The sequence below is a fragment of the Pinus tabuliformis genome, chromosome 8 (assembly GCF_031772625.1).
Source record: "Pinus tabuliformis cultivar Carrire ecotype Pingquan chromosome 8, CPIR1, whole genome shotgun sequence".
NCBI lineage: Eukaryota > Viridiplantae > Streptophyta > Pinopsida > Pinales > Pinaceae > Pinus > Pinus tabuliformis.
In genome coordinates this window covers 6769878-6914056 of record NC_142294.1, presented here as the reverse complement: position 1 = coordinate 6914056, position 144179 = coordinate 6769878, and the positions used below count along the sequence as shown (strand labels likewise).

The 144179-nt window shown below is 38.2% G+C and overlaps 2 protein-coding genes across 2 annotated transcripts; both read left to right on the top strand.

Moving 5' to 3' along the window:
- Window positions 1–40505: 40505 nt before the first annotated feature.
- LOC149233898 (GTP-binding nuclear protein Ran1B-like) lies at window positions 40506–108084 on the top strand. The gene is made up of 8 exons (XM_089371662.1): window positions 40506–40661; window positions 40969–41035; window positions 41462–41518; window positions 41764–41881; window positions 106875–106964; window positions 107075–107254; window positions 107359–107436; window positions 107650–108084. Exons 1-8 carry the CDS (start codon window positions 40659–40661, stop codon window positions 107720–107722), a joined length of 666 nt encoding a protein of 221 aa, XP_089227788.1. The 5' UTR covers window positions 40506–40658; the 3' UTR covers window positions 107723–108084.
- Window positions 108085–141214: 33130 nt separating this feature from the next.
- LOC149233897 (uncharacterized) lies at window positions 141215–141655 on the top strand. The gene has a single exon (XM_089368093.1). It carries the CDS (start codon window positions 141215–141217, stop codon window positions 141653–141655), a length of 441 nt encoding a protein of 146 aa, XP_089224219.1.
- The last annotated feature ends 2524 nt before the right edge of the window (window positions 141656–144179 follow it).

The following is a 144179-nucleotide window of genomic DNA, read 5'->3' as shown; positions in this document are numbered from 1 at the left end:
TATTATGACATGATGATATGTTTATGATCTATAGAGAGTAGGATTGATCGAGAACATTGAGCCAACTCTTCCCCCCTATATGAGCTCCCAGGGTGAGGAATTGAGATGAAGGGCTCCTGGGGTTGAGGGATCTCTGGATAATAGGGTTGTAGATGTTTCTCCCCTATATATTACCCATAGGATGTCTGTGATCCTTGTCTCTTTAGACAAGTCGAGTATCTCCCCCTATCTTGGTCAATGCAGAGTATACCCCAGTTGGCATCATACCAACAATTCGGGCTTGTTGGGATTGTCCCTCCATGTCTAGCCAACGGGTTGAAGAGGCTTGGGGGTGTGTGATCCTTATCTTTGGTAAGTCGGGTATCTCACCCAAGCTTGGATTATGATGCAGGTGTTCTACCACATGACTCTTGAGGGTAATTATCGGGAAGATTAGTAAGGGATAAGATGGGTTGAGATGTGCTCCCTTATATCACCTATTGCTCGATATGGGTTTGAAGATGGTTTTCTCCCCCATGATATTTCGGGTTGAGATGTGCTCCCCAATGTGGTTCTAGATTAATATGTGCTCCATGACAATAACCTCTCTAATGTTTCATGGTGGTAGCATTGGGCTCCCCGCTAGCAATCATTTCAGTTTGAGATTGAGCTCCCTGATGTAGATTTGGGTTGAGATGTGCTCCCTGATATTGTTTTAGATTGATATGTGCTCTCCAATGTGATAACGGGTGGTAGCTTAGGCTCCCCTTAGATGTCAAATTCTTCTTCTTTTAGATTTGAAAATATTCAGCATATGAGCAGAGACAATCAAGAGATAAGCAAGAGAAGCAGGGATGAACTGAGATGAATAATGATGACATTTGATGATGAGATACTTGAGATTGGATATGATTTGATGACAAGATACTTGTGATGATTACATGATGCAGTTGGAATTTCTCCCTAGTTGACATGTAGTGTTAATTTGGCAACTCAGTGATAAATTCCAACCATGGGATGAGATTCCCCTTTTCGAGTGGACCAATTTTGACTATTGAAGTTCTTAATTTGGATAAGGGGAAGTGTATTTTTTAATTAAAACCCACATGTGCCTATTTGATCAAGTCGTCCCTAAATCAAATTGGAAACCATTGGAAGGATATAAATACAAGTGACCTTAACCTCATTTGGACATCATCTTGGATCATTCTTCTATTGTATTCTTTGGTTTGGCTCACACATGTCTGAGGCAAGGTCACAGAGATTAGTTGGCACAGGTCTGAAATTGCAGGGTCTGAAGATCACATCTCTATTTTAGGGTTTTCGGTCTCAAATGTTGGCATGTCATGGAAAAATTTTGACTGCAGTCACAAGCATGTCATGGAAAAATTTCAATCGAAGCCTTCTAGCTGCATGCATGACACACCTTCCCTGCGACTAGGACCTAAAGGTTGAATTTTTAGTTGACTAAAGGTTTTGCTCGTTGACCATAGAGTTTGGAAATTGACTATAGACAGTGACAATTGATTACATGTTCCTGAATCATGGTTTTTTATTATTGGCATTATTGGGTTCATCTCATGAATGTTGTTTAGTTCTTTTTGTTGGATAGGTTTATGGTTGAAGATGTGGATCATTGTACTCTCTATTTGTTGAATCATTTATGACAATCTAATAAGAAGAATAATTTGAAAGGGTTTTCCCCATAGTGGGTTTTGCCCTGGTCTCCGACCAATCCTAGTGTCTCTACATGTGAGTGCTTTTCTTCTATTGTTCCTTTATGTTCTATTGCATTGATGATGATATTATTATTTCTATATAGTTGCATATGTTGCTGAATAATGATGTAAATCTTAATAATATGACGTTATGGGGTGAATTTAATAGCAAATATTGATATGCAATCATCGAAGCAAAGAACACTATAACCTTATGAAAAATTAACAACCCTCGGGTATGTCTCTTATCCAACTTTTGTGAATTTGAATGTTTGACATGCTTGCATGAGTGCTCGTTATTATTTTTGTATTCTGCTTTGTTGGGGCTTTCAACCCTGGCTCTTGGGAATCGTTCCCACTAATAAGTCTTGAATAACTCACTTTGATCTAATTCTATAAGAAGAGAATTTTATTTGGTTTTCCCCTTGTGGGGTTTTTGATCTGGCTTAGAGCCTATATCTTTGTGTTCTTTCTCTCTTGTGATCTTCATGTTCTGAATTTTGGTAATTGCTTGATGAAGAGGAGAAATAAAATTTAATAATAAGGCAACAACATTCACAAGTCAGTATGTTGACGAAGCAATTAACCCTCGTCTACCAACATCTTTAATTTCTCAACAAATATCTATCCCTTGTAAATAATTGTAATTATTTTAAATGGATGAGAGAGGGACACAGATTCCATTTCTTGAGGAAGGAGGTTGCTTGAGGGAATTTTTGTTTTAAATATCAGTCTTGATTGGCTAAAAATATTTAAATGAGCTGACTATGCATTAAATTTAACTGAAGTAATAAGGACAGGTCCAGGTGTCCTTTAGCTCCACCATAAACAAGAAAAGGACAAAAATTAAAGACAGACATGGGTTTCATTGTCAAGCAGTTGACTATTGTGCAATAGCGGAGAGTGATGGGAAGTTAATTTGTGTGGGAAATGGAAGGAGAACATGCAGTCATTTAGGGATTCATTCATTCATCATCTATTTATTCCATACATGCGTTGTCTCTCATGCATGCCGAGAGGATAAGTAGAGAACAAGCGAGCTACTTGGAGTGTGCAGAAGCTGTAGAAGAGCACAAAGAAAGTAGCATCTCAAATTGTTGTTGATAAATGTTCGAGAGATTTAAAAACCAACTCATGAATCCTCTAAGAGAGGCTTGAAGGTAAAATGCTATAAATAGTGGAGGCTTTCCTGAGGGCTGAAGAAACCACCAAAAGCTTAGGATTGAAGAACCTACTCTATTGGGGAAAATCACTCATGCGCATGTGAGACTAATGAAACACCAAGAGTTGTCTTTGGTGCTGAAGTTTTGGTGTTTATCTCATTGATGAATCACTTGAAGAGGTGATTTATTCCACCTATAATGGTTTATCCATTGATGAACCTTCCATATTGTGAACTCTATTCTCTTGAAAGTGAGCTAGGTTCTCTACACTGTGAAATATTAGCATGGATATGAATATGCCTGAACAATGTGAATGATAAAGTGTGTAGCAGGTGGATGAAAGGAGTGTGACCTTGTAGCATCATGTTTCAGTTGTTTAGTTGGTTAAAAATACTTAGGAGCACTCCACCTCAAACTTTGAAATCTAGATCGGGGGTGACAATTACAAGTGATAATGGTTGTAGCTTGTCTATGGTTGGGTGGAGAGTCGAAGTCCCACTCACAATCGCCCAGCTTCAGTTTTAATTCAAGATAAGTTTCCTCACCTGTAATATGTGCCATGAAATGTACATTTATACTATTGATTTGATTTGTGATGTTTGCATGAAAAGTGTAGGTTTCCTATGATTAAAAGGATGAAGTCCTATTAAATGATTTCCTTGTGGCGTTAATGTTTTCATGCAAGATAGACATAAATAAACATCTATTTTAATGTTGTGTGTGTAACAAGGTTACAATAGTGTTGTTGGTGTGGGAAACAATGGGTGAAGGTTTAATAGTTTAGATCAATTCGAGCATCTATGTGAGATTTTCAAGCTTAAACAATATGCACATGTTGCTGCCCCGATTAACTATTATATTACTGGTAAAGTATGTGCTTTCTTATGTGTTGATAGATACTATATTTCTTGTATGCATGCTTGATGGAAAGGTAGAATTCATGTATATATTGTGTGAACATGATTATTAGAGATTCTCAGTTCAGATGGACAAATAATTTTCTAAATGTATTTGCGAGATTGGGTGAAATTTGTGACTAGCATGCAATGTGGATAACTTTGTGTATGCATTGTGTGTTTGACTGATAATAGCATCATTATGCAATTATGATGTAATTGAGGGAACCAGTTAAGTTTCTTGTGATATTAGTGACAGGGGGCACTGAGGTGTTGGTCATGTGTTTTTGTCTCTTTTGTTTAGTGAGCTAGTCATAGAGTGTGATGCCTATGCATCCGAGAAGAAATTTGTTAAATTTTTTAAGTGTCAAAGGCTAGCAAAATGGCCTTGAAGTCATAGTGGTGTTGCCAACTCAAGGGTCAAGAGGCCGGGAGAAGAGGCCGAGTCTTAGCAAGATTTGCTTCCGAATAATGGAGTGTCGCGAGGTATTCGGCGAGACTTGCCAGTCGGGGTGGAAGTGATAGTTTCCCAGTCGGAAATTGAGCCACCCTCCAAGTTAGGGTCAAAATGTCAAGGCTAGTCTCTGTGTATCCACTACAATGGGAGCCATGCACAAGATGGACGATGAATAATTGACATGTCAGATCAATAGTTGGCAGGCTTATTCCTTGTGATGTCAACAAGGGGAGGGGTACCTGCCAGGATCGTAGCCATTGGTTAGTCGATAATCGAGATTTCAGCAGGGCCTCCCCCTAGTGGCGAAGGTCCAACACACCATTGGATCAACCAAACTAGCATGGGTCGTCAGATGATAGTGGTTTGCGTGAATATATAAATATATATTTATATATGTTAAGCAATGTGTAATGGTGGAAGTAGAATAAGGTGAGGTATAATGGTATGCCACATGGCAGAGTAGTGGCATACAGGGCCCACATGGCTACCATGTGGCGTAAAAGAGAGATGACTCATTTAAACCAATGAAACTTCATAGGGTCATATTTCGGACCATAGAGTCCAATTGGACAAAATTTATATCGCTGACATCATCTCAACGAGACGAACACAACGATCTTATCCATTAGATTTTTTGAAAAAGTTGAAAAAAGATCGAAAAAAATTAGACCCCATTTCCACAACGCTACCTTGGATCTTGGGTCATTATAGTGACCACCTCCTTCTAACCTGTGTTGGGGGTTGGGATTAAAAGGGAGTGCATTACATCTGGTTAAGCCATAGTAGTGCTATAGCTATGTGACATAAGTGTTGTAGGTGTCTAAGTATTGGGCAAGAGGCTTAGAGGAAAAAGCCTCAACCCTAAGTGTTTGGTCAAAAGGATTAGACTTGTATTTTTGGCATTGAACCGAGATATAAATGGCCATTATCCATAGTATGGGAGCCCTATGAGCTTTCTTGTTGATTTTTAGATAAGAAACAAGTTTGGGAAATAATTCTTGTGTATTATGCATAAATTTGATTGTTGATATATTCCACTGTGCAATTTTGTCTAAAGTTAGGCACTGCTAGTGTGTTTATGTTTTCTAGTTGAAACATAGACCAGAGTTGGTGTGCATGGATTTATAACAATATAAAGTGGTTCCATAACACCCTTTTTTAAAGCTATAATGGTTATATTAATTATTTAAAATCGGTTGAGCCGAAACCAAAACAACCATCATTACAATATTCAGAATTCCTTTTAGTTGCAGCTCTCCTTTTCCTTACATAGGTGTAGATTTACTCTAGATTACGAGATCGGGTTCCATGTAGGTTCTTCATCATTCTTGCTTAAGGCTCCTTGTGGCAGGAGGCATGCCAGGTTTACTTTTGCGTCTGCTTCCTTATTTGAGCTACGTAGAATATGGAAAAGGAGATAGGAAGAGAAGTCTTGGAGCATGTATATCAGCCTTTGAAGTGTCTTGTTGAGCATCCGATTGCTGAAGTGGTCCTCTGAATTTAATACCTTTATCAAAATTTCTGAGTCCACGAAGACTTGTATTTCCTTAATGCCTTTTTCACATGCTATCTGACAGGCTTTTAGAAACCCAAGGATTTATGCATGGTTGTTGGTTCTCTGTCCAAGTCCCCAGCTGAAGCTATCTTCATGAATACCCTCCCGGGAGTAGATCACTCTGCCTGCTCCTATTGTCCCTGGATTGCCTTTGGAGGTGCCATAAAAAAAATATTGTTGTTTTACCCTGTTTCCTCTACCAAGCTTGAAAATCTGCGTCTGTTTCTCGTAATCTCCATACAAGAGATTTACTGGGGCAGTGGTGTTGTTTATCCTGTCTCGAAATATATAAGTTCCCATCCATTTTTTTTCTTTTGGGAGAAGCATGTTATTGTTTTTAAGGGGATGATTGGCCACAGTCTCAAGGAGTAATGCTTTTGCTTTTGCTACCACGTTCAAAGGGGAGTTTGGAATGCTATTGAAGATCTGGTCATTTCTGGCGAGCCATATTTTCCAGCAGACATATTTAGGTACTTCTTTCCAGATTCTATTCCATGTTGTCTTTCTTTGGGTCATGTGGGGATAACACATTCTCCAGGTGCTAAAAAGGTTAGCTACTTTGACTTGCGATGGGGCAGAGACATTGAGGCCTTGAAGGATGCAGTCCCAGACTTCTTGAGCAAAAGAGAAATCCACAAACACATGCTCCATGGTTTCCTGGGCTTTGCAGCAGAGAGAACACCGATGTGGCCCGTGAATACCTCTTTGAGTCAAATTGTCGCTAGTTAACACTTTCCCATGCATTAATACCCAGGTGAAGAAATTTATTTTGGGGAGATCGAGAGGGTCCCAAACTTGTTTCCACACAGATGCAGTATGGATCAAAGCTTGTTGTGATTGAAGAGAGGCAAATCCATGCCTTGTGTTGTAGATTCCAGTCTTTCCCCGTCCCCATTTGTCCGTCAAATGCATGTGAATTGGTTCCTGTCCCGTTAACGCTTCTTCCAGGAGGGTCTTTTGACTGCGCATTTGATCTGGAACTCGAGGGTTTTCCCAAGTTTGCCATTTTCCGGAGTCGTCCCATGTAGAGATATCTGCCAAGGTGAGGACTCCTTGTTGAATGAGTCCGTTCATGATTTCTTTGATTGCTTCATTTTTGCTCAAAGGCGACTGTCCCATTATGTTTTCTTGCCAGAGCATCGTGTTTTTTCCATTGCCAAGAATGCAATACAAGTGCTTTTGGAAAAACTCTATCCCACAGCGGCAGAGATGCCATATCGACATCCCTTTGATGTTGTTATCTATCTGTATGTTCCTTAGCGATTAGCCTTCTAGATATTTTTTCTTTATGACCTGACTGACAGGGTGTTCGCTGTTTGAGAAGAGGGTCCAAAGTATTTTACCTCCAAGAGCTAGATTGGCAAGGCCTGGGTCTCTTATTTGCAGGCCTCCTTCAAAGATGGGGTGTTTAACTGTATCCCAATTCACTAGATGGAATTTTCTTTGGTTTCCTCTTCCTCCTCTCCACAGAAAATCCCTGATAAGTTTGGAGATCTGATCCGTGATCTTCTTTGGAGATAGAAGAAAGGAAGCCTAATAAATAGGCAGGGAGGACAATACAGATTTTATAAGGATGAGTTTGCCAGCATTGGTGAGCCATTGACCTCCCCAAGCTGTAATCTTGGACTTAATTTTGCTTATTACCTCTTTCCACAGCAATAATTTGTTAGGGCCCAAAGTTATTGGTAACCCGAGATATTTGATTTTATCCCAAGAAGCAAATCCCAAAAAGCCTAAGGAGAGGGCTATTCTTTGAATTGATTGTTGATCCACATTCCTCTCGTATATTGCACTTTTCCTTTTATTTATAAGAGCTCCTGATATGCTGCAGAATTTTTGAAGAATTCCACTGTAAACTTTGGCTATCTTGATGGAGGCTTCACCCAAAAGAAGAGTATCATTTGCAAATAGTGCGTGATTGAGAGGCTCTAGCCCTTTCGTCAACCTGACTCCTAGAGCTATCCCTGCTTTCTTTTCAGCTGTCAGTTTTCTACTTAGCGAGTCTGCCATCAGAATGAACAAGAAAGGGGAGAGGGGGTAGCCTTGCCTTATTCCCCTCGAGGCTTGGAAATAGTTTGTTGGCCTACCATTAACTAAAGGAGCTATCCATGGCTTTTCAGTACAAGCTTTAATCAAATTGACAAAGTTAGAGTTGAAACCAAAGGAAACAAGGATTTTGTACAGGAAAGAAAGATTTATTCGGTCGAATGTGTTTGCCATGTCTAACTTTATGAGCATACCTTGCTCCTGGCGAAGATAACTGGAACGTATGACTTCTTGCACATGTATTACATTGTCCAATATATGTCTCCCTTTGACAAAGCCACCTTGGGTGGGAGAAATGAGTTTCCCAAGCAGTGGCTTGATTCTGTTTGCAAGCAGTTTTGTTAGGATTTTGTATGATGCATTGCAAAGCAAGATTGGCCTAAACCTATCAAAAGTGCCCAGATTCACTTATTTTGGTATTAATGCAAGGAAGGTAGAGTTAGTACTGCCTCCCACTTTGGATTTTTGATGAAAAGCTTTAATCATCCTTAGAAGATTAGTTTTTATTATTTCCCAGCATATTCTATAAAAATGAATTGAGAAGTCGTCAAGTCCTGGTGCCTTGTCTGCTTCCATGGACCATATTACTTTACAGATTTCTTCCTTGGAGAAAGCTTTCGTAAGACTAGTGTTGTCCTCCTTGCTTACCAAAGATGGAATGTGGGAGAGAAATTCAGAGGCGACTTCTTCACTCTCATTCCCTGCCTCTTTATACATATTCTGGAAATGATCTTCTGCTACCTTTTTTAGTTGTTCTTGACCTTTGAGCATAGTCCCATCTGAGCAAGTGATTTTAGAGATATGATTTCGAGATAGCCAGGCTCTATATTTCCTATGGAAGAAAGAGGTATTTCGATCTCCAGCTTTAGGCCATTGTGTACGAGACTTAAGCCTCCAAGTCTCTTCTTCATGGTGGAAAACGCGAAATGATTTGATTTTGGCAACTTGTTCTTTTTCTAAATCTAAAGCATAGATCTACTTACTTTCCAAATTCATTTGCAGATCTGATAAAAATTGAATTATCTCCTTTCTGTTGCTGGTAGGAGAATTTGAGGGTTCTTTAATCCATTTTTTTAGAGCTCTCTTGGTTATTTTTAGTTTCTTCTCCCACACGAAGCTGGGAGATCCTGTCACAGGTATGGACCATGCCTCCAGAACAGTTTCCATGAACCCTTCTTTCCCTGACCAAAGAGGGTTAAATCTACAGGGGATAGGGCCCAAATTTTCTTCCTCTTCCAATTGTAAGAGAATAGGTTTGTGATCTGAGGCTAGCTTTGGGAGAATTTTCGAGGAGATCAGTCTTTTTCCTAGCAACAAAGAGCTTTGCACTAGGAAGCGATCTAGGCGAGTAGAGATGTGTTATGCCCTAGCTCAATTGTTTGTCCAGGTGTAAAGACCTTTCTTCGGTTTGAAGTCAAGAAGATCCTAATGAAGTATTAGCTCCTCTACTAATGGAAGCATTTAGTCCCTGCCACTATTTCTACCTCTCTTTTCTTTTGGATCAATGACGAGTTTGAGATCTCCAGCCACTATTATATTATGAGAGGAGTAAATGTCTAAGAAATCAAACAAGTTCTGCTAGCATTCTTTCTTCTCTGTAAGGTGGACTGGAACATAAAGGTTGAAGAGAGATATGGAGAGCTTACTAGAGAGGTGTCGAAGTTCAGTGAATATCCAATGTTGAGTCTCAAAGGAGCTTTCTAGTTGATACTTGTCCTCTGACCACAATGTTGATAGGCCACCAGAGGTACCTCTCGCACTAATGGCCTTTCCTGCATTTTTTCCCCATTTTAACTTGTTGATCTCAAGAAGGGTTTCCCCTTCAATCTTAGTCTCATGGAGCATGAGGATCTCGGGAGTTTCTATTTTCAGAATATCTTTGACTACTTCAGCTTTCTACGGGTTCCCCAAGCCTCTACAATTCCAAGAGACTAGTTTCATTATTAAACGGAATTGGAGTGAGTTGATCCCCCCTTAGAGGGCCTCCTTCTGGTATTTCTCCTGATAGACATTTCAATGGTGGATTGGCTACCTTGCATTTTTTTCCTCTCCACCTCTTCTTCCTTGGCTTCCTTATGAGATTTCCTTCCAACTCTTTTAGAGGATCTCTCGAATGTCTCGTCTTCTGATGACCCAGAGGTTTCCGAGGGTTTTATCCTTGTCATTTCTGCATATATGGGTGAGGAGGAGGTTCCTGCTGGGGAGTCAAGTTGGGTTACTTCTATATTCTTCTTTTTTGCTTCAAGTGAGGGAACTTGTCATTCAATCTCCTCTATCTCTGTTTCTAGAATTTCGATTGAAGTGATGAGGGTCTCGAATGGGTTTATTGAGTCCATTTTCTTTGGCTGTTTTCCTCTTCCTTCCATTTGAACCATTCCTGTTAAGGGAGTTCCAGACTCCATCGGTACCTCTTTCCCTTTATTCTTGATACTCACCTTGGCTTGGACTGCTTTTTGCACCTGGATCCATTTTTTTCCTTTTGACTTCTCTAGATCTTCCTCCTCCTTTCTTTTTTTTGCAATATCTTGCGAAATGCCCATATTCATGGGAATTTCTGCATTTGAATGGTAGTTGCTCGTAGTCTAACTCTTGGATATAAGACCAATCTGCTATTGTTAACTTTATGGCTTCAGGTAACCCTATTTCCAAGTCAACTTCGATTCATATTATTACACATGAATACTGACCCCTTCTCTATGCTCTGTCTATGTATTTTCCCAGGGTGTTACCGATCATTTCTAGTGACTTCAGTGTCCAGTAGTGCAATGGAAGATGAGGGAGGAGCACGCACATTGGAACTGCTGACGGCACATCTTGTGTCTGATCGAAATCGGGTGACCATGAGTTTAGATACAGACCCTGAGGTCCCATGAAATATGGTCCATTCCAAAAGATGAGATTTTTGTCTTCTACTGAATAAAAAACAAAGACAAAAAAGCCCTTACCAACCAGGAAGCTTTTGATGCCTTCCTTTACTAGTGGTCGCCAGTTCCTCTGTACCCATGCCTCGACAGCCTTGGGGGAAGGCCATAACCCTATAAATTGACCAATGAGCCCTCTTTCAGCTAAGTTCAAAGCAGATCTGCAAGAATCTTCAACGGGCAGGGCAACTGTGGGGATGTTGTCAAGTTTCTTTACAAACTTGCACTGAGTTTCCCTTGCTGGGCGTTTACTACTGTCGCCGATCAGCTTCCTGAATGCAAGGATCTCTGGTGGAGGAGGCGAAGGAGGAGGGGCCTCAAGGCCCCCTCCCGGGGCCATGGCGATGGAGGGAGTACTGCACCAGGGGCTGCTGCTGTGCGCACGAATCATCTCAACTCAGAGCAATCCAAAAAAAAAAACAATAACAAGATATGTGATTTTGTGATTGCCCTATCTCATTGTCATATGTTGTTGTACTTAGTTCTAGCTCATTAAGTGTGAAGTTGTCATCTATATTCATATTATACAAGCATAATCTTGCTATATTATCTTATTTTCCATCAAATCTTTCTTCCCTCGCTGCTAGTAATTATTTCCAGATTGCTATAACTTACCCACATGGGATCACAATTAATTATCTCCATATTTTTTTAAGAGAAGGCTGAGCATTCTATGTTTAGGACCTTTTCTTATTTCCAATTACCAAAATCCAACTAGGCAACCTTTGCTAAAGTTACAATTTTGGATAGCTAAAATTGTTGTTTTTAATGCCTTATTGATTCACCATTCTTGAATATCCATGTTGTAACTAGTTTGGATAATATTAACAACTAATATTTGTATTTTCATCATTCCAAAATGATTCACGTTGGATTTAAGTCTGAAAAGTCTGATTTCCCTTACTTTTTTTTTAGTAGTTGGAAAACGACTAATCTATAATGCATTTAAACTATGACATTTTTTATTGTTCTCCCTTGACTTAAAGTAACAATAAATTTCATAAGAAATCATCGCAAAAATAAGTTATAGCCTAAATGTGCTATGAATTGACCATTTTTAGGGGCTCAAATCACATGAAGGGAAATCAATGTTTTGGCCTTAAATGCAAATTATTTTGAATTGATATAGTCATATATATCAAATATTACATTACACGATTTGCATGCAATAGGGGTATTTTAGGATGTTGAATCCATTTTCACATCAAGAACAACAATCTCATCAATTCAAAATGTAATATGGCAAAAATTGTTTGACTAGATTATGATGATGACAAACTAGAAAGGTCACATTGTAGAACTTTAGCCTTCCCTCAAGCCCATTAAAAGCAACTAACATTACAAGTTTATCACAAAATGAAAAAATAGAGCTAATATTTAAGAATCGCTCCTTTGTGTGGCAATGTCATAAATTTAATTAGAAAGGTGTATGATTAGGGGATATTGTGTGGCGCCATTATACATTCATTGATCATAACTAGTGATTATTGTATGTGATCTTTGATTCTCACTACCTGCATGCATTTCAAGGAACCAAATAGTGTCGAAAACATAGCACGTCAACAAATACACTACAATGATGCCATTCATTAACTCTATCTTAAATGTTTCCCTCATTGCCTAGATTTTTAAATGTTTTTGTTTTTCCCTTTTCTGAGCACTAACTTTCTCCATCGTTTTTCTATCACCTTGCTTGTGCGATGCCCTAATTTTAGATGACATACTTTAGACAAGATTTTGGAGGCATTGTAATCAAAACAAAAAATCTTCAAGAAGTTACCGAGAAGGTGTGATAAATGGGCTAGCATTTACTAATCTAACACTTGGTGCGCCCTAGTGCGCATTTCTTTTGGATTGTTCATAGCAAAGTATACTAGATCTCAATAGTCGGTTGATAGGAAAAATGTTTGAATTCTTACATCAATTTCTCTTGAAACGTGTCATACGCTTGTAGTTTTCTCAGGCCAACCTTTAATCCTCATCATTTTCAATGTATTCCTCTCTAACTGCCTTTAATCCTCATCAATTTCAATGTATTCCTCTCTAACTGTTGCTTGATCATATCCATCTCACTGGGAGGGGAGTGATTTGGTGTTTCCTAGCCCAAATATTTTTGTGGGGTTTGGTTGAGAAGTAATTTGACATTGCTATGCTTGGTTAGGTCCCAACCGAATTATAGATGAATACATTAATGTGGTCTTAGGAAGATCCATCCATAATGGAACCATGCATTTTGTGGACATCACTTTTAATTTTTGGTGTATTTTGACTATCTACAATGACATGCCATTGTGTCTTGGTGACAAGCACATCCAAGGTGCTTTATTGTATGTGATAGTGTGGATTCGTAGTGGCTTGAGTGGTAAACCAAGCTCATGATTTATCATTTGTCCTATGATAATTATTTCATATATAGATTGAAATTTCTCATTCATTGTGCCAATATTGGCTTGATATATTTTCCAGAGCGTGTTGTCTTTTTTGGTGGAATATTGTGATTTTGAGCTTTCCATATGCGATAGTTATTCACATACCTTGAGGCATTTGTGGATTATTTATCTCGTCCTAAATGTGTTCAAGGTACTCCATTTTCATGCATGGAGGCATTCTTTAATGAGTCATTTGACATTAATTGATGTAGGGGTTTTTAGCAATGTCGTTGAGGATGACATGCAAGAATACTACATTAAATCGGATGTTCTAGTGTTACAATGTGTAATAGTATTTTGAAGAGTTCTTCTTTTATCGAATGCGATGGATAATAGAATTATGTTTTGTATTTTGTTATATTACTTTATTGAACTTTTAGATATATTCCTATATATTATTAATAGAGTTAATAAATATAAGGACACAATCATTGGCTTGGAAAAACATCTCATAAACTATTATAAATATCCTTTTAGGTAGATCAAATTAGCTAAACCATGATAATAACATTTTTCCATTTAAGGATGTGCTAAGGCACCCTATTTCAGCGCTGTCATATGATTGCTTTATAACATCTCATAATTTACTATAAGTATGATCGCCATATTGGTTAGAATATGATTCCTAACTTTTTGAACTAAACTTGGATAATAATATTTTTATACCTAATATAACCATCATTCTAAGGCCCTAATTTAAGGTGATGAGGATAAGATTATGCTTTATCTTCTAACAAGCAAACCCCTTCCCCTTTTTAACAAAGAGACAAACTCTTTAAATGTGTTGCTTCAAAAAAATTTAAATAACACTTAAAAATGAAAACAAACTAGAGTAACAAAGGAAAGGAAAGGAAAGAAATATAATTTTATGATCTGAAAAGATATTTAGTCAAAGGCGTGATCTATATTGGCATTAGGCTTGAGGAATTTCAAAATTTTAATTATGAATGACCAAAATTTGATAATATGAGAATATTCTTCGTCTCATACATAATCCAATTAATAATATAAAAAAAATACAATTGATAATATAAAAAAGTATCTAAATAATTTTTCAGTTTCTTTGGTAGTCTGATCTTATCTTTAAATAATTAAAAAACATTAATTAAATGGGTCTCGAGTTATAATCTATTAAAAAATATTTACGAAAAGTTATTAAAAATTTATTGGAATTTAAAAAGTAAAATCGATGTATGTTTCCCACAGGGTTGATCGCACCTTAAGTGGCACTTGAAGTAATGAAACGACCCACGTTCGTGGTTTCATGCTTGTCAATTCAATTCAATTCACGGTCCTTCAGTAGTATTGTTCGATAGGCTCAGTGTTTGCTAGTTCGGAGCTTCAACAACGAAAATCATTTCCATTGTGCAACTTTTTTCAGAGAATTTTTTTTTCATAGTATTATATTGAGTCAATATAAAAAGTACATAAGATATAACAAAGATAAAAACTAGCCACCTTGCCAGCACATATACATTGTGCAACTTTGTGTCTGTTGATGTGAAATATTGAATTTTAATCTAAGTATTCCTTCTCTCTTGCTAGTTCAGAGCTTCAACAACGAAAATCATTTCCATTGTGCAACTTTTTTCAGAGAAATTTTTTTTCATAGTATTATATTGAGTCAATATAAAAATTACATAAAATATAACAAAGATAAAAACTAGCCACCTTGCCAGCACATATACATTGTCAACTTTGCGTCTGTTAATGTGAAATATTGAATTTTAATCTAAGTATTCCTTCTCTCTTCTATTTATCCTCCATCTGTGCAGTTGCAGTTTGAATCAGTCGCGTTATAGAGTTGAAGGTTGAACTGAATTCCAGGCAAATGCTCATTAGTCTCTCACGTACATTTTATTATTATTACTACTTCCACCCTTTCTTTTTAACTTTTCTCAAAAGCCTTACTTTATATTGTATATCCTTCATTTAATTCTATCAATTTGATTTTAAATATTCCACGTTTGCCATCCAGGAAGGAAGACGGGAATTCTATAGAATTCTGACCCTTCTATACCTTTCGCAAATGAATTCTAGTTTCTCTTGCCTTATCGATTTGGAATTTTTAAATAAAATACCAAGAACGACGTATTATTGTTTATAGTTAATTTTGACGTCATTTGTAATTTTACTACCTCCCATATATTATCTATTAGATTTTGAGGATGAGTAGTGTTTGGAACTCCTACGATAGTAGGGTTTACAATCTCCAATGAAATTATTAGGGCTTGGATGTAGGAAAAAATGGCCCAATGTGGGATGATTATAAAGTATTCGTTTTGAAACAATTGAATAAAACATAACATTTTGTTGATCAATATATATCATTTCTTTTTTCACTTAAAAAATATTTTAGGGTTTAATTAACTAAAAAATTATAATAGTCTATTTTTTTTACCATTTGAATGAATTCGTCCATGCTTGATCTCATAGTTTAAGTGCAATTACAATTATCGTTTCTTTTTGTCATATCCCTAATTAAAATTTTGACATGGAAATTTCCAATTTTATAATTGTGGCTATATATATATATGAGAAATAAGTTGTGGAGATATTTAATAAATTTTGGAGAAAAGACAATGGTCGAGACATAGGGAAAGGAAGAAAAATTAAAGTTAAGTTGTGGAATTACCGAGCATGGAAACCGAACCATGGGAAGGATCAAACCATGGTATGGAAACAAATCGAACCATGGTATGAGGAAGTGAAAGCAAAAATAAAAGGAAGGTTGGGGCCTCATTTTGATAATTCTAGTTTTGTCATTTCATTTTTAAATTGGAGGTTTGCTTAAGCTATTGAGCTAAGTCAACTAGTGTTGTTTAATACAAGGATTTCCAAGCGGAGAATCCCAACTCTCTTTCGGTGAACTTAGAGTGTCATCCTAGGAGAGAAAACTTGGAGCTGATTGGATATTTCTTTTCTTACATTTTGTGAGCTATTTCATCTCTACAACAGGTAGGTCGTTTTTGTTGGAGCAGTTGTTGCAATCTTGTGCCAGGAAATAACTGAAATTTCACTCTATTTGTTTAGCACTATATTTAAGTGATTTCTTAGTTATTTTTTAGGAGGATTTTTGGTCGGGTAGCTGTAGATTTTCTAGTGGGACGCAGAGCTGGGCAGTGGGTAATTTCACTAGATTTTTGGGTAATTCTGGGAGGTTGGAATTCATCCAAAATATTTTTGGGTTTTGTTGGTCTCGAGTTGGAGATCATTGTCCCAATTTTTCAGAATTTTTGGAGCAGATTTGGCTTCAAATATTAGTTTACCTCCAACAGCAGCAACAGTAAATTTTTCAGCAAATCGTGCAGCCAATGAGCCATTTCATCGTGGAGTCTTCTTCATTCTCACTTGGGTTTTGTGTGCTTGCTTAAGCAAGCCCAAGTGAAACATTCCACTATATTTATACTCAGCTTCTCATTGGATATATAATAAATGGCTATATTTCTGCTCAACAATGTCCTAAACTTGTTGTTTTGTTGGAGTTTTCAGATTGCATGTTTGTTTGTTTTTGTAGCTAATTCATGTTTTGATATTTCACTGTATTTCTCTAGTTAGAACATTACAGTGGTATCAAAGCATGTTCTTGGCCAGCTGTGGGCTCTAGCACATGTCATGACTAGACCATTTGGTGGAAACTGAAATATAAGCAACATTTGTCCATAGTCCAAGTGTTGTTATGCCTACCGTTTCCCTCTGTCATATCCTCAATTAAAATTTTGACATGGAAATTCCCAATTTTGCAATTCCCTTTATCATATATGTGTGTGTGTGTGTGTGTGTGTGTGTGTGCGTGAAATAAGTTGTGGAGATATTTAATAAATTTTGGAGAAAAGGCAATGGTTGAGACTCAGGGAAAAGAAGAAAAATTAAAGTTAAGTTATGGAGTTCCCAAGCATGGAAACCGAACCATGGGAAGGATCAAACCATGGTATGGGAAAAAAACATACCATGGCATGAGGAAGTGAAAGCAAAAATAAAAGAAAGGTTGGGGCCTCATTTTGATCATTCTAGTTTTGGCATTTCATTTCTAAATTGGAGGTTTGCTTAAGTTGTTGAGCTAAGGATTTCCAAGCGGATAATCTCAACTTTCTTTCGGTGAACTTAGAGTGTCATTCTAGGAGAGAAAATTTGGAGCTGATTGGATATTTATTTCCTTGCATTTTGTGAGCTATTTCATCTCTACAACAGGTAGGTTGTTTTTGCTGGAGCAGTTGCTGCAATCTTGTGCTGGGAAATAACTGAAATTTCACTCCATATTTTCAGCACTATCTTTCAGTGATTTCTTAGTTGGTTTTGTGGAGGATTTGTGGTGGAGCAGCTGTAGATTTTCTGGTGGGACACAGAGCTGGGATGTGGGTAATTTTACTAGATTTTTGGGTAGTTTCGGGAGGTTGGAATTAGCCCAAAATATTTTTGGGTTTTGTTGGTCCCGAGTTGGAGATCATTGTCCTAATTTTTCAAATTTTTTGGAGAATATTTAAGGCTTCATATATCAGTTTACCTCCAACAGCAACAATAATAAATTTTCTGGGCAAATCGTGCAGCCAGTGAGCCATTTCAGTGTGGAGTCTTCTTCATTCTCACCTGGATTTTGCGTGCTTTCTTAAGCAAGCCAAGGTGCACACATTCCAATGTATTTGTACTCTTCTTCTCATTGGATATTTAATAAATGGTTCAACTTCATTATTTCTACTCAACAGTGTCCTAAACTTGTTATTTTTGTGGAGTTTTCAGATTGCATGTTTGTTTGTTTGCTGTAGCTAATGCATGTTTTGATATTTCATTGTATTTCAGTTAGAACATTACACCCTCTGCTTATATTTTGTTACATTTGTCATTTCCCTCTGCTTATATTTCGTTTGGAATTCATGTATACCTGCACATGCATTAAATACGTGCCAAAAAAATTACAGTTATCTATGAAGCATTCATACAAATGATTGATACACAAAGATATTAGAGAAAAAGCTAACTTTCCATTTGAAAATTCTGCAGTATGTTATAGTAGGTAAGTTTTTCAAATATACCACACAGTTATTTACAACTCCAAAGGTTCACATTTATTTTCCTAGCTCGCAATCTAGCTTAAAGCATAGGGTTCATGTACAACAAAATGCCTATATGGCCACTAGACGCTCTTAAATTATTAGTGTTGAAGGTGGTGAGTTTGGTGTTTACCAACAAAATCGTGTATGAGATGCATTGGTGTTCATTTACAACTTGGAAGACCTGGGAGCATATGTCGGCCAACATGCTCCACGAAACTATGATAGCTTGGGTAAACGATCATACTGTATTTGTTATCAAAACCTTATCTCCTCCTACGTTGTTGTTAATAATAAAAAAATTCTAGCAGAGCCATATGAGATTTGGGAACTCCACTCCACCCAAAATGAAATCCAAGAGATCGTCTTCAGTATTAAGAAGTTGCAACCTTATTATATTAATAACACTACATACATCATGGCCATTTTCACTAAGAACAATTCCATTTCCCCACATGATTATTCCTTGTCCATTTTTAGAAAGAAAAAAGTTATGAACTATTCATTCTTGCAAAATGAATGAACTAAAACATTGAACTCATATTTCTATTTTTCAAAATGAAGAACATAACAAATTTAACTAAGATTGTTATTCAATAATCTATTGTTAGGGTCCAACCATAACCCCTTCATTTATGTAATAAGCGCAATGGGCCGAGTCATAATCATAGTTAGTTAGAGAGTCAATAAAGGTCGCATTAATAATTGTAAGTGGTTGACCCACATTAGAGAAAAGGAACCACATTTAGTTGTAAATGAGCCATAGTTAATAAATAAAGTCATTAACCCGTGTTATGCAAGGGACCACTAGTAGTTAGGGTTTTGGATGTCATTTAGCTATAAATAGTCTTAGTTAGTAAGGGAAAGATCATCGAGTCTTATTGTAATTGAGCTCTGCTCTGTTGGAGGTTTCCCCCTCGAAGAGGCAAGTGAACATTGAATTTGTTTTTGAATAATAAAATACTTTGCAATTTTTCTCATTTCATGTGATAATTTTGTGTTCTGGGCTATATTTCTTCATATTTTTGATATTATGGATTTCTTGTAGGTCAAGAGCATAACAAGTGGTATCAAAGCACTTTCCAGGGCCAATTGTACTTCCAATTTTCGCAGATTTTTTTTCTAGGCTAAAGACATGTTCCAACGTCTTTAAACCATGAGATCTGTCGATGAGTTCATAAACATGCGGATTTGGGGAGGCATGAATGCAGGAACTACAAGAGGTGGTCATGCTTGTTGGACTCCCTTGTAATCCCTGTGGGTAACCCTTTGAGTAGTCGCACATTAGACAATACCACGCACGGACTGCACTTCCATGTACCCTTGGGTATATCGAAAGACCCCTAGGCTCACCTGAAACCTAACCCTAGATAAGTTGTCTTGCTGCTATAGTACACTGAGAACAACACTCGGGGAGATTACTCGCACGTACAATAGGGTAATTGGGTAGTACAACTAAGGGTACGATCGATCCTCCTTAGTTAGTGCCCTGAAAGATTGGGCTGAGTATTATTGTTAGACCCATGCGTATATAACGATCTGTAGCAACTGACACTCCTTTGTGACCATAGTTCCCTCTGTTATCTGAAGATGGCCCTCTACCTTGTCTTCCAGATCAGATCCAGAAGTTGGGATTCTTCGACCTCCTTACAACTCATATTCAACAGTTGGGGTTTTCACGACATAGATCAGATTGTTTGTGCAGTGAGAGTTTTGGCCACCATAGTCCATATCAAATTGTCGCAACACATTCACAGGACCAAGACCTTAGAGTTTCTGTTACTACAGTCCAGGCCCAATTTTTGCAGGACATTAGGTAGTATCAAGCTTTCTAGATTTCGGCCACTACAATATTGATCAACAGGGAGTAAAACCCCTGAGACACTTGCAAGAGACTTAGCCCATAAGATTCAGGATGAATTAGTCATGAACTGGTCACAATGGTACCATCCACTTGTAAGGTCTCAATTTTTCGGCGGTCCCAAATTTATTTTTTTCGACACGACTTCAAGTGACCCACATCATTAGACTCCCGAGTTTTCCCTCTTTCCAAGCAGACTACTCTTAAGTAAGCTAAAAAATTTGACCGAGATTGGTGTATGTTGGGTACCATATCTCAAGTTATGGCTACGGAAAAGGTAGTCGAGAGGGTCAACAGCCTTGAAGATAGAATCGAGGCATTCGAGACCAAGATTACCCAACAGCTCTCAGCAATAACAACCCTTATAAGACCACCTCATATAGAGGAGCCTAGTGTTGATGCACACATAAAAGGAGAATCCATCCATCATATTCACTTCCACAGAAATCGCCACTCTTCCAACCACAGGACACCCAAGCTAGACATGTATAAATTTGATGGCTCTAACCCTGCAGTATGGGTAGCACAAATGGAACAATATTTCTCCCTTAATGATATCCACGAAGATGAAACTAAACTACATGTGGGAGCCCTTTACTTGGACCAAGAGAGATGACAGTGGTGGAAGTGGCATCAAAAATGTTATCCAGGGAGAGCAACTTGGAACATGTTCTCAAAAGCCATATGTGATCGCTTTGACAGGGAATCTAACTATTTAGGCGCTCTCACAAAGCTCGGACAAATAGGTACAATAAAGGACTACATTACAACCTTTGAGAAATTGGCCATCAAAATTGACGGTCTAGGAGATGACTTCTACTTGGAATGTTTCATCAGTGGCCTAAAAGAATCCATCCAAGCCCATGTCTGAATGCACCACCCAGTTACTTCGTTGGATGCATGCGGCAAAGCCTTAAGAAATTGCCTTAAATTTCTAGTCCAATCATCCATATTTCGCCACCAAAGCGCATGCCACCCAGGCCTAGGGCCCTACCCAAACACTTAAGGTTCAAAAGGTGTCACCAACAAAAATGAGTGAAAGATGAAAACAAGGATTGTGCTACTACTATGATGACAAGTACTCCCCTAGACATAAATGCAAGGAACCAAAATTCTTTCAAATTGATGCTACTGATAACAGCTCAGCAGATGAAGCTCAATCCCTTGAGGTGCCTGAGGACGAAGCAAGGGAAACCCAAATCGATGATGATCTCACAACTACGCCAAATGAGTAGGCTATATCACTACATGCCTTGGATAACATTTCTTTGCCTCAAACTCTCAAAATCTGAGGCTTTATTCAACATCGACCAGTAGTGGTATTGATTGATAATGGAAGCACTCATAACTTTATTAAGAGAGTCATAGAATATGTTCGTTGCTTTGTGCGTGCGATATCTAATTTCCAATTCCTTGTGCTAATGGGGGGACCATGAAATGTGAAGGCCGTTGTGAAAATATTAAGCTTCAGATGGGAGACTACCACCTAAAGAACCACATGTTTGCTATTGAAATGGGTGGTTGCGACATTGTCCTGGGTGCTGAATGGATTCACACACTGCGCCCTATCACAATGGATTTCCAGGAGTTATATATGAGCTTTAAGCAGAATGACCACATTCATACATTAAGGGAATCCAGGCAGGTTCTCCTACTATCATCATCTTGCATCGAATGGAGAAGCTTTTAAAAAAGGGCCATCATGGAGTGGTTGCCCAATTTAATGTCATTCAGGCCATTGAATCCACTACTCCTCATATTCATCCTGAGATGCAACATGTATTAGATCTCCACCAGCATGTCTTTGACAAACCTAAAGAGCTTCCACCCTCTATAGGTGAACATGATCATAACATCCCTTTGGTCTCGGGTGCCCAACCGCCTAATGCCCGCCCATATTGACACCCTTTTTCCCAAAACAATGAAATTCAATAAATCATCAAGGAACTCCTTAAATCCGGTGTTACCATTCCAACATCAACCCTTATTCATCTCAAGTGGTCATGGTTCTAAAGAAAGATGGAGAATGGCGCATGTATCTGGACTTTCGGGCCCTCAACAAGCTCAATATCAAGGACAGATTTCCTATTCCGATCGTTGATGATCTGCATGGTGCTCAATTATTTACTAAGACAAACCTCCGCTCGGGCTATCAACAAATACAAATGAAGGAAGTAGACATTCCCAAGACAGCCTTCCAAACTCATGAAGGCCATTATGAATTCTTGGTCATTCCATTTGGTCTCTGTAATGCTCCATCTACTTTTCAAAGTCTCATGAACCACCTACTGAAACTATATCTCCGCAAACTTTTCTTGGTCTTCTTTGATGACATTCTCATCTATAACATAATGTTAGGGTCCAACCCTAACCCCCTTATTTATGTAATAGGGTCGAATCATAGTTATAGTTAAGTAAAGAGTCAATAAAGCCCATATTAATAATTGTAAGTGGTTGACCCGCATTTAAAGAAGGGACCACAGTTAGTTGCAAATGGGCCATGGTATTAGATAGATGGTATTAATAAGAACCATGGCATTGACCCATGGTATTGCATGTATGAATCCTATATAAAGGATAGAGACTCCCCTCAAGGAGCATCGTGTCTTATTTTTGTAATTGAGCCCAGCGCTATTGGAGGTTGCCCCCTCGAAGAGGCAAGTGAACATTGCTTTCCTTTCTGAATAATAAAATATTTGTTGTTATTTCTTATTGTCCTGTGTTCTGGGTATTATTTCTTTGCATATTAGGTATTCTAGTATCTTCTTGCAGGTCAAGAGCATAACAAGTGGTATCATAGCACTTTCCAGGGCCGGTGGGATCGCCATTTTTAGCAACAAAAAAATAAAAATTGGCTAGAGACGTGTTCTGGCGTCTTTAAACCACGGGATATGTCGTTGAGCGCATAAACCTGCGGATTTGGGGAGGCATGCACGCAGGAAATACAAGAGGTGGTCACGCTTGTTGGACTCCCTTGTAACCCCTGTAGGTACCCCTTCGAGTAGTAGTGCATTAGACAGAACCACGCACGGACTGCCTTCCAAATACCCTCTGGGTATATTGGAAGCCCCCTAGGCTCTCTTGAAACCTCACCATAGATAATTCGTTGGCCATCTTGCTGCTAAAGTACACTGATAACAGCACTCGGGGAGATTACTCGCGCATACGATAGGGTAGTCGGGTTGTACGGCTAAGGGTACGGTTGACCCTCCTTGGTTAGTGCCTTGAAAGATTGGGCCGAGTACTACTGTCAAACCCTTATGTATATTGCGATCTGTAGCACCTGACACTCCTTAAGACAATAGTTCCCTTGTCTCTCTCTAGATCTCGCATCATCTTTGCTAGATCAGATCTAGCAGGTGGGGTTTTGTCGCAGCCGCAGCAATCAGTTCCGCCATTCAGATCTCTCAGATCTGCCATTCAGATCTATCAAATCCGCCAATCAGATCTATCAGATCCGCCATTTAGATCTAGCAGTAGGGGTTCGATCACTGCCACATTCCTACTCATACTCTGCAGTTGAGGGTTAGTCGACATATCAGACTATTTGTGTGGGCCCCTGTACCTGGGCGTGATTCTCGCAGGACATTGGGCAGAATTGACTTTTATGGGATTTGACTACTGCAGTATGTCTAAGCGAGGAGTAAAACTCCTTTCAGAGTATTAAAAAATAAATAAAAAATTGAGACCCTCTCGGTACGCTTATAAGAGACTTAGCCCATAAGAGTCAGGTCGACAAGCTGAGCAAGGTGGTACCATTCACTTGTTAATGTAAAAAATTTCGGGTGGTCCCAAATTTTAAGTGCACCGAATCGGTGCATGGTACAAACCAGAGCTCAAGCTATGGCCAATGAGAAGATCGACACCCTTGAACAAAAGTTGGACGACGTACTGACGTCGCTCAAGACCTATGCTTTCAATGAAAACATTGAGGGCGAGTCTAGCCATTCTCTTCACCTCTTTGCCACCCACCAACAGTCCCAGACACAACCACCCAAGCTGGACATGTATAAATTTGATGGCTCTCATCCGACCACATGGCTAGCACAAATGGAGCAATATTTCACACTGAATCACATCAGAGATGATAAGACTCAGCTTCGTGTGGGTAGCATGTACTTGGACAATGAAAGATAGCAAGTGGCAGTGGCATCAATGTTGCTATGGAAGACCCGTGACTTGGCAGACATTCTAAAAAGCTCTTACGGATCGCTTTGACCATGAATATAACTTTTTGGGTCATCTTCCTAAGCTCCGACAGACATGAATAGTGAACAAATATATTACAGCCTTTGAAGCCTTAGCCTTCCACATAGGAGGTCTACATGATCAGTTCTACTTGGAATGTTTTGTTAGTGGTCTCAAAGAAGCCATACAAGCCCACGTCCGACTGCAAAACCCAACCTCATGGCTGGATGCTTACAAGATAGCTTGTGAAGTAGAACGTGCGTTAGCGGCCCAGTCCAATCGCCCAAATTTCATAGCCAAGGGTCGCCCCACCCAAGCTCAAAGCACTACCCAAACACTCAAGGTTCAAAAGGTGTCACCAGCGGAAATGGCGGAAAGAAGAAAGCAAGGATTGTGTTACTACTGTGATGAGAAATACTCCCCTGGGCATAAATGCAAGGAGCCCAAATTCTTTCAAATTGATGCTACTGATCACAGTTCATCGGAGGAAGCCCCACCACTTGAGGAACCAGAGGAGGAAGATGAGGACAACCAGCCAGACAATGTACCTGAAGAACCAGTTATCTCGCTTCATGCTTTGGTAGGGATTTCTTCTCCCCAAACTCTCAAAATTAGAGGTTTTATTAAGCATCGCCCTATAGTAGTCTTGATTGATAGTGGCAGTACGCATAACTTTATCCATCAAAGAGTCGCTGAAGCAGTGCATTGTTTTGTCAAAGCAGTCTCTAATTTCCAGGTCCAAATCGCTAATGGGGGGACAATGAAATGTGAAGGCTACTGTGAAAATGTCAAACTTCAAATGGGGGATTATCAGCGAAAGACCCACATGTTTGCCATACACATGGGAGAGTGTGACATTGTCTTGGGTGCTGAATGGCTCCACACACTTGGCCCAATCACAATGGATTTCAGGAGTTATATATGAGCTTTAAGCAGAACAACCACACACATACCCTCTGAGGACTCCAGGCGGGTGCTCCCTCTATCATCAACTTGCATAGGATGGAAAAATTGTTAAAAAAGGGTTACCATGGAGTTATAGCCCAATTTAATGCCATCCAGGCCTTCGACCCCACTTCTCTTCATATCCATTCTGAGATGCAACAGATCTTAAACAACCATCTGCCGGTCTTTTACAAGCCTCAGGAGCTTCCACCCTCGAGAGGGGAACATGATCATAGCATTACTTTGGTCCGAAGGGCCCAACCACCAAATGTGCGCCCATATAGATATCTGTTCACCCAAAAGAATGAAATTGAAAAAATCATCAAGGAACTCCTAGGAGTAGGCATCATTCGTCCTAGCATTAGTCCTTATTCATCGTCTGTGGTCATGGTGCTCAAGAAAGATGGGGAATGGCTTATGTGTCCAAACTTCAGGGCCCTCAACAAGCTGACAGTCAAAGATAAATTTCCCATCTCGATTGTCAATGATTTGTTGGATGAACTAAATGGGGCTCAATTCTTTACTAAGCTCGACCTTCGCTCGGGCTATCACCAAATTCACATGAAAGAAGTAGGCATTGCAAACACTGCTTTCCATCCACTTTTCAGAGCCTCATGAACCACCTGCTCAAACCATATCTCATAAAATTTGTCCTTGTTTTCTCTGATGACATCCTCATCTACAGCCGCACCTGGGCCACACATCTTCAACATGTAGATCTGCTCTTGCAACTGCTCCGGAAGCATAAATTATTTGTCAAGATGTCCAAGTGCTCTTTTGGCATGGCAGAAGTTGAGTATTTGGGCCACATTGTGGGGCGTGAAGGTGTCAGGGTGGACCCCAAAAAGATTCAGGTAATGCAGGATTGGCCTCAACCAAAGACCTTGAAGAGCTGGAGAGGATTTTTGGGTCTCACGGGCTACTACTGCAAATTTGTCTGCAATTATGGTCACATTGCTAGACCCCTCACTCACATTCTCAAGAAAAATTCATTTATCTAGAATGATGAAGCACAACAGGCATTTATATCTCTCAAACATACCATGTGTTCCACTCCCGTATTAGCACTACCCGACTTCACCAAATCCTTTGTGATTGAATGTAATGCTTCAGGTACGGGTATTGGGGCGGTCTTAATGCAGGAAGGTCGACCCTTGGCCTTCACTAGCCAACAACTAAGTGGATAAAATCTAGGATAATCTGCCTATGACAAGGAGATGATGGCCATCTTACATGCAGTAGATACCTGGCGACAATACTTATTGGGGCGACGTTTCCAAATCCGCACAGACCATCAAAGCCTTAAATATTTTTTGGAGCAACGCCTATCCTTGCCACAACAAAATAAATGGCTCACCAAAATGTTGGGATATGATTATGAGATAATTTACAAGAAAGGGCGCAAAAATGTCGTAGCAGATGCTTTATCATGCCAATTTGAGTAGGAAAGCACCCTTCTCGCAATCTCCCTTCCTATTCCATAATGGATTGAATAGGCTCGCAAGGAATGGTTTTCACATCCTCTGCTCTCCCAACTCATTAATAAATTGAAAGTGGATCCAAATTCCACAGCGGGCTACTCTTGGCAGGATGAGATTCTTCGCTACAAGGACAGAGTCGTGATATCACCAACATCCACCCTCAAAAGTTGCATTTTGGCGGAGTTGCACTCATCTCCCACTGCAGGCCATTCAGGCTTTCAGAAGACTTATGCTCGCACTCGATGTTCATCCTTTTGGACACCATGAAAAAGGACATTCTTACTTTTGTAGCTGAGTGTGACATATGTCAGCGCCACAAAGGAGAAACAGTCAAATCCCCAGGCACATTACAGCCATTGCCCATCCCAGCCTCAATCTGGACAGAGGTTTCTATGGACTTCATTACAGGTCTTCTGAAATCAGGCAACAAGTCAGTCATCATGGTGGTTGCAGACAGACTTTCTAAGTATGCCCATTTTTGTGCCCTACCACACCCTTTTGCATCGACTTTGGTGGCTCAATCTTTCATGGACTAGATCTTCAAATTGCATGGAATGCCCACTTCAATTGTGTCTGATCGTGACTCGATTTTCACCGGTAACTTTCGGCAGGAACTCTTCAGGCTACAAGGTACCCAACTACAACTCAGTACTTCCTATCATCCCCAAACTGATGGTCAAACTGAAGCCATCAACAAATGTCTGGAGACCTACCTTAGGTGTTTCACTTCAGAAAAGCAACATCTATGGGTACAGTGGTTACCTCTAGCCGAATGGTGGTATAACACTAACTATCATGCCACCACCAAAATGACTCCATATGAAGCAGTTTATGGTCAACTCCCTCCTTCACCTACTTCTTATATCTAAGGATGCTCGAAGGTACAAGCAGTGGATCAACTCCTACAAAACCGCACAACCATGCTGGCCCACCTCAGAGAGAATCTCCATCAAGCTCAAAACCACATGAAGCAACAGGCAGATCAACATCGTTCAGAACACAAATTTCAAGAAGGGGATCAGGTATTTTTGAGGTTGCAACCATATAAGCAAACATCACTCAAAGACAAGGGTTGCCAGAAATTATCTCCAAAATTCTATAGATTGTTTTAAGTACTTCAACGCATCGGAGAAGTAGCCTACAAGCTAGCTTTGCCACCCACGGCAAAAATCCATCCAGTCTTCCATGTCTCATGCCTCAAGAAAGTGATTGGGAACCACTGCTGAATTCAAACCAGTCTACCGGAATTGGATGAAGAAGGTTTAATATCGCTCCAACCTGAACAGGTTCTTGACAAGCGAGAACGGCACCTGCGCGGCCGCATGATCAAAGAAGTCCTCATCAAGCGGAAAGACACCTCTCCAGAAGATGCGACCTGGGAACCAGCCACTGTCCTTCAGCAATTTCCACACCTTCAACCTTGAGGACAAGGCTATTTTTATGGGGGAGGGCATGTTAGGGTCCAACCCTAACCCCCTTATTTATGTAATAGGGTCGAGCCATAGTTATAGTTAATTAAAGAGTCAATAAAGCCCATATTAATAATTTTAAGTGGTTGACCCACATTTAAAGAAGGGACCACGGATAGTTGCAAATGGGCCATGGTATTAGATAGATGGTATTAATAAGAACCATGGTATTGCATGTATGAATCCTATATAAAGGATAGAGACTCCCCTCGAGGAGCATCGTGTCTTATTTTTGTAATTGAGCCCAGCTCTATGGGAGGTTGCCCCCTCGAAGAGGCAAGTGAACATTGCTTTCCTTTCTGAATAATAAAATATATGCTGTTATTTCTTATTGTTCTGTGTTCTTGGTATTATTTCTTCACATATTGGGTATTCTGGTATCTTCTCGCAGGTCAAGAGCATAACACATAACCTGGGACAAACATCTTCAACATGTAGACCAGATATTCCAACTACGCCGAGATCACAAATTATTTATCAAATTATCCAAGTTCTCTTTTAGCATGGAAGAAGTTGAGTATTTGGGACACATTGTGGGTCGTGAAGGAGTGAGGGTTGATCCGAAAAAGATTCAAGCAATGCAAGATTGGACTCAACCAAAAACTTTGAAGAGTTTGAGGGGATTCTTGGACCTCAATAGCTACTTGTAGGTTTTAACCTTGTACAAAAATTACTTGCATACGAATTCTAAAAACAGAAAATAAAAAATAGCGAGAGCATAACACATAAAACAAATATACATAGAGATTTTCCCTTGGATCCCAAAACTCGGACTACCAGATTGATTTTTCATTATGTTCGTTTCAATGTTACAATACATAGATACATACATACATACATATATATATATATATATATATATATATATATATATGCCGAAGCATCCAATACCATGGACCAAAAACCATCATGCCCAAAACCATGTGCGAAAATGATGCAGGGTTATTCCCGCACATACCCACAGTACGCATTAATATGCATAAACACATCCCAGGTATTTAACTCACAAAGGAGTCAAATCTTCAACCATACATGGTTAAGGCCCTTTTAGCCACAATTCCTTTTATATCGGAACCAATCACCCCGCTTAAACCTCTTATCGAGAGCTAAATTAATCCTTAGGCATTTATCCATTTGTTAAAGCCTTCCGTTATATCCTTCTTATCGGCCTCTATCACCTCGTAGAAACTTTCGTTAACCTTTATTAACCCTTAAACCACACATATATAACCTTTCCCTTTCAAAACCTTAGTTCATATATGTTATATCGCATGAAATGTTCTATTGGCGCTATTTTCCTTCTAAACCCTTTTATAAAGGAATTATGTGCATAACACACCTTTTTTCGCCTTTCATACAACTCCTGCATAGATTTCGAGACACCACCTTTATCGCTGATCGCAATCGGCTCCTTTGTGTGCACACCACACACACACACACACGCACACACACACATATATATATATTTCATCACTTCTCCGACTCTAATATGCGACTATCAGAATCCTTAACGCCACTTTTGCATTAAGAGACTCGACCATGCACTTTATATAATACAAAGGAATTACATTAAAACTCTGCTCTGACACCCATAAGCGGATCTCAAAAACATTACAACCGCAACTATAGTTATCGTCAGGTCCACCTCCTTTGAGCCTTTCCACTTTAACTTCCAATATTCGCCTTCTCTGATTGCTGATTTTCTCGATCAACAAAACACAATAATGACCCTCTGTCTACCGGAATTGGATGAAGAAGGTTCAATCTCGCTCCAACCTGAACAGGTTCTTGACAAGCGAGAGCGGCACCTGCACGGCTGCACGATCAAGGAAGTCCTCGTCAAGTGGAAAGACACCTCTCCAGAAGATGCGACCTGGGAACCAGCCACTGTCCTTCAACAATTTCCGCAGCTTCAACCTTGAGGACAAGGCTATTTTTATGGGGGAGGGCATGTTAGGGTCCAACCCTAACCCCCTTATTTATGTAATAGGGTCGAGTCATAGTTATAGTTAAGTAAAGAGTCAATAAAGCCCATATTAATAATTGTAAGTGGTTGACCCGCATTTAAAGAAGGGACCATGGTTAGTTGCAAATGGGCCATGGTATTAGATAGGTGGTATTAATAAGAACCATGGTATTGACCCATGGTATTGCATGTATGAATCCTATATAAAGGATAGAGACTCCCCTCGAGGAGCATCGTGTCTTATTTTTGTAATTGAGCCCATCTCTATGGGAGGTTGCCCCCTCGAAGAGGCAAGTGAACATTTCTTTCCTTTCTGAATAATAAAATATATGCTGTTATTTCTAATTGTTCTGTGTTTTGGGTATTATTTCTTCACATATTGGATATTCTGGTATCTTCTCGCAGGTCAAGAGCATAACACATAACCTGGGACAAACATCTTCAACATGTAGACCAGATATTCCAACTACGCCGAGATCACAAATTATTTATCAAATTATCCAAGTTCTCTTTTAGCATGGAAGAAGTTGAGTATTTGGGACACATTGTGGGTCGTAAAGGAGTGAGGGTTGATCCGAAAAAGATTCAGGCAATGCAAGATTGGACTCAACCAAAAACTTTGAAGAGTTTGAGGGGATTCTTGGACCTCAATAGCTACTTGTAGGTTTTAACCTTGTACAAAAATTACTTGCATACGAATTCTAAAAACAGGAAATAAACAATAGCGAGAGCATAACACATAAAACAAATATACACAGAGATTTTCCCTTGGATCCCAAAACTTGGACTACTAGATTGATTTTCCATTATGTTCGTTTCAATGTTACAATACATATATATATATATGCCGAAGCATCCAATACCATGGACCGAAAACCATCATGCCCAAAACCATGTGCGAAAATGATGCGGGGTTATCCCCGCACATACCCACAGTAAGCATTAATATGCATAAACACATTTTCCTAGGTATTTAACTCACAAAGGAGTCAAATCTTCAACCATACATGGTTAAGGCCCTTTTAGCCACAGTTCCTTTTATATCGGAACCAATCACCCCGCTTAAACCTCCTATCGGGAGTTAAATTAATCCTCAAGCCTTCATTTATCCATTTATTAAAGTCTTCCGTTATATCCTTCTTATCAGACTCTATCACCCCGTAGAAACCTTCGTTAACCTTTATTAACCCTTAAACCACACATATATAACCTTTCCCTTTCAAAACCTTGGTTCATATATGTTATATCGCATGAAATGTTCTATCGGCGCTATTTTCCTTCTAAACCCTTTTATAAAGGAATTATGTGCATAACACACCTTTTTCCGCCTTTCGTACAACTCCTGCACAGATTTCGAGACATATATATATATATATATATATATATATATATATATATATATATATATATATAGATATATATATCTCTTTCATCACCTCTCTGACTCTAATATGCGACTATCGGAATCCTTAACGCCACTTTTGCATTAAGAGACTCGGCCATGCACTTTATATAATACAAAGGAATTACATTAAAACTCTGCTCCGACACCCATAAGCGGATCTCAAAAACATTACAACCGCGACTATAGTTATCGTTGGGTTCGCCTCCTTTGAGCCTTTCCACTTTAACTTCCGATATTCGCCTTCTCTAATTGCTGATTTACCCGATCAACAAAACACAATGACGACCCTCTGTCGTCGATCTTCCTCCTTTAAATCTAATGGTTGCTATTTACTTCGGGTAGATGATGAGCACGGGATTTAACCGACCGATACGCAATTTTCTCCACTCCGCTTGCTGCTACGTGGCACACACTCTGTGGAATCGGGTGCGTCGTGCTCAATACCCCTTACAGTTTTGAGGCCGCCCGAAATCTGCTTTCACTATTACAAAACCACCTTCCTTCGTTAAAGTTTGCCAATGAGATCTTTCTCCGTCTCCTCTATGATTGGATCCTGGCTGTTGATCTATAAGATCTAACAGTTGATGTTCATTCTTTCTTCACTTCACTGATCTTCCTTTCACTTGCGTTTTTACGCTATTTCTTCAATTTTCCTTTGTGGTTCAGTTTTCTTCAAAGGTTCTCGTCCTCTGCTATTTCGCTGCGCACTCTTCCTCCTACCTTAACTTCGTATCCTCCTTTGATCACTGTCCTCTTGGATCCTTCGAATGGATTCAATGATCCATTATGATTCTATGTATCATTTTCTCCCTCCGCGTGTTTTGCAAAACTCTGCCTACAACCCCTGTTACAGAACCTACGAATTCACATAAAATTCAACATTCGAAACACACATTCCAACTTGAAATTGAGTTGATTGTATTAATAAATATCAACAATGATTACAAAATGAGACCTCTGTCTCTCACAGGCCTGTTCTTCAATATCGTGACCTCTTCCTCTGACTCTGCCCGTGGGCTTACATATATGCCAGTGAGTTTTGTTGAACTCATCCTGGTTTGACTCCTAAATCTATTGAACTGACTCCTAAATCCTCTGTCCACTTCTACTTCAATTAATTCCTAAAAGCTCTCCTTAGTTCCTCGAATCATGGAATGCTTAAAGAGTCCTAATTGACTTTAGACTCTTTTGTCATTATTACCCACTCATGTCCCTCTTATTCGAGAGTATTTACAAGATATCTCACACATCTAATTTATTCCTATTCTATGCACTCAAAAGCCTAATATTACATTTATTCATCACTTAGGAATCCAACTTCCTAAAAATGCATGACCCCCTATGTCTACTTAATTACAATGATTTTCTCTTGGGTTGAATGCTCCTGCATCGGAAAACCATGCACAAAACCATGGGTCCAAAAAAAAAATTCCACGTGGCGCTCCGAAAACCCCCTATAACCCCCTCGTTGCACATCGACACAACGAAGGGGGGCACTCCCCCCCCCCAAATTTAGCTAGGGGGCCTACATGGAAAGAATATAACACAACCCAACTCTACTATTGCAAATTTGTCTGCAATTATGATCGCATTGCTAGATCCCTCACTAATCTTCTCAAGAAAAATTCATTTCTCTGGATTGATGCAGCTTAGCAGGCCTTCTTGGCTCTCAAACAGGCCATGTGCTCCACTCCCGTATTGGCCCTACCAGACTTCACCAAATATTTTGTGATTGAATGTGATGCTTCTGGTACCAGTATTGGTGTTGTATTAATGCAGGAAGGTAAACCATTGGCTTTCACCAGCCAACAACTCAGTGGCAAACATTTGGGTCAATCTACTTATGAGAAAGAAATGATGGTAATCTTACATGCAATAGACACGTGGCGACCATACTTGTTGGGACGACATTTCCAAATCTGCACAGACCATCAAAGCCTAAAATATTTTCTGGAGTATCGTTTATCATCGCCACAACAAAATAAATGGCTTTCCAAAATGTTGGGATATGATCTTGATATAATTTACAAGAAAGGGCGTGATAATGTTGTGGCTGATGCTTTATTGCACCAATTTGAGGATGAGAGCACCATGCTATCAATCTCTCTACCCATATCAGATTGGATTGAAGAGGCCCGTAAGGAACAATTCTCCCACCCCTCTCTTTCCCAACTCATTAATAACTTAAGAGAAGATCCTAATTCCTCAGCAAACTACTCTTGGAAGGATGAGATTCTTCGCTACAAGGATCGAGTAGTTATATCACTGGCCTCCACCCTCAAAACCCGCATCTTGGATGAGCTACACTCATCTCCAATTGCAGGACATTCAGGCTTTCATAAGACTTATGCTCGCGCACGTCGTTCTTTCTTTTGGACTGGCATGAAAAATGACATTCTTACTTTTGTAGCTGAATGTGATGTGTGCCAATGTAACAAAGGGGAAACAATCAAGTTACCGGGAACCTTACAACCATTTCCACTCCCTGCCTCTGTTTGGATGAATGTTTCCATGGATTTCATCATTGGTCTCCCAAAGTCATGCAACAAATCAATCATCATGGTGGTTGTGGACAAACTTTCTAAATATGCTCATTTTTGCGCTCTACCACACCCATTTACCCCCACTTTGGTGGCTCAAGTTTTCTTGGACCAGATCTTCAAACTACATGGCATGCTGACTTCCATTGTGTCTAATCACGACCCCACTTTCACCAACAAATTTTGGCAGGAACTTTTCAAGATAAAAGGCACGCAACTCCAACTAAGTACCGCCTATAATCCCCAAACCAACGATCAAACAAAAGCAGTCAACAAATGTTTGGAGATATATCTTAGGTGCTTCACTTCAAGAAAAGCAACATCAATGGGTACAATGGCTACCTTTAGTTGAATGGTGGTATAATACTAATTATCATGAAGCCACCAAGATGACTCCATATGAGGCAGTGTATGGCCAACTCCCACTTTCACCTATTCCTTATATCCCTGGATTTTCTAAAGTACAAGCAGTTGATCATCTCCTACAGAACCGTGCCGCCATGATAACTCATCTCAAAGATAATCTACATCAAGCTCATAATCGAATGAAGCAATAAGCAAACCAACATCATTCCGAGCGCGCATTTCAAGAAGGGGATCAAGTATTCCTGCGACTCCAACCATATAAGAAAACATCTCTCAAAGAAAAGTGCTAGCAGAAGCTAGCACCAAAATGTTATGGGCCTTACCAGATACTTTAGTGCCTAGGAGCAGTCGCCTAAAAACTGGCCTTACCACCTACTTTAAAAATCCATTCGGTCTTCCATGTGTCATGCCTCGAGAAAGTGGTGGGGAACAATTACAGAGTTCAAACAATTCTACCCGCATTGGATGAGGAAGGCTTACTTTGGATTCGACCAGAACATGCCCTCGATACTTGTGAAAGACATCTTCGTGATCGCACGATCAAGGAAGTCCTCACAAAGTGGAAAGACACCTCTCCAGAAGATGCGACCTAGGAACCAACTGCTATGCTTCAACAATTTCCACAGCTTTAGCCTTAAGGACAAGGTTGCTTTTGATGGGGGAGGGCATGTTAGGGTATGACCCTAACCCCTTTATTTATGTAATAAGCCCAATGGGTCGAGTCATAATCATAGATAGTTAGAGATTCAGTAAAGCCCACATTAATAATTGTAAGTGGTTGAACCGCATTAGAGAAAAGGGACCACAGTTAGTTGTAAACGGGCCACAGTTAATAAATAAAGTGATTAGCCATGTTATGCAAGAGACCACTAATAGTTACGGTTTTGGATGTCATTTAGCTATAAATAGTCTTTGTTAGTAAGGGAACGATCATCAAATTTTATTGTAATTGAATATGTTTCTGAATAATAAAATACTTTGTAGTTTTTCTCATTTCATGTGATAATTTTGTGTTCTAGACTATATTTCTTCGTATTTCTGGTATTCTAGATTTCTCACGGGTCAAGAGCATAACATCTATAAACAAACAAGATTTTGCTTTTTTTCAGTGGATTAAGCTAATAAACATGAGTCTTGCCACATACTGTTTGCAACACATACCCTCTTAATTGCATGCCTTACAACTTTGCGGTACACAGTCCTTGGAAAGAAAAGGTGAAGCAAGACTTAATCCAGGTTCGCATGTAGAAATAGAAAGTTTCATTTGGAAATTTAAGATTTCTATTGAATAGAACTAGTCGTTCCCTGCTGAGAGGAACCTCGACCATAGTTTCAAAGCCTTCTAAAGCCAAGCTTTTGAGCAAACCAGAGAAGAAATCGACAAAAGGAAAATACAAAAAAACTAAGTCCATTCGTTGCAATATCTACCATTTCTCTTAAAGCTTTAGCGATATTTAACAACCTTTGCCAAACTTTATGGATAAAGCCCATGGTTTTCTACCATTCTTCGTTCCTGGAAGCAGAAAATGGTATGAAACACACATGATTCGACAACAGTAAATTTGGATGAGTTAGTAACATTTTTTCATACCTACGACTATGATCTAGACAACACACATTGCAAACAAATGCCTTGGAATAGAATTCAATAGATTTTCCCACATCCTTCATGTACACAACTGTGTAAGCAAACTAGGCATTCATAAATGTAGCAACACCAACCATGGATCCAACTCAAATATTGAAATCTCCTATTCATGCTAATGCTACTACGGTTTTGGAAATAAAACAAACTATATCAAATCCTGGATTGGGATTGTTTAAACTCTGGTCTACCACTTGGTGGTACTTACACTTAACCTGATGTATGCCTTCTCATCTGCCATGTCCCAGTCAACTCATACACATATCTATTCAAATATATTGGAGTACGTGACGATATAGTTTGTAGTTACGTTTATAACTTTTATCTTCATCTTTTTTAATTTATAGCTAGTTTTAAATTTGCTTTATTTGTCAAATAATTCGACTACGACAATCTTTCAAAATCTTGACATTTTGATGCATGTTGCTAACCTTGGTGGCATAGGCTTGTAGAATCTGAGGATGCTACACTGTATAAGCCAAAATGTTATCCCATACGTTACTATATAGATGATTCTTTGGTCGATTGTTCACTCGATTTAAAACTTTTTTCTGTTGAGATGCATATTGTTTCTTTTCCGTAGAGGGTCTCATACTATTACAAGGAATCATTTTTATATTATTTTAATCAACGTGGTCAAGTTTTATGCACCAAGGAATACTTTATTTATATCGAAATTGTCAAAATGAACGTATGAAGGTCTACTCGTGTTTTTTAGACATAAAACGTAAAGAAACATTGTTAAACCTATATGCCTCCCACATTGAAATGTTTATTCAATGGTTTTAATTGTAAAGATAGATTTAAATAATCATTTTATTGTGCATTTGTATGTTAGTTTTAAAAAGAGAGTAAAACAATTTTGATATGATTTTTCTCTTGACATTGGTTTACATGCAATGTTAATACAATATTTTACAAAATCAATATTATATAGGTTAATGTTCATTAAGTGGACTATCTCAAGTTTTTATGGTGATGAATAGCTAAAAATTACTTAAAAAAATAAATAACATTTTTAATTTAGTGAAAAAGTAATTTAGCGTTGGCAAATGTAAGTTATAATGTTTTATGTATTTTTTCCTTGAGTTTAATTTATAATTTCAGTGGCAATCACTAAACTGCCTTGCAACACTTGTTTTAAATAATTTGTTTAATACATTTACATATAATCAAAATTTAATCTCTTTTTTTTGGCATTCTTTCTCATGCTTCATAAACTAAAGTACAAATTTTCCAATTTAATAATCTTATCAACATCTCTTTACACATTTTAAAATAACTACTACTATTTAATAATAATAATAATAATAATACCAGCTTAGATCCATCTGATCTATCAAGCGCCGAGAGGGATCAAATCTCTTGAGGTGCAAACCTATTTTTTGAGTGCAAAACTTGAGGAAAGGTTTGCACTTCGAGAGATTTGATCCCTCTTGGCGCTATATAGATCTGGTGTTAAGATAGATCTAGGCTGGTTTCAGTCATGTGCGGTCATACAAAATTTGTTGAACATCTAATTATTTTGATCATTTTAAATATGCTAAATATGTCTAAGATTAATTTGGTCAATTTAGTTTAAAATTTGCTTAGTTACCTCAGTTTGTTGAGATGAAAGAGATTGTTAGTAACTTGAATGATGAAAAAGGATGAAATATAATTTTTGAGTGCAAAGTGTCAATGTAACAATTTTGATAGATAGAAAATGCGAATACTAAGAATATAGTCAATTACAAACAATCTTCATTGCAATCAATATGCAACTATTTTCTTCTACTATTCCTATTGTCACACCTATTAGTTTTTCCATTTTCCAATTCATATGAAAAGAGTAGTTGGAATCATAGACCATTCAAAGATTTAACTTTAGCTATTGTAGTAAACAACATACATTGTCTCTGTTGCTCTCCAATATTAATAGTAGTTTTCTCGAAATTCAATCATTGCGACTTATGGAGTGTTAAACCCCAAATAAGTTTCAATGGTAGTTATATTCTATTATTGCATTTGAATGCAAAGTAATTAACAATGTTGAATGATGGAAAATGGGAATAATAAGAATGTACCCAATTATAAATAGTTTATAGTTCGAAGAAGCAAACATTTGGGGTAAGCAAACATTTTATTTAGGATGAAAATTCAAGTATTGTATTTATGGTTGAATACCTTTTATGTGCTTACATTGAGAGAGAGTGTGTATGTTTTGGGGGTGAGAAGGAGAGACAAGGGGAGATAGAGATATAGATGGGGGGGGAGAGGGAAGAAGAGAGAGGCAAAGACAGGGAGGGAGGAAGAGATATAGATATGGAGAGAGAAATGTTAGAGAGAGAGAGAGAAGGGGAAGAGAGAGAGAGAGAAGGGGAAGAGAGAGAGAGAGAGAGATAGATAGATATGGAGAGAGAGTGTCGTTTAGAGGCTGAGATAAAGAGATGAATAAGGAGAGACAACGGGAGATAGAGATATAGATGGAGGAGGTAGAGATGTGCTTACACTGAAATCAATGCACACTATTAATCTAATTACTTTGAAATTAATGTACATCATACATCTTGTTGCATCAAATCAGAAATCAACAACTATACTAAAATCAATGCTTCTAGTGCAAACAATCAAATATGATTATAAATCAACATCTATACTGAAATCAATGCATCTAGTGCAAGCAATCAAATAGGATTAGAAATCGATATCTACACTGAAACCAATGCATCTAATGCAAGCAATTAGATATGAGTAGAAATCAACATCTACGCTGAAATCAATGCATCTAATGTAAGGTATTAAATATGATTAGAAATTGACATCTAAACTAGAATTAATGCATCTAGTGCAAGTGATCAAATAGGATTAGAAATCAACATCTACACTAAAACCAATGCATCTTGTGCAAGCAATCAAATAGGAGTAGAAATCAACATCGACACTAAAATCAATGCATCTAGTGTAAGGTATTAAATAGAATTATAAATCGACATCTACACTGAAATCAACGCATATAGTGCATGTGATCAAATAAGATTAGAAATCAACAACCACATTGAAAATCTAAAATATTCATGACTTTCTAGATCTAACTTCTATGTTTGTATTTGTCTATGTGAGACTCTTTCTTCTTCCCTCTCTCTCCACCTTCCATTATGTGTCTATCTCCCCCCCTCTCCTTCTCTTTCTTCCCCTCCCTCTCTCCCCCGTCTCACTCTATCTGCCTCTCCCTAACTTTCTCTATCTTTCTCTTCTTTCCTCTCTCCCCTTGCTATTTATATTTATACCTCCCTCCATCTCTCCTTATTTGTCTCTCTATCTCAACCCCCTAAACATATGTCATCCTCTCTCTCCCCCCCCCATATCTATCTATCTATATATCTCTCCCTCCCTCTTCCTCTCCCTCTCTCTCCACCTTCTCTCTCTCTCTCCCCCCCCCCCCACTGACTCTCCATCTCCCCCTTGTCACTCCCTCTCCACCTTTCTCTCTCTATGTCTTTCTTCCCCTTCCAACTCCATCTCCCCCCCTCTCTCTCCTCTCTCTCAAGTCCTCTCTCTTTTTCCTTCCTCTCTCCCCTTCTCTCCCACCTCCCTCTGTCTCTCCCCCATCATACACACACTCTCTCTCCACCCTCCAACTCTGTCACTATCTCCCTCCCTCTCTCCTTCTCTCTCTCCTCCTCTCTCCCCCCTCAATATCTATGTCTCCCTGTCTCTCTCTTCCTCTTCTTTCACTATCTTTGTCATCTCCTTTTCTCTCTCTTCCCTCATCTCCTCTCTCCCTCATTCCATCTTCATCTCTCCCTTGTCACTCCCTCTCTCCCCCCTAATTTTTTTTGTTATTCGATGAATAAGCTAATTGATCTCTTTTTAAATTGTATATATATCGTTTTCAAAATTGAGTTTGTTAATATTAGTCGACACATTTATTTATTTATTTATTTTATTTTTAAAATAACGTTACACATATCTTTAGCATATACAATATATATTAACCGACACATATATTTTTTTAATATTTTTTAATGTAACATTACATAACATCTTTCTCATATACTGGACTGTAGAACGCCTCTCAACACAACTATAAAATTAAATATATGCTAATCATTCTAAAATATAAATATAATTATTTTATCTTATCTTATCTATCACCATCTAACAAATTTCATATACCAAAAACCTCTTAAACATTAACCCTCAATGTAACAACACTCCCATCAATCTACCACTAGGCAGAATCCCTACCCAACGATACCATAACCTCATCTAGCGCTAGGTTTATGAACTTCAATAGAAAAACACATGTACATAGGTAACCATGCGTTTGTTTAGTGCTAGTTAAGCTCGCAGAAACCCTTTAATTTTAGAGGACACGTGTCTATTCCGATGAGCGGCGTCGTTTGGAAGCGAGGGTAGATCGGACGGCGGAGGGTCTCGCGTTGATTGAAAGCCACTTACACCAGTTGTAAAAGAGTCTCGTTGGACCTCGTTCTCATATGAGAAAATTTGCAGCAGAGACATAATATTATCATCTGTGTGTCCGAGCGAGCACGCGTTTTTACTACATTTTCATTGAACAATCAAGAGATTCAATCATGGTACCTCAATCTCCATTCCTTTCTATTTTTGCTTGCAGCATTGTGTTTCATATAAGTACAATCAGGTTTGGCTAGGCTGATGTTTTCGGCTTTGTGACAATAGGGTATAGATTTTTGACTCTGTGAAATAAGGGATTAGGGTTTTAATAGTAAATGTTCAACTCGATTTTCACCAGAGATATACAAACCAGTTACGATGTCTTGTATGGTTTTATTGTAAACCTTTTGGGAATCTTACTTTATTGTTCCAGGATTCATTTGTCTCCCTTTTTATCATTCTTGGAATAACCGAGGATTTAATTCTCAGGCTTTTGCTGGTCCACAAGTCGATTGTCCAAATTTCAAGCTTGTTATCGTTGGCGATGGAGGCACCGGTAAGGGTTTTATGATTCTTCGTTTTGTACATAATAGTTTCCACTATTTAAATGTTATTCTTTTTAAATGTTTATATAATTTTAGTTATGTTTTTGGTATAAGTCTCGCAAGCAAGTTATTGTAATGATGATAAAACAAATGATAGTGAGCATTTTAGGGTCTTTTGATGAAAAATTCCATATCCATGTGGAAGATTTCTGAGAAATGAAATACCTTACCCGTTGGTGTCTTGAATCTATTCTCTCAAGATCAAAATCGAATTGAATTGAAAATTTAATTAGATATTTCATAGAGGATGTTGGCTTATTGAGATATGTCTTTGTAGTTGAATAGCTCATTTATGCAATTTGCTAGTTCATTCGACCGAACACCTTGTTCATTTTCATCGAGTACTTAGGGAAATAATATTGTTTATTTCCCTGCAGGGAAGACAACTTTTGTCAAACGGCATCTTACTGGAGAATTTGAAAAAAGATACGAGCGTAAGTATTTCTTTAATCATTTCTTATCATTATCTGTTCGGGATGTATTGCTATAGTATTTGAACCTAGATACTAGTCGCTGTATAAAATGGGTTTTGGCTAAATAGTTGTTGCTATTTTATTTCTTTAGGTTATTTGCGAAGTTAATAAAATTTATGTATGCCTTATGCTGTAATTGTTTGTGGTCAAGTATGTCAATTATGCTATTTTTATATTTTGACACACTCGTTTCAATTTTTGAACAGCGACAATAGGCGTGGAAGTTCATCCTCTTGATTTCTTCACAAATTGTGGGAAGATTCGTTTTAATTGCTGGGATACTGCAGGCCAAGAGAAGTTTGGTGGCCTTAGAGATGGTTATTAGTAAGTTATAGCTTTATTTATCAATTTATAATTATTAATATGTTTTTTCCTTTTACTAGATTAAAACCTAGGAATGTGTTCTTGATTCTTATTGGGAATCTTAGGGCAACGAAAAACCAAAGGTAGAGGCTAGAGAAGCACAACCTATAGTTCCACCCATTAAGTTTGCTCCCCCGGTTGACTATCTAGCGGTTAGGATATAGAAAAGTAGATCTAATATTTGCAACTAGTCGCGTGCCAGGTTCCAGATTATATTATATTGCTTAGCTAGAACCATTGGAAAGCTGTTCTATGGGATAATCTCGGTAGTGAGAGAGTTACTTTCTTGGAATATTGCAATGCATTAGGATAGTGGCTTTTTTTTTTTTTAAATAACTTTGGTGTCCATCAGTCTTGGCATGGTTTCCCACTCTGTCTAATGTCTTGTCAGAAAACAGTCCCGTCAAACAACTATTTTAAACAAGGCCAAGTTTAGGAATTTCACTTTTGACTGTCATAATAAAGGGATCTGAATCGTAGTTATCTATAACGTACATTTTTATATATAATATTAGCTGCAATGTTCTGGGAAAATGCATTAACTTGCCTTGAGGAAACAATAATTCGATAGCTTCGTGCTGCATCCAATAGGTTTATTTCTCTTGCAACAGAATAGTGTTGCATTATAGATCTGATTATAGATGTTGTACTCTGCTTTGTGCCATATGTCTAGTAATTATATCAAAAAATTTAGAAAGTAGAACTGTCGGAACACTAAATTTAATGCCAATTGTTTGGTGTTTGCTCCCTTCTTTAAGGTGTATTTTTATCTGTAAACACTTAAAAGGGATTTCTGTCATGACTACATGTTAAAAACACGTGTATTTTTTAATTCATAATCTTGAATCAATTAGTTAGGCCTTCTGCTAGCCTGATACCTAACCCATTCTTGCTGCATATATTGTCTCTTATATTTTTTTTCTCCTTCATAAAATAACATTATTTGAAAATGTACTACTATCGGGACAGTAGTACCCAAAAATCTACACATGGTTTTTTCGATGCCAATGCATAAGATCAGTAGTTAAACCAAAGTTGAGAAACCAACTACCCTATTTGTCTCCTTTCTAGCTTGATAGTCCTTATATTGCTACTTACATATTCTTAAGTTACTTAGGCAACAATGTCATCACGGTGACTTGGCATATTTAATAATTTGTCCTTATGATTTTTTTAGGTTTATTTTTTATATTTCCCATTTGTATTGGGAGCTTTGCTTGATTAGTGCTTTTCCCTCTTTGCTTCGGCATTTCACCTCTACTTCCTTTTTTCTCTCTCCTTGCTGGTCAATATACACATACAACTCCATTGTTGTGCTATATATAGTAATGCAAACATCTCAAATCTCCTTGGAAAGGAGATTAAGCTAATCTTTCCATTATATCCTTTAATTCTAAACTCATTCTTGACACTAAAATGAAGAAATATTTCAACAATGGGTGATACTTGTATCCTTGAACCATTTGAGGATTTTGTCTTTTTTGAATGCTTTCGCTTGCCTTGCCAACTCTTTTAAGTCTTAAATTCCCAAAATTCAAGAAGAATTCCTATGCTTATTTCTTTCCATGTCCTTTCACTTATTCTAACAAGTTTATGCCCCATCCTACTTTTTTGTTTTGTTTTTTATTTAACATTATTTTGGATAATTGTAAAGTTTTGTAGATGTTCTATGCTAAGAGCAATTTCACTTTTCTCACAGCAATCATACAAGTAGATAAGCAAAATGCAGATAGAACATATAAGCAGATCTTAGAGAAGACAAATCAGAAACAGGAAAAATGTATGTGATTGTTTCGGCGGTCAACAGGATGCTTCAACCAGCAAAGTCTCCTTTGGTCAGCCAGCCCAGCATGTGTCACAACAACCCTCCAACCAGTAGATGAGTCAACTAAAGTCAGTTTTACAAAAGTCAACGCTGTCCTGAAAAGTCAACGCAGGGGCAGCAAGCTAAAAGTCAACGCAGCAGAAAAATGGTCAACCCTTTGACCTCGATTTTTGTGCCAGGTAGTATGGCCTTCAAAAATCGAACCTCCCACAAGTTTTTAGCTTGTTTGCACCAAGCGTTGACCAAAGTCAACGCTGGTCAAACTTCTGCGAAACCCTAGCAGCAGAAACATCCTCTTCGTCCTTCCCACGTGTGGCTGAAATTCGTCCTCCAGGTAGCTCGTACTTTTAAGGATGAGAGAGGAAGATGTGAGTTGTGTTGTGTTCAAATTCTCTCCAACTTTTCCTGTATATATATATCCATCAATGAGGGTGTGTGACACATCTGTTGGGCATGTGAGCCTACATTACAAAACTGGCTGACCTTTGCACATATAATTTATTAAGAATAATAAATTCAAAATATAAGTTCTGCTCATCAGATTAAGACTATTTTTATATGGATTTTACACCTCTCAGAAAGAGGAATCCAACAAAAATATTAGCCTCTTAATCTGAGCATCAAAACATGGAGTTTGGACCTAGTTGTCCAAATTTAACAATAATGCATTTCGTGGTGAAACTCGTTGGGCATTTTCCTTTATTCTGTGAAGGGTACCCAAGGTGAATCAGATTCTTCAAGGCTCAAGGCTAGGTCAACATCTCGACAACACATGACTTAGAAAGATAAACATGTTGGGATTTGAACTTAGGTGGGGGAGGAAACAACTTTTCCTCTTAGCTGTTTGAGCTACACCAAATTGACTATCCCATCCCTCTTTTCATTGCTTTAGCACATTTCCCCATCCCTTTGAGCCCTCACTGTAATCATGTAATGTATGCTTTGTGGAGTTGATGATATCAAATTCAATGTGCTGACTTTCTAGCTATGAGTATGAGTTCATGATACATGGATGAGATCATGTTAGCCCATTTAAGCATATCAACCTATTGATCCATATATGGAAATAAATCATGCAATGAGAGAGTTTGAATCATTAGTGTGTAGGTGAGTAGTTCGTACTCATGAATCAAAAAATAACTCAAAAGAGTTCGAGGAAGTGAGTATGACCCCTGTAGGAAGGGAGTATCTTTGTATTAAGGCAATTGATTTATTTTTCAAGCTTGTGAGGTGGGATTGAGCTACTTGTAGGTCCATCCATAAGATCCCTACTCTTACCTTAGCCAAAGTCTTTGAATTTCATTGTAATTTCTCGAGGCCTTGCATTTTTAGATTGTTGGGTAATTTATTTATTCATTTATGCCCTCTTTCTCTTTGTGCTTTGATCTTGATATCTATCAAAGGTTCGTGTTTTTGTAGCCAAAGCTTTTAGATAGAGTGCAGTTGCTAAGAAATTGTGATATTAATTCCACTTTTAACTGGCAAAATTAGTTGGCTTGAACTACCACCAAGCTAGGTTGCATATTTAGGTCAAATGATCTTAGGACAATCCATAATGTGATCAAATAACTCTAGGTGGAAAATAAAAAAATGGAGTGAAAAATATACTTTATTAATAAGGTGTATGGTAAATAAAAAGGGATATAAGTATATTCTTTTCTTATATTGTTATAAATTACGTGAATTGAAAACCTTGGGTACCTTTATCAACTTCTAAAAAGGTTAAGTTTTACTTTTAGTTTTTTAATCATCAATATTAAATGGGACTTGGGAATTTTTTATATATATGTTAATTCTCATTTGGCAAGATTATTGTTCTTAAGGGCTATTTTTTGAAGGTGGATGACATATTTTTCTCTTTGGATCCTCATATTTTGTGCATTAAATTAAATTCATTTGAAAAGCAGACCAAAGAACTATAGATGGAAAATTAAAAAATAGAGTAAAGAGTATTCTTTATTAAGAAGGTGGGTGGTAAATAGAAAGGAAATATAAGTATATATTTTTCTCTATATATCTATAAATTGCATGATGTGAGAACCTTGGGCACAGTGGCACACTTACCAACTTCTAACAAGTTTAAGTTTTGGTATTTTAATCATCAATGATAAAAGGGATTTGAGAATTTTTTTTTTAATTTTTTTTATTTTATAGAAGTTAATTCTTACTTAGGATGATTATTGTTCTTAAGGACCACTTTTGAAGGAGGACAATATATATTTGAAGGATGACTTTTGAAGGAGGACCCTCATATCTTGCACATTTGATTAAATTCATTTGAAAAACAGAAGGAATACTTTTCTTTTTCTCATAATTAAACACAGGGTCTGTTAACCACTCAAATTGCATTTTGAAGACTTGTCAAACGTTCCATGATCAAAGCACAATTCAGAGCATTCCAACAACATCAGATCATGTCAAAATTTCAGAATTCATTTTCTTCCTCTCATCATTTTGTTGTTCAGATTTCGCAGCCCTACGGGGACTTTGTAAAATGATTCTAGTACGATGAAAAAAAGAGTCATGTAAAACGCCTAGGTAGCTTAGGACTAGACTAACAAGTGAGTTCACTCTAGGGAGTTTTTTTTTTCCTTAGCTCATTATTTGTGTTTTTCGACACTTATAATTAGTTAAGTTTTTCTCTTTCTCCCAGTTATTACCCCAAAGCTAGAATGGGGTTTGATGGTATAGTCTTAAGTGATGAGTCCTAGTGTCTAGAGTCAATATATATTACCATACTAGATCACCTTTAAAGTTCCATGGAATTTGGTTGAGTCGAAGTGTCAAATTTTAATTGTTAAAAATTCCCCGCTAGATGGGATTTTTATGTAAATTTTGATGTGAGATGTAATAAGTGTTGTCTAGAGAAATTGGAGGGGGTATGAGTACTCAAAATTAGACCTCTACAACTCAAATTTTTGTTTAGACACATTCTAAGGGTGGAAAATTAATTATTTAGCCCACAAAACCCAATTTTTATAATTTTTGGCAAAAACTAGCAAATAATTAGTTGGAAAATCCAAGTGGAAAATAATAAAAAATGAAGTGGAATTTTGCAAGAAATGAGGTCAAGTAAAAAAAGTGACAAAATCTCCACTGATTGAGGAAGAATGACCCAAGAAAAATTCGTTGGTCCTCTAGCACAACAAATAGTTTATGAAGATCGAATTTTTTAAAGGAGAGGGTCCAAGTTGTTTGGTTTGAATGAGATTTTTTTGAGGAAAAATATGGAGAATATTTTTCAAGTGGTCCAAACCACTTCGACATCAATTTTTAACTCAACCTAGTCTCCATTTGGGCCTAAAGTCTTCTTCTCCTCAAGATTTGTGCAAGCTCATCAAGGGTTGCGATTTTTCTAGAGAAGATCTAGTCATTTTCACTTGGGATCAAGAAGTCCTTGCTTGGGATTAGTTGGAGATCAAATTTTCTGTTTAAGGGAGCCTTTGCTCCTCATTGTAACACATTGAAAAATTAAGCTATTTGGCTAAGCGAAGCTCTGCAATATTTTTGTATTGGAGTTTTTTTGATCTAATAAAGAAAGAATTTGGGGGGACACACTTTGTAGTGTTATTCTTTTCCTTCTATGGTAATTTTTTTTCGGATTTATTCGCGCTTAATGCGCTAACACAATTTGATCTATAATTTAATAGCTTCATATGCCATCTTGTCAATTAATTTATGCAACATATCTTGTATAATTTATGGATTGGAGGACCACTCGAGATTTAGGAGCACTAATGGGTTTTTGGTTGAACCCCTAGTCTTCTTCTTCATTGTGTAGTCCAATCCCTTGTGGATCTAACAAAATCTTTTGAAGTGTGTAGAGATCTATAATTTTCTAAAGCGAATCTTGAGCATTTGGGAATTTTTTTGGTTGAACCAACCAACTCTCAAGCATATAGAAATGGAAGAACCCACATTGATTTTCTCTCAAGGGAGTTTCCTTGCCATAGCTTGCAAATATCATCTAATCTTCAAATCTATTTATTTATGCGCTTTATTTGTCAGATCTAGCTTTTAGAGCTCAATCAAAGGGTTAATCCCTTCTTGCTTGTCCAAGAGCGGAGGCGTCCTCATACTCTTGCGGCTAGCTTGTATTTTTATGTATATATTTCTCATTATTCTCTAATCTAGCTTCTCTTGTTTCAGGTCTAAGCACCCTCTTCTTGGCTTGCGCAATTCCTCGTGGAGATTAAATGACTAGGGTTTTTGAGGTTGATTTTGAAGGGATTATCACTTGGAGGCTTGAAAACCCACAAATCTACATTTTTTGAGGCCCATTTCCCCTTGGTCATGACCATATAAAGGATTTCTCTTCCTCTTTTGCGCATAATTTACTCTTGAAGCTTGGACGTCTAAATCTTTGAGCAAGATTTCTTGGAGGATTATCGAATTGTTTTATTTAAGGAAATCTTCATTGTAAATTTTGCCATAACCATTGTAAATATTTTCCTTTCTATCTGCAATCTTAAGGAAGGGTCCTTGCTCTTGAAGCTATATTTTTTGTAAATGCTCCCCGAGTTTCACTTGTAATAATAATAGACAAATTTTTTCTTGAGGGGGCTTGGGGTTTTTCCCCTTGGTATTCCATCTCCTCATTTGGGAGGAGGATCTCTTGGATGGTTGATGACTAACTTGTTCATTTTGCATTGTTAGCTTAGTTCATTTTCTTGCTCATTGCATCATCTAATTGCTAGATCTAATTTGAACTAATTCACTTTTATTTCATTGACTAACTTCATTAACTAGATCTAATTGACATTGTTCATTGAAGTAGTTTTATTAGCCTCTTGATCTAATTCGCTTTTGGTTCATTGAGTGATTCATATTTGCTTCATTGGTCATTAACACATTCTAAATTCACATTATTATTTGCTTATTTGATCCTTAAAGTGGAATGGTATTTCTCTATTGATATTCTTAATATATTTCACACTAGAAGTATTTTATTTTTAATTGTCAAATCTACATCTCATTTGAAGTAATTGTATTAATTTAGCATCTAAATTGCATTCTTTGCATTTCTCTAAAATTTACCTCCAAGGTACAAATGCATGACCTCATAGTTCTCTTGCGTGGCCAGGTCCTTTATAGGAACGAAGTTGTGCAAGTTGTCTTGAAGTCCTAGGTGGGTATTGTTAATGAAGCCATTGCTTCTTCACTTAGTCTTCTTGCAACTATGTCTAGTTCATACCAAGTTGAAGGAATTGAGGGGATGTCACACCTTAGATTAAGCATTAATAAAATTTACAAAGGTCACACTTTTTCACACACATATAGCTTTGTTTCATTTGACATATAATTGGTTATTGTACAATTTGGGTTGTGAGCATCTCATTTACTTGCAAACATTTCATTTACTATTATTGTACTTGTCTATTTTATTTTCATGCTCATGATAATTGTCCTTTAATGATTATATCATATTTGAGCATCTCTCTTTAAGTACAAGCTTTATTTTCTTGCAAGCTTTATTTCCATCTTGTTGCTCATATCTCAAAGTTGTATATAGTCTATTGTGGCTTTGATTCACTAACACTTATGTCACAATTTTCCATTTTTGCAACTTGTTGTAACTTGAAGATTATATCTCATTGAAAGTATTGTGATTTCTTCTTGAGTGTATATTTCTTGCAAGTGTATTATTGGCACAGGTCTAATCATAACTTTCCTTCAAGGATCTATTTCGTTGAATCTAATTGATCTATCTACATATTTGATGTTGTATATGCTCATAATTATTTGAACTTGCTAATAAATTTCACTTCAATTTATATTTCAAGTTTGCCTAATTAATTTACTAATATCATAATCTTCTAGAACTTGTTAGCTTTAACAAGCCTTTCTTAGAAATCTTCTTTAGGGGCCACCCCCTTGGTTTAATTAGGAGAGAACCTAAACGAATAGAGTTGGGATCAAGTGACAACCCCTTCTCTGAGCATTGCCACAAAGAACACACCTTGTGGGGTTGAGGATTTTTCCCTCTTCTCTTGGGTGTGCAAATCTGTGGACAAAAGGGTCCATTCACTTAGTGTCTTATTCTTATAAGCTCAAGCTATGATATGTAGCAATTTTGAGTGAAAGATGAGTCTTGTGTTCAATGGTTATGGTAGTAAAAGCTTGGAAAATTGTTGATAACCATGATCTCGATGAATTATTAGTCCTTATTTAAAAGAAAGGAATTTCTCCTAATGAAATTCTTGAGAATCTTTTCTAAATGTCGTGAAGATAGAATTGAGTCACGAAATGTAAACACAGGGCTTCAAGCACATATTTCCTTTTTGAAAAATCTAATTGAAACTTAAAGAATGATTGTGAACCTTTAATTCAACAAACGAATGAGATTGATAAGTTGATTGCAAATTTTATAAAACTAATAAATAAACCTAGGAAGGAGAATACTAGACAATTTCATCAGTATTGACAACTAAATATAATCATGATCTATCATTGGTTGAAAAGGATAAGTCCTTTAAGATACTTTGCAACCTTAATTGGAATTTTGTATAAGAAATGAAGGAAACTTATATTGTGTCAATTGTCCATGGAAGATTTAGGAGAGGAAGTGATATATGACACCTTTTGAAAGGATGTTCAACCCTTTTCAAATGTATCCCATCATGCATTGATGATTTCATGAACTGACTTCTCACAATTTTGAGAAACACATTAAAGGTATTGGTTCTGAGTTGCTTTGTAAATTGGTCACATTAGTGGTTGACTTGGGAAGCATGGATATGGCATTGCCAATCCAATTGAACTTGAGATGGGACCATTAAGAGTAGGCTTTGGAATATTGAAATTGCATCATCACCTGCATCTTTATTAATTATTCAGTTGATTTCCATGAACTAAACCCTTGCATTTGCTATTCCTACTTGGATTTGTAAGGACCAAATCTTGTACCTTCTAATAAGTCAAAGACCAAATCCCTTGCCATTCATATCGAAGCTATATTTTGACATATTAATCATAATGATCAAAGACCATTTTACTCTTTACCTATCACCAACGTTGTTATAGCTATAGTTTTGTGTTCAAATTGATAGTTAAGAGGCACGTAAGGCAAAATTTTGATGCAGTATTTGTTATGAAAATTTGTTATTGATGATAGATATAGATCATGTTGACATCTAAACTATATGTTGAGGACATTTTATTAACATGTTCTGTTTGTTGTGGCAACAATATCTACTAAACGATTTTGATGGCACCCTTGTGTTGCTTGCTTGAAGCATTCTTATTGTTCCTTGATATTCTTACATGTAGGAATTTTCCTTCAATCACATTAAACTTCATCATTCTTTTTCTATCATCTTTTATGACTATCCCTTGTTGAATTTCCATGATCTTGGGTCTAGGATAGAATCTTAAAATCTATGATGCTACCAAACCAAGAATCTCAACAATACTACTTTGCACAATTGAATATAAACAACAGTAAATCACACATGCACAGAATATAGACAACTTTTTACAATTTTCAACCCAACTTCGTTGTATTTTCAACCCAACTTCGTGTTTACAACCCAACAGTCTAGGGCTCCCGTACCAGGGATAATGGCCCTCATACATCCCACTAGTGCAAGATACAAAACTGGGGCTTGGTGTCAATCCATCGACAACCAATCTACCATCAACAAGATACTCTAATCGTTTAGCTAATGTAGAGCTCCTCACAGTTGCCTTGGTCGTACCCTGTACCTGCCCGATCCTTCGGCTCCCGATTTGTAGCTCCTGCCTCTATCAATGCTCCAAGTCCATATGGCCACAAACCTTGGTTGTCAATCTGCTCTCTAGTTGTGCCTTAGTCCATCAAGGCCACAACACATTGAGACCCCTATCGAGTTGTTCACAACTCCACTTGTGAACAACTCTCAATCTGCCCACTGCTGCTCCTCAGTTACTTCAGCCCACTATGGTTTTCTTGCGTTGCACCGATGAATACCAACATAGGGCACGGAGGGTTGCCACCTATCACTGTAAGATGTTAATCTCCCACAATGAAGACAGGCTAGGAGGATTGCCCATCATCTGTTGTAGAAGTCCTTCTCCACACACTAGTTTGGGGTTGCTCAACTGCTCCTCTGGTTTGTCAACCCTTAAGCTCAACAACTGTCACTCTAGCAACTACCTTTGTCCATCAAGTTGTTGCTCACCGGGCTCCAACTTGGACACTATCACGCTGTCCTCCAACAGACCATAAGTGCCCTATCCACTTTCACACTTGGTCCACTCTCATGCTGCCCTCCAACAGACCACGAGTGACCAAGTCCATGCTGTAGCATCTGCACCTAGTTAGGGCATCCTCACACCTAGGAAACCCTTACACACGACTGCCCACAAACTTCTCATCAACTGCCATTTGCTTCTGCAATAGAGGAGCTATTGCACAAATCTAGGCTCCATCATGTCCTCACCTAGGACATCTATCTCATGAGATGATGTGTCACTGCTGCTAAGTCTGCAATCTGGATAGGGCTAATATCAGTCCACATTAGCCCTAGATCCTTGCCTCTAGTTGTGGTTTTCTTCTCACTGTAAGATGCTCCCTTTGCTGCCACCTGGGGACAAGTCTGAGGTGGTTTTGGCTCCTCCAACAACCACTACAACTTCTACCCTCTCTGCAATCATACTAGGGATCTGCTGCAAACAATACTGAGACAAATCCACACCAAAACTTGCACACATACTAGCCCAGAATTGTCATATGCTAGGACCTCATCAAACTGTCCTCTTCTAGGACTGATCCATCTAGCAAACAATCCAATCTTCACCCAACAATATCATCATGATTGATTGTACATGCTGCTGCAATTATACTTCTGGTTAGGGCTTCCTTCTCAGTCACAAATACTGCTGTCACAACCCACCAAATTACTCCATCATACCTTCAAGAACTGTGACCCTCTACCCCGCTCACTCATTGTGATGGTTGTTCCAGGCTTGCAACCTTCACACAACAGACCTACAGGTATGCGGCCTTGTCTACAGGGAGGAATAGGGTTGCGGCCCTCCACACAGTGGTCAAAACAGTCCTTAACTCATGCACAGTCACCCAAAGACAGTCCCTAAGGCCAACGACCTTCTTTGCTCCAACTCGACCTGTGGAAAAGGAAAGAACAACCCTGAAACAATACCTTATTCCACCCTCAGTCTCTCTTCCTGAGATGCGGCTATCTCAGAGTGAAGAATGCTATGAATTGTGCTCTTATGGATGTCAAATGAATGCTCCCTCACCTTGTATTTATACCAAATCCAAGGGCTCCATGAATTTGTTGAAGAGACATGTCTCTTGGACCAAGCCTACATGACTTGACTGTCCATAATTAATTGTCAACTTCAAAAATTCATATCTCAAGTTCTAGAGCTCTGATTTGGGTGATTTTCGAAGCATTGGAATTGACATGCCAAGCTCTATCACCTCAAATTTTCTCATGCTCAAATTCATCATTGTTTTGCCCCAAATCGCGATGGGTGCAAAATCCCAAGCTTGGGTTTCAAGCCCACAAGCCTACTTGTGGCGCTTTGCCCTCCAATCCTCGAACACTAGGGCTTGGAGTACCTCCCAAGCTACTAAAAAATCAACACCTTGACCATTTGTGCTTATGTTTGTCTAAACTCATGTTTGCTTGGATGTTGAGGAGGTTTGTGTGAAGGGGTTTGGGAAGTTCTAACTTGAATATTTACTCCTTGCTAAGAGCTTGCAGGCACTAGTTAACATATTATGCAAATTAATCCTAAATAAATATATTCATTTGGGGTGCTATTTATATAAGACACTTAGTTAAAATATTTAACATGTGCCAATTTCAACTCGACATGGGATGAAGGTGGTTATCATTAAGGGGGGCTATCATAATGCCCCTTTGTATTAGGATCATTCGTTGTTGTTTCAGTAGTTAATCTAGACATCATGTTGCAAGTGTTGAGAAATCTAGGGGCAATAGACTAGATGATTTCTCTTACTTTGATAATTGCTTGTGATGTATTTTTACTTGACTTAATTTGCTTCTTCTTTCACTCGATTATAATTAGTGTTTTTATCATCAAACAACTACCAAGTCATAAAGGTCAACGAGACAAGGGGACACAAGATATAGGTGATCATCCAGGGTCAAAATCTCTTCGCTTGAGAGGAAAACCCACAAGAATTCTTCTCTTCTTATAGAACTTCAAATGACGAATTCCAAGACCTATAACCCTTGACCAAAACCCCTCCAAGACCAACTCAAACTTCTCCTTTGAAGAGCTTTCTTATAGCGAGGTAAACCCTAGTCAACCTGGCTTCACAACTGCTGCAACTCTCTATTTCGACCTCAACTTCGGACCTGCGACTGCGAGAGAAGGTGGTGTTTTTCCTTTTTGCTCTCCTTTGCTTGAGATAGTTTCTTCTCCTAGGGAATTTGGCTTGCAAATGAAGACTTCTTTAAAGACAAATCTCAGCTTCCTTGTGTGGCTGCAATTCGGTACTTGCTGCAGAAAAGTGATGCCCTAACTTTGCACGTGTGAGGAAAGAGAGCCCAAAAACAGTCCTTCAAATACTTCGATCTTCCTCTCTTCTTGTCTTTCCCTTCTTCGCTTGGTAGGAGACTTCTTCTTGTCTTATGATTGAACTTCTTGATGATGATCTGATCTCCACTTGAATGAGGTCGAGTACACCTATTTATAGTCTTCCTCGAGTGCCCTAATAGGCTGACTTGTCCCTCTTGGCAGGCCGACTTGTGATCCTTTGAAGGCTGACTTGTTGTAGCATCATGACTTGGTCTTGGAGGGTCTTTGACTCAAATAATATTTACTTTTACAATATGTAACATGCCCAAAGGGTCTTCCATACATGACAATGACTCAATTGACTTGTAGACTTAATGACAAGCGTTAGAAGCACTCAATGGGTGCTTGATCTATAAATCAAATAACCTTGAGCAAGAAACCCATTCTTCAAGAAATAACAATAATAATTATATTTCTCTTTTCATTAAATATATAAAATCACGATTACGCATGTTATAAAGATCGAACCTAGTTACATATTTCAACACTCCTTAATTAGGTACAAGGTACTTGGACATTCTCAAACTGAAGAATTCTCATAAGAAGAGTTGGATTGGTAAGCCATCCCATAAGCTACTTCCTTAGCTTATGCCAGAGCATCTCATCATACCAGCCAACATTGTCTCATAGCAAGGCCTTGACTAACAACTCTATCTCTCCACAAGATCAGAGCACAATGCTGGCGACAACAATGACTGATAGACACCATCATCATTGTCTCTCAAGGCAGATACCCCACCTGGGTATTCACAGTGTATGTCCTTTTAGGACAATTCATATCTTGGAATAACACATCCTTAAGGTATTTCCTCTTCAACTACTCTTACATCTTGGATGCCCTACCACATCCTCAAAGAGTATCAGAATCAATATCAGATTCTTATCCAATCCTCCATTCTTTCTTCACAATACGAAGATAAGAATGATGTTCTATCTCTCCCTCTTAACTAGGGAAGATATACTCATTCCTATAGAAGGAATATACCTAAGCTCACTCTTGTCCAAGGACTTGTCCAAGTTCCCTCTTAACTAGGGATTTGATTCCAAGCTCCCTCTTAACTAGGAACTTGTTTCCAGCAACTCTCCGCTCTTTAGTGGTGATCATGTTACCTTCAACTGCTTGTGGAGCTCCTCCCTTCAATGTGATGGATTTTTCATCATCATTATGGAGCCTTCATCTTCTACGCTATGTTGCAGGAAACACCGGTCCTAAGGGCATTTCTGGGCTGAAACGAAATGGAAATGCATTTGGTACGGCCTGGAAATGCGTTTTAGGCCGTATTGCCACGTTTCATGCGGGGGAAACGTGGCCCAATACGGCTTGAAACGCATTTCCAGGGCGACAACCACGTTTTAGCATTAGAATGACCTTTTTTTAATTTCTTTTAGATTTTTCGTTTTTATTTTTATTTTTTTATTTTCGCTCCCTACCAATTCAGGAGTGATAGAAGGAGCTATTGAAGATTGGAAACAATTTTTTTTGAGTGGGGTAGCCTAATGTTCAAGCCTATGGCCCTAGTGTTGATATGCAGTTCATGGTAATGTTAAATTCTTAAAGTAAAAGTGACATTCTCCTTTAAATGACTCATGATGTTTGAGAGTGGTTTTGCCCTCATTGGATTTCATATGGAGAAAATAGAATTTTAGATCTCACTCCAAATCTAGCAGACTTCTGTTTTTTAGGATTTCAGGATTGGGGGATTCCAATGTTTTCATTGGATTTTGTCATGTACTAGGGTATGGAACTTGTATTTAATCAAGACAACCAAGCCTTCTATGCAAGGGAGACTCCAAATAATCAAGAGCACCTAGGATACTAGGGTATGGAACCTGTATTTAATCAAGAGCACTAAGGTCATTCGACTATTCATGAGGAGACTCCCAATCAAGCAAAAGACAAGAAATTAGAAATTTCTTGTGGCTGATTTTGGATATTGCTATTTTTCATTATGCGATCATTCATGATTAAGTGATAAATTTAGAGACTTCTAGTTTATGCATTAACATTGGACAATTTAATCATAATGTAATAAATTAGAATGTATCATGTATGCTTCATGATTGCACATATTTCTTAAATGTCCTAATTTCTATATATATATATACTGCTTTTGCTCGTTTCCAAAATTGGGGGGGGGGGGGGGGGTCATGTTTCGCACTCATACTTGTTTCAAAAACTCGTACTCATTTCCCCGTATTGTGCAACTTAGCTTCTAGGTTTTCTTCGTAGGGCATCTGTTGATGAACGTAACTAGGTTCGGTCTTCATAATTGTACTTGAGTCATAATGAAATATATTTATCAAAAGAAAGCAAAACGAATTTTTTATTAATTAAATTGACTTGTTAAAGCATGGGTTTCATGCTTGGGTCAATTGTCATAGGTCAAGACTCCATTGTAGGCTTTAGGAATTTTTTTATCAAGTCAAAGTCTAATTTATTTTGTCAAAAGAACTCCTCCATCAAGTCACCTTGCAAGGTCGGCCTTCAAACTCATCCTCCAAAAGTCGGCTTCACAAACAAGTTCATGTCGACTTATTTTACTATGGGAAACCACTATATATAGGCGTGTAAAATTTGTTGAAATCACAGAGATACAACTTCGCAGAAATTTCAGAGAAGAAGTTCGGAGCGTCTGAGAGAGAGTTCGGTGATCACAGAGAAAGGCAAGCTGTCAGACATTTTCTGGGCTACCACCACAAAGATCGAAGACTGTACTACCCATAGGTTGAAGCATGGAAGGGATGAAGTATGAATAAGCTGTTATAAGATCAGAGTTTGGGCTGCCACCTCAATATGTCTTTGTTATAAAGGACTGAGTTATAAAGTTGCCACCACAGCACTGAAGGATTGAGCTACATCTACGTTGCCACCTCAAAAATGAAGAATCAAGTTATATCTATATTGCCACCATAGGATCAAAGGACTGAAGTATACCTCTGTTAATAAAGATTATTGAAGGATCAAATTTATGATGTCACTACAGAACTGAAGTGTAATAGAAGTCAAGTTATGATGCCACTATAGAATTGAAGTATGACACAAATAAAATAGAAGCATAATAAGAAATGCTACAAGACCGAGTTATAAATCAAAGGAAGTTGCCTCAGGATTGAAGCAAGGTAAGGATGCCACAGGACTCTAGTATGAGAAGGTTGCCACAGAATTGAAGTATTAGAACACTGTGTTACTCACAAAACTTAGAACTGAAGAATAAACAAGGATGACTTGATGGAGGGAGTCTTTAGTCTAGGTTGTAAGGGTCTTGGTCATCTCTATTTTGTTTTGAATCTACTGAAGGAAGAATTAATTCATAGGGTTTTCCCTACGTAGGGGTTTTGCCCTGGCTGTGTGCCTACATTTCGTGTCCTCTTCTGTTTATTGATTGGCATTAGTCTTGATGATAAGAATAAGATAAATAGAAAGAATAAAACTAATAATGAAACATCACAAGATAATGTCATAATAAGAGAAATCAATTAACTTGCCACCCTATTGGATTTCTCAACATGGTATCAGAGCTATGGTGGAAGAAGGTTGAAGATGACCTTGTTGGCAAAAAGGAAAAACAATCATGGAAAAGTAAGGTTAGTCCTTGATATATACAAAAAAAAGAGCGAAGACATGAAACTAATGTTTGAAGGATCAAATGGTTAAGCAGCCCATGAAAAATCGAGTTGTCTAAAGACTAAAGCAAAGGCATTATCATATAGATATATATTTCAAAGGAAATCTGAATGAAAGAGATTGATCCTGAAAGGACAAGTCATCCTAGACACATTCAAAATATGGACAGTATCTGTTTTTTGAAGTCTCCTCAAACAAAGGGCATTCAACAAACCAGCTCAAAGAAATCAAGTAAGTGTTGTCACTGTTCCTTACTTAACAAATGCATATGCAACAAGTCTAATGGACTATCAAATCAAAGGTATGTAAACATGAGGTACGTATATTCATTTCATTTAAATAAGTTTCTAGGATTTCAATATATCTAATATTATAAAATCCTAGATGGTCCCTATAAAACTCCTTTTTTATAATTAGTCTAGGGTAAAGACTATAATCCCTAGATGACATACAAGAACCTTAATCCTTATCTTCTAGGGTTTATAGGTAACCTAGGATGTCAAGTAAAATTCTAGTGTTGAAAAGATAACTTGGTTTTTGATATATATAAGGGTCATGTTCTTGGTATCACATGTTTTTCTTGAAAGCATTTGTTACAGGTATAAATGATCATGGCTTAATCCAAAGAGAGCACTTCAAGGAATCCCTACAAGGTTTGTTAAGGAACATCTCCAGGTATGTCTTAGACTATACAATTTATTGTTGAAGAAAGTGTAACTAGGTTCAGAATTTACAAATGTAATTTTGATCTTTGTACTTGTCAAGAAAAATAAATATTATTTTATGTCAATTATAAGAATGAGTTTCTTGCTCATTTCTTGGCAAAGTCAAAGAGTCAATGTCATGCTCTTCTTGAGCCTATATGTAATGTAAATGAGTCAACCTAGTGTCTAGATCAAAGCCCTCCAGGACAAGCACCATCCCCTTGAAGAAGGCAACAAGCAAAATGAATCAGTAATAACAATCATGTCGGCTTGCAATTGAATTAACTAGCACAATCATGTTGGCTCAATAAAAGACACAACCGTTCACACTGTCATGTTGGCTCAAATGCATAGGCTGACCACTACATATATATGCGGCTAGGGTTTACGCCAAAGGACAAGAACAAAACTCGCATTCCTCTGAAGTTTTAGATCGCGGTTACAGCAAGGGTTTTGTATGCCACAGGAAGGTAATGTCGAAGTTTGTCGATAATACAGGTTGGGTATATTTCGGGTGAATACCACTACCTTGGCATCCTAGTTGCAGTCACTGTCTCCACATACTTACACTCTCAGAATACTATCTCGGTACTGTTATAGTCTCGGCATAATTGAGATGAAGAAGACTTCGATGGTCCTACAGTAGCACTCTCTATCTCGCAGTGACATGTTTTGAGTATAATCCCACAATGTCATACATTAACTTGATATGTAATCTGGACGTAGTCATGAATTCAATCTCTGTCATGGATATGTTGAAGACATAGTTACAAAGTCTTGGTGCAACTCTCTTGAATACACACATATGGACCTTGTTGTTATGATGGTGATCATGATGAAGGTGCAGAGATGATCTCAGTAAAGGCAAAATGGTGATCTCAATGAGCAGTGAAGATGCAACAATAATGATCTTGGTAAAGCAGTAATGATGATGATGATATCAACAATAAGAAGAGGATTGGTGTCTTGGTCTTGGAGTGGCTTGATAGGTCAAGGGTCACGGACTTGGTGTTCATTAATGAGAATCTCTATAAGAAGAATTATGTGTGGGTTTTCCTCTCCAAGAGGGAGAAGTTTTGGCCTTGACAGAATGCCACTTCTTGTGTTCTTGTCTCTTTGTTTTGGTAGCAGTTTGATGAAGTAAACACACACACCCATAATAAGATGAAGATGAAGATAAGATAAATAGTAAAAGCATTTCACAAATTGTTATCAAGTATAGAAGAATCTACCTAATGCTAATTGCCCTAGATTTTTTCAGCATGGGATCAGAGCTATGGTTGCAGTCTAAGGAAGGGCATAAAAGAGACACTTAAGGATCAACTTCAAGAAGAACATCCGAACAAGTTGAAGGAGTTGAAAGACCAATCTTCAACAAGCAATATACAACATCAAGACAATTCAAGATCAATCTCAATGAAAGTAAAGTCTCAATGAGCACATCGAAGTATGATATCTCAACATTCATGTGATTACAATACACTCACTGTCTCGACCTCCTCATAATCGCAGTCCTCAACATGCTCATGATGAAGAGATACTAACAAGTCTTGGTATCTTTGTCCCAGTAATCTCTCAGCGTAAGAATGATGTCTTCAAAGACCCTATAGCACCACTCAGTTTCGATGGAAAGAATCATGGTAATCCCACAGTAGGGAACAATCTCATACACATCTCAATAAAATAACAGTGATGAATTCGGTGACAAGTTTGGGCTCACAACACAATGCACAATTCGAATGAACAACACTGAAGACATCATTGTCTCGGTGCAGTGTTACAGCGATATACTTGTCACAACTCCGAATCTTGTAGCATGATGCTCAGATCAGAGCATGAACTTGCTGATGCTAAAGTATAATAAGGTCCACTTGTGTGATGGCAGTATTTCGAGCATGACAACAATGTGTTCAGTATAGAAGGAGTCAAAAGTCATGATACCAGAAGGTCTCCAAAGAAGTTTTGGAAAAAGGATACTAGTGGTTCATGATGGGAAGCTCAAGCAAAAGAAGCATCAAGGTGAAGATCACCTCTTCACATGCCAAGTAAGTATCTTTAAGTTTTTTGGTTTAATAAATTTGTTGTGCAAGGAAATGGAAATACTCCTCATGAAAAAGGTCCTTGCATAAAATAAGGAGGATTGTAATAATCCTCATAGAAAAGAGAAATCATTGATGTCTATGGAAAGGTCTATGAAGGTTAAGCATTGTTTGAATCCATCAAGAGATTCATAGGATTCATATGATATCACTCAAAAGTCCACTCATACATAAATAGTAGAAGAGGAAACATAAAGAGAGATGTTAGACTTTAAGCTTCTGTGGTCATATTTTGGAAAAGTATGATCCGGATTATCGACAGTACTATGATCATTATGTCCACGTTTCGAACCCCAAAGGGGATCCATCATCAAGACCGAAAAATGATAGATTGAGAGAAGAATCTACCAACCAGAACACATAAATAAATACCTAATATATGATAAATTCAAGTAGAAGCCGACTAATTTAAAACTAAACTACATATACTATTCAATTTTTATTATTTTTAGTTTTTAATTAATTTAATTTAATTTTAATTTATCATTTTAATTAAATTCCTTATTTTAATTAACCTAATATGAATTAGTAAATAATAAAACTAATTAATTCTAATGAAATGACAAATGAATAAATAGATTTAAATAGATTAATTGTAATAAGTTTATTTTTATAATGTACTAAGATTATTTTGTATAATTAGTTTTTAATTTTTTATATAACTAGTTTATTAATTTTAGTTAGTATCTAATTTTAATTTTAATTTTTCTTTTAATTTAGTAACCTAATTAAATATAATTAGTTTATTTCAATTTAAATTCAAATTGTGGGAAAGTGTACCTCCCATTCATTCAAGGGGTTACAGATAAAATCGCTAAAATTTTAAGAAAGAAGGACATAGACACTCAATTTACAACATGTGGAACGATTAGGCAGAAAATGAGGTCAGTTAAGGATAACATAGATCATCAACAACTTAAGGGTGTGTATAAGATTGATTGTTCGTGCGACAAGAGTTATATTGGGGAAACAAGACGATCTTTAAAAACAAGACTTAAAGAGCACGACGCTGATATTAAGAATGGGAGATCTCGTACATCGGCCCTTGCGGAACACTCATCCAAAACCAAGCATCATGTGTGTTTGGAGGACGCCAGAATTATTGCAAGAGAGGATCATTATCAAAAGAGGAAAATCAGAGAGGCTATCGAAATTATGAAGTTTCCTCATAATCTCAACAGGGACAATGGAAATGAGATTAGTGGAAATTGGCTTCCCCTGATTAGACATATCAATCCCTCCAGATCTTTCGAGGTGTAGTATCATTGGTATCTTCCTCCCCCTTCCTTAATTAATAGCATCTGTCTTAGCGATAAGAATTTTTTTTTAGGAATTAATAATTATTTATTTGACATAATAACCATTTATCTGTAAATAGATAAATAAATGATTATTATTAATAATAAATAATTATTAAGATTATCTTAAGATAATACAGATGATTATTAACTAATAAATAAATTAAGTAACTAATAAAACAAAGCAATTTTATTTTATTTTATTTTAGTGACAATAGATTTTAGCATTAGCATTATTAAAAATTTATAAATTAATTAATCTATAAATAATTTATTTCTTTGCTAGTTAGGTACTTAGGGTTTAATTATCTATCAATAAAATTATTTATAAATTTTTTATGAAATTGTGATGACATGAAGCAGATCAAGGGATTGCAGATCTCTTCAATCAAGGAAGCTGCTAGAAGAAACATAGATGACCTAAAGGAAAAATGAGGTATGTATGCATGTATTTAATTTTATAATGTCATGACGTATGGTTGCAGGTAATATAGATCATCACTTCTATCTTAAGAAGCATGATCAAGAGAAAAGGATCTCCTCCTCTAAAAAGATGCAGAAAGGCATAAGTCACACTAGATGAAATCAACATAATATGTCCTCATATGAAGTATGAGGTGGTTGACAACAATTAAGAAACTTGGATCCTGGGAATGGAATGTGTGAGGAAAGAAGAGATCCATTAACAAAAACCTCTCTCAAATTTTGCACAACTATCATGGTTTTGAGAGATTCGAATTGATCTTTGAAGCCCAATTTTCAGGGATTCGCCAGAGTTAATCTTTTCTATTTTTAGAAAAATGCCTCATCAACTTTGACTTGGATGCCACCTCATCAAATTCGACTTGGGGATCTTAAGCTTCAGCCATGACTCCAACAACAACATGATCTTCAGATACAAAATATTATTTCTCTTGTTTTATGATGGAAAAATGTAATGTATTTAGTTTTTTAATTAGAAAATTGCTCATAAATCTTTGCTGGAAACTTGCTTATAGTATGTGAGTATTCTATAAATGTTAAAATTGGCAACTATGGCCAAACTCCATGTAGGTCACCTTATTTATGGTAGCTGATATTTTTCCTAGATTCCTCTTGTCGAGAGGTGTAGGATTGATCTAAAGATCATCCGATTCCGACAAGTAATTATGGAGATATGAATTTATTTCTAATTACTTGACAAATTGTCAAGGTCGGCCAACAATTAGGTGTGTGGCACACATGCCCAATGTTGCATATAAATAGAGGAGAGGTTGAGTCATTATCATCTCATCTCATCTCCACATCTCTTCTCTCTCCTAGTCTCTTGGGTATGCGTAGGAGGAAGAAGACCCTCTCACGGGGGAAGAAGAAAGATGACGCAGTTAGGGCAGCCGCTGTGACGTGGGTGTAGGAGGACGTAGGAAGGTACAACAACATTGTTTTGGGTGCTAGAGGACTGCGTTGACCAGCGTATAGGCTCCCTTGACTATGGATTGTGTGGGGAGTCTCTCTCGTGCTAGTCGTAGTTCAGATCAGCCTTGTTGACCTCTGTTTGACCACTATTTTGGGACAACATTGACTGGTTAGGGCTGACTGCAGGAGCTGATATATTGACTGTTGTTTTGACCATGTTTTGAGGACTCTTTTGGGCTGCTACTTATTGCTTGAAGACAGAGTTCTTCAAGTTGACTAGAAGTCAATCCGGGGCTATTTTGACCAAGTTTGACTTTGCTGATTTAGGGTTTGCTGCTGCTGTTATAAAATTACAGAATTATGAATTGTACTATTTCTCTCTGTTGAACTATTGAAGATTAAAGAAGATTTGATCAAAGGGTTTCCCCGCATTAGGGTTTGTCCCTGGCTAGCCGCCGCATCTTGTGTCTCTTGTCCTGGCTTGTTTTTTGTCGATCGTTTAATGTTTTATTTGCACTTTACTTTATGTTTATGTGATTGCTAAACAATGGCTAATAAAATGATTTGAAGTAAACTGCTCTAAGCATAGAACATACCATATTTTAACATGGTATTAGAGATGAGGTGAAGACAAAGCCCAAGCAAGAGCAAGAGCATGAGAAATCACCGAACACTGTTGAAGCAATCTTAAAGAAGTCATGGGGTCCTCAGCACACTTCCCCGCTGAAGACAAACTCTATGAGAAGTCTGATTATCACAGATGGAAGATGTCCCTCGATCTAACATTGGAAGAGCAAGAAGTGTTGGACCATGTGAGAGGCAATATTGTTGCGCCTCCATCAAATGCATTCACTATTGCTAGAATCAAGTGGACCAAGGGAAAAGTCAAAGAAAGGAAGATCATCCGAGACTCTATCGACAAGCGCCTGGTGGCTTATGTTTCCGAGCTGACCACCTCCAAGGAAATCTATGATAGACTGGTGAGTTTATTTAAAGTTAATGATGCAAATCAAGTTTTGTTCCTTAGAAATAAGCTGAAGGAAATTAAGAAGGACAAAGATGAGAATATGCAGGCATATTTCTTAAGGATCATCGAGATCAAGAATGATCTCCTATCTATTGGGGACGTAGTTCCTGATAGGGAAATGACTATCACAACTCTCGGAGGGCTCCCACTTGAATGGTATATATCAGGACTATTGTTTTCAACAATAATGTAATTCCTAGATTTGAGGAATTGATGGCAAGATGCATTCAAGAAGAAACAAGGATGGAAGAGAAAGAAATGCTTGCACTTAGAGGCAATCCCTCTGCCTTTTCTTCTCATGCTAAAAGAAGAAACTATTACGGGGCTAAATCCAAAGGAAAGGCTGGACCGAAGGGTGGAAGAAAAGGACGATGTTACAATTGCAACAAAATGGGCCTCTATGCGAGGGAGTGCCCTGATAAAAAGGACTCACATCATGACGATGATCAAAATCACTTTCAAGGCAATCAAAAGAATGGCAGGTTTAATGACCGAGGAAAAAGGAATGCCGAAAATCAAGGAAGAGGTCAACCCTCCAAGAAGGCAAGAAATTCCAGGTATGAATCTGATGTTGTTAACAATAAGCAAGATGATTATTATCTACCAACGAGCCTCTCTACTACTGCTCCCCCAGACTCGCTGGGAAATTGGATTATTGATAGTGGTGCGTCAAGGCACTTCATTGGTTACAAAGAAGCTCTCTCTAATATAATAGAGAAGGAGACCAACCTGCAAATTGTTCTTGGGGACAACTCAAAATATCTTGTGAAAGGCGTAGCAAATGTCACTCTTCAATTGAATCAGGGAAATACAATTCATTTACAAGAAGTCCTATATGTACCTGATCTCAAAAAGAACTTGGTGTCCATTTCGGAAATGGAAGACAAAGGCTACAAGGTGGCCTTCATCGATGGCAAGGTATGTGTATGGAAAAAGAACTTTAAAGATGCTTTCACTCTTGGGTTTCGAGTTGATTCATTATATCAGGTCGGAGGAAGTCCACTGGGTGTCATGTCTTGTGACACATCTCTTCAGTCGGAAATATGGCATCAGAGCTTTGCTCACCTTCATTATAAAGCTCTACCCGATGTGAGAAAAATGGTGACCGAGATGCCTGAGTTCAGATTAGAGCAAGAAGGTGTATGTCTGGGATGTGCCGAAGGAAAGCTCAAAAGGGGACCATTCCTCTCAACTCAAAGCAAGACCTCTGATATATTGTATTTGGTTCACTCAAACATATCTGGTATGATGCATGTGAACTCCTTGGGAGGATATTTATATTACCTCACTTTTATAGATGATTATTCTCGCAAGACTTGGATATACTTCTTGAAAAAGAAAGATGAAGTGTTCCCTTGGTTTCGTCACTTCAAAGCCTTGATCGTGAATCAAACCGAAAAGAAGATCAAGATCTTAAGGACTGATAATGGGGCTGAGTATGAATCCAATGAGTTTCATGACTTTTGCAAAGAGGCTGGAATTAAGAGGGAGACTACAACACCATATACTCCTGAGCATAATGGTGTGGCGGAAAGGAAGAATCATACGATTGTGGAAGCTGTCTGTGCTATGCTCCATGATCAAAGACTTTCGAAGTTTCTATGGGCTGAAGCTGCGAATACCGCCGTATATGTGCAAAACAGATGCCCTCATCAAGCATTGGGTTCCAAGACTCCCGAAGAGATGTTCACTGGTAAGAAACTTAATGTATCTCATTTTTGAACTTTTGGAAGTCCTATATATTTTCATGTGCCGAAAGAGAAAAGGAATAAATTGGGTGCATCTGGAAAGAAAGGAATCTTTGTGGGCTATAGCGAAAATACTAAGGGCTATAGAATCTATGTGGTTGGTCAAAGGGAAGTTGAGATTAGCCATGATGTGACATCTTTGTGGGCTATACTGAAAATACTAAGGGCTATAGAATCTATGTGGTTGGTCAAAGGGAAGTCGAGATTAGCCATGATGTGACAACCTTTGACGAAGATATGGCTCTTAGCAAAGTTGACAATCTTCCTGCTCAAAGGGGATCTAAAGAAGCTGACACTAGGGAATTGAAGGAAAAGGAAGATGAGTCGATGCCCGATGTGGAAGAACCTATGGATCCTATTGACCCCCTTCCGCAAGAGCCTTCCTCTTTTAGGAAGAAGCCTTCATGGCTTAGGGGGACACTTGATGATGCTGAAGGACACATTGCACCTAGAGGGACTTTTCGGGAAAGTAAGAGGCCGACCAGGTATCAGGGATACTTGACCATCATGAGCACGATCATCCAAAATGAGCCTTCATCATTTGCAGAAGCCGTCAAGCATCAAGTATGGAGGGATGCTATGATGGAGGAATATGAGCCCATCATGAAAAACAGTGTTCTGGGATGTGGTCCCCAGACCCCAGGACAATGTAGTTGTCACTTTGAAATGGCTTTATAGGATAAAGCATGGAGCTAATGGAATTGCTGAAAAGTATAAGGCTCGTTTTGTCGCTCGTGGCTTCTCTCAGAAGGAAGGCATAGACTATGACGAGATATTGCACCTGTTGCCCGATACACCACCATTCGCTCGATCATAGCCCTTGCTGCTTCGCAAGGATGGAACCTACATCAGATGGATGTCAAGATCGCGTTCTTGCATGGTTCAATCAAAGAGGAAGTCTATGTGGAACAACCCGAAGGATTTGAGAATCATGATAGGGAATCTCATGTGTGCAGGTTGAAGAAAGCCCTTTACGGGTTGAAGCAAGCACCCCGAGCGTGGTATGAGAGGATAAGCAGCAAGGATGGAACCTACATCAAATGGATGTCAAGACCGTGTTCTTGCATGGTTCAATCAAAGAGGAAGTCTATGTGGAACAACCCAAAGGATTTGAGAATCATGATCGCGAATCTCATGTGTGCAAGCTGAAGAAAGCCCTCTATGGGTTGAAGCTGTTGGACACCTAATCCTAAAGGGTTAGTGTGGAAGCCAAAAAGACTAAGCAGTCCAAGAGACCTTGGGATCTGAAACCCAAGAGTCACAACATTGTATTATAAATGTACATCTCCTGTTAATAAAAAAATGTACTCACTGATTTATCTTTCACATTGTTTGCTGTCCATGTGTGTTTAACATGGTATCAGAGCCGCTTGTTTTTCTGTGGCCTGTTATGTGCATGTCAGTCCTGCACCTCTGCCTGACTCCGGCTATTTTAAGACTCTCTGTCTGACCCTTGAAATTATACCTGCGCTCTCCCTTGTGCGTTACTTACGCCCTCTGTCCTTCAAATTATGCCTGCGCTCTTGTCCTGACAATTTAAATTTCTTTGGCTTTCGTGACTGTTTATAAACGTTTTTTGAAAAGCGCTGAGTTTGTCAGAAGCACTGAAAACGGGTCAAATACAGCCTGCCTGGATTGCATGAGAGTGTCGAGTAGGGTGATTTCTGACATTCAACGGCGTTTGTCGTGATCATGACATTAAACGTTTTTTGTCAGGCCATTTACTGCCGGAGATAAAGACACCCGTTAGAAGCCGAAGTTTCTTCACGAGACCTACCCATACGTTTTGACGTTACATTGTTTTTAATCAGGATCGCATAGAAAAAAAAAATGTTTTAATAGTAAGGTAGAAGAACTTCATGAAAGTCTGAGCACACAAGCTCAAATTTTGAGCCTTGGCGATCGTGTCCCTTAGCCAAGCAGAGGTTGAGTTCGTTTTTAATGTGCTGGTCACTGTGTGGAGAATATCTGAAGTTGTGGACTGTTTATTTTGAGTCCAAGCCATTCCTGTACCAACTGGTCAAGTCTAATTACATTCACTATTCTACTGAGGGATGAGTTTTTGGTATTCTGGGACTGATATTCCAGTGAGGTCTGTTGTTATCCATTAAATAGCACAAAGTGTCGAACCTCTATTGCTAAAGTAAACACTGAGTTGAAGTTTTCTGGGCAGTGTGTATACCAGGTTTCACTATCTCTGAGTTTAGTCATCTTTTTTCAAGTAATATTCTGTTGAGATCCGTTTTGTTGGGTAGAACAAGTTCAGGGGATCTGGGACGCGAGTTTCATCCTTGTGGAGGAGTTTGTGTCTCTGCAGGTGCCTGTGCGAGTATCTATTGCTCGCTGATTAAAACTGTGAGCCCTCTTTTTGTTTGCTGGTGTGTTGAATAGGACGCTAAAACCGATACCAGTGCAATTTGAATGAATGGTAACAGAGCAGGCGCAAGACGCCTGATGCTATTGACAGCATAATGTTGCACATTGGTCGTGAAATTGCAGAAGCCGAGCAGTACATTGCACCGTAAAAAAAAAGGTTTGCTTGAAAATGTTCGAAAGGAACTGAGTTTGAATCGGAGGAGCCACTAATATATCCAGAATTCCGGATTTGAAGGCACTCCTTTTTTCCTACCTGCAGCAGCTCGTTGAAAGGAGACTGAACTCGTTAAGGAGAATAATCTGAGCGTTTTCTGGGCTTGAGACATTGTATTAATTTTCTCTATGTTGAGGGAGCAATATAGCAAGGGCCATATCTTCTTCTGAAGGCTGAGTTTTCTACTGGGGACGAACGCGGAAATACTGGACTATTTCACTCCAGAAACTGATCTCAACCAACTGCGTCGACACAGCATATTTGCCCACTCACATATAAGAAATAGCTGTGTGCTACTACTCTCGATGCAATGGACAGTCAGGATTTAAATAAGGCACCCCAACCGTGTGTTAAAGCTAGTCTGTCACTTGGCTCAGAGCAATGTACCTGATGAAGTCCAAGAGAGCTCATCTGAAGAAGAAGATTCAAAGCCCAGTCAACTTCCTAAAAGATCAAAGAAGCTCAAATAGAATTGTCATAATAGTCTTAATAGTATCAGAGTTTTCCTTGTCTCTTGTTTATGGATAGCTGTCAAAGTTACAGATACAGGCTGACTTTATTTTGTTGCAATTTCGGTTTCTTTCCTTTCCAGAACAGAAAGACTATAAACTTGGTTCCTTAGTCTTTTTTGGTTTCTTCATAAACATCCACGCTAAATTACATATTGTGCTGTATAATTCCGCCCATTTGCACTTCTTCCCAGGAAAGTTTATGGTGTTTGAAGGTTTAAATACCTCTGTGTGGTTCATCGATCCAGTGTAAATATCAGAGCTAGAAGCAGCCTCCCAAGGGCGAACTGTCCTGTTACATCTTTAAGATGGGCTATTCTCCATCTTCATGAGGGTTGCAACACAAACTTCAATGATGTATTGATCTGTTTGGAGTTATTAGTTCATCAGTCTCTAATAATCTCTTGAGCAAATCTTCACTGAAATATTAGCTGTTCATCTGCTTCCAATCTCTGTTATTATTTGAGTTGTCAAGAGGTATATGTAATCCATTCCTGTAGTTGAAGTTCGAATTTCAAAGAAGGAAGAAGTCATTTAGCTGTGCATCCATACAAAGCGTATCTTGGTATACCTGAGCATTTTAAGGGTGAAACATATCTATTGTATCTGTGTTGGAAGGACTTTGAGCCTCTCATTCTTGCTGGGTGTTCATTTCTTTGTTGAGACAATGGCTAGATTTGATGATGTATTAGAGTTACTGAATACACTAATACACTCCACTATTGGTGGGAAGGTAAATGTTAGCAAAGACACTCTTTGTGACATTCAGACCTGCCTGCATGATGCACAAGAAAAGATTGATTTTTTGCAACTAGAATCTCAGTTCCAGCAAGATGAGCTTCAACAGATTTGTCATTCCAAATTGTTTTCTGCTCAAAACAATATGTTGTTCAAGGTTAAACCAGCAAGTGGTGAAATTAGTAAGATTAAGGTTGAATCAGATCCAGAATCAAATAAAGCAGCAGTTGTACATGCAGATGCAGAAACTAAGTCTGCACTTCCCAAGCCCATCATCAGACCTTGGGAACAGCTTGTCCACAACAAGCACAAAACTGGTCTTGGATATGACAAGGACTTGTCCTTTCATATTCCAGACTATGCCAAGCCCATTCAGTTTCAAAGTGCTGGATTTATTCATGACAGTTCGCCTGCTCCTCATGACAGTTCACCTCCAACTGTTCCAGACTCTGCCCCCTCTTCCACAGCAACAACAACAACAACAACAACAACAGATCGTGAAATGCCAACACTGTGACCGAGTTGGCCATCTGAAAGATCACTGTTTTGATCTTCATCCATGTAAGCACTGTCATAAAACCAGCCATTCTTCACACAGATGCTTCAGAAATAAACGTCTTGCAAGAACAAAAATTCATCTTGCATGGATCGCTTCTTGGCAATGGGCATCAACAGCCAAGAAGATATTCCAAACGCATGTTAGAACTTGTTCTAGAGTATTGAACAGTCTTGCAGTTGAGTTTTCTCCATCTTCTCACCTTGTACCTGACAGGGGGGGGAAATGATGGTCATCTACAAGCTTCAAAGTCACATCAAGCGAGCCTGAGCCACAACCTGCCACACCAGTTTCAGAGTTGTAGCCAGAGACAAAGATGCCCGTGAACAGATTGAGAACACTTCCTCTAGCAGAAGACACCAACTTCTTGCCAGTTTTGGAAGAGTTCCAGGAATTGCATTAAGCATTCCAGAGTTGTTGGTTATCCTTAAACCATCACAGGTTGAGACTTCCCTTTTCAGGTTGAAGTTTTACCTTTTATGCGAGGTGAGGCCTCCCTTTCATGGTTGAAGGTTTCCCTCTTCAAAACAATAGGAGCACTTCCTCTAGCAGAAGACTCCAGCTTCTTGCCAGTTTTGGAAGAGTTCCGGGAACTGCACTAAGCGTTCCAGTGTTGGTGGTCATCCTTAAACCACTGCCCTTTTTACCAACATTTCATAGAGCATATTCAGCCTAGTGCTGCCATGTATTTTTTGCACATTTTGTATTACAGCTCTTTTCTTGGACTCATACATAACCCTTCGGATTAGGGGGGGAATGTTGGACACCTAATCCTAAAGGGTTAGTGTGGAAGCCGAAAAGACTAAGCAGTCCAAGAGACCTTGGGATCTGAAACCCAAGAGTCACAACATTGTATTATAAATGTACATCTCCTGTTAATAAAAAAATGTACTCACTGATTTATCTTTCACATTGTTTGCTGTCCATGTGTGTTTAACAGAAGCAAGCACCCCGAGCGTGGTATGAGAGGATGGATAGCTACTTGATGAAGCTGGGATTCACTAGGAGTGAAGCCGACCGTAACCTTTACTTTAAGGTTGAAGATGACAAACCTCTCATACTAGTGTTGTACATTGACGACCTCTTTCTGATAGGTGCAGACCCTCTCATTCACAAATGTAAGAGGGAGTTGGCTTCTGGTTTGGGATGAAGGACCTAGGACTGTTGCACTATTTCCTAGGACTAGAAGTCTGGCAGAAGCCAGGGGATATTTTCCTATCTCAAGGAAAATATGTGGTGAAGATATTGGAGAGATTTGGTATGGTGGACAGCAAGCCCGTGACTACCCCGATGGAGTTGGACTTCAAGAAGTTAAGCGGTAGTGCTGCCGGACTTGTTTTACAAAATGCTACCGAGTATCGTCAACTCATCGGAGCATTGATGTTCTTGGTGAACTCCCGTCTGGATATATGTTTTGCAGTCAACACGTTGAGTCAACATATGGTTGAGCCTCACCACACACATTGGATTGGTGCCGAGAATTTGTTGAGATATCTTCATGGCACAATCACTCATGGGTTGAGATACACTGCCGGAGATGTGAGACTACATGGATATACCGATGCTGATTGGGCAGGCAGTGTCATGGACCGAAAGAGCACTTTCGGGTGCTGTTTTTCATTGGGATTTGCATCAATATCCTGGATGAGCAAGAAGCAGAAGTCTGTGGCTTTGAGCACCTTCAAGGCATAATACATTGCTGCTAGTATGGCCTCTTGTGAGGCAGTTTGGTTGCGGAAGCTCTTCAGTGAGATGTTTGGATTGACCACCGTGATCCTGTGTGACAACCAGAGCGAGATTCGTTTATCAGAGAATCCTATATTTCATGATCGCTCCAAGCATATCAATATCAGGTACCACTATATTCGGGATATGGTACAGCGGGGAGCAATAAAGCTCCAACATATCGATACAGATGAGCAGGTTGCCGACATTTTGACGAAGCCCCTGGGAAAGGTCAAATTCTTGACTTTCCGAGAACGACTTGGTGTCGTTGAGAGACCCTCTTATGAGGGTCGTGTATGATGCATACATTGAGCTCTGGGAGCTCTAGGGGGGCGCGGGGTACTTTTTGCAGCAACATTGTCATGCGGAAAGAGTCGATAGTGCGGACACAACCGACCTCCCTAGAAGCAAAAGCTTTCTAGTGACAAACAAGACAAATAAACACTACCTTTCTCTAAACATGCATTGAGAAAACAAGTAATCAGGTGATTTTAACATACCTTTAGTCCAACGCTTTGTAGTAGTCCAGCCTCGCCGATCCGAATGAGCTCCTCCTTCTCTTCGAAACCTGCATTCACTAACAAGCCAAAAGATTAAATAGCACCTGATAAACTCATAAAACAATACATATCTATCATACAGACCAAGGAGTATATGAAACAAATCATGAATAACAATCTGTTGAGAAAAATGAGTTCATTTGTATTAAGAGGAAACAAAAGGAACCATTACAACCTGAGCCTTGGTGTTGTGCAAGTCCCTCCTAGGGTCCAGCAAGAGTTTTCCTTTACTTTGATCAGCTCACCCACTCTCAAATAAGGCTAGGAAAGGATGGGAATCTCTCCTCTCAAGCTTTACAAGGGAGTCTTAATTCCAGCAGCATCTACCCTTAGGAATGTTCAACTTTCAACCTCCCCTCCCTTTGGCCCAATGCCTGTATTTATAGTGCTCTAGAGGAAGTTATTCAGGTCCACCATCAATGGGATAAGCCCCTCTTTGGATGGGATAACTCCCCTCTTGATGGGATAAGTTCCTCTATCATAGGGATACATGAACCATCTGGAGGCGCTCCATACACGTCAAACAAGCTTCTAGAATGCTCTAGAAATGACCACAAGTAACATTTTGGGAGTGAAACTTGCGCCTTTTGACCTTTACAGGAGTACGCACCCATTGCTTTATAGACAGAGCGTACAAGTACGCAGGTATTGTGAACTTGGAGTGCGTACACGCAGGTAAGGCTAAGAGAAACTGCGTACCCAAAGATATATAGATTTTTAATGACTTTCTCTCTTTCTTGGAGTTTGACATGGAGAGCAGAGGTATGAGGCTTGCCAAGGAGGATAATATGACAGTTGATGGAGCCATACTAACTGCAAATAGTCATGGTGACAAATTTTAGTGTAACAGATTGCCCCCTAAAGTGCGAAACCTGTAGTAGATAAGGGTTTCATATAATCTAGGAAGGGTGAAGTACTTTATCATTTCAAGGATTGTCTTTTGGAGAGCCCAGTCGGAACCTGCAAGTATTCAACACAAAATACATATGTAAGATCATATCATCGTTGAGGTAGGCATTCCCATACTCAGATTGAAAACTTTAACTAATTGACTATCTACTGCTCTGATACAGGAATGATTCTGCAGTACATCATAATCATAGACTTTTGTAGACACAGTATGGACGTAGCCATCTGTTTATAGTTAGTCTACTGTATAATGAATACAAAACTCCTCGCAGCCTGGATGGTGGAAACTAGATCCAGGGTCTTGATTTCTACTTCCCGAACAGGTACGATTCTATCCATGCGAATAAATGAGTTGATGTCGAACATGGTAGAAACCACTTGATTACCAGTCAATGATGTAAACTGTTAACAAGTGTGAGAGAGACCACCAGTGATGTCAATGGTTCTCAAAGTACCCAGTACAATCCATGAGATGTGAATGAATGAGTTGATGTCGAACATTTCACGGAATCCTTCGATCGAAAGTCAATGATATAAACTGTCGTCAAAGGCGAGAAACCTGCCATTGATGCATGCAGATTTCAAGGTACTGACGATTCCTAGGTCATCTTTCTAGATAATGTGCTGATGTCGATAGAAAGCGACCCGTTGCAGGAAAGCCCACAACACGAAATCATAGATCAAGTTGAAGAAATGTAGCTGTAAGGACTGACTCAGGGACGGTCAAAATGGATGACGGGTATTTTGCAGATGAATGTTTATTGTAGAGACCTCTTGAACACATAACGACATGACAGACGGCTTGGTGACATTTGACCCAAAGTTAATACCCGGCTGAAGACTTTCAATGTGGTTTGATCAACTGTGAGGCAAAGGATTTCCCAACCCAGGTGAATGAAAAGTGTCATGTTCAAGAGTGGTAATAAGGCTTCTTCTGAGACAAAGGATAACAAATGGGCTCATTTTTCTCTCTTTTCCCCCACCATTTCTGGCAAGTACCTCTTTATTTTTTACAAGCTTGAGGAGGATAACATATGCTTGATTATAAGCTCATCCTTCGGATGAGTCCAACTTAGTTTTGATTCAAACCCTAAGAAGGAGTGGTCCGTTCCTGTTTGTAATCGAACAGGTCCTTTACTGTGAAATTTTAACGAGTCCAGTATAGGAGAAACTCGGCGTTTTTCATTTTTAGAGAGTCTGAAAAAACTTAAGAAGACTCCAGGTTGAACTTTTTCGTAAAGTTGTGTCTCCCAAGCCCGAAAAAGTATAAAATAATACTTGAGAGAACTGCTTAGTCTTGCGACCAAGGAGTACTTTCATGATTAGTGTCTCTGACCTGAAAAGTAAAAAGCGATCAAGGACACGTCGTTTTATTTCCAGTATCGAGTTTGAAACGACAAAAACCCGGCAATCTTTTCCTGTTTTTACGGTCAGAAAAGAGCTATAAGGGGACCGTCTTTTAATTCCATTTTAACGAGTGTAAAAGAAACGCTCGGCAATCTTTTCATGTTTTAGGAGTCAGAAAAGGGCTTAAAAGATGACTGATTTTTTTTGGTTCGTGAAAAATGATAATTTTCCCTGAAAATTCTTTTGTCCTGCACAAAAACGACACATTACTCATACCTGTTTAAGATAAGCAAAAATGCATTGAGAAATATCCTTCCATGGTGAAAAATAAACAAACTTAGCATTCATTTATCCAAAAAACTTATAAAAAGGCCTTTTACCATGTCATTTTTACGATTTTACTGTTGAGGGAGAGAAAAGGGCTTTTGGCAAGAAACTTCCCGTGGACTTTGCGAAGAATCCGACCGTCGGAATCGAGTGCTGTCTCTTTCAGGTATTTCACAACATCCTCCTCTTTGTTTTCATCCGTTTAGAATTTCATTTTAAGCCCTAGTTTGATTTTTTGGGGGCTTTGGGGTTTTAGGATCCGCTTTTCGGGGTACGCAGGTCGCCTATGCGTACCCTGACATTTTCGTTAATGGGAAAATGGCAGGAGTACGCAGCCTACCTTCAGAACAGCTGCGTACCCACGCTCTGTTTTCTGAACGCGGGGTGCGTACTCCGCGCAAAGTAAATTTAAAACCCCAAATCTCAAAACTAAACCATTAATTTTTGATTTAATGAATTCTAATGAATGTTTTCTGGTGTGTAGATTGCCCACCATGCTTGATTGGCGCGAAAGAGAACACGAAGATGTCGATTTGGCTGCAATAGATCATCAACCTTCCATTGATGCTTTGAAGGCATGCGGTTTCTACAAATACTGGGCCATACCTGGCATGAGGGCTCAGGTGCGATTCTTAGAATGGCTGGTTGAAAGGTGGAACGTTCAGGATCAATGCTTTTACATCGGAGGGCATCAGCTCGAGATAGAGCCCTCAGACATATATTTTCTCACTGGTTTGCCTAATAGGGGCGAGCAACTGACTCTGTTCGGGACTAGGCCGGGTGGCCAATCCCTTGCTAGCCTCCGGCTAGAGTGGTGCAATAATCAAAACCAGGAGAAAGGGATAGAAATCAAATACATATCCCTGCCTGAACTTATGGTAATTGCCTTTATAGTTACCAGACTCTGCGGCGCAGCCGCTTTGCATATTGCCACCGGGTCCCAAATGCGGATGGCGATAGATTGCTACTGAGACACCATTTTTAACTGGTGTGACGCTGTGTTGGCCAATATGAAGGGCCAACTGACTAAGGCAAAGAACGGGCAATTAAAGTCCTTTGGGTATGGGCTTTTAGTTGTGAGCTTTGCCCTAGAGAGGGTTCCGATGCTGATCCCACAGCATCTCACTGTTGCAGCTGGGCCTCCTCGGGAGCCAAAGTTGATGCGATGGGTTGCGGTGATGGCCCGACATCCTGATGAGGGAGCGGGAGTTGTCCGATTTCCTGCGGGTTACTTTCACTGGTTGGAGGACCAGGTCTTTGCGATCCAGGATTTTCCTTATGCCGGAGTAGATTTTCGCGGTGATCCGGACATGGTTCTTCCACAGGGAGAACAATGGGACGACAGAGGTACTTCATTTTTCACAAGTTTTTAAATTATTTACTTTTTTTGTTTTTTTTTATATCGTCTCAAAACTGACAGTGACAATTTTCAAAATGCAGATGTAGGTCCACAACGTTCGGCCAATCTCCGGCCATTCGAGAGAAGAGTACCAGTTGCACCAGCACCAGCCCCACAGGATGCGGCCGCAGAGACCTTAGCCGAGTTGGAACAGGACCTAGAGCGTCTTACGGCGGACATACCAGAGACGACTATAGACGATATTCCTATCCGACTTCAGCGCTATGTGGTCGCAGTCCCAGGACCTTTCAGGAGGTTCCTGTGTAGGGTAGCACGGGCAGTGGTCTCGTATAGAGAGCACCACCAGTGATTGGCTAGTCACTTTTTGTAGACACATGTGACATTTTGGTTTTTTGTACTTATCATTTTTGCCGATCATAAGGTGTTTTTCAACCTATGATCGAAGACGATGTATATTTTTTGACACACTCCTATCTATATATATATCATTATTACCGGCTTATCTTGTTAAACATGTATGATGAAATGTTTTTAAATTTACATGTATGATTATCGCAAATATCTGTCTAACATTCGAGAAGCAATTGCATCTGCTAATGTATTTAATGACCTTGGAATATGCTGATATTCAATGTAATCAAATTCACGTTCCAAGAGGCGCACTCTAAAAAATAACCTTAATAACACTGGATTTCTAATGCCATATACTCTATTAAGCTGTAATACAACGAGTTCAGAAACTAACCTCACTATCAAACTCTGAATCCCAAATGAAATAGATTCAGATAATAACTCAATCACTGCACTGTATTCTGCAATGTTGTTTGTTGTTTGACCGAGGCTCACCCCATGCATAGAAACTAACTCGTCAGAGGGCGAATAGATAACCCAAGCTGCGGAAGAGATATTCCGAGTACTACGACAAGCACCATCAGCGAATCCAATGTACGTTTGGAGAGGCGTCGACATCTGCAATATCAAGAGTAAAACCAAGATAAGCCAGAATAACGACTAAAAACATACTCTCTAAGCTAAGCACACTGTCAATACTAACAAACACACCAGCTAGAAAGAAAAACTAACCTAACTAAATCTCCATACATTTAAGCATAATGCCTCTTTAGGTAAAGTCCATTTCTGGGCTTACCCAAAGAGTCCCCATCAAAATCTACCAGCTCATAGGCCCCTTTTGCTAGCTTTCGCTTGACAATGTAGGGCCCATGCCACATAGGAACGAATTTTCCAGCACCTAATTTGTCGTTAGCTTGATCATATAATAGCACTAGGTCTCTTTCCGAAAAATTACGAGGGGTCACGTTGCGATCATACTGAGCTTTCATCCTTTTTGCGTGAGTCTCGATTGCCAATGCAGCGTCATGTCGAGTCTCATCTAATTTAGCTAAGTATAATAGACGCTTCTCCTCTTCGGAAGTAGCTGGAAGTAATTCGACAGCCATTTGAAGTGATGGGATTTCGCATTCAATGGGCAACACTGCTTCCAAACCATAAACTAGTTGGAAAGGAGTGAACCCTGTTGATGTTTTCACTGAGGTTCGGTACGCCCAAAGCGCTGAAAATAACATGTTGTGCCAATTCGACCGATGAATACCAATGATTCGTCGGATCATGATAACTAGAACTTTGTTGATGGACTCAACCAAACCGTTTGCTTGGGGATAATAAGGAGTAGAACTATCATGACGTAAACCAAGCTGGCCTGTAAGTTTTGTCATCATAATGTTTCGAAAATGGCGCCCATGGTCAGTGATTATCGCGTGTGGGACACCAAGTCTAGCAATAATGTGATTGAATACGAAAATCGCAGCTGTCTTGCCGTCTGCCTCGAATGTAGGCATCGCCTCGGCCCACTTAGTAAAATAATCAACCGCAAGGATGATATACGCATGCCCCCCGGCCGAGTGAGGGTTACATGTAATAAAATCGATACCCCATTTGGCAAAAGGACCAACGACAATTATAGGGTGGAGAGGAGCAGGTGGTGCGCGCATCTTGCGATCGAACACTTGACAGTTGTGGCATTTTCGGACCGCAATGATACAATCTTTAAACATGGACGGCCAGAAGTAGCCAGCACGCAACACCTTCTGGGCTGTGGCATACCTAGACATATGACCGCCACACGCTCCAGAATGACAATCATTCATAACCCTTTCTGCCTCTTCATGAGTTAAGCAACGACGAAAAACCAAATCTGCCCCACGACGATAAAGAGTATCTCCAATAATTTTGTACTGTTGGGACTGGAATCGAATTTTCCGATGTTCCGACTTTGAAGCTTCGGGCCGAAAGGATTGGGTTTGGAGATAGACAATTATATCCCCATACCACGGATCTAAAGTGTTGATGAGAAACAGAGATTCGTCCGCAATGGGTTCCTCTGCCACAGTTTCTGTGTCAGCACGCGGGAAATCACACATCAATTCTGCAAAAACTAAAGATTTCTTAGACTTAGACTTTTCAAATTCTAAGTCGAACTCCTGCAGGATAACGATCCATTTAGAGTACTTGCCCCCTAGCAACTGTTTAGTCAAAATGTAAATCATAGGGTTGCAATCCGAAATGACTGTAGTTTTACGGAGAAGAATGTAGTGACGAAAACGTTGGACAGCTTGAACAGCTGCTAGGGCCAATTTCTCCACATGCGAATATTTTAGCTCAGTGGGATTTAACGTCCTACTAAGATAATAGATCACATGTTCCGTTTCGAATTCATCTTCCTGTACTAAGACCATTCCAATGGTGGAATGAGCGACGGCGAGGTACAAAAAGTAATCCTGGTTGTAGTTGGGAGGATGCAGCAACGGTGCATGGGTCAACGCGTGCTTGAGCGCATCAAAAGATTTCTGAGCTATCTCATCCCAAGAGAATTGAGCATTTTGTTTCAACAATCGGGTAAAACCCTTGGTAATCTCGGCGTAGTTAGGAATGAATCGGCGTAAAATGTTTGCTTTCCCCTGCAAACTTTGGAGTTGGCGCAAACTCGAAGGAGGAGGCAATTTGATGATAGCTTCGACCTTCGAGGGATCGACGCGAATGCCAACTTTTGAAACTACAAATCCCAGCAATCGTCCCACTTCTATGCAGAAGACACATTTGTGTGGATTCAACCGTATACGATAATGCCTACACCTCATAAAAAATGCTCGTAAATGGACAAGGTGATCAGCTCGATGTAAGGAGTGAGAGGGCAAATCATCGAGATATGGTTGCACAATGTGCTTGATGTCATGAAATGCATAAGACAACGCCCTTTGAAAAGTGGCTCCGGCATTCTTAAGCCCAAAAGGTAATTTGCAATAAGCAAATGTCCCCCATGGACAAATGAAAGCCGTTTTTGGTTGATTGGCAGGTAGAATATTGATTTGGTTGTAACCAGAAAAACCGTCCATAAAGGAAAATATTTCACTGCCGGCACAATCATCAATTATTTGATCGATATAGGGCGTGGGATAGTTGTCTTTGGGACAAGCACGATTGATATCCCTATAGTCGATACATATTCTTATTGTTCCCTGTTTCTTGTTAACTGGAACAATATTTGATACCCAATCCGTTAACGGGATCGGATAAATGAAACCTGCTTTCAACAGCTTCTCAACTTCTGCTTTAATTGCAGCCGCTTTCCGAGGGTGTATCTGACGCAGACGTTGCCGAACGGGTTTAGCGTCCGGGTAAGTCTTGATCTCATGAACAACAATTGAGGGATCAATTCCTGGCATTTCCTCATAGGACCAGGCAAACACGTCGCGGAATTCTTGAAATAGGGCCTTGTATGTTTGAATTTCGTCATTTGAACACGAGGCACCTATATGAATGTGTTCAACAATTCTGGGCTTGACTGAAATGTCCATGGGAATAGTGCGAGAAATGTTTCCCAAATTCAGCTCTGAATCAGGATGTTTCATTGGACTCTGAGCGTCTTTGACATATTCAGCTGTAAAGATTGATGAGAAACCGTTTTCAAAACGATCATCCTCAGGTAAAAACGAAGATCTATGATGGAGATCTTCCCATGGTAAATCGTCTACGCACAGGACTTCACAAAGTTGTTCGCCAGATGACACAACTTCGGGAAACATTATTAATTCCGAGGTTGACGTGAAAAGAGATTCCTCACGGACCACATTCATTTGGTCGATTTGGGTTGAACTTGGGTCGGAAAAACACTGCATGGCTTCATAAGCAATTTCATATGGACTCAAAGGCATTGCATCATCGAATGAGTCTATCTCAGATTCAGATGGGACAATCCAAGGATCATCGTAAATAATAGTATCTGACGTAATCATATGAATGAATGCGAATGAAGGGTCTGCGTTGATTGGAGGAAAATGAAAAGTTCCCAGTAAACCAAAATCTTTAACTAATCCTACGCCAACATCCTTATAAGGGATAGTCGTTTTACCGACATGCTGGATACTCTCTGAAGAGGCTGGGTCGGATGAAAAATAAGCCAGCTGGTCTATGGTTACGATCTTGCCATTATGTGGAAACTTTATAACTCGGAAGACCGATGAAACGACCGCTGTCATAACGTAAGACCAACTTCGACCCAAGAGAAGGTTGTAGTCTAGAGGGGCATCAACCACCTCCACATCCAGACTAACGGTTTTTCCTTCAACCCTTATAGGCAAATCTTGTAAAATGCCAAACGGATGGAACCCACGACCATCAAAGGCCTTAAGAATTGTCGGGGATTGGTTCAGCGAAGGAGAACCAAGCGATCTCCAACACTGAATCGACATAATACACGTGGAAGCTCCTTCATCAATTACAGTCCGATGAATAGGCCTGTTTTTGACTATCACTGGAATCTGGAAAGCCATCTAATGAGGGAGACGCGGTGTACTATTTTCTAGATCAAAGATTATCAGGTTCGGGTCCTGAACATCAACAGCTCCTATAGCCGACAAAAGTCATTTTCGCTGTGCTGGGCATGATTGCAGCACTTCTAAAGCCGACATTGCTGAGGGTGAAACAACTAAATCCTCAACAATGTTGTAATTCTGGGCCGCTCTCGCATGTGGATTGAAAGCAGACCTTCGAAGTACATCCTTGGCGGACGGTTTTATTACTAAGTCAGGGTTAGGTTTCTCGATTTGTAGTGGATCGGAACCGGGAGCTGAGGTTGACGGATTTGAATGAGAAGATTCTGTTTCTTTTGATCCATCAACAGGACTTTTACTACCATAATCTTGTGATTGAGTCGCAATCCTTACATGAGACATCATCAATATGGGTTCTTCAGTGGCACTCGAGGAAGAACCTATCATCTTACTCTCCTGCTTTGGAAATGGATCTTTCAAAACAGCAGGAGTTGAGGAACCTTTAACGATTTTCACAACCTCGGCCCGATGGGGGCAATCTCTTGTAAAATGATCATCTTCACAAATAAGACAAGGATATCGAGGTTTGCGCTTTTCGTCATTGGTTTCCGACTTTTCTGTTTTCTCCTTTGGAGTCTTATCTGCTTTACCCTTCTTCCCCTTCTTTTTCCCACCGTTTTTTGATTTAGCCGTAGATGACTCTATAGCATGAATGTCAGCGGAAATTTCAGGAGAAGATTCTCCTGTCGGGGAATCTGGTAAGGTTATAATGGGCGAAGAATTCTTTGAAGATTTCTTCTTGCTTTTAGTATTTACCATACCAATCATGCCATCAGCAGCATGAGATCCCGAAGGAGCAGCAGCGATTTGATTTGACTTTGGAAGATCTGGGATCTTTTCATGTAACGTACCTGACTGAGTGTAAACTAAGTCAAGGTACTGCGCTTGAGCAATTACTTGCTCCTCAGTAACTACTCCGGCCTTAGCTACGTCTTCAGTAATCTTCGGTAATAATGATTTAACAAACCATTCAGCTAAGATTTGGTCCGGGATAAAAACTTTCACTAATCGCCGTCGACGTCTCCATTCATGTATATGATCGGAAATATAAGTGGACGTCGACTGTTTTAATGAAGTTAGTAGCTCCGTGCCATTATCATATCTGACCGGCAACTGAAAATGAGTTAGGAACGAGGTAGCTAACTGAATAAAATTGTAAAAAGAGGCCCGTGGTAACTCAATGTACCACTTGGCCGCGAGACCAATGAGCGTACGCTGGAAAAGACGTAAGCGGATCGAATCATCCGAGATGGACTTTGAAGCGCACCAGAGGTGGTAAGTCATCACATGGTTGGATGGATCCTCTCCAGACTTACCTTCGAACTTGGGTATATCACTGGGCAACTTATTTGGCATTGGCGGCCAGAACGGAAGATAATTTATTGGATCGTTCGTTAGGCGCGACAAGTCTGGTAAATCCAAAGTTGCGATAAACGGTAACTGCCGATTAGGATCCCTAAAACTCTGGGTCACAAGACCAGTTCCAGGAGGAGGATATCCAGGATAACTTGGAATCGGAATCGCATTCGGGATATTATATCCTCCTGGAAAACCAGGATTAACCGGACCGTACTGGGGTTGCTGAGGTTGTTGATAAGTGTACCCAGGATACGGTTGATACTGGTAAACCAGCTGTTGGACAGCAGGCCCGTATTGGTACTGTCCCTGGTACGGTTGATAAGTGAATTGTGGTTGACTAGTGACAATCGTACTTAAACCAGGTTGTCCTACAGGCATCTGAACCGTAGTTTGAATCGTAGATCCAGACAATAGTAAAGATGTCTGAGTAGTTGCAGAGACAGTAGAAACCGGAGCTGTCGATACTCCAGAAGCAAGTGTGGTGGAAGGAGTAGATGTTGCGGTAGTTGCAGCAGCCGTTTGAGATGGAGTACTAGGTGCAATTGGCGACTGAGTAACTACCGAAGTTACAGAAGTTTGAACATTAGACTGGACTGGTTGCTGGGATGGACCAGCAACTAAGGGTTGTCCAGCTTGAGATGACAACTGTACACTTGGCTGCAATACCTGTTGAACTTGCGATGGATCCCACACTATGTTCATTTCGGGGTATTGACCCATGACAGGTTGAGGATATTGAGATCCATAACCGGATTGAGGGTAGGATTGATAACTGAAAGGCACAGTTCCCGTACCTTGAACATATGATTGACCTTGAGATGGTTGATAACCTTGACTCAAGTATTGACCTTGAGGTTGATAACCTTGAGGTAAATACTGATACTGGGGTTGACCTTGACCTTGAGGTTGATACCCTTGAGGTAAATACTAATACTGAGGTTGACCCTGGGGTACATATTGAGGCTGGGGTTGACCTTGAGGAATGTATTGTACTATGGGTACATACTGTCCTTGAGGTTGCCCCCCAGACGCAATTTGTGTACCTTGAGGTTGCCCCCCAGGCGTTAATTGAGGCTGCCCCCCAGGCGGTAATTGGCCACCTTGAGGTTGAGAACCGGGAACTGAACCTGACATCATGTAAATGTCCCCTACACCCAACGGTTTATTATCATTGTTTCCAGCTAATAACCCATGTTCAATGGGTTGAGGAGATGCTCCCGCAAAAGTACCAGAAAGTGACTGATACCTAGAGGGAACAGAAGGACCGCCGTACAAGAGAGATTCAGGAGATTGAGTGAACAGGGACGACTGACCAGACATATTTACAGGAGTATAAATACCTCCAGGTGGAAAAGGAGTACGAGGTGGAGAAAAACTTATCCCTGAGTTGTCTAAATAATTGGTTAACGAAAGGTACCAAGTAGTACTTCTAGGAGGACTGTAAAAGATAGATTCACGCTCCCTTAGATCAATAGTAGGTTGATCTTCAAGGATGGATACGTCAAATTCTTCCTCTGGAGCAAGTTCTTCAATAGCTATCAAACCAGCAGGAAGATTTTCGGTGACGACTCTTTCTACCCTAGGTGAATCAGGTGCACTAGAAGTTGGAGTAACAGGTTCAGATATTTCAGGTTCTTCGCCTATATCACTAGTAGATGAAAAACTACCAGCAAGCTCGGAAACTGCAACTGCTTCGAGATTATAACCTGTTTCTAGACCTTGGTAATCTGGATGGACTACCAACGACGATTTTCCTTCTTCAGGTGAACCTACTTTACTGCCACTAGGAGTTACAAGGACCTTCAAACCTTCGTAATGACTCGGGACCTCTTCAGGAGGTTCGCCCCGCAATCTACGGGACTTCCTCAACAAATCGGCCACGGTAACAATCTCAGGAGACTTGCCCCGAAGTCTACGGGACTGTCTCGGTAATTCAGCCACAGTTAAAAACTTTTAACTATTGCACACGCAAACAAAGTAAAATCTCAAAGCAAACCACCTAAATTCTCTAAAGAACCAAACAAATTTGAATCACACGCCTAAAGAATCTAGGGCGTCAAACCATACACAAACAGTAGCCTTCCGGACCAAAAACACTAGTTTGAGATGAAACCCAACATCGCCGAATTCAGTACAGAAGTGGTGGGCGGAACAGTTACCCCGACAACCTGCTTAATGAATAGACCGGCACAAGTTCCTCCACTTTAACCGTCTCGAGTGAAGTGAACCCCCCGAAAAATCCAAGTGAGTCTAGCTGACGTCTGCTCCAGGTACAGTGGGATCTTCCCTCCACCGTCACCTCGGTAGAATCCTAAAGATAATGGTCATTAAGGTTACCAACAGCAACAAATGCACCTGGGGGAACAGTCTACGCTCCGACAGCACGTAAGGGCAGAGTATCAAGCTCAATCCCCTTGCCGACCCTTGACAATAATCCAAGGTTTACCGACAAGTGACCCTTGGCTCCTCGACAATGGTTAATCCGAGGTTTACCGTTTGTAATACGTGCGTGTCTGGCGTCGTTCCCAACGAGGGAGGATTGATCCCCTCACTGGTTCGGACACGAGCTCGTGCTTCTCCTTTAAGAGGAGCTTTCTCAGAGTACAAATGAAACAGTTGGATTTATCCTACCACAAGATGAGCTACTTGTTTGGTTTTGCTGTCTTGGAGAGTTAATTACTCTCCTACTCCAAGACACTAGCCTGATCTATATTGGTGTTTCAGAGCCCTAGTAAATAAAAAGTTACTAAGTCGATTTTACTTTAAGCGTTAATTTTATGGCTTTTCTTTAAGACAAAAGGTAGTGGAGATGAAACTGATGGTGTGTAGACTCGACCGAAATCCACTAAAAAGATGCACTTAGGATGATTTACACTAATTTTTCCTTTTTCAATGAATTCCCTAGCTAAGAGAGTTGGAGAATGCAAAATTGATATAAAGACAACTTTCTTGGCAATGAAAATCAAAGAAACAAACTCTTTATCTTTTCAAAACATACAACACATGACCACTAATCACTTCACGAAAATTCCTTTTTCTTTCAAAGACTCAAATGCTACCAAAACAAACTTTCCTTCAAAAGATATTTTTGTATTTTTTCCTAATTAATAAAGCATGTAAAACTTACTTTAACAAAAAATCAAAGTTAAAAAAGCTATGGCAATCAAATCAACTCAAAAGCAAATCTACGAGAAAAGTACCTAAAAGTAAATCTAACGAGTCAAAAGCTTACTAAAGATGATTCCTGGATGTTTTACTCAGTCAAAATGTAACTAAGGACTAGTTAATGCAGAACCAAAAACCAGTCAAAAACAAAAAACAAAATCTTTTGTTCTTTTTCTCAAGAATAAAATTCAAAGTTCAATCAACAAACTTTTTCGAGATTCGCAAAGAGAAGACGCAAAGGTAGGTCTTTCACAAGGGTGAATTCTATGACAGGCCCGACTCCTAAGAGGATTGAACAAAACCAGGGAGATCCAAAGTTCGACAACCTCTAACGCCAAAGTCACTACAGGACCAGTTAAAAATCAAACCCTAAGGCAAAATCCCTATGAGTTTCACTAAAACTCTCGACACTGACGAAACAAGCTTAGGTGAAGATTTATGGCAGAAAACCAGTGGACTTGGGCAGAAAAAACAAATTAAAAACAAAATCTAAAAGGCAAAAAGAAGAAAATTGAAATTTTCTTAATTTTGACAGGGTACGCAGGCGACCTGTTTGCATAGGTGCGGGTACGCTCTGTGCACAAAGCGACAGTGCGTACAAGTACGCACTGTGCTCAACTCAGAGGCTGCGTACTTCTAGCAAAACAAAGAAAAACTAAAATCTAATTTAACCCTAAGCTAGCCCACCCAAATACACAGTCAGACAGCCAAAAACCAGAAAACAAACGACTTTTCTCAGATCAAAGTTTGATACAAAGGAAAAAACATTCACATCAATGGATTCCCCAGTGGAGTCGCCATTTTGTCATGCGGAAAGAGTCGATAGTGCGGACACAACCGACCTCCCTAGAAGCAAAAGCTTTCTAGTGACAAACAAGACAAATAAACACTACCTTTCTCTAAACATGCATTGAGAAAACAAGTAATTAGGTGATTTTAACATACCTTTAGTCCAACACTTTGTAGTAGACCAGCCTCGCCGATCCGGATGAGCTCCTCCTTCTCTTCGAAACCTGCATTCACTAACAAGCCAAAAGATTAAATAGCACCTGATAAACTCATAAAACAATACATATCTATCATACAGACCAAGGAGTATATGAAACAAATCATGAATAACAATCTGTTGAGAAAAATGAGTTCATTTGTATTAAGAGGAAACAAAAGGAACCATTACAACTTGAGCCTTGGTGTTGTGCAAGTCCCTCCTAGGGTCCAGCGAGAGTTTTCCTTTACTTTGATCAGCTCACCCACTCTCAAATAAGGCTAGGAAAGGATGGGAATCTCTCCTCTCAAGCTTTACAAGGGAGTCCTAATTCCAGCAGCATCTACCCTTAGGAATGTTCAGCTTTCAACCTCTCCTCCCTTTGGCCCAATGCCTGTATTTATAGTGCTATAGAAGAAGTTATTCAGGTCCACCATCAATGGGATAAGCCCCTCTTTGGATGGGATAGCTCCCCTCTTGATGGGATAAGTTCCTCTATCATAGGGATACATGAACCATCTGGAGGCGCTCCATACACGTCAAACAAGCTTCTAGAATGCTCTAGAAATGACCACAAGTAACTTTTTGGGAATGAAACTTGCGCCTTTTGACCTTTACAGGAGTACGCACCCATTGCTTTATAGACAGAGCGTACAAGTACGCAGGTATTGTGAACTTGGAGTGCGTACACGCAGGTAAGGCTAAGAGAAACTGCGTACCCAGAGATATATAGATTTTTAATGACTTTCTCTCTTTCTTGGAGTTTGACATGGAGAGCAGAGGTATGAGGCTTGCCAAGGAGGATAGTATGACAGTTGATGGAGCCATACTAACACCAAATAGTCATGGTGACAAATTTTAGTGTAACAAACATGCAACCACAGAGCGACTCACCATCCATTGGTGGTGCGGTATGTACAGGGTGAAAGGTTCAACTTTCCCCTGTGACACCCCATGGCGACTATGGGACAGGATGATTAGTTCTCCTGTGGGCCAAGATGATTAGTTCTCCCATGGCGACTATGGGACAAGATGAATTAGTTCTCTTGTGGGCCCTGATGATTAGTTCTCCCGTGGTGACTGTTGAACAAGATGATTCGTCTCCTGTGGACAAGATGATTATTTCTCCGGTCGAGGCATCGTACCCATGCAGTGTGGGACTCATGGGAAGTACCTCTCATTTGATCAATGAATAGGGAAATGGGGTTAGGGACCAATAGTAGTACTATCGATAGACGCATTGTTGTATCTACCGTACTCCCTATGCTAGGATGACCTCCATTGATCTGGGATCAATGAGGTGGTATGACACACTCTGACACCGACTTCAGGTTAGTGGAGGATGGTATGATACATCCTCGATCATTTTTTCTTCTTCATAGTTCAACAGAGTAGAGCAGAGCCGAGCAGTGCAAGGTAGTGCATTTGATGGCAGAGATAGTATCGACGGTCAGATGGATTAGCAGATGGAGTTCTCCCTAGTTGAGAGGGAGTGTTAAAATTGGCAACTAGGGCCAAACTCCATGTGGGTCACCTTATTTATGGCAACTGATATTTTTCCTAGATTCCTCTTGTCGAGAGGTGTAGGATTGATCTAAAGATCATAAGATTCTGACAAGTAATTATGGAGATATGAATTTATTTCTAATTACTTGGCAAATTGTTAAGGTCGGTCAGTGGTTAAGTGTGTGGCACACATGCCCAGCGTTGCATATAAATAGAGGAGAGGTTGAGTCATTATCATCTCATCTCATCTCCACATCTCTTCTCTCTCCTAGTCTCTTGGGTATGTGTAGGAGGAAGAAGACTCTCTCACGTGGGAAGAAGAAAGAGGACGCAGTTAGGGCAACAGCTGTGACGTGGGTGCAGGAGGACGCAGGAAGGTACAACAACATTGTTTTGGGTGCTAGAGGACTATGTTGACCAGCACATAGGCTCCCTTGACTGTGGATTTGTGTGGGTAGTCTCTCTCTTGCTAGCTGCATTTTAGATCAGCGTTGTTGACCTCTGTTTGACCACTGTTTTGGGACAACGTTGACTAGTTAGGGCTGACTGCAGGAGCTGATATATTGACTGCTGTTTTGACCATGTTTTGAGGATTGTTTTTGGCTGCTACTTATTGCTGTTGAAAACCAAGTTCTTCAAGTTGACTAGAAGTCAATGTGGGGTTGTTTTGACCAAGTTTGACTTTGCTGATTTAGGGTTTGCTGCTGCTATTATAAAATTACAGAATTATGAATTGTACTATTTCTCTCTGTTGAACTATTGAAGATTAAAGAAGATTTGATCAGAGGGTTTCCCCACATTGGGGTTTGTCCCTGGCTAGCCGCCACATCTTGTGTCTCTTGTCTTGGCTTGTTTTCTGTCGATCGTTTAATGTTCTATTATGCACTTTACTTTATGTTTATGTGATTGCTAAATAGTGGCTAATAAAAAGATTTGAAGTAAACTGCTCTAAGCATAAAAAATACCATATTTTAACAATAAAGACAAAGGCTTTGTAATTGAATAGGGTTCGAAAATTTCTTACAGAACCTGGTAGAGTGTGTAGACTTTTGGCATTAATGTAAATTGCTGTGATCAGTGTCACTTGTCTAGATTTACAGAGATTCCTGTGTGATAGGTTTCTTGTATGTTTTTCTAGTGCTTGTTATTTCTTTTATTTCACACTCTGATTTATAAGTCTTCTACATTTGGAATTGAGTGATTAAATCTGAATTTTGTTTATCAACTCAGATTTAGAATTGCCAAATTGCTTATATGTTTTCGACTTGAATATCATTCACATAATTCACCTAGTTGCTTTGTTTGCGATATTTATTTCTATATGCTTCTATCATAGCTGAATGAGGAGTTGTCTAAGAAATCTGTTGCTACCTTGCCTCTGTAGTTTGTTCATATATCCTGTAACAAGTAGTTTGTTGTCAAAAAGACTCCATGCCCAATGGTTTTACCTTTCCTTTCCAAACCAATTTTGTATGATCCAAATCAGATCTAGTCATTGTGCTAAGTACATAACCAATCCTTTTGACTAAGTTATAGAAAGGATCCCCCTTCGAATTGAAAGGGCTAGCTTTCAATTCAAAAGATTGGTTAGAGGTTACCTTAGAATTTTTGCCCCACAGCCAGGGTTTTTTCTAAGTGATAACACAAGGACCAAAACTCTAGAAGGGCATCAAAGTAGATCTAGAAGATCATCTCATCCTAAAAGCATTTTTGAAGTCAAAATCCACAAGGAAGTGTCAAAACCATAGATCGAAGAAGTCTACACTAGAAAAAGTCTTTGGATCCTTGGTCAAGTCATCATCAAAGAAAAAGGACCACAAAGGCCCTACCTCTACTCAAGTTGAAAAGATTTACAAATCAAAGTAACTTGAAGTCTACTCATCCAAGAGAAGCAAGATCAAGAACACTGTCATTATCATCAACAAGGACGTTGTCATCATCATCAAAAGTTCTAAGGTGATCTCCCTCTCTTTGGAGCCAAGGATCACTCTTGAAGGAAACTATCTTCATCAAGGAGAAATTTTGTATTATGTATATCATCATAAAATTTAGGGAGGCAACAAGTGGAAGAAGCATCTTCACAAGTAAATTGATTTATGTCTAGATCTGAATCTTTCAAAATGTCTTTTTGCAAGGAAAGCAACAAATTGGTTGGGGCTTCAAATTTTCTTGCATGGAAGAAATGACAGATCTGAATCTCATAGAAAATGAGGTCCTGGAACATGTTAAAGGCTCAATCACCAAACCTTCAAAAGGAGATGCTCAAGCACTTGCAAGATATATGAAAGGGGAAGTAAGGGCTTAAAGGTTTCTCATAGAATCCATCAAGGATCCCCTCATTCCCTATGTATCTAAACTTGTAACTTCAAAAGATATACATGACAAACTAGTAGAGTTGTTTTCCGTAAGCATTGCAGGTGAAGTAATCTTGTTAAGACAAGAACTCTACAAGCTAGAGATATCAAAAGAAGAAGGAATAGCCCCATACTTTATGAGGATATCTGAAATAAGGGACCAACTTCAAGATCTGGGAGAATTAATGTTTGACAAGGAGATGACTATCGTAGTACTAAATGCACTGCCAGAGGAATGGGGTAACTTTACATCAAGCATTTATGGGAAAAAGGAAGCTACTCCATTCAAGGATTTATGGTCACTATGCAAGATTGAGGAAAACAGGTTGAAGGCAAAAACTAATGTAGGATCAAATGAGCAAAATCAAGCATATGCTACAATGACCAAAAGAAAAGAAAAATTTGGAAAATTTGGTACTTGGGAAAAGAAGAAGAATATAACTAAAGTTCAATGCTATGAATGTCAAGAATATGGACAATACAAGAGAGATTGTCCTAAGCTCAATAAGGACAATAACAAAGAAGAGAAGAAACCCATATCATCGAAGTGGTGGAGGAAGTTGAAAAGAAGAAATTCAAGAAAGATGAAGTAAAAGATCTCTACTATGATTGAGATAGTCTTCCTCACCTAGTTCTTTTCAAGTTTATGTTTTCAAAGTTTTCACGAATCACTAAGGAGCATGATAAGATACCCTTCCGCTTTGGAAATTGTGTGAACAGAGAGTGGGCAGAAGGGAAGGAGGTCCTCATACGGAGTCGCACACTTGCATCATGGCATCATAGAAGCATTGAAAGCAAGAGCTCGTGACATCATCATAGAGAAGCATGAAAGATAACTGAATTAAGAAGTCTATGACATTCATCTATAGAAGGATATAGCTCTTGGTAACCTCATTAGAAGCATAAGTGGTACTTATGAAGAAAATGTCATCAAGTACAAAGGTCATCATACATCAAAAGGAAACATTTGTTGGATGAGGATACTCAAGATCGTATGTTAGAGTCTTCATTGAAAGATACACTGATTAAAAGGAAACAAGTGTTTCATCAAGAATTCCAACTTGTAGGAATTCACGGGATGATGGTATGATGTCAAAAGAAGTAAAGCAGGACAAGGGATTGAAGTTCCTTCAATCAAGGAAGCTGCTGAAGGAAGTCTAGATGCCCTAAAGGAAAATGAGGTGTGTATGCTTGTATTTGATAAAATAGAGTCATGCCATATGGTTGCAGGTTGTTGAAAAAATTGTAACTAGGTTCCGTCTTCATAATGACATGATCTTTGTAAATGATGTAATAAAAGAGAATAAATTTATTTTTGTATGCCTAACTGCATGGGTTTCATGAGCAAGAAGTGTCATTAGGTCACATACTTCTTCTTGATGTCTTTAGGATTTATTAATATGTCAAAGAGTCATGTCATGTATAAAGAAGCTCTTCATGAGCCTATGTGTAATGTACTCAAGTCTACAAAAGTGTGTAGAAGCCCTCCAAAGACAAGCACAATCCTCTTATAGAAGGCAACAAGCAAAACGTTGAAGAAAACATCATGTCAGCCTCAATATATATATTTAAATGTCATGTCGGCTCAGAATGAGGAGACACAATGTTTCACTTGACAAGTCGACTTATTTGCAAGGAGCAACCACTATAAATATGTGGCTAGGGTATCCGCAAATCTCAAGCACAGAACTCGGATTCTCGTTTGAGATCTTGGATGGGTATGAGGTGCAGGAAGGAGGTCTCAGATGGGTATGAGGTGCAAGAAGGAGATCACGGGTAGGCATGAGGTGCAGGCAGAGGAATTTTGGACATACCTCTACACTTCGGATGCCACAGTCTCGGACAAGATACAATCTCAGGCAAGTGAAGAAGCATAGACACTTCGGATTCTCTCGGATGGGTACAAGGATCTAATCCGCATTACAGGAGGCAGTCTCGGCCTAACTATGATGACAATCTCGGTGCAAGAATGCCCATGTCTCGGTATAGATAAAATGACAAAGATCACTGCGCTAATCACTGTCTCAACATGGAGAAGATACACTCATTGTCTCAGCACAACAATGATCTCATAACAACACACAGTCTCGGCATTCATATAGATGCAGTCATGATCTCAGCATATGTGGAGATCTCACAGTGACACTCTGTCCTGGCTTATATTCTGAACGATGGTAATCATGATCTTGGTCATGATCGTAATAGGTTCAAGATCAGAATTTTGATGAAAGATCTTGGTACAGTTCTCAGATATATATATATATATATATATATAGATATATAGATATATACATATCTCGTTGTTATAGTGAAGATGCATAAATATGCGAAGGAGCAGGAATGATTCTGATGAAGGTATAGCAATTGTATAGAAGTAAGGGTCACAATGATGGCCTCAGTAATGCAAGTAGTAATGACATCAGTGATGATGACTTCAGTGTAACAACAACAATGATGATGATGATCTCAACAATGACACAAAGAGGATTGATGGCTTGGCCTTGGAGTGGCAGAATAGGTCAAGGGTCATGGTCTTGGTATTTTTCAATTGGAATCTCTATAAGAAGAACTTTGTGTGGGTTTTCCTCTCTAAGAGGGAGGGGTTTTGGCCCTGGCAGAAAGCTAGATACTATGTTCTTGTCTCTTTTGTTTTTGATAGTAGTTTGATGAAGCAAACTCATACTAATAATAATATGAAGATCAAGCTAAGATAAAATTGCAAAAGAACTTCACGAATTGTTATCATGCTAAAGAAGAATCTCATTAATTTTGACATGCCTTAGATTCTTCAACACAGGTAACATGGATGAATGCTCTACCTGGAGAGCACGATTAAAAGAAAGGACCCCCTCCTTTGGAAGAATGCTGGAAGGCATGGTTCACACATTGACTAGATAGATGAAATCAACATAATATGCCCTCGTATGAAATATGAGGTGGTTGACAAAAATTGGAGGAACTCTGATTGGAAGTTCCTGGAAGGAAATGTGTGAAGAAAGAAAGGAAGAGATCATAAAATATGCAACTATGGATAAGGCAATCAACATCCAAGGACCAAGAGATTTGACTGTTATATCTCCATGGAAGATATAAAGACCCTAATGAAGTCTGAAAAAGAAAAAGACCCTTGACAAGATATATCTTTTGGAGATCTGTCAATATGTATGCAGGATGCTGATGCAAACAAGATGTCATGATGAAAGACCATCGCAAAGGTAATTTTAATGTTCATCTTTTAATTTTTGAACAATATTTGGATGGGTTTATGCAGGGCTGCTAAGGGAAGAACTGTGGATGTCTTCTACCACTGATGCTCATGTGGTAGGGTGAAAGGTCCTTAAGGAAACATGACATGAAGATGGTAGCAAGGCATGAAGCAAGACTAGATATGGACTAATGAATCACTTTCCAATGAAAAGAATGATGACATGATTGACATGACTCATGGATGAAAGTGATGGACGATCCCTATGAGGAAGTCCCACAAGATGTAGATTCTATGACAAAGAAGAAATTCATGACATCAAAGAAAGGAGTTCTACACGCTGTTGTTTATCCCATGATCTCTACCAAGAGAGTTGCTGGAAGCAAGTCCATGGTCAAGAGGGAGCTTGGTCAAGTCCTTGATTGAGAAGGAGCTTGGATACATTCCTTTTATAGGAATGGGTACATTCCTTTAGTGGAATGGGTATGTCCTCTCTAAGTTGAGAGGGAGAGATAGACACATTATTCTTGTCTTCACTTGGGAAGATAGAATGGAGGATTGGGTAAGCATCTAACATCTGATACTCTTTGAGGATGTGGTAGGGCATCCAAGATAAGAGTAGTTGTAGAGGACCGATAATTTTTTAGGACTGGGAATCGAAGAATAAATAGCCTTGGTGGAACATACTTTGAGAGAACTCGTTCTGAGAGAGACAATGATGAGGGTGTCTATAAATCATTGGTCTCACCAACATTGTGCTCTAATCTTGTGGAGAGGTAGAGTTGTTAGTCAAGGCCTTGCTATGTGACAATGCTGGAGGATATGATGCTAAACAGATGGGTTAACAATCTGATTCTTCCTAGAGAATTCTTCAAAATGAGAATGTCCAAATACCTTGTGTAGATTATGAATACCTCCCTAGTTGAGAGGGAGTGTTGAAATATGTAACTAGGTTCAGTCTTCATAATGATGTGTGTAATCATGATTTTATGTAATTGATGTAAAGAAGAAAAATAAAATTATTTTGTTATGCTTGAGTCATGGGCTTCATGCTCAAGGAATTTTATTTTTATAGATGAAGCTCCCATTGACAGCTATTAGGATTTGTCATCAAGTCATAAAGTTTGTTGAGTCAATGTCAAGTATTGAAGACCCAATTGGGCATGTTATACTATTAAGTTATGGTATGTTCTATGCTTATAACAGTGTACTTATCTTTCTTATTATTATCCACAGATTAACAATCACATATACATAAAGTAAAGTGCAGATAGAACATTAAACGATCGACAGAAAACAAGCCAAGACAAGAGACAAGATGTGGTGGCTAGCCAGGGACAAACCTCAATGTGGGGAAACCTTTTGATCAAATCTTCCTTTATCTTCAATAATCCAACAGAGAGAAATAATACATAAATCAGATTTACATTAGCAGCAACAAACCCTAGATCAGTCCCAAACTAGGGCAAACAATATCTCGCAAACCGACCATCGGATCGGCTTGATTCCACCACCAAAAAATGCGGCCTTCAGAGGAGATCCAGATGGACCTACAACGCAGTTCTGAGGAGGGAGTCTTTTGGTCAACGCTGGTCAAACTTTGGTTCTGCAGTTGCTACCCCAAAACTGCGTCCTTCCTTCCACATGTGTGAGAGAGAGTCTCTTTTCTGCACAGTAGAGAAGAGCCTCTTTTCTGCGCAGGAGAGAGAGAGAGAGATGTGATGAAATGAGTGAGTCCAAATGAGGAAAAGACCTGTATTTATACACAACTGTTGATGTTTGAATAGATGTGACTGTTGGGCTTCTGAGCCTACATGAGTTGTAGGTCGGCTTGATAATTATTCCATAATCAAAATAAATTCATATCTCCATAAATACTTATCGGAATCGGATGATCTTTAGATCAATCCTACACCTCTCGATGAGAGGAATCTAATAAAAATATTATCAGCCATGAATAAGATGACCCACATGGAGTTTGGCCCTAGTTGCCAATTTTAACACTCCCTCTCAACTAGGGAGAACTCCATCTGCAATCTGTTTGTCGGTCGCTACTATTCATCCATCAAATGCACTGCCCTGTACAACTTGACCCCTACTCTGCTCTGCTCTATCCTGCTTGCTCTGCTCTGTTCTGCCTTATCTGCTCTGTTCTGTTCTGCTCTGCTTTGTCCGAATTATGAAGAGGAAGAAATGATCGAGGATGTATCATACTGACTCAAAGTCAGTCTCAGAGTATGTACCACTGGTCCCAGACCAGTCTCAACCGACCCGAAGTCAGCGTCATAGTGGGTACAACTCCTACCACTGGTCCCAGACTAGTATCATCCTCCACTGACTCAAAGTCAGTCTCAGAGTGCGTACCACTGGTCCCAGACCAGTCTCAACCGACCCAAAGTCAACGTCATAGTATGTACCACTCCTACCACTGGTCCCAGACCAGTCCTTCACTGACCCGAAGTCAGTGTCAAAGTGTGTACCACTAGTCCCAGACCAGTCTCAACTGACCTGAAGTCAGCGTCATAGTGGGTACAACTCCTACCACTGGTCCCAGACCAGTATCATTGATCCCAGATCAATGAAGGTCATCCTAGCATAGGGAGTATGGTAGATACAACGATGCATCGATCGGTACTACTATGGTCCCTATCCTCATTTCCCTGCTCATTGATCAGATGAGAGGTACTTCCCATGAGTCCCAGACTGCATGGGTAGGATGCCTTGACAGGAGAACTTAATCAATCCTGTCCTCACAGGAGAACTAATCATCCTGCTACATAAACGCCATGGAGAACACATCATCCAAGCCTCATAGGAGAACTAATCATCCTGCTACATAGTTGTCATGGAGAACACATCATCCAGACCTCACAGGAGAACCAATCATCCTGCTACATAGTCGCCATGGGGTGTACATGTATACCACCAGGGGATGGTGAATCACCTTGTGGTCATATGTTGCTCTAAGAAGTACCCCGCACCCCCTTGGAGCTCCCAGAGCTCAATGCATCATACAAGTCTCTCATCAGAGGGTCTTTGAACAACACCAAGTTGTTCTTAGAAAGTCCGGAATTTGACTTTCCCTAGAGGCATTGTCAGAATGTCCGCGACCTGTTCATCTGTACCGATAAGTTGGAGCCTTATAGCTCCTTGCTGCACCATATCTCGAATATAGTGATATCTGATATTGATATGCTTGGAGCAATCATGAAATACGAGATTCTCTGATAAATGAATCCCACTCTGGTTGTCACATAGGCTCACGGTGGTATCCAATGTAAATCCAAACAGCTCACTAAAGAGCTTTTGCAACCAGACTACCTCGCAGGAGGCCATGCTAGCAGCAATATACTCTGCTTCGGCGGTGCTCAAAGCCACTGACTTCTGCGTCTTGCTCATCTAGGATATCGAAGCAGATCCCAAGGAGAAACAACACCTGAAAGTGCTCTTATGGTCCTCCACATTGCCGCCCAATCAGCATCAGTGTATCCAATTAGTCTCACATCTCCGACAGTGTATCTTAACACATATGTAATTGTGCCACGAAGATATCTTAACCGATTCTTGGCACCAATCTAATGTATGTGGTGAGGTTCAACCATATGTTGACTCAATGTGTTGACTGCGAAGCATATATCTGGACAGGAGTTCACTAAGAACATTAATGCTCTGACAAGTTGCCGATACTTGGTAGCATTTCGTAAAACAGGTCCAACAACACTACCGCTTAACTTCTTGAAGTCAAGCTCCACTGGGTTAGTTACAGGTTTGCAGTCCATACCGAATCTTTCCAATATTTTCACCACATATTTTCCTTGAGGTAGGAAAATTTCCCTTGACTTCTGCGAGACTTCAAGTCCTAGGAAATAGTGCATTAGTCCTAGTTCCTTCATTTGAAATTCAGAAGCCAACTCTCTCTTACATTTGAGAATGAGAGGGTCTGCACTTGTTAGGAAGAGTTCGTCAGCATACAACACCAGTATGAGAGTTTTGTCATCTTCAACCTTAAAGTAAAGGTTAGAATCGACTTCACTCCTAGTGAATCCCAACTTCATCAAGTAGCTATCGATCCTCTCATACCATGCTCGGGGTGCTTGCTTCAACCCATAGAAGGCCTTCTTCAACCTGCATACATGAGATTTTCGATCATAAATTTCAAATCCTTTGGGTTGCTCCACGTAGACCTCTTCTTTGATCGAACCATGCAAGAACGCAGTCAGCTATCCTTGATACCTTTTGGGTTTCTTACTTTCACGAAAGGTTCCTCGGGGTGCAGTGTGTCCTTCAGCATCATCGAGTAGCCCCCTAAGCCAAGAGGGCCTCTTCCTAGAAGAGGAAGGCTTAGGTGGATCAATAGGATCCATCGGTTCTTCCACATCAGGCATTGTTTCATCATCCTTTTCTTTCGGTTCCTTGGTGTCGACTTCTTGAGAGCTCCTCAAATTCGGAAGATTGTCCACCTTGCTGAGGGACATATCTTCATCAAAGGAGACATCATGACTAATCATGACTTCCCTTTGACCGACTGCATAGATTATATAGCCCTTAGTATTTTCACCATAGCCCATGAAGATTCCTTTCTTTTCAGATGCACCCAAATAATTTCTTTTCCCTTTCAGCACATGAAAATATACAGGGCTTCCAAAAATTCTAAAATGAGATACGTCAGGTTTCTTACCGGTGAACATTTCTTCAGGAGTTTTGGAACCCAATGCTTGATGAGGGCATCGATTTTGTACATATACGGTGGTGTTTGCAGCTTCGGCCCATAGAAACTTCGGAAGTCTTTGATCATGGAGCATGGCACAGACAGCTTCCACAATCGTACGGTTCTTCCTTTCCGCCACACCATTCTGTTCAGGAGTATATGGTGTAGTAGTCTCCCTCTTAATGCCAGCCTCTTTAGAAAAGTCATGAAACTTGTTAGATTCATATTTAGTCCCATTATCAGTCCGTAAGATCTTGATCTTCTTTTTGGTTTGATTCTCAATCAAGGCTTGAGATGTGTCACAAGACATGACACCTAGCGGACTTCCTTCGACCTGATATAATGAATCAACTTGAAACCCAAGAGTGAAGGCATCTTTAACATTATTTTTCCATATACGTACCTTGCCATCGTTGAAGGTTACCTTGTAGCCTTTGTCTTCCATTGCCGAGATGGACACCAGGTTCTTTTTGAGGTCAGGTACATATAATACATCCTGTAAGTGGATCGTATTACCTTGATTCAATTTGAGAGAGACATTGCCTACACCTTTCATGGGATATTTGATATTATCTCCAAGGACAATTTCTAGGTTAGTTTCCTTCTCTATCAGATTATGGAGAACTTTGTAACCAGTGAAGTGCCTTGAGGCACCACTATCAATGAGCCAAGTTTCCATTGAGTCCGAAGGAGCAGAGGTAGATAGAGAAACTGGTAGATAATATTCATCCTGCTTATTTTCAACAATGTTGGATTCATACCTGGAATTTCTAGCCTTCTTGAATGGTTGCCCTCTTCCTTGATTTTCAGCATTCCTTTTACCTTTGCTATTGAATTTGCCATTCCTTTGAAAGCCATGAGAGGGACTTTGATCATCGTCCCGGTGTGAGGCCTTTCTATCAGGGCACTCCCTTGCATAGTGACCTGCTTTATTGCAAATGTAACATCATCTTTTTCTTCCACCCTTGGGTCCAACCTTTCCTTTTGATTTAGTCCCAGAATTATTTCTATTCTTAGCATGAGAAGAGAAGGCAGGAGGAGGACCTTTAGGTATGGGCATTTCTTGCTCTTCTACCCTTGTTTCTTCTTGAATGCATCTAGCCATTAATTCCTCGAAACCAAGAATTAAATTATTGTTCAGAAGAGTAGCCCTGAACACGTACCATTCGGATGGTAATCCTCCAAGAGTCGTGAGTGCCATTTCCCTATCAATAATAGTCTCCCCAATAGATAGGAGATTGTTCCTGATTTCGGTGATCCTTAAGAAGTATGCTTGCATACTCTCATCTTTACCTTTCTTAATTTCCTTCAGCTTATTTCTAAGAAACAAAACTTGATTTGCATCATTAACTTTAAATAAACTCACCAGTCTATCGTAGATTTCCTTGGAGGTGTTCAGGTTAGAGATGTAGGCCACCAAGCGATTGTCGATAGAATCCCGGATGATCTTCTTTGCTTTGACTTCTCCGATTTTCCATTTGTTCTTGGCAGCAGCGGATGCATTTGACGGAGGCTCAACAATATTGCCTCTCACATGGTCCAACACTCTTCGATCTTCTAAGGTTAGATCGATAGACATCTTCCATCCGTGATAGTCAACTTTCTCACGGAGCTTGTCTTCAGCAGGGAAGAGTGTCGAGGACCCCATAGTTCTTTTAGGATAGCCTTGCCAATCTTCTCTTCAGTGATTGCTCTTGCTCTTGCTCGGGCTTTGTCTTCACCTCAACTCTGATACCATGTTAAGTTATGGTATGTTCTATGCTTATAAAAGTTTACTTATCTTTCTTGTTATTATCCACAGATTGACAATCACATGTACATAAAGTAAAGTGTAGATAGAACATTAAACGATCAACAGAAAACAAGCCAAGACAAGAGACACAAGATTTGGCGGCTAGCCAGGGACAAACCCCAATGTGGGGAAACCCTTTGATCAATTCTTCCTTTATCTTCAATAATCCAGCAGAGAGAAATAGTACATAAATCAGATTTACATTAGTAGCAACAAACCCTAGATCAGTGCCAAACTAGGGCAAACAATATCTCGCAAACCGACTGTCGGATCGGCTTGATTCCACCACCAAAAAATGCGGCCTTCAGAGGAGATCCAGATGGACCTACAACGTAGTTCTGAGGAGGGAGTCTTCTGGTCAACGCTGGTCAAACTTTGGTTCTGCAGTTGTTGCCCCAAAATTGCGTCCTTCCTTCCACATGTGTGAGAGAGAGTCTCTTTTCTACACAGTAGAGAAGAGCCTCTTTTCTGCGCAGGAGAGAGAGAGATGAGATGTGATGAGATGAGTGAGTCCAAATGAGGAAAAAACCTCCTGTATTTATACACAACTGTTGATGTTTGAATAAATGCGACTGTTAGGCTTCTGAGCCTAAATGAGTTGTACGTTGGCTTGATAATGATTCCATAATCAAAATAAATTCACATCTCCATGAATACTTTTCGGAATCGGATGATCTTTAGATCAATCCTACACCTCACGACAAGAGGAATCTGATAAAAATATTATCAACCATGAATAAGATGACCCACATGGAGTTTGGCCCTAGTTGCTAATTTTAACATATTCATTGTAAAAAGAGAAGTTATTTGTGTCACAAACCCCCCCAAGACCTTGTTACAAGTACCTCATCAAGTTGGCCTTAAAAAGGGGATGAAGATGATTTTCGAATGGCAAGTCGGCCTACCCATGGCACAAGTCCACTTATTTTCTATGGGCAAATGACTATATATTGAAAGATCTCGACCTCTCTCATGGCACATTTCGACCAAGGAGTCTCATAACCAATATCCTCAAGCATGAGGTCCAAACAATGGATTGCACATGGAGACCACCAAATGGTGGGGTGTTTTTCCTCCAACATCTTTCCAGTTAGAGGCATTATCTGTGATCACTTGTACAACATTTTCAACCTCTACTTTCGTAATTACATCCAAAAGACAAAGTAGCAATTGTGCATCCTTCACTTGATCAGATGCATTAATAGATTTGAGAAACATAGTACCTTTTTGACAAGAAATTAATAAATTTAGTATGGTGCGAGATCTACCATTAGTCCATCCATCGGACATAATTGTGCATCTTGGTTTGGTCCATGATTTTTTGAATTATGTAAGGTACTCTTATATTCTTTGGACCTCATTTTGTAAAAGTTCCCCCTTGATATCATGAAAGCTAGGGCCTTCAAACCCTGTTCCACATGAAGCTATAAGATCAATCATGGGCTAATAATATGCAGAATTAGTAGCATTAAAAGGTATGTTTGCGTCATACCACCATCTAGCAATGCATTCATAAGCAACCTCATTCTCTTTCTTTTTCCATTTAGCATCAAGGGTTGGTTGAGAACCAGGGGTGGTGCGGGGTACAAAAAATGAGTCAATTCCTTTACGGACTTTTGTCATTTTCAAGTTAAAAGCACTTGAACTAGGGCCAAAACTACACTCTCCAACTCTTGTAGGGAAACTGGAGGAATTAGGGTTTCTAAGCATAACATCATCCTTTTGACTTTTGCCTATATCTTTTTTAATTCTTTTGTTTTTTCCCTTTTCTTCGTTGTAGGCTTCAATTAGACTTGCATCTCTACTTTAAGATCATCAGAAACATTTTCACAAGGTTTTACTTGCCCTCTACAATGTGCTAGGCGTTCTTTAATTCTATGGATGACCCCACCCTTACATTTCTTCTCACAATAGTTGCAGACTTCTATCTCTTGTTCATTTAAATGGCAATGAAACCAAGCCAGATCATTCTTGTTTTTGGGGGCCATGACAACTTCTACAAGAAGAAATGAAAAATATGCATATAAAACCCTAGGGTTTTTAGAATTCTATGGCAATTTTTTTGTTTTTAGAGAAAAATAAAAGAGGAATAGAGGCCACGAAATACTTGGAGAGGATTTGTAAATTTTGAGAAGAGAAGAAGTTTCCACAAATCAGAAAATAAACTCTTCAATCAACTCCAAGTTCTCCTTCACAAATTTGCCAAAAAAATCCCTCAAAATAATCCTGCAAATTTTAGCAATTTTTGAGAAAAAAATAGAAGAAAATAACGACCACAATTTTTTTTCCAAAAAAATTACAAATCTGGATTCTGCATACAAACACTAGGGTTTTAAAATTTCTTAGGAGAACAAATTTTTGGAGAAAAATAGAACAATAATGGTTGAAAAAATACCTTGATTTTCCCTCTTAATTTTCTAAAGAAAATCAATTCCAAAATCCTCCCAAATCAGCTTTGGAGCAGCCCCTACAAATCTGCATAAAAACACTGGGGTTTTTAAATTTTTTGGGAAAAAAGAACTGATTTTTGGAGAAAAATGGAACAAAAATAGATGACAAAAATTACCTTGATTTACCCTCTAAATTTTTTGGAGAAATCAAATCCAAAATCATCTCAAATCAGCGATGCAGCAGCCCCCACAAAATAAATAAGAATAAAAAAATATCTTCAACCAACTCCAAAAGCTTCTCAACAAAACCCAAAGATCTCTGGGGAAAAAATCCTTGAAGTAGCTCGAAAATATTTTTTAGTAATCAACCCAACAACTCTCCAAGACTCCAATTAGCTCATCAACCCTGCAAAAAACCTCCCTCAGAACAACCTTGCAAAAAACCTCCCTCAGAACAACCTTGCAAAAAATTCTTTGAATTCTCTTCATTGTACTCAGCTCATGAATTGTAGGAGACTTGAATGAATAGTGTGAGTGAAATAGAGGGTGTGGGGATGTTTCAATAGCTTTAGGGGGGCGGCTAGATTAGAGTTAGAAATTAGGGAAAAAAATAGAAATAAAAAATTCTCTGCGTGGGCCGCTGACTCCGAACCAGAACAAGCTGGGTTGGTACCTAACCGGCTTGTTCCGGTTCAGAGGCTTGGTTCAGATCGGAAAATGCCCCAAATTGGTCAGACTGACCGGTTCTGCTAGTTCCAATAACATTGCTTTGGGGACATACCCATTAGGGTTAAAGTCTATCATATAATGGCCTATATGTGTAATCCCTTGGGGCCCATGAAATAATTTTTGCTTCTGAAGATTTGGTCTCATTCCTTCTTTTGTGGGAAAATTAAATATTCAAGGGTCTCACTATATTGTTAGCAAGAGTTTGAGAACCTTGTTATCTGGCCATTGCCCTATCAATTTCCATATCAGTGCCTTCTTCACAAAGAGTAGGGCTTTTCTTTTAGGGGATGGGATTGTAATCCTTCTTTTTGTGACCTATACAAGATTCCTTGTGAGAAGTTCATTGTTTGTTCATTTCCCCTACTTCGAACCTTTTGCGACCAGGGTTTGGAAGTCAACACCTTCCCTTTTCAAATGCTTGTGTACCAGTTCCCTTTTCAACGGCCACGGTGAATGTTGCTTGTTTCTTAAACTTTGGGGACTAGGTTCTCCCACCCTAATTTTTGTAGTAGTGATATAGGATTTCGTCGTGGCAAGGATGAAACCATGGTCGTGAGCTGTTGCTTAAGCTTGTCTTTGCATTCTTCCAGCAATCAAAATTTCATTAGGATGCATGCTGCTTTACTATATTGAAAGATCACTTTTAGAATAAAACAAGGGGTGTATGTGTGGAAATTTTGGTAACACTGAGGGATGCAAGCAGTGGTAAGAAAAATTGCAAAGATTCAAGTAATATTTGCGAGGTAAGGTGCTTTATTGATCAAGGTCACAATTGGAAGGTTGTATAATGGTTGGAAGTAATTATGTTGTGAAAATGCATAATCCTGCAGCCCTAAAGTCTGGGATGGCTCCAAGATGCAACTTTGAAGTTGTGATATTGTGGAAAAGGAATGTTGAATTTCATCAATACTAAGTTGCACAGCTGGCTGGGACTGCAATCTAATGTTGCTAACGAGAAGGGTAAACAACTTACTCGGTGGAGAAGATCAAGGTTTAGAAATGCAATATTGTGGGAACTAAAGTTACATCATAATTTGCAGGCAGCAACGACCATACAATATGAAGAAGACCCAATACACAATTGTGGGAGAGGAAGTCAATTGGTTGAAGTTCCTATCAACTTTTATGTTTGTTGAAATTCCAGTCTAGCAGCAGAAATTTTGTGACTTGCATATGTTAATGGAACTGTACATTTTAGAAGGGATACATGTAAAAGTAGTTGTCTTTAGTCATACATTTTATTCGAGATAAAAGGGTTGCTTACTCATTTTTTTGTATAGTGGGATGGGTGTGTACACCTTCTGGTTTATTTTTCCCATTATGTGACCACGAAAAACAAATTGTGTATAAAGAATCTCAGTTCCATTACACACCTTTTGAATATTTTTGAGCCACAAATTGAACTCACTGGAATAGCTAAGCCTGAGTTTTAAGACCACAGGCACATAAAATTACAGATCATTCTTCCTTCTGTTGTAGATCTGTTTTTTTTTTCTGCTTCTTAATCAGGAGCCCGTATCTGTGTCAATCCCACATTTAGATGTAATTCCTTTGCAATTGATGTGTTGATCCCAGTTATCATCAAACAATTGAATAATTAATTTATCAGTATGATGTTGATCTAGATAAATAACAACACGACCTAGATATGTTGCTTTGAATCTATCCGGTTAGTTCTTTGATCACACATATTCCTCAGGAAGTAACATCGCCTGATCAATATCAGTGCTGATGAAGGAGATCTATTAATTGGGTTGAATCCTAAGGTCCAATATTTCATATATAGATCAGCCCAATCAAAATGTTTTTGCGCCCTTAAAAAGCATCGTCTTATTCTCACTATTTCTGAAAGAAGCAATAAAATCTAGTTTCTTAAGAATTCTGTCAGATGTCAACCCATCATTAAAATTACAATATGTGCATGGTTACTAGAGTAGTTAATGTCATCTGCAACTATTTCTGGCTTGAATGTGATCATGATATTCTCGGCTTCTAATAGAAGACAGCTGATCAACAGCTTTTCTGAGGGTATGGACTCCTTTTGGTGCAATCAACTGAAGAAGTGTTGACTGAATGCTTCAGTGTTGCCAGGGTTGATCCACCGTGGATATCTGACTTCCCTGGCATTGCTTTCCCAAATGAATTTGTGGGGCCATTGCATATTGCCTGAAGATTCGATGTCATACAGACCTTCAGAAATATGGACTCAAAAAATGGAGATTATTTAAAGCACAGATCAGAACACTCTCTCTTTAAGGTGGCATTTGCAGATTACAGTTATTTTTAATATCTTTGATAAAATTCTAATTGATCTGAACAACTAGTGGTAGTATCCCTTGTAGATTTATTATCATGTTTCATGATTTTGTACCAGTACCCAGACAAATTTGCCAATGTTTCATAATTTTGTACCAGTACCCAAACAAATTTGCCAGATTTAATTGGTTCATAGATCTGAGATTTTATATTCCGCTAAATGTATAGGGTCTGTTACTCTTAGTTGTTATTAGTTTATATATCAGTCAGGGGTGTATATTAGTTTTTTCGTTCCTCTGGTTGTGATTCGTTGTTTAAGGCAGATTGATCTTTTCCGTGCAAATAGTGTACTCCACTGTAACACTAGCTTACAAAACAATGTGACTGGAGGATTCGATTGTTCATTTTGGGTATCCCATTGTTTTTCTTTTGGTTTCATTTTAATTGGGTAGTGTTTCCACATTTTTATGATCTTCTACAAGCTATTCCTAGTATAAAATGATTTAATAAAAGTACGGTTCAGAGTATGAATGCTGTTATATTTTCATTTAAGCTTTTTGGTGGTTTTCAATCATTTATTTTCCAATAAAACGAGTCGTATTTCTTTCCCATTTTTATTTTTATATTTTAAAGCATATGATTAAATCTTTCCAACTGGAACATGTACAACGTGATGCCATTTCTAACTAACTTCTGTTGCAGCATCAACGGGCAATGCGCTATTATTATGTTCGATGTCACTGCACGTTTGACATACAAGAATGTCCCAACATGGCACAGGGACCTTTGTCGGTGAGTAGATTATTTTCACTCCTATGCATTTATGATCACATTACTTGGTTTGTTTTATTCTCCAACATGATTTAACTTTTAGATTTACCTTCTCAATTTTCTTTTGTCAGGGTCTGTGAAAATATTCCCATTGTTCTTTGTGGTAACAAGGTTGATGTCAAGAACCGACAAGTGAAAGCCAAGCAAGTTACTTTTCATAGGAAGAAGAATCTTCAGTATTATGAAATATCTGCTAAGAGTAACTACAATTTTGAGAAGCCTTTTCTCTATCTTGCTAGGAAGCTTTCCGGGTAAGTACTTTTTACTTATATACACTTGGAGATGTTAAACTGGGTTTGATGTATGTGGATTGCAAGGTATTCAACGCTGGTCTTACATATATTTAACTACACAGGGATCCTAATCTTCATTTTGTCGAGTCACCTGCTCTTGCTCCACCAGAGGTTCAAATTGATATGGCCACCCAACACCAGTGAGTGCTTTACCTGCTGTGTAAATTTTGTTGAAAACCCCTGAAACAGAAATATTCTACTTCATCTGCTTAAAGTCATTGGAGCAATCCATAGTTATTTGTTATGGATCTTCTGTAGATTTCATGGGAATTTGAACAAGGATCCTGCTCTTTTTAAAAGGTGATCTGCATGTCTTTCCTGGTACTGAAATATAATTTTGTTTTTTCTTCCAGGTATGAAGCAGAATTGGCTGCAGCTGCTGCACAGCCTCTTCCTGACGATGATGATGATGTATTTGACAGTTAAACGCTTTCTGTGCTGTACGTATTACTGCAACAAAGGCTTTGCTGTGGATGGTGGGAGAAAATGGAATATTTTGTTCTCCTATATTCCAGCTTTACCATATGTTAGTAATGCCTTTATTAAATGCTAGGCTACCTTGATGTTTGTTTTACTATAATCTAGTTTTATCATCTGTTAGTAATGCCTTATTTAAATGGCTAGGTTAGCTTTTAGATGCCTATTGTTCATAATAATTTTTTGAACAACAGAATTTTGACAGGATATTTAAAGATAGATATTAAGTCATTCATTAATGACATATTTTTTCGTATGTAAAAATTGAACTACAAAAAGGAGTTTCAAAATGCAATCATTCTGTTTCTTTATTCAAGTCTATTTATCTCTACAAGTAACTTTTTGGAAGTTTGTGTGGGCTTATATGGATTATTGCTGATGCATGCATACATTGTATATTAAGATTCTACTATTTGCTCAGCGGGAAAATCATGCATGACATTGGACATGTTTAACATTAAAGTGGATTAAGTCATTTCAAGGAAATAAGCAAAATGTTCACAAAACTAATGACCAGAAAGCCATGATAGGAACACGAATGATTGGCGGATAGTTGCATTTTATTGCACTTCGTACTCCTGGCTTGAAGTCTTACAGAAATGTATTTATTTGTGTATACTATCATATACTATCAAAGATAAAGTTCATTGCACTTTATACGCCTGGCGTAAAGTATTAAGTAGGAGTATTTACTTGTTTAGACAATCAAAGATAGAAGTTCACAACCTTTTTACCATCGAGTAGAAAAATACCATGGAAATTTCTTGTATATTCGTAAAACTAGACATTTCCTATTTCAAAATAGTGAAGGAATCTTAAATAAATTACATGCTTATGCAGTATATTGGTAGGTTGTGCAGTAGCTGCAAGGTGCTAGTTTTGGCGTTGTAATAAATTTAATTTTCCACGATTAGCGAAAAAAAGTATTATTGAACATAATAGGTTATTAATACAGTATTTTTTTACATGCGAATGTGTAATAAGGGTGTTGGACATATTTTTATTTATTTATCTGAAGGAGACAGATATTTTTATTATATTATAGTGTAGGTTGTTTAGTTAGTTGCAACATTTAGTGTGGGCCTTTTTGTAATAAGTTTACTTGCCACAACTACCCAAAAAACAAAAAATAAAAATATTAGTGAACATGATGGGGGTTATTAAAGTATATTTTAATTGAGCATTGTGCAATAAGGGTGTAAATTTGTGTTTTTCTACTGATGTATATTAGTAGACTCTGTAGAATAGTAAGTTTAATTTATCACAATTATCCAAAAAAAAGAAGTAATATGTTAGTATTAAAGAGTATTTTTAACCTGGCAATGTAAAATAAAGTTGTAGATATGTATTTTTTTGGGTTTGGTATCTCTGTTTTTCATTATATTGGGTGGTTTTTGCCATTTACAATAAAGGGTGTGGGTGGTAATCTTGAGGAATTTAATGGTTATTTAGGACTTTCCATTAGCAACATGTTTTTTGGAAGATGGTTTAATGAATTATGTTAATTTTTCAATTTATATAAATATTTTTTATTATCGAGTTACTAACATATTTTTCAATCTATATAAATATGCATTTCTATTATCGAGTTGCTTACATATTTTTCAATCTATATAAATAAGCATTTTTACCATTTAGTTAATGACATATTTAAAAAAAAATGAGAAATAGTTGATGGTTTAATGCTAATCCTTGAATCTATATAAAATACACATTTCGACTATTGAGTTGCTCACATATTTGTAAAGAATGGGAAATGGTCAAGTTATATCCTAATGCCTCAAAATCAAGTTTTCCTGGTAAGCTGCTTATAAAGCTGAAACAGATATTCCTTCTAAACTGCTTATAAAGCTGAAACTAAAAAATAATTGTTTCCTTATTCTGTGGCTAGCTGCATATTAGAAGGTTAGAACTCTATCAAAGTGTGGAGTGTTGACGGTACAGAGGAATGGTTCATAAAAGTTTATAATTTTGTTTAGGTATTCGTAATTGCTTGAATCCATAACCTTAATTTATTTTTGCTTTGTTGGTCATGTTATGTTATTGTTTTACTTTCTGGTTTTATCGTTTTTGTTATATTATCTTAAATTTCAATTTTTTCTTTGTTGGTCATGTTATGATATTATTTTACTTTACTTTTTGGCTTTATCATTTTTGTTGTTTATGCTATCCTAAATTTCAAACTATTTGCTGAATCTCTTTGGAATGCTTAAAAAGTACTGTCAGCCAGCTGCATATTAAAAGGGTAGAACTCTGGCAAAGTGAGCATTGACTTTACAGGGGAAAGGTTCGTAAAAGTTTTATAATTTTGTTTAGGCATTGATGATTGCATGAATCCACAATAATTTTTGCTTTTTCGCTTTTGTTGTGCATCTTTGTTATGGTATTATCATACTTTTTGGTTTGGTATTTTCTGGCATTTTTGTTTATATTAAATTTCAAAATATTTGTTAAATCTCTTTCTTTGTTATGGTATTATTATACTTTTTGGTTTGGTATTTTCTGGCATTTTTGTTTATATTAAATTTCAAAATATTTGTTAAATCTCTTTCTTTGTTATGGTATTATCCTACTTTTTGGTTTGGTATTTTCTGGCATTTTTGTTTATATTAAATTTCAAAATATTTGTTAAATCTCTTTCGAATGCTTAAAAAGTTTATTGTTTTGTTTAGTTATATATGATTCGCAGTAGTTGACTTTAATTCTTACTTTAGTTATATATGATTCGCAGTAGTTGACTTTAATTCTTACTTTAGTTATATATGATTCGCAGTAGTTGACTTTAATTCTTACTTTAGTTATATATGATTCGCAGTAGTTGACTTTAATTCTTACTTCTGGGCATTAGTTGATTTTGGTGAAGTCATATTCTATTTCATTTTTAAGTTTATTGTTTTGTTTAGTTATATATGATTCGCAGTAGTTGACTTTAATTCTTACTTTAGTTATATATGATTCGCAGTAGTTGACTTTAATTCTTACTTCTGGGCATTAGTTGATTTTGGTGAAGTCATATTCTATTTCATTTTTAAGTTTTGAAATACCTTCTATTTCTCTTTGAAATACTTTATTTTTCTCATCTACAACATATTTAAAGATAATACAAAAGTGTTTTTGAAGTTTGAATGGATGGATGGATTTATTTCTTTTGCAATATGCCTTTTGCAATATGCCATGCTTGTTTTTATCATATGGTGTCCATCTAAAATTTTGTAGTCCAAAGTATGCTGGTACATGATTACATTTGTTTTGGATAATATGTTAAGAAGCGGTTGAGGTTTGCCTGGGTTAGAGTCATGAAATCTGGAGAGCTCGAAAGACTGAAGGTATTTGAGTTATTTGGAAATTATGAATTTTGCAAATTGTAAATATGGTTATTTGAGTTTTGTGGAGAAATGAATTGTTATGTGGAGACCAAATTGTTTAAAATGGTTGTAAGTGTAAAGATGTAACAAATTGATTAGATGACAATATGATTCAAATTTCTTGAGATACAAGTTCCTCCTCCTCCTCCTCCTTTTTTTTTTGTTTTTTTTGTTTTTGTTCTCGTTTTTGTTTTTTTTTTAATTTTTATTTTTTAACGTTTTGATTACACTTTAAAAAGTTGATTTCTTTTCAGGGCATAACATATTGAATACATTTTGAAAGATTTGATTGCTCTGAATACATAATATATTGAAATTAAAGTGTATTTACACTCAATGCACATAGTTATGATCAAGCTAGACACCAAATTAGTTTATGAGGCCTCTTTGTTTGTGGGACAATAAATAACCCATCGTAGAACAATGATTTGACTATTATAATTGATGGAGATGTACAAACTTCATATAATTTTTTAGTTGATGATTAACATTAAAATATTTTTTCAATATTATATATGTTCACGATTTATACATGCATTTTAACCGGATGCCTTCCCCCCGCACCCCAAACCCCTCCCCCACACACACACACACACATACATATACACTTTATCTCCATTGATATATGTATTTTATTATTATTATTATTATTAAGTGGACATTGAAATATTTTATTTATATGTTTTTGGAATGTCATTGTGTGCATATTTAATGTGTTCTATATTTTTGAGTGGTCTCACTACCCATCAGCAGGGACTCCAACTTAGTAGATCATAAAAGAGTGTTGGAAAGTATATAAAAGGAGAAGACAATAATGTGACCGTTAAAATGAGGATGAACATTAAAAAGGAATTTTAAAATTAGAGAAAATGAATTTTACAATTTGGACCAATAACCAAATATTTGGAAGGGGAATTAAAGATAATGCTTAATATTAATAATTGTTATTGATAAGAATTCTTATTAATATCTTCATTTCATTACTCTTTTTTTTTTTACCTTCCTCCTCCCCTTACCCTCCCCTACTTTTAAAAAGTTGTTTTCTTTTTAGTGCTTAACATATTGAATACATTTTGAAAGATTTGATTGCTTTGGATACATAAGATATTGAAATTAAAGTGAATTTACACCCAACACACACAGTGATGATTGTTGAATAAAGTCTAACTAGGTTCGGTCTTCATAAATTTATCTTTGATATTTGTATATATTTAAGAAAAGAGAAATTACTTTTTATGATATTTGTCAACGAGTTTCTTGCTCATTGAATTAGGTAAAGCATATGTTTAAGTGCTTCTAGGAAGTCAAAGACACAATGTATTTATATAAGACCCTTTGATGGCATGTTACACTATGTATAAAATAGTATAAATGTCAAAGGAATACCTCCAAGCAAATTCCAAGTACTCTCCATGCAACAACATCCTCCAAATGAAGCAAAACAATGTAATAAATTCATGTCGGCCTAAAAGGAGGGACAATATTCTATATATAGAGGTTGTCCACTCCATTACAATGTCAACTAAGCATCTATGAAATTTGCAAAGAAAGGAGGCAAGAGAAAGGGTAACGCAGGACGAAGAAGAGGTCTCCTAGTGCAACGAAGGAAGGAGGAGAACCAGAGTGAAGTGCACGGGCTAGAAACAGTCACACGTGCGAAGAAAGGAAGGTCAAGTCTGCAGATATGACAGTAGGGACAAACAATCCATAAACTAGTATTGTTTGGGCTTGAAAGTAGGCCTCCAAGGCCTCCCAAGTAAAGCGAAGAAACTTATCTCTCTAGCGAAGGAAAAGAATCCTAATTCTCTAGGGTTCCTACCACACATGGCAAAACTAGGGTTGTTGTTCATCAGTTTGCAGACCTATCTCAAGAAGAACCTCGTTGGATCAAGGGAAGGGTGTCTTCATAAGTGAAGATCATCTCTAAGTAAAGAGGAAACATATCTCATCAAGAAGCTCACATAAGCAAGGTCTATCTCTAGACAAAGATCGAAGGAGGAGGACAAAGTGTTGGGAAACAAAGTGCTGGAAGGAGGAAGTCTATGTGCTGGGAACAAAATGTAGAATAGAGGAAGGACTTGACTTGTGCTTGAAGGACATCCTAATCAAGGGTCTAGGGTTTGGCATTGATCAATAAGAAGCTTCAATAAGAGAAACTTACCAAAGGGTTTTCTTCTCTAAGAGAGAAAGGTTTTGGCCCTGATAGAGAGCTAACATTTGTGTTCTTGTCTTTATGGTTTTGGTAGCAGTTTGATGAAACACACACACTAATAATAAGAAGAAGATCAAGCTAAGATAATTGTAAAAGTGCTTCACAAATTGTTGTCAAATCAAGAAGAATCACACTACACCTAATTGCCCTAGATTCTTCAACATGGTATCATAGCAAAGGTGACACATCAATGAAAGGGCAGCTCAAGAACACTCATAAGGTGACTCATCAAGGAAGGACATCTACAAAGTTGAAGCATCAAGCCAAGAAGTCTCAATCACTTTAAGGACAAGAAGGTCTACCATCTATCATTCATCAAGGAAGACTACAAAGCAAGAAGAAGAGCCTTACATAAAGGCACCCACAAAGAAGAGCAAATCAAAGAGGGACCTACGTCATTTACAAGTCATCAAGCAAAACTCATCATCAAGTAGGTCCACTTGAAGAAGGCAACTTGAAAGGCAAGCCATGAAGTCTTCAAGGAGAAAGCAAATCCACTACATCTAAAAATCTATCAAGTAAGTATATGTCCCCTTTTGAATATATGTCAATGTCTTTTTGCAAGGCAAGCAACAAATTGGTTGGTACCAATAACTTTCTTGCATGTAAGAAGAGCACTAATTTACTTCTCAAGGAGAATGAACTTCTGGAACATGTCAAAGGGAATATCACTATCCCTACTAAGGAACAAACCCAATCCTTATCCAAGTACAATAAGGATGAGACAAGAGCTCAAAAGATTCTAATATAATCTATCAAGGACTCTCTCATTCCTTATGTTTCCAAGTTTGAAACATCAAAAGAAATCTATCATAAACTAGTAAAGCTATTTTTGCTAAACACAGTTGGAGAAGTGATATCTCTAAGAAATGAATTGTACAAGATGAAAATATCAAAGGAATGAACAGCTCCCTAATTCATGAAGATCTTTGAGATGAGAGATCAACTTCAAGAGCTAGGGGAAGTCATATCCGACAAAGAAATGACCACTGTAATACTCAATGCTCTACTTAAGGATTGGGGCAACTTCACATCTAGCATATATGCCAAGAAGAAATCTACCACACTAAGTGAAATGTGGTCTCTATGCAAAACAAAGAAAAGCAGACTCAAATCCAAGGAATATGTGGGGTCAAAGGAGTAAGCATTTGCTACCATGGCCAAGAGAAAGGGAACATTTGGCAAATTTGGTCCATGAAAAAGAAACAACAAAGATATGTCCAAAATTCAATGCTATGGATGTCAAGAGTATGGACACTACAAAAGGAATTGTTCTAAGCTTAAGAAGGACAACAACAACAAAAGAAAGAGGGAAGAAGCTCACATGACTCGAGAGGTGAAAGAAGAAGAAAAGAAGGAAAAGAAGGAAGATCCTCTGGATCTCTACTATGACTAAGTCAAACTTTTTACTTAAAGTCTTCTTTCAAAGTTTTGAGTAGGATAGGAGCATGTAGGAACAAAATAAAAATTGCATGGCTATAAACATCTTCTAGAATCTAGAAGCATGAAGTACATAGAGCTCTAGATACTCATGTAGAAAGAGCATTTTTAAATGAGAACAAAAATGCATGGTTAGAAATATCTTCTAAGAATATCGGAGCATGGTAGCTATAGATCAAGATATTCATGTCGAAGAAGCATGCCTAGAATAGGAACTCATAACTATGAAAGAAAATTGATCATGATTAAGAATCTTAGAAGACCTCCATCGTCAAAAGGAAAGAAACATTTGCAGGGTAAGGGTCTTCAAGATCCTATTATGGAATCTTCAAAAAGAAGATTCATAAACAAAAGTAGATGTCTCATTGGGAATCCCATTCGTGGGATTCAAGAAAAGGATGATATGTAGGCAAGCTAAGATGAAGCAAGAAGGGCCACACCAAGGACAACCAAATGAAGCTAAGATGATAAAAGGAGAATTAAGATGAGGTATGTATGCATCACAGTTTAGTCATGTTATCGTTTGTATATTATGGAGTCATGGGTATAGTTCTATAACATGATCAAGTAGGAAATAATATATTTCACCAATGACATGCTCGAAGGCATGTACTACAAATGCAATGAAGGTCAACAAAAGGAAATACTCACATAAGGAGTATAAGATTGCTGACTAAGAAGTAAGTAAAGAAGAAATGCTAACTAGTCCTAGAAGCAAGCAATGAAGAAGTGCTCTCACAAGAAGCAAAACGTGGTTGACCAACTATCCAAGAAGAAGCAAATGAAGAAAGAGATCAAGCATGTGAAGAACACCATGATCACCGAGAATCACTATTTGACAAGATATTTTGAAGACATCTCCCAAAAGAAGGCATGACAACTGTGGCAAAGAAAGGAAAATATCGAGGGACCCTTGACACCTATGAAGGCCTTGGAAGTATGAAAGGTGTAGATAACTGATTCTAATCTAAAAATATGTCATGATGAAGAATCCATCCAACAAAACTTAATGTTGAAACAATAACATGATGAATTCATGAATGGCTACTCGATCGAAGCATGGGAACAAGCAAGTTCAAAGAAACATCCATGAGAAGAGTATTCTTAAGCATGGACAAGATAAAAAAGGAGTAGCTAGATGACAAGAGATCCTGATATATGACAAGAAGACCACTTTCCACAAAGGAAGCAATGACATGACAAACCAGGAGGGAAAGTGATCGATGGATGGTGCCCTACCAAAAGGAAGTTTGAACCAAGACTTCATGACATCGAAAGAAAGAAGAAGATTAAGTAGCTAAAGGACCCAGAAAGAAGAAGTTGTTGATGAATGGACAAGTCCCTAACTAAGAGGGAGTTATAACAAGTTCCCAATTACAAAGGAACTTGGACACGTACCTTGTCAGAGGATACTTGAGCATGTCTTCCACAATTGAGAGGAAGTGATAGACACAACATTCTTGTCTTCACTTGGGAAGAAAGAATTGGAATATTGGGCAATCATATGGCATCCGATACTCTTTGAGGATGTGTAGGGCATCCAAGACAAGAGTAGGAAAGAGGACCGATATTCTTTGAGGGCTAGGAACCCAAGATAAGAATAGTCCTAGAAGGTCATACTCAGTGAACACCGGGTTGGGTATGTAGCTTGAGAGACAATGACTAAGGTGTCTATAAGTCATTGGTCTTGCCAACATTATGCTATGATCTATTGAGAGATAGCGCTGTTAGTCAAGGCCTTGCTTTGGAAACAATGTTGGTTATTATGATGCTATAACAGATGGATTGCAAATCCGGTTTCTCTTATGTGAATCTTCAAGACTGAAACATAGCCAAACACCTTGTAATGTTGTATGAATACCTCCCTAGTTAAGAGGGAGCATTGAGGAAAGTGTAACTAGGTTCAGTCTTCATAAATGTCTCTTTGACATTTGTATTTATTCAAGAAAAGAGAAATTATTTTTATGATATTTGTCAATGAGTTTCTTGCTCGTTGAATTAGGTCAAGCACATGTTTAAGTGCTTCTAGGAAGTCAAAGACTCAATGTATTTATGTAATACCCTTTGAGGGCATGTTACACTATGTATAAAATAGTATAAAGGTCAAAGAAATACCTCCAAGCAAATTCCAAGTCCTCTCCATGAAGCAACATCCTCCAAATGTAGCAAAACAATGGAATAAATTCATGTCGGTCTGCAGTCTTCTAGTCGGCCTAAAAGGAGGGATAATACTCTATATATAGAGGTTGTCCACTCCATTACAACGTCAACTAAGCATCTATGGAATCTGCAAAGAAAGGCGGCAAGAGAAATGGCAACGAAGGACGAAGAAGAGGTCTCCTAGTGCAATCAAGGAAGGAGGAGAAACAAAGTGAAGGGGATTGTTTCTAGGGCTAGAAACAGTCACACGTGCAAGAAAGGAAGGTCAAGTCTGCAGATATGACAACATGGACAAACAATCCATAAACTAGTATTGTTTGGGCTTGAAAGTAGGCCTCCAAGAGCTCCCAAGTAAAGCAAAGAAGCTTATCTCTCTAGCGAAGGAAAATAAGCCTAAGTCTCTAGGGTTCCTACCACATGTGGCAAAACTAGGGCTGCTGTTCATCAGTTTGCAGACCTATCTCAAGAAGAATCTCGTTGGATCAAGGGAAAGGTGTCTTCATAAGTGAAGATCATCTTTAAGTAAAGATGAAGCATATCTCATCAAGAAGCTCACATAAGCAAGGTATATCTCTAGACAAAGATCGAAGGAGGAGGACAAAGTGTTGGGAAGCAAAGTGCTAGAAGGAGGACGTCTATGTGCCGGGAACAAAGTACATAATAGAGGAATGACTTGACTTGCGCTTGGAGTACATCCTAGTCAAGGGTCTAGGGTTTGACATTGATCAATAAGAAGCTTCAATAAGAGAAACTTACCAAGGGGTTTTCTTCTCTAAGAGAGAAAGTTTTTGGCCCTGACAAAGAGCCAACATCTGTGTTCTTGTCTTTATGGTTTTGGTAGCAGTTTGATGAAACACACATAATTATAATAATAATAAGAAGATAAAGCTGAGATAATTGTAAAAGTGCTTCACAATTTTTTATCAAATCAAGAAGAATCACACTACACCTAATTGACCTAGATTCTTCAACATGGTATCAGAGCAAAGGTGACACATCAAGGAAAGGGCATCTCAAGAACACTCATAAGGTGACTCATCAATGAAGGACATCTACGAAGTTGAAGCATCAAGCCAAGAAGTCTTAATCACTTCAAGGACAAGAAGGTCTACCATCTATCATTCATCAAGGAAGACTACAAAGCAAGAAGAAGAGCCTTACATAAAGGTACCCACAAAGAAGAGAAAATCAAAGAGGGACCTACGTTATTTACAAGTCATCAAGCAAAAATCATCATCAAGAAAGTCCTCTTGGAGAAGGCAACTTGAAAGGCAAGCCATCAAGTCTTCAAGGAGAAAGCAAATCCACTACATCTAAAAATCTATCAAGTAAGTATATGTCCCCTTCCGAATATACATCAATGTCTTTTTGCAAGGAAAGCAACGAATTAGTTGGTACCAATAACTTTCTTGCATGTAAGAAGAACACTGATTTAATTCTCAAGGAGAATGAACTTCTAGAACATGTCAAAAGGAATATCACTATCCCTGCTTAGGAGCAAACCAAATTGTTAGCCAAGTACAATAACGATGAGACAAGAGCTCAAAGGATTCTAATAGAATTTATCAAGGACTCTCTCATTCCTTGTGTCTCCAAATTTGAAACATCAAAATAAATCTATGATAAACTAGTAGAGCTATTCTTTGTAACCACAACTGGAGAAGCGATATCTCTAAGAAATGAATTCTACAAGATGAAGATATCAAAGGAATACATAGATCCCTACTTCATGAAGATCTATGAGATGAGAGATCAACTTCAAGAGCTAGGGGAAGTCATATCCGACAAAGAAATGACAACTGTAGTACTCAATGCTCTACTTAAGGATTAGGTCAACTTCATATCTAGCATTTATGCCAAGAAGAAATGTACCACACTAAGTGAAATGTGGTCTCTATGCAAAATAGAGAAAAGTAGACTAAAATCCGAGGAAGATGTGGGGTCAAAGGAGCAAGCATTTGCTACTGTGGCCAAGAGAAAGGGAAAATTTGGCAAATTTGGTCCATGAAAAACAAACAACACATATACGTCCAAAATCCAATGCTGTGGATGCCAAGAATATGGACACTACAAATTGAATTGTCCTAATCTTAAGAAGGACAACAACAACAAAAGAAAGAGGAAAGAAGCTCACATGACTCAAGAGGTGAAAGAAGACGAAAAGAAGGAAAAGAAGGAAAAGAAGGAAGATCCTTCGGATCTCTATTATGACTAAGTCAAACTTTTTACTTAAAGTCTTGTTTCAAAGTTTTGAGTAGGATAGGAGCATGTAGGAATAAAATAAAATTTGCATGGCTATAAACAACTTATAGAATCTAGAAGCATGAAGTACATAGAGTTCTAGATACTCATGTAGAAAGAGCATTTATAAATGAGAAAAAAATTGCATGGTTAGAAATATCTCCGAAGGATATAGGAGCATGGTCGATATAGCTCAAGGTATTCATGTATAAGAAGCATACCTAGAATAGGACCTCATCAACTATGAAAGAAAATTGATCATGATTAAGAATCTTAGAAGACCTCCATCATCAAAAGGAAAGAACATTTTCAGGGTAAGGGTCTTCAAGATCCTATTATGGAATCTTCAAAAAGAAGATTCATAAACAAAAGCAGATGTCTCATTGGGAATCCCATTCATGGGATTCAAGAAAAGGATGATATGCAGGCAAGTTGAGATGAAGGGAGAAGGGCCACACTAAGGACAACCAAATGAAGCTAAGATGATCAAAGGAGAATCAAGATGAGGTATGTATGCATTAAAGTTTAGTCATGTTATCATTTGTATATTATTGAGTCATGGGAATAGTTATATAACATGGTAAAGTAGGAAAGAATCTATTTCACCAATGACATGCTCGAAGGCATGCACTACAAATGCAATGAAGGTCAACAAAAGAAAATACTCACATAAGGAGTATAGGATTGCCAACTAAGAAGGAAGTAAAGAAGAAATGCTAACTAGTCCTAGAAGCAAGCAATGAAGAAGTGATCTCACAAGGAGCAGAAAGTGGTTGACCAACCTATTCGAGAAGAAGAAAATGAAGAAAGATATCAAGCATGTGAAGAACACCATGATAACAAGAATCATTACTTGACAAGATAATTTGAAGACATCTCCAAAAGAAGGCATGCCAACTCTGATAAAGAAAGAAAAAGATCAAAGGACCCTTGACACCTATGAAGGCCTTGGAGATATGAAAGGTGCAGATTATTGATTCTACTCTACAAAGATGTCACAATGAAGAATCGATCCACCAAAACTTAATGTTAAAACAATAACACGATAAAGTCAAGAAGGGCTACTCGACCGAAGCATGGGAACAAGCAAGTTCAACGAAACATCCATGAGAAGAGTATTCCAAAGCATGGAAAAGATAACAAAGGAGTAGCTAGATGACAAGAGATCCTGATATACGACAAGAATACCACTTTCCACAAAGGAAGAAATGACATGACAAACCATGAAGGAAAGTGATTGATGGATGGTTCCCTACCAAAAGGAAGTTCAAACCAAGACTTCATGATGTTGAAAGAAAGAAGAAGATCAAGCAGCTGAAGGACCCACAAAGAAGAAGTTGTTAATGAATGGACAAGTCCCTAACTAAGAGGGAGTTATAACAAGTTCCCAATTACGAAGGAACTTGGACAAGTACCTTGTCAGAGGATACTTGGGCATGTCTTCCTCAATTGAGAGGAAGTGATAGACACAACATTCTTGTCTTCACTTGGGAAGAAAGAATGGGAGGATTGGGTAATCATATGGAATCCAATACTCTTTGAGGATGTGTAGGGCATCCAAGACAAGAGTAGGAAAGAGGATCGATATTCTTTGAGGGTTTGGAACCCAAGATAAGAATAGTCCTAGAAGGTCATACTCAGTGAACACTCGGGTGGGTATGTAGCTTGAGAGACAATGACTAAGGTGTCTATAAGTCATTGGTCTTGCCAACATTGTTCTCTAATCTATTGAGAGATAGAGCTGTCAGAAAAGGCCTTGATGTGGAAACAATGTTGGTTATTATGATGCTACAATAAATGGATTTCAAATCTGATTTCTCTTATGTGAATTATTCAATATTGAAACATAGCCATACACCTTGTAATGTTGTATGAATACCTCCCTAGTTAAGAGGGAGTGTTGAAGAAAGTGTAACTAGGTTCGGTCTTCATAAATGTATCTTTGATATTTGTATTTATTCAAGAAAAGAGAAATTATTTTTATGATATTTGTCAATGAGTTTCTTGCTCATTGAATTAGGTCAAGCACATGTTTAAGTGCTTCTAGGAAGTCAAAGACTCAATGTATTTATGTAAGACCCTTTGAGGGCATGTTACACTACGTATAAAATAGTATAAAGGTCAAAGGAATACCTCTAAGCAAATTCCAAGTCCTCTCCATGTAGCAACATCCTCCAAATGAAGCAAAACAATGGAATAAATACATGTTGGCCTGCAGTTTTCTAGTCAGCCTAAAATGAGGGACACTATATATATAGAGGTTGTCCACTCCATTACAACGTCAACTAAGCATCTCTGGAATTTGCAAAGAAAGGAGGCAAGAGAAACTTTTTACGAAGGACAAAGAAGAGGTCTCCTAGTGCAATGAAGGAAGGAGGAGAACCAAAGTGAAGGGGATTGTTTCTAGGGATAGAAACAATCACATGTGTGAAGAAAGGGAGGTCAAGTATGCAGATATGACAACATGGACAAACAATCCATAAAATAGTATTGTTTGGGCTTGAAACTAGGCCTCCAAGACCTCCCAAGTAAAGTGATGAAGCTTATCTCTCTAGCGAAGGAAGATAACCCTAATTATCTAGGGTTCCTACCACACGTGGCAAAACTAGGGCTGTTGTTCATTAGTTTGCAGACCTATCTCAAGAAGAACCTCGTTGGACCAAGGGAAGGGTGTCTTCATAAGTGAATATCATCTCTAAGTAAATATGAAGTGTATCTCATTAAGAAGCTCACACAAGCAAGGTCTATCTCTAGACAAAGATCGAAGGAGGAGGACGAAGTGTTGGGAAGCAAAGTACCGAAAGGAGGAAGTCTGTGTGCTGGGAAGAAAGTGCATAATAGAGGAAGGAATTGACTTGTGCTTGGATGACATCCTAGTCAAGGGTTTAGGGTTTGAAATTGATCAATAAGAAGCTTCAATAAGAGAAAATTACCAAAGGGTTTTCTTCTCTAAGAGAGAAAGGTTTTGGCCCTGGCAGAGAGCCAACATCTGTGTTCTTGTCTTTGTGTTTTTGGTAGCAGTTTGAAGAAACACACACACTAATAATAAGAAGAAGATCAAGCTAAAATAATTGTAAAAGTGCTTCACAAATTGTTATCAAATCAAGACGAATCACACTACACCTAATTTCCCTAGATTCTTCAAATTGGTATTAGAGAAAAGGTGACACATCAAGGAAAGGGCATCTCAAGAAAACTCATAAGGTGACTCATCAAGGAAGGAAATCTAAAATGTTGAAGCATCAAGCCAAGAAGTCTTAGTCACTTCAAGGATAAGAAGGTCTACCATCTATCATTCATCAAGGAAGACTACAAAGGAAGAAGAAGAGCCTTACATAAAGGCACCCACAAAGAAGAGAAAATCAAAGAGGGATCTACGTCATTTACAATTCATCAAGCAAAACTCATCATCAAGCAAGTCCACTTGAAGAAGGAAACTTGAAAGGCAAGCCATAAAGTCTTCAAGGAGAAAGAAAACCCACTACGTCTAAAAATCTATCAAGTAAGTATATGTCCCCTTATGAATATACATCAATGTCTTTTTGCAAGGAAAGCAAAAAATTGGTTGGTACCAATAACTTTCTTGCATGTAAGAGGAGCATTGATTTACTTCTCAAGGAGAATGAACTTCTGGAACATGTTAAAGGGAATACCACTATCCCTGCTAAGGAACAAACCCAATCCTTAGCCAAATAAAATAAGGATGAGACAAGATATCAAATGATTCTAATAGAATCTATCAAGGACTCTCTCATTCCTTATGTCTCCAAATTTGAAACATCGAAAGAAATATGTGATAAACTAGTAGAGCTATTCTCGGTAAACACAGCTGGAGAAGTGATATCTCTAAGAATTGAATTGTACAAGATGAAGGTACCAAAGGAATGAATAGCTCCCTACTTCATGAAGATCTCTAAGATGAGAGATCAACTTCAAGAGCTAGGGGAAGTCATATCCGACAAAGAAATGACAACTGTAGTACTCAATGATCTACTTAAGGATTGGGGCAACTTCACATCTAGCATATATGCCAAGAAGATAGCTAACAAAGTAAGTGAAATGTGGTCTCTATGCACAACAGAGAAAACCAAACTCAAATCCAAGGAAGATGTGGGGTCAAAGGAGCAAGCATTTGCTACCATGGCCAAGAGAAAGGGAAATTTTTGCAAATTTCGTCCATGAAAAAGAAACAACAAAGATATGTCCAAAATCCAATGCTATGGATGCCAAGAATATGGACACTACAAAAGGAATTGTCCTAAGCTTAAGAAGAACAACAACAACAAAAGAAAGAGGGAAGAAGCTCACATGACTCAAGAGGTGAAAGAAGAAGAAAAGAAGGAAAAGAAGGAAGATCCTCTGAATCTCTACTATGACTACGTCAAACTTTTTACTTAAAGTATTCTTTCAAAGTTTTGAGTAGGATAAGACCATATAGGAATAAAATAAAAATTGCATGGATATAAACGTCTTCTAGAATCTAGAAGCATGAAGTACATAGAGTTCTAGATACTCATGTAGAAAGAGAATTTATAAATTAGAACAAAAATGCATGGTTAGAAATATCCTCTAGGAATATAAGAGCATGGTAGATATAGCTCAAGATATTCATGTAGAAGAAGCATACCTAGAGTAGGACCTCATTAACTATGAAAGAAAATTTATCATGATTAAGAATCTTAGAAGACCGCCATCATCAAAAGGAAAGAAACATTTGTAGGGTAAGGGTCTTCAAGATCCTATTATGGAATTAAAAGAAGATTCATAAACAAAAGCAGATGTCTCATTGGGAATCCCATTCATGGGATTCAAGAAAAGGATGATATGCAGGTAAGCTAAGATGAAGCAAGAAGGGCCACACCAAGGACAACCAAATGAAGCTAATATGATCAAAGGAGAATCAAGATGAGGTATGCATGCATCAAATTTTAGTCATGTTATCATTTGTATATTATTGAGTCATGGGAATAGTTATATAACATGATAAAGTAGGAAAGAATCTCTTTCACCAATGACATGCTCGAAGGCATGTACTACAAATGAAATGAAGGTCAACAAAAGAGAATACTGTCATAAGGAGTATAATATTGCTGAATAAGAAGCAAATAAAGAATAATGACAACTAGTCCTAGAAGCAAGCAATGAAGAAATGCTCTCACAAGGAGCAAAAATTGGTTGACCAACCTATCCAAGAAGAAGCAAATGAAGAAAGAGATCAAGCATGTGAAGAACACCATGATCACCAAGAATCACTATTTGACAAGATACTTTGAAGACATATCCCAAAAGAAGGCATGACAACTCTGACAAAGAAAGAAAAAGATCAAAGGACCCTTGACACCTATGAAGGCCTTAGAGATATGAAAGATGCAAATAACTGATTCTACTCTACAAAGATGTCATGATGAAGAATCCATCCAACAAAACCTAATGTTGAAGCAATAACATGATTAAGTCAAGAAGGGCTACTCGACCGAAGCATGGGAACAAGCAAGTTCAATGAAACATCCATGAGAAGAGTATCCCGAAGCATGGAAAAAGTAACAAAGGAGTAGTTAGATGACAAGAGATCCTGATATATGAAAAAAATACCAATTTTCATAAAGGAAGAAATGATATGACAAACCCTTGAAGGAAAGTGATTGATGGATGGTGCCCTACCAAAAGGAATTTCGAACTAAGACTTCATGACATCGAAAGAAAGAAGGAGATCAAGCAACTGAAGGACCAAAGAAGAAGTTGTTGATGAATGGATACGTCCCTAACTAAGAGGGAGTTATAACAAGTTCCCAATTACAAAGGAACTTGGACAAGTACATTGTCAGAGGATACTTGGGATTGTCTTCCTCAATTTGGAGGAAGTGATAGACACAAAATTCTTCTCTTCACTTGGGAAAAAATAATGGGAGGATTGGGTAATCATATGGAATCCGATACTCTTTGCGGATGTGTAGAGAATCCAAGACAAGAGTAGGCAAGAGGACCGATATTATTTGAGGGCTGTGAACCCAAGATAAGAATAGTCCTAGAAGGTCATACTCAGTGAAAAATGGGGTGGGTATGTACCTTGAGAGACAATGACTAAGGTGTCTATAAGTCATTGGTCTTGCCAACATTGTTCTCTGATCTATTGAGAGATAGAGTTGGCAGTCAATGCCTTGCTGTGGAAACAATGTTGGTTATTATGATGCTATAACAGATGGATTGCAAATCTGGTTTCTCTTATGTGAATTATTCAATATTGAAACATAGCCAAACACCTTGTAATGTTGTATGAATACCTCCCTAGTTAAGAGGGAGTGTTGAAGAAAGTGTAACTAGATTCGGTATTCATAAATGTATCTTTGATATTTGTATTTATTCAAGAAACGATAAATTATTTTTATGATATTTGTGAATGAGTTTCTTGCTCATTGAATTAGGTCAAGCACATATTTAAGTGCTTGTAGGAAGTCAAAGACTCAATGTATTTATGTAAGACCCTTTGAGGGCATGTTACAATGTATAAAATAGTATAAAGGTCAAAGGAATACCTCCAAGCGAATTCCAAGTCCTCTCCATGTAGCAACATCCTCCAAATGAAGCAAAACAATGGAATAATTTCATGTCGGTTTGCAGTCTTCTAATCGGCCTAAAAGGAGGGGCAATACTCTATATATAGAGGTTGTCCACTCCATTACAACATCAACTAAGAATCTATGGAATATGCAAATAAAGGAGGCAAGACAAAGGGTAACAAAGGACGAAGAATAGGTCTCCTGGTGCAATGAAGGAAGGAGGAGAACCAAAGTGAACGGGATTGTTTCTAGGGCTAGAAACAGTCACACGTGTGAAGAAAGGAAGGTCAAGTCTGCAGATATGACAACATGGACAAACAATCCATAAAACTAGTTTTGTTTGGGCTTGAAACTAGGCCTCTAAGGCCTCCCAAGTAAAGCAAAGAAGCTTGTCTCTCTAGCAAAGGAAAAAAAACCCTATTTATCTAGGGTTCCTATCACATGTGGCAAAACTAGGGTTGTTGTTCACCAGTTTGTAGACCTATCTCAAGAAGAACCTCGTTGGATCAAGGGAAGGGTGCTTTCATAAGTGACGATCATATCTAAGTAAAGATGAATCATATCTCATCAAGAAGCTCACATAAGCAAGGTTTATCTCTAGACAAAGATCGAAGGAGGAGGACGAAGTGCTGAGAAGCAAAGTATTAGAAGGAGGAAGTCTATGTGCCAGGAACAAAGTGCATAATAGAGGAAGGACTTGACTTGTACTTGGAGGACATCCTAGTCAAGGGTCTAGGGTTTGGCATTGATCAATAAGAAGCTTCAATAAGAGAAACTTACCAAAGAGTTTTCTTCTCTAAGAGAGAAAGGTTTTGGCCTTGGCAGAGAGCCAACATCTGTGTTCTTGTATTTATGGTTTTGGTAGAAGTTGGATGAAACACTCACACTAATAATAAGAAGAAGATCAAGCTAAGATAATTGTAAAAGTGCTTCACAAATCATTATCAAATCAAGAAGAATCACACTACACCTAATTGCCCTAGATTCTCCAACAATGATCAAGCTAGACACCAAATTAGTTTATGAGGCCTCTTTGTTTGTGGGACAATAAAGAACCTATCGCAGAATAATGATATGATTGTTATAATTGATGGAGATGTACATAGTTTATATAATTTTTTAGTTCATGATTAGCATTAAAATATTTTTGTTAATATTTGTTCAATAGTATATATGTTCACAATTTATAAGTGCATTTTAACTGGATGCCTTCCTCTCTCTTTCTCTCTCTCACACACAGATATATATATATATATATATATATATATATATATATATATATATATATATATATATATATATCCATTGATATATGTATTTATTATTATTATTATTATTAAGTGGACATTGAAATATTTTATTTATATGTTTTTGGAATGTCATGGTGTGCATCTTTAATGTGTTCTATATTTTTGAGTGGTCTCACTACCCATCAACAGGGACTCCAGCTTAGTAGATCATAAAAGAGCATTGGAGAGGATATAAAAGGAGAAGACAATAATGTGACCGCTAAAATGAGGATAAACGTTAAAAAATAATTTTGGAATTAGAGAAAATGATTTTTACAATTTGGACCAATAACCAAATATTTGGAAGGGGAATTAAAGATAATGCTTAATATTAATAATTTTTATTGATAAGAATTCTTATTAATATCTTCATCTGATTACTCTTTATTTTGAACGTTCTTTTCTGCCTTACCCTCCCGTCCCCTTACCCTCCCCTAATTTTAAAAATTTGGTTTCTTTTTAGTACATAACATATTGAATACATTTTGAAAGATTTGATTGCTTCGAATACATAATATATTGAAATTAAAGTGAATTTACACCCAACACACATAGTCATGATCATGCTAAACACCAGATTAGTTTATGAGGCCTCTTTGTTTGTGGGGCAATAAAGAACCCATCGCAGAACAATGATTTGACTGTTATAGTTGATGGAGATGTACATACTTTATATATTTTCTTAGTTCATGATTAGCTTTAAAATATTTTTGTTAATATTTTTTCAATATTATATATGTTCACAATTTATACATGCATTTTAACTGGATGCCTTCCTCTCTCTCTCTCTCTCCCTCACACACACACACACACACCTTTATCTCCATTGGTATATGTATTTTATTATTATTCTTATTGTTAAGTGGACATTGAAATATTTTATTTATATGTTTTTGGAATGTCAGTGTGTGCATCTTTCATGTGTTCTATTTTTGAGTGGTCTCACTACCCATCATCAGGGACTCCAACTTAGTAGATCATAAAAGAGCATTGGAGAGGATATAAAAGGAGAAGACAATAATGTGACCGTTAAAATGAGGATGAATGTTAAAAAATAATTTTGGAATTAGAGAAAATGATTTTTACAATTTGGACCAATAACCAAATATTTGGAAGGGGAATTAAATATAATGCTTAGTATTAATAATTGCTATTGATAATAATTCTTATTAATATCTTCATCTGATTACTCTTTATTTTGAACGTTCTTTTTTGCCTTACCCTCCTCCCCTTCTTAATTTTTAATTTTTTGTTCCCCCAATCTTATGTTTACATAGTCATATTGTATTATTGTTATTATAATTTTCATCATTTTTAAATTGAATTTTAATCAAAAGTTATTATTATTATTATTATCTTATTAATAACAATTATTAATATTAAGAATTATCTTTAATCCCCTTTCCAAATATTTGGTTATGGGTCGAAATTGTAAAAATAATTTTCTCTAATTCCAAAATTCTTTTATAATGTTCATTTTAATAGTCACATTATTGTATTTTCCTTTAATATCCTCTTTACATGACTGGAGGAATCAACAATTAGAGCGATTTTGTAATAATGTATATATATATATATATATATATATATATATATATATATATATATATATATATATATATATATATATATATATATATATATATATATTTTATTATTATTTTATATGACTAGAAAAATCAACAATTGGGCCGATATCATAATCATGTGGCAAATGGTTGATTTTGACCATTACCACTATGACCTTTAGGTGTCTATGTATGACCCTTATACAAACATTTGGAGTGATTTTGTAATAATGTATTTATATTTTTTATTATTATTTTATATGACTAGAAAAATCAACAATTGGGCTGATATCATAATCATGTGGCACATGGTTGATTTTGACCACTACCACTATAACTTTTAGGTGTCTATGTATGACCCTTATACAAACACGAGCAAACGAAAGAGATTTGAATTCCCAATCTCTTGATACATAACACTTCGTTATCATGGTGATTGCCATTTACCATTTAAATTGCTCCTCAAAAACTCAAAATAAAATTAATAATTCTCTTTAATAATATGCTTAATTTATTACTAATTATTAATAATGTTACAAATTTTTAATTGATTAAAATATATATTAAATAGGTGAGATGACAACTTCGAACATGTTTTTCATGTATATTACATTTTCTCCATGCATGTGTTTTCTATATATGTATTTTGATAAATTCATATTTTAAAAATTGTAATTATAAAAGAGCTTAGCTGCTTTACTTATTTATTTGTCGGTGGTGCGCATTCATATTAGCATATAGTGATTAAATAATATAAGTTTGGCTTTTATTTTGTGGGTGGGTGATGGCAGTAGCATATATTGATTAAAGATTTGCATGTTTGATATTCTTCACGTATGGAGGATTTTGTAAGTTTGAACTTATATTTTTATTTTATGTACAAACGTTTTGCGACATTATTTATAAAAAAAATTTAATTTGATTCTATATTGAATTGGAATGGAGGTATTACAATGTTGTGTGAAATTATAGATCATAAATTTATTTGAAGAATAGAATTTGATTGCAATGGTTTTTAATTATGATGAACTTCTGGATGGTTATTAAGATGGATACTCTGCTCGTGAAAAAGGGTGTGAACACTGAAAGATTAATGATATTAGTGTGTAGAATTTTGGTTAAATGTATTATGGAATGAGAATATTATTGAAGTTGATATAATTTTATATTATATAATTAGTTTATTTTTATGTTAATTATAAATATTTATTGTCAAATTTGATATGAGAAATTAAAGGGACGATTTTTTATATTGACATGGAGTCTAGTCAATATAAATGTCAAATGTATTTTAAAGATTGAAATTGAAAGAATAACAGGTTGAAAATGCAATACGAAAATTTTAATTTATTTTTTTCCTTGAATTAAATTAGGATTAAAATTGTAATTCCATATCACAAGACAATTTGTACGAGTTAACTAAGTTAAATTGACTTAGTTGGCTCAATTAATTTGAGTTGAGGGTCTAACTAGAGTTGTGTAGAGTGTCTCCTACATTATAGGATCCCTGGTTGAGTTTATTTCGAGTTGTAATTAATTAATTCAGTTTAACAGAGTTAAACTCAATGAAACTAGTTCCAATTGGTGGAGGAACTAGTAAGAGGTCAGGCAGTGGGGTGCTACTTCATGTGTTCAACCAGTTAATTGACAATTCACTCATAAATAACTCATGCATTTCAGGTCTGAGAGTTACCATGTTGAAATTGGAGTTCAGGGACAATGTGCTATCAGTGGTATAATCATCCAAATTGTACAGGTGGTGCATTTAGTCAGGGGAAGGTCTATGAGAATTGCACAATTCATATTGAGGAATTTCCTTAATTAATATGGGGTTAATTTCCAAGGAAATACGGAATTGGGCAAGCAAAATTTTGGTTAAGTATTGGCCTGGGCTTGTTTAGGAAGCAGTGAGATAGATAGAGATAGTGTAGAGATTGCTCGGGCTTGAGAAAAACATTGTAATCTTCTCATATTTTTCTGACTAATGCAATTTACAGATAGCAAGGGTTTTTAGTTGTGGGTTTCCCTAGGAAATCATTGTGTAATGTGTTCATTGAATTATTTATCTTGTACACTTCATGACTTCACGATCGTTTAATTGTATCTGCTGATAAGTAGAGTAGATTCAAGTGTATTGTTTTAGTAAATTACAATTAGCAATCTGAATTTACAAGGAATTTCAACATGGTATCAGAGCATATCACTCTAGAAGAAGAGAATATGAGTTTGTCTTTTGCAGGTGAAATCGAATTTGCAGTATTGTTCTTCAGAGCCAACAAGATGTCGTTCTATGGATTGAGACTTGAATATGCCCTTGAGGTTAGTTCAAAACTATATTTCTTGGAAGGATAGGATGGAGGCAGTGTTGGAAGACAACAGGCTGAAGGAATTCATAGAAAAAGATATTCCTAAGCCTCCAACAATTGATGCCCAAGATCTGGCAGAGTGGAGGAAATGTGTTGCAAAGGCGAGGAGGATCATAGTAGAAGGAGTTCAAGATCATATTGTCTTGAACCTCCACGGGAAGGAGACTCCATATGAAATGTGGGAGGAATTGACAAACTTGTTTCAGAGCAACAATGACCACAGGAAGTTGGCACTAAAGGAAAAGGTTAGGAAAATCAAGATGGAGAAGGGAGACACAATACCAAAGTACTTGATAAAGTTCACCCATTGTCGGGATGAGCTTGGAAGTGCTGGTGTTATAGTTATTGAAGATGATCTGGTCAAACTAGCACTTCTTGGCCTTCCCAAGGGTTGGCACAATTACTAGGATTCGGTCAATTGGAGGGAGAAGCTACCAGAGTGGGAGCATTTGTGGTTCGACTTGGTGCAAGAAGAGATTTGACGAAACACCATAGATGAATCCTCATCCAAGAATGATGATGAGGAGAATTGTGCCTTGGATGGAAAGGAAAAGAAAGGGAAAGGGAAGTCATCCCATTCCAAATCAGATTCTAGTGAGGCAGGCAAGAAAAAGGACTTGTATAATATTAAATGTTTTCACTGTCACGAACTAGGACACTATGCCACGAAGTGTATATACAAGAAGGCCGACAAGAAGCTCTCGGGAGGAGCAGAAGGTGAAGCTCTTGCTTGATAATTAGAGTTGGATTTCACCCTCATTGCTTGCATGGTGACATTGGTGATGGGTAGTGTTTGGTATCTAGATAGTGGAGCCTCATTCCAGATAACCGACAACAAAGAATTCTTAAGTGATTTGGAGGAGAAGGACCTCCATATGCACATAGAAATGGGAGATGATGGAAGGTATAACGCGATCGACATCGATATTGTTACTTTTCAGAGGGAGTCTTGTTCTCCTCTCACATTAAAAGATGTCATGTATGTTCCGAGTCTGAAGAAGAATTTGGTTTCAATTGCTATATTAGAGGACAGTGACTACAATGTGATACCTAACAAAGGAAAGGATTTCCTTTGTCACATAGCCTTAGGACAAGTGAAGCGGATCAGGGTTTAGGTGAAGAACCTCTACAAATTGGATGTAGAAGACTATGCTACTTTGAGCACAAAAGTAGAGAAGGTGCAGAGCTGAGACATCGGTGAATTGTGGCATAAAATATTGGGCCACTTGCACCATGAAGCTTTGAAGATCATGCAACAGATTTCTACAGGAATTCCCAAGGGTGCACTAGAGTAGAGAGATACATGCAAAGGGTGTACATTGGGGAAGTACACCAAAGCCACCTTTCATGATAAGGATAGTCGAGCGCAAGCGATCCTTGAAAGAGTTCACTCAGATGTGTGTGGATCGTTCTCGACAGCCTCCATGGCCAAGCATAGGTATTATGTAATATTTGTAGATGATTTCTTACGTAAGTGCTGGATTTTCTTAATGCAGAAGAAAGATCAAACATTCTCTAAATTTTGTGAATTTAAAACACTTGTTGAGAAAGAAACTCGTAGGAAAGTGAAGGCTTGTAGGAGTAATAACAATGAAGAATATGCGTCGAATGAATTCAATAAATTTTGTGCATCAGAAGGCATTCAATGAGAGTTAATAACACCCCATAAGCCACAACAAAATGGGGTGGATGAAAGGAAGAACAAAAGTATTGTGGGAGTTTCATAGACAATGTTACATGATCAGGGCCTACCATTGCACTTGTGGGATGAAGCATGCAATTGTATATGTTCAGAACAAGAGTCCTCATCGGATTCTCGGGATGAGTACACCAGAAGAAGCTTTTTTAGGTAAGAAACCAGATGTGGCACATTTAAGGATCTCTGGTTCATCAGTTTACTGTTATGTTACCAAGGATGCAAGGAAAAAGCTAGAACCAACAATTGAGTTGGGCATATTTGTAGGCTACACTAATACACCTCACAACTATCAGGTGTACCTTCCATATCTGATCTGAAAAGGAGAATATCAGTAATGCTGTGCGAATTCCCCATTCAGAATATAAAAATGTGTTTGAGGTTTGTACTCCAAAATAGCAAGTAAAAGCATGAATTTTATGTGTTTTTACTTAAGTTAGTTTCATGAAGAAAACTTAAAACATGAAACCATAATACTGAATGGAAGCATGCATCAAACAATAATTCACCAGCCATTATTAAAGGAGTTCACCCCTCCTAGGATACATCTCCTTGGATCAACTCTAAAGGCATGAGCCCTTCTCATTATGCTCAAAATTCTTAAATAATAAGAGTACATAAGTGTGCTGACAAAAAGAGTGGCTAGTTTCCCCTTAAAGGAAATGTTCTTTTGCAAAGAAATATCACTCTAAATACATGACAACATACAGTTAGTCATGAAACAATAAAAAAGCTAAGGGCTCTCAAATCAAGACCCCATAATCTAACTTCCAATAGCATAAACAATACTACAATCCACTTGAAGTAATTAAACAAGTCTCTTTCTCCATACACATATAGAGCAAAGAAGAAATAAAGATACAACACTGCTGTAATGGCTGCTGCAAAAAGAACATGGAGGCCGGAAGACCCCTGCAAGGTAATCTCCATCTTCATACTCGTCCATAAACTAATTCAACACTCTGGTTGACTAGAGCACCCATAGGCTTCACTTTTCAAAACACCTATCCAGAAGTGCTCCTTTGATCTTGAAACCCGTTCCAATGAGTTCAGAATGCCCAAAAATGACTATCTAGCCTCTTTTGCATCCCCATTGGTAAAAAATTTCCTTAGTTATGACTTCTGTCAGTCTTTCCACAATTTTCTCCTCCAAATATGGCTTATTGCCAGTTAAATTCATTATCCAGAGCTAATTCTGGAATTTTCACCGAAATCGACGGTCCTACCAACTTCCCTACCTATCTCGCAGTTAAGGCAAAGTGTTCACATGAAAAGTGGTCATTCGATGGAAAAGACGACGGTTTCGCATCCTTGTCGGATATCACAATCGACAGATAACTTAGGGTCTTGTGTATGCAGGACTTAACACATTGCGATATGTGATCTGGCGATCTGACAGACCTGACGAGTTATAAACTGTAATGTTCCTTAATAATAATAATAATAATAATAATAAATAATAATAAATAAATAATATAATATTAAAATACAAGAAAATAAATAAAAAATAGTAATAGTAAATAAATAATAAATAATAATAAAATAATAAATAACAATACTAAAGCTCTAAATAAATATAAATAAAAATAAACAGAAAAATAGTAAAAATCAGTAAAGCTATCAAAAAGTAAAAACAAAAAAAATAAAACAAGAAAGCAGTAAAAATCAGTAAAGCTATCAAAAATTAAATAAAACAAGAAATCAGTAAAGTTGCATGTTGACAAATGGAGTGTGTGCATTTGCTTCCCCTTCCAATGTTTGCTCTATTTAATAGATGGTGAGGAAGATGAGAGGCATTCCATCATTCCATGATTCCATCATCCATTCTCTTGGGAGAATAGTGTTGTGAGACAAAGGATTCCCTGGCAGTAGTACGTTGATTGAGGGCTCGGGGGTGGCCAGTTGTAGCAAGATTTTGTGCAATTGAGCCTACAGTTGGGTGGAGAGTCGTCCCCAAGACTTTGTTGCAGTTAGCAGAATTCAAATAACGTTCAACCCCGAAATCATAAGTGAGAACATCATCGCCACATGTAAGTTGTCTCTACTCATATTTATGAAATTTGATGTTAATTAGTTGTTAAATTTCGTGTTGATTATAAATCTTATGATTAATCTAATTAATTACATGTTTTTATTTCGAGGATGTTACATAAACCACAACATATAGAATATCACATCCGGGGAAACTATCGCAATCATAATTGGTGACGAATGAGGTGTTACTTCACATTCCCGCTACGATCTACGATTGCGATTTTTTTGCATCACAACTAGGCTTCGCCGGGGGCCGATTCTCATTCCTCCTCCGACTTGCAATATGTGATATCACAATCACAATTAGGATCCTGTCGGGGGCTGATTCTTAACACTTCCCTTTGTGCGATTGCGATATGCGATTATTGCATCGCCACTTTCCTAGGGCCGATTATCCTTAAGCCGCTCCTTTGTTTTTCTCTAATATGCGATATGTGGGACCAATGGCGCCCTGCCACTTGGAGCTTCCCCATTCACTGGAACCTTTGCCATGTCATCCAATCTTGCCACTTGGACAAGTCAAACCTGAACTTTGACTTGCTCTAACTTCTGCATATGAGCTCGGATTTGAGTGTCATTCGCACCATTAGATTTATAATAATGAGCTCTTCGATCTGAAGCTAAGCTTATCAAGATTCTGACACTTTGATATTTTGGAAAATTTTGAGCTCTTGATCACTCTTCCCCACTGAAAATATTTTGGTCTCCAAAAGTTTAATTTCAATTGTTTAGTATTTGAAGCTACAATTCCTTCATTTTTCCAAACTCGACCCAATCGATGTTTGCAGTGCCCTGAATTGTACTTGTCTTATCTTTTTCTCAAGTTGAACTTAAAATATAACTTGACCAAATAATTCAAGTTCGATGTTCTTCTCGACTTGTCCATGTCACTATGGTCATCCACAAAAACATCCTTCCCAAGAAGAATTCCAAAGTGCTCATCTGCAAAATCCTTCTCGAGGATAAGATCCTAAAATACTTTTCCAAATGAACCAAAACAAGCCTCACATAGTGAATACTTTTATAAATTGACTACTAAACATATTTGGAACATACTAAATGTGCTGCGACTACTCATACAATAGTTTTAAAATCGATGGTTTGAGAAAGGATTTTACAAAATGGAATAAACTTGACTCCCAATTTTTCCATTCAAATTGACTATTAATAAGCCAAAATAATATTGTAATGCTTAAAGAAACACTGTTGCATATAACTGATTTATTTATAAATGTCAGTTTTACAAGTTACCCAATTATGGGGATATGCAACTAGTGCAAAACAAAAATTTACAAACTTCAGTTGGACAAATAATCTGCCCATTTCTTACCCAACCAGGTAAATGAACCCTCTATTTGAACTTTATCTTCTTCTGAAGCTGCTTTAGGGATGGTCGCATCTTGCACCACTTTTTATTTTTTCGCTTTCTCTTCTGGTGTTTGCATGATTTGCTTGCCCTTACCAGGTGAAGTTATGGAAACAATTTCCAACACTTCTAGACCTAATGCCCACTGATATTGTAGTGAGTACACAAGTTCTTTTGAGCTCCTCTCGGCTCACTTGCCTTTAACCTTGGATGAGATTTTCTCTTCATTAGGGGACTTTTGAGGTCTAAAATGGGCCTCCTAAGAAAAATGTACAACCAAAATAAACTTTATAAGAACCAATAGGATTCAAGATGATGATGTCAACCATGGGGGATGATTCACTATTTTCGGAGTAAAAAAGTAAAAAAGTAAAAAGATTAAAAAATAATAAAATAATAAAACTATTTTTTCAACCATGGGGGATGATTCACCATTTTTGGAGTAAAAAAGTAAAAAGATTAAAAAATAATAAAATAATAAAACTATTTTTTCAACTCATATTTTCAACTTATCTCCCTAAGATTTTACTCAAATTTTGAGTGGGATTAATCACTGGATGCAGAATTTAATTCCTCATCCAAAAATTACCCATGTTGCATACTTCTGATGGACCCTGCTACACGAAAAATGAGAAATACATGAAAAAACGTGATTGCAATCACATTTTTCATGTATTTCTCAATTTTCGTGTAGCAGGGTCCATCAAAAGTATGAAACATGGGTACTCATTGGATGAGGAATCAAATTATGCATCCAATGAGTGTTTCCGCTCGAAATTTGAGTAAACCCATAGGAAGATAAGTTGAAAATACGAGTTGAAAAAATAGTTTTTTTTTTTTTTTTTCCTCTAAAATTTGATGATGTCATCTAATCTTATCTTATTATTTCCACTATTATTTTATAATTTCCATAGGAGACCCATTTTAGACCTCAAAAATCCCCTAATGTTCGGTCTCAATTCCAGTAGACATAAACATCTTCTTGATGACTTCTTTCCTCTTATCGCACTTATCTACACAATGGTTAGTTGAAAGACAAAAGGTGCATGGAAACATATTCCTGAACAAATTAGTTAAACCTGCGTGTTGTTTTCCATTATGAACAACATTTGAATTAACAGAATGGATATACCTCTGTTTGTTGTCCTTTGGCTTACGCTGCTTGCGTGAGGAACTTGCGTGGCAAGAAGAATTTAGCTTCCCTTCTTCTTCAACATCTTCATCTCTCTTTGGAGACATTTTGCACTTCAAGTCCTCCTTACGCTTGAGGAACCAAGTAGGAACCAATTTTGGATGCAACTCCCAACATCTTGCCTCCTCATGTCCTTTCTTACAGCAAAAGGAACACGATACCCATGAGCTGTCGCTAGAAGACCTTTCTTATTTTGCAACATAGCCTAAGCCTTCATATTTAGGCCTCTCCTTGGCCTCAATTGGATTTTTAATGCCTTGTTGGTTTACTCCAAGGCCTCCTCCCTTGTAACCCATCTTGGTCAAGAGCTTGGATCCAATGCCTTTACTATGTTTTTCAAAGGCTGCAAATGAATTTACGTCAACACTTTTGCATAAGGAAGAAGCATGTAAATTCTTACCATTTTCCTCATCTTTTGATTGACATACGAAGATGTTTTTGAACTCCCTTTTGATTCTAGATGTGTCCTCTTGGACTCTTTGGCTATCTTCTTTCATCTCCTCGAATTTAGGTGCTATTAGAAGCTCATCTTCCACATGATGTGGACAAAAGGTACAAACTTGTCCATCTACCTTTTCTGAGAGAATTTATACACTAGCATATTGCATAAGAGTTGTAGAAAAACATGAAGATTGTGGAGAAGATGGTGTTTATCTCTATTCTTGTTACCTTCTTCCCTTGGAGAACATTTTACTCTTGGAGATCTAGAGCTTTCACCTTGAAATTTGGTATTCCTTTCTTCATATAGGACTTTCACCGTTTCTGCCATGTCTAAGAAAGCCTTCACATCCTCTGACATTATTGTAGGCTCTCCTCCTTGTGACATGATTTTATTGAAGCTTCTATTGCAATTTGAGGTAGAACTTGGTGGTAGAGATTGTAAGAATATTGCTCTCCTTTCCAAAACATTCTCCTTAATGAGCGTCAAGACACATTCAATTGCAAACAATAGTCAAGTCCTCCTCACACAAATAAAACCTATGCCATGATACCAACCTGATCTGAAATGGAGCAGATTAGTAATTCTGTGCTAATTCCCCATTCAAAATATAAAAATGTGCTTGAGGTTTGTACTCCAAAATAGCAAGTAAAAGCATGAATTTTATGTGTTTTTTCTTAAGTTAGTTTCATGAAGAAAAATTAAAACATGAAACCATAATACTTAATGGAAGCATGCATCAGACAATGATACACTAGCTATTGTTAAAGGAGTTCATCCCTCCTAGTCTACATCTCCTTGGATCAGCTCTAAAGGCATGATCCCTTCTCATTATGCTCAAAATTATTCAATAATAAGAGCACACAAGAGTGCTGAAAAAAAATGTGGATAGTTTCCCTTTCAAGGAAACATTCTTATGCAAATAATGCTGACTCTAAACACATGTGATGCAGGTGCATTAGGCAGAGCACAAAAAATGATAAGTTATTAAAGTTAGACCAAGAGCCTAGCAATGTGATGGATTGATTACATGTCAAGGCTAGAACATTTTAAAGTTCATTTTTGAAATAGTTTTTGATATTCAATTAAGATTAGTTAGGAATATCTAGATAAATTAAATTATTTTATAGTTAGTAGGTAGTTAGGGCTAAGGGAAATTGGTTCACATCCATGAACTCATTTCTTGGATAGTGGCTTTTTAGTTTTGAAGGAGAGAGGAGGAACATTTTTGGGTGCTGGAAATTTTGGTGTGAGATTGAAGTTAATTGAACAACATTTCTTAGACCAGTGGTTTTTGTAGCAGCAAATTGAATCTGTAAGTGTGTGTGAGATAGTTATTTCTTATGTGTTTGTGAGGTTTATGAACCATAATATTAATATAAGGAGATTGAAATTGATTTGGTCTTTAAATTGTTGTGTTGAATGAGGAATTCTTGCACTGTGTTTTCTCTGTTATTTACATTTAAATGAGAACATGGAGAATCATATTTCAGTTAATATTTTAATCCAGTATTTTTTCATCCAAGATTGTATATTGGAAAGAGTCATTTTACATTTCAGATTCGAGAATACAAAGCACTATGTATCCAACAAACAGAAGAAAGAAATTCGTAAAGGAAAACCGTCACCAATTTTACGGGTCAATTTCTGATCAAAGGAAGATGAATTTCGAAATTCTGCCATATGGGTTTTGTTCAAAGCATGGTCTGTTTGGTAACCCATGAACGATTTCCAAAAGAGATCCTTCATTTGGGAGTTACGAAGGGATATTTAAACTATGTTTTTACAGACTACGTGATTGGAAATAAAAGCAATGCGTTCCTCCTTTAACAACATCGTAGTTTGTTGTGAGAGTCCTGTAACATCACCATAGTTTGTTGTGAGAGTCTTGTAACAACACTGTAGTTTGCTGTGAGAGCCTGTAATAGCATTGTAGTTTGCTGTGAGAGTCTATAACAACATTGTAGTTTGCTGAGAGAGCCTGTAACAACACTGTAGTTTGCTGTGAGAGTAAAGATTTGTTGTTCATCCTATAACAACACTATGGTTTGCTGAGATAGAAGCCATCAATTTGTGTTATCAGAGCCTTAACGTTGTTCATCTCTACAATATAGAGAGATGAATAGGCGTTCAGGAAGGGCATGAGGTCGAGGAGGCAGACCCGCGGGAAATGCATAAATCTGGGAAGAGATAGGGAGACTGCAAATTTGGTTAGAAGCCATGGAAGTAGGGATACAATGGGATCCTGAAGGTGGAGATGTTAGTGAGGTTAAAGAGGAAATTGAAGAAGAAGGAGCAACACCTGTTGAAGAAGTTGCTGAGATTAAGTTGTTGGGAGTAGTATTAGGCTCAAGTTCAAGGCCAAAGCCTGAAATCTCTATTTATGATGACAGTTTGAAATATGAGAATCTACTAGATTGGATCAGTGAGATGGACAATTATTTTTAGTACGAAGAAATTGACGAGGATAAGAGAGTCAAGTTTGCTATGACAAGGTTGAAAGGCCATGCTGCACTATGGTGGGACAATGTACAGGTTGAAAGAAGGAAGAAGGACAAACCATTGATCAAGAGTTGGGATAGAATGGTGGCAAAGATGAAGAGTAAGTTCTTGCCAAAGGATTACCAGCTAACTCTTTACAAACAGATGCAAAATATTAAACAAAAGATAATGACAGTGAGAGAATACACCGAAGAGTTTTACAAGGTGAATTTGAGAGCAAGCTATGTAGAAGATACCCCAGAAAAGAAAACAAGGTATATCAATGGTTTGAGGCTAGATATTCAAGATGAAATCAACATAATTTCTCCAAGGACAATAGAGGAAGCATACTAGTGTGCTTTGAAGGTAGAAGAAAAGATAGCTAGGAAGCAAAGCTCTGGCAAAGGACGTGGTTTTTCCAAAGGGAAAGGACAAACAAATGGAAGAGGAAAGTTTCATGCACAAAAGAATGATGAAGGCAACTCAAATCAACAAGGGCAGTCAAAGAAAGAAGGTGGCAACAGAGGAGGAAGACCTTACCAGAGAGGTAGAGGTAGAGGAAGAGGTAGAGAGACTGCCTACCAGTGTTACAAATGTAACAAATTGGGTCACCGATCTTTTGAATGTCCTGAGAATGACAATACGGGACAACGAGGTGCATACATAGCTCAAACCAAAGCAATAGAGGCACAAGTACCTGAGGTAGAGAATGTGCCAAAGACTGGAGAGGTGTTGATGATGCACAAAGTCCTTTTAAAACCAACAAAGGAGACTGCTGAACCAGTCCAAAGGAAATCCTTATTCAAGACAATGTGTAAGGCAAAAGGAAAATGCTACAAATTGGTGATTGACAGCGGAAGTATAGACAATCTAGTTTCCCAAGAAATGGTGGAAAAATTGGGATTGAAAAAGATTAAGCACCCCACACCTTATAAGGTATCGTGGTTGCAAAAAGGACACCAATTGTTGGTGCATGAACAAAGTGAAGTTGAGTTTCAGATAGGTAAGTATAAAGACAAGGTGCTCTGTGACGTAATGCCAATGGATGCTTGTCACATTCTTTTGGGTCGCCCATGGCAGTTTGATAGGAAGGTGACACATGATGGAGAGAACAATTGTTATAAGTTCGAAAAGGATGGCATCAAGCACACTCTTGTACCATTGAAAGAGGAAGGTACAACTGAAATAGGCCCAAAAGCACTGCTACTTAGTGGAAATGAATTTCTACAACAGATGGAAGAAGAAGAGGTAAGCTATGCAGTGATTTGCAAGCCAAAGGTAGTACTTCTGCACACCGAAATTGTAGATTTACCTCTTGAAGTTCAAGAGTTGTTGCATGAGTTTCATGATATTGTAGTTGATGAATTACCAAGTGAGTTGCCACCCAAAAGAAGCATCAGTCATCACATAGACTTGATACTGAGAGAAAGTCTTCCGAACAAGGCTACATATCGGATGACACCCAAAGAGATATAGGAAGTGAGGAAGCAAGTACAACAATTGTTGGACAAAGGACTAATAAGAGAAATTTTAAGTCCATGTGCTGTACCTATTTTATTAAGTCCAAAGAAGGGTGGAGAATGGAGAATGTGCACTGACTCTAGAGCAATTAGCAAGATCACCATTCGTTACAGGTTTCCATTGCCAAAAATGGATGATATGATGGATTGCTTGGGTGGGGAAACTTACTTCTCTAAGCTTGACTTGAAAAGTGGTTATCATCAAATTCAGATTAGAGAAAGAGACGAGTGGAGGAAAACTTTCAAGACCAAGGAAGGCTTGTACGAGTGGATGGTTATGCCATTTGGCTTGTCAAATGCACCAATACCTTTATGTGGCTGATGAATGAAGTCTTGAAGGAGTTCATTGGTAAGTTTGTCATTAGATATCATTTTGGGATTCAATTGCGTTAAGTAAGTCATTCATGTATGACCATTTCCATGAGAGGTAGTCGTAACTGACTATTTTCTCATGATTTTTAAATAGTTCACTTAGCACTCATTGCATCGGGTGATGCTCACAGGGGTGAAGAAGTGGGATTGAAACTAGTGAAATGAATCACATAGCGTCAATCATCACTTCTGGGGCTTGCACCCGGTAACCAGGACTTCCCGAGAGGTCACAGATCGCCTCTGGCTCAAGCGCGCTTAAATGTGGAGTTTTCCTCACAATCAAGCCCACTTAGCTTGCTATCCCATTTGCAAAACCTTAGAAAGTATTGCGCCTCATGAACCATTCAAGTAGATATCCCTTCACTCTTTTTGAATTTAAGTATTAGGGGGTTTACGTAGTGCATTATATTAGATATCATTCTGGGATTCAACTGCGTTAAGTAAGTCATTCATGTATGACCAGTCCATGAGAGGTAGTCGTAATTGGCTAATTTCTCATGATTTTTGAATAGTTCACTTAGCACTCGTTGCTTCAAGTGATGCTCAGAGGGTGAAGAAGTGGGATTGAAACTAGTGAAATGAATCACATAGCATCAATCATCACTTCCGGGGCTTGCACCCGGTAACCAGGACTTCTCGGGAGGTCACCCATCCCAGGTCGCCTCTGGCTCAAGCGCGCTTAACTGTGGAGTTTTCCCCACAATCAAGCCCACTTAGCTTGCTACCCCATTTGCAAAACCTTAGCAAATATTGTGCCTCATGATCCATTCAAGTAGAAATCCCTTCACTCTTTTTGAATTTAAGTATTAGGGGGTTTACGTAGTGCATTATATTAGATATCATTTTGGGATTCAACTGTGTTAAGTAAGTCATTCACGTATGACCATTTCCATGAGACGTAGTCGTAACTGACTAATTTCTCATGATTTTTGAATAGTTCACTTAGCACTCATTGCACCAGGTGATGCTCACAGAGGTGAAGAAGTGGGATTGAAACTAGTGAAATGAATCGCATAGTGTCAATCATCACTTTCAGAGCTTGCTCCCGGTAACTAGGACTTCCTGGGAGGTCACCCATCCTAGATCGCCTCTGGCTCAAGTACGCTTAACTATGGAGTTTTCCCCACAATAAAGCCCACTTAGCTTGCTACCCCACTTGCAAAACCTTAGCAAGTATTGTGCCTCATGAACCATTCAAGTAGAGATCTCTTCACTCTTTTTGAATTTAAGTATTAGGGGGTTTATGCAATGCATTATATTAGATACCATTTTGGGATTCAACTGCATTAAGTAAGTCATTCACGTATGACCATTTCCATGAGAGGTAGTCGTAACTGACTAGTTTCTCATGATTTTTGAATAGTTCACTTAGCACTCATTGTAACGGGTGATGCTCACATGGGTTAAGAAGTGGGATTGAAGCTAGTGAAATGAATAACATAGTGTCAATCATCACTTCCGGGGCTTGCACCTGGTAACCAGGATTTCCTGGGAGGTCACCCATCCCAGATCGCCTCTGGCTCAAGCGCGCTTAAATATGGAGTTTTCCCCACAATCAAGCCCACTTAGCTTGCTACCCTATTTGCAAAACCTTAGCAAGTGTTGTGCCTCATGAACCATTCAAGTAGAGATCCCTTCACTCTTTTTGAATTTAAGTATTAGGGGGTTTACGTAGTGCATTATATTAGATATCATTTTGGGATTCAACTGCGTTAAGTAAGTCATTCACGTATGACAATTTCCATGAGAGGTAGTCGTAACTGACTAATTTCTCATGATTTTTGAATAGTTCATTTAGCACTCATTGCATCGGGTGATGATCACAGGGGTGAATAAGTGGGATTGAAACTAGTGAAATGAATCACATAGCGTCAATCATCACTTCTGGGGCTTGCACCCGGTAACCAAGACTTCCCGAGAGGTCACCCATCCCAGATCGCCTCTGGCTCAAGCATGCTTAACTGTGGAGTTTTCCCCACAATCAAGCCCACTTAGCTTGCTACCCCATTTGCAAAACCTTAGCAAGTATTGTGCCTCATGAACCATTCAAGTAGAGATCTCTTCACTCTTTTTGAATTTAAGTATTAGTGGGTTTACACAGTGCATTA

What these genes read in the sequence shown, in the direction of transcription:
- LOC149233898 (XM_089371662.1), top strand. An exon ending in ATTTGAAAAAAGATACGAGC is followed by an intron (nt 41,519 to 41,763) that starts GTAAGTATTTCT and finishes ATTTTTGAACAG; the next exon opens with CGACAATAGGCGTGGAAGTT. An exon ending in GGCCTTAGAGATGGTTATTA is followed by an intron (nt 41,882 to 106,874) that starts GTAAGTTATAGC and finishes CTTCTGTTGCAG; the next exon opens with CATCAACGGGCAATGCGCTA.
- LOC149233897 (XM_089368093.1), top strand. Translation starts at nt 141,215, where the DNA reads ATGCCAATGGATGCTTGTCACATTCTTTTGGGTCGCCCATGGCAGTTT.